At 37.0% G+C, this 126468-nt stretch overlaps 1 protein-coding gene across 2 annotated transcripts; it reads right to left on the bottom strand.

Annotated features, from left to right (window-relative positions):
- Window positions 1-34696: 34696 nt before the first annotated feature.
- Window positions 34697-96823, bottom strand: LOC100882954 (uncharacterized). 2 transcript variants are annotated; one of them, XM_003703512.3, is made up of 6 exons: window positions 96534-96822; window positions 85298-85713; window positions 42094-42237; window positions 39932-40260; window positions 39176-39450; window positions 34697-37383 (listed from the first exon to the last, which is right to left on the bottom strand). In XM_003703512.3, exons 2-6 carry the CDS (start codon window positions 85608-85610, stop codon window positions 36699-36701), a joined length of 1746 nt encoding a protein of 581 aa, XP_003703560.1. In that variant the 5' UTR covers window positions 85611-85713; window positions 96534-96822; the 3' UTR covers window positions 34697-36698. The 2 variants fall into 2 exon arrangements, with proteins under 2 accessions (XP_003703560.1, XP_076396504.1); XM_076540389.1 differs by lacking the exon at window positions 42094-42237 and having other exon boundaries at window positions 96534-96823.
- Window positions 96824-126468: the final 29645 nt, after the last annotated feature.

Consider the following 126468-nt stretch of genomic DNA (forward strand, 5'->3'; position numbering starts at 1 on the left):
AGGTATCCAAATTATGTAGTTACTCAAATATCTAACCAGAGTAGTAAACTAGACTGCAACCAGAGATCTACCCAAGTTTTATGACACCAATTAAAATATCTAACTACCTAATTACCAAAGTACCCTCGTGATTACAAAGAAAATTAAGTCCCGCATCCAAATGGAGAATATAGATGCAAATTTTGTGAAGCACCCTATACTTCACCCGAGTCCTCGCATTTTTAACAAAATTATTACCAACCGTCGCTATCATATCTGATCAAACATAGCTCACACATTCCCCACCGGACACGCTTGTCAACCGAAAATCTCGAAACTATGCGTGTCGCAATAAATATAATTACAATAATCTAGTATTATATGAGTCCACGGGAATTCACTTGATACTCGTCGAAACAACTCAATAAATTCGTATTGGTCCATATAAAGAGAGCCAAGCGTAGCTACGGCGTTCATGGTCCGCTGAGCTCACGCTGGCCACTGATACGTCATTGATATGGTTATTGTTGGTAGATTTCTCATTTTGTCCGAACCATGACTTACAATATCTGCTGTTTTATATGGACAGCTTCCTGCAATGAAATCCATTGTACATTGACTAATTCTTGAACATAAATTACTTCGATTCATATTCTTCAAGTTTCATTTTAATTTTATTTAGATCATAAGTGGATTGTTGAAGTATGATGTGAATGATGATCTGTTAGACTTTAGGAGGTGCATTTAATGGGTCTGTTAGGGGTCGATGTTAGGGTCTTCAACATCCACATTCATGAACATGACGAGGTTAAAGATTTGTGACGTCCAGATTTAGAGATAATACAAGTCCAAACAACTGTGATGATCAAATTTGTGGACATCACTAAGTCATACAGTTGCGACGTCTAGGTTCATGACCATCACAAGTTCAAGCACTTGTAACGTCCACATTCATGAGCATGACAAGGTTAAACATTTGTGACGTCCAGATTTAGGGATAACTGATGTCCAAACACCTGTGATGATTAAATTTGTGGACATCACTAGGTCAAACAGTTGCGACGTCTAGGTTCATGACCATCACAAGTTCAAGCACTTGTAACGTCCACATTCATGAACATGACAAGTTTAAAGATTTGTGAGGTCCAGATTGATGACCATCACAAGTCCAAACCCTAGTGACGTCCACATTCTTAAACATCAAAAGTCCAAACCCTCCGTCTAGAAGAACATCACAATCTTATCCAATGTAATCAGTTTCCTCTTGAACTAACCTTCAAAATAAAAATGCTCATTTGACCACAACAAACCCTCATGATCAGGTGATCAGCCTCCACCTCAAGGTATTCGAGATCGAACAATGCAGCTCCATCAAGAAATGATTGGTTCAGCGTTCATCAAGCCATCGGATGAGTTGCAACACCGTCAGGCTTAACGATTCTGTAAGGCTACCGCTATTTGTCGAATTAAATCACGTTAATCCATTCGTGATTCTACGATCGAATTGCAGCACGGTAGTCTCGATCCGCGACCAGATCCTTAGATCCCCTCGAACACTCGTTAAGAACATTCCGCGACCAACCTGGACTCCTCTGTCCCTTCAGCGAACCGGTAAGCCAGGATACGATCTGGGCCTGAACTGTGTATAGTAGTTAGACGGTTGGTTGTTCGAGTGCGATCTCGCACAATGCAACCGTGATTTGTCGACTTTGGACGAGATCGATGCTGGTACGTGCAATCAACCCGAGCTACGTTCTCGTGTATGCCGAGGGAAAAATTCTACGGCTGCTAATTAAAGGCGGAGAGAGTTGTGCAACCGGGATGTGGTGAAGTATCTGCAGCAGGGATATGGACTGTTCGTTACTTCAGTATACCTTGCTAATTTAATTTTATTGTTGTGGGGTTTTAAGGGGTTATACAGATTTACACAGAAATCCCCAAATTTCTAATTTCCTATATCTTTAAATTCCTAAACCCTCACATCCCCACATTTCTAATTTTCCATATCTCCAAATCCCTAAATCCCCAACTCCTCAAATTCCCCAATTTCTAATTTTCCATATCTCCAAATCCCCAAATCCCGAACTCTTCAAATTCCTCAATTTCTAATTTTCCATATCCCCAAATCCCCAAATCCCCAAATCCCCAAATCCCCAAATCCACAAACTTCTAATTTTCCATATCTCCAAATCCCTAAATCCCCACATACCCAAATCCCCAAATCCTCAAATTCCCCAATTTCTAATTTTCCATATCTCCAAATCCCCAAATCCTCAAACTTCTAATTTTCCATATCTCCAAATCCCTAAATCCCCAAATCCCCAAATCCTCAAATTCCCCAATTTCTAATTTTCCATATCTCCAAATCCCCAAATCCCCAAATCCCCAAATCCCCAAATCCCCAAATCCTCAAGTCCTCAAACTTCTAATTTTCCATATCTCCAAATCCCTAAATCCCCAAATCCCCAAATACCCAAATCCCTAAATCCCCAACTCCTAAAATTCCCCAATTTCTAATTTTCCATATCTCCAAATCCCCAAATCCCCAACTCCTCAAATTCCTCAATTTCTAATTTTCCATATCCCCAAATCCCCAAATCCTCAAATCCCCAAACCCCCAAATCTTCAAATCCTCAAACTTCTAATTTTCCATATCTCCAAATCCCTAAATCCCCACATACCCAAATCCCCAAATCCTCAAATTCCCCAATTTCTAATTTTCCATATCTCCAAATCCCTAAATCCCCAAATCCCCAAATCCTCAAATTCCCCAATTTCTAATTTTCCATATCTCCAAATCCCCAAATCCCCAAATCCTCAAGTCCTCAAACTTCTAATTTTCCATATCTCCAAATCCCTAAATCCCCAAATCCCCAAGTCCCCAAATACCCAAATCTCCAAATCCTCAAATTCCCCAATTTCTAATTTTCCATACCTCCAAATTCCTAAACCCTCAAATCCCCAAATTTATAATTTTCCACATCCTCAAATCGTTCACCATAAGACGTCGTTCACAACAGAATTCCGTCCCCCTAAATCGCTATCGTAAACAATAAAATGGCGTGCAACAAGAAGTCAGCTGTTGGTGACAAGAGTAGATCGCGCCTTTTTGTGATTTTCTGCCAGACAGTTTTAGGTGTGCCAACACGATAGTAAGTCGACAAATCGCACAGCTATTGTGATATTCTTGTCAAACTACCGTTCGTGGGTTTTTGTCCGATCGCGTGGAATGGGACACTTGGGCGTTCGGTTATAACTTTGGCAGATAAGATCTGGCTGCCTGTTCGTGGACGAATTTTTCTTCGGGCGCTGCTATTTTAGTAGCTCTACACTGTAGACTTTAGCGAATTGTTGCGGTTCGGATTTCGAAGTGGGTGTTAATGGAACTTGTATTCTTTGTTTGCTCAAGTACTTATCGGTGCTCGATCTGAGTCTGCTGAGAAGGTTTTTGTTGAGGAGGAAATTTGAAATTAAGGAATTTTGAGGTTTGGGGGTTTTTGGGAGAGAAATTGTGGATTTGAGGATTTGGAGATTTGGGAGAATTGGGGATTTGTGGATTTGTGGATTTGGAAATTGAGGTGTTTGGAAATTTGAAGATTTGGGAGTCTGAGGGTTTAGGGATTTGGAGATGTGGGAAATTAGAAAGGTAGTTTGAGGATTTGGGGATTTGGAGATATGGAAAATTAGAGATTTGGGGATTTAAGGATTTAGGGATTTGGAGATGTGGAAAATTAGAAATTTGGAGATTGGAGGATTTGGGGATTTGGGGATTTGTGGGTTTGGGGATTTGGGGATTTGGGAATTTGAGAATTTGAAATCTTGAGAATTTGGGAACTTAAGAATTTGCAAATTTGAAGATTTGAGAATTTAGGAATTTGAGAATTTGGGAATTTGAGAATTTGGGAATTTGAGAATTTGGAAACTTGAGAATTTGGGAATTTGAGAATTTGAAAACTTGAGAATTTTGAGTAGTTTGAAAATTTGAGAATTTTTGAAAAACTCCAAAATTCCAAATTTTTGATAACACTTTGTTATAATATCTAAAAATATTAAATCTCCAAATTTAAAAAATTGTAACCTTCAAATTCCATCAAAATTTTCTAATACTGCCATATATCTAGTGGCAATATATTCTATCCCATCAAAAATCCCTTCAAACACAATATTACACAAAATTCGCTCCAAACGTATTTCAAGCTAAAATACAGTAGCCTCCCGTTATATTGCCGCCTTGACACCCTTTAGCTCTCTCTGTGAATAAGAATACAGATAAACGAATTGTCCGCTAAAAAACAGCTGCATTGGAAGTTAACTAGAATATGTAAATTAGAGTGGCGTTCATTAAGCTTCTCCTAACAAGATGAACAAGTAACAGTGAACCGTGTTCCATGTTCGCAGCCTGAAACGGCGGTAGAGCCAGCTTATTTTACTGCTTATAATTACCAGCACGCCGAAGATTACTGTAATCGAGTCTGCGGTGAATTTATTTCGAGACGAAGCGTTTTCAGTGAACCGAAGGTGGTTTTTCTTCGTGGATGAAGCATTTAACCGAGGGCGGGACTGGGATAATTTGTCTTTTATGATGAATTGCGGCGAAACGAGGTTTGTACGTTTATGAGAAGCTACCGGTAGAGACTGTTTGCAAATGCTGGTAAAATTAGTGTCATTTGTTCGGAGAAATTAATGTCGTTCATTCAGACGGTTCTCGTTTAACTGCCACTTTATCTTTGGATTAATAGGGACGCTCGTAAATGGTTGAAGATTTTTGAAAACGAGAGGTATTCGGATACTCGTAAATGTGCTTAATTCTGACGCCATATTTGTTAGCACGAATAATTTCTTGGGGAATGTTCCGATATTAATTTAAGAGGTGTTCAAAAGACTTTTTTAGATTTATGAGCTTTGCAAGTTTGTCTTGTGGTTAGTAGGTCCTCAGAAATTGGCGGGAAAATAGCTTCTCGTTTTATAGAGGTTAGGTTCTCACAAATTGGCGGGAAAATAGCTCCTCGTTTCACAGAGTGATTCGCTCTATGATTGACAAGTATTATCAGACGTAAAACTTATGTTAAAGAATATTTTCACAGTGTCAAAGTATAAGAATATTGTCACAATGTCAAATTATAAGAATATTGTCACAATGTCAAGTTATAAGAATATTGTCACAATGTCAAGTTCTAAAAATATTGTCTCATAGTCAAATTAAAAAATATCGTCACAACATAAAATAGAGAAAGAAGGGGATGAGGTACCTAACCTATATGCAGCATAGAAGACGAGAAAGCGTAGTAGTATTCAGTTGTTAGATGCCAAGGGCATAAATTCAGTTTGGCAGACCGAGGTGTCCAGGACTATCTCTTCACAAAACCCTTTTTCTCCCTATAAGCTCGAAGGAACGTTCAGGACGATAGTGGCATACCCAGCCAGATACCAGCCGGTAGACTACAACGGTGGAACTATCAATAAGTTTGTATCTGACAAGAGAAGGAATCGGAAAGGGCCTTACATCAGCAAAGGCCATAAAGCCACCCACGGCGAACAATATTTTAGTACGGTAGCAATGCGCGAAACCGGCTCCAACTTCAGACCTGTGGTACGCAATCGGCCAACCATCCGGCTCTCGATCGAGCAATGGCCGACTGCCTCCAATTATCAGATTGACTGGCCGGCCGAGTTATACGCCAATAAATACGCATTCCCAAATATTTTATAAACTTCAGTTTTCTACTGGGCTGTTACATAGAAACATTGTGTGTACGGGAATAATAAATGGACGGGAACGCGTGGCTGGTATTTGATTATGCGATCTACCGGTGATTTTGATGAAGTTCCAGTTCTTGCTAAATCATAACTCTCGGGGTGTTGGAACACTGTTGCGGGTATTGGTTTTCATAAGAATCGATGTATTATACAGGCTGTTTCATTTTACTAATATTTCTTATTACAAATGAAGATGTAATAGGTTGGAGTTTTGCTAAGAAGTTGTGGACTCCTGAGGCGTTGTAACACTTAGGTATCGGTTCTCGCGTGAGAATCGATGTATTATACAGGTTCTTTCATTTAACTAATATTTCTTATTGTAATTGAAGATGAAGGTTGGAGTTTTGCTAAGAAGTTGTGGACTCCTGAGGTGTTGCAACACTTAGGTATCGGTTCTCATAAGTTTGAGAATCATATTATACAGGCTGTTTCATTTAACTAATATTTCTTATTATAATTGGAGATGAAGGTTGGAGTTTGGCTAACAAGTTGTGGACTCCTGAGGTGTTGCAACACTTAGGTATTGGTTCTCACTTGAGAATCGATGTATTATACAGGCTGTTTCATTTAACTAATATTTCTTATTACAAATGAAGATGTAATAGGTTGGAGTTTGGCTAAGAAGTTGTGGACTCCTGGTGTGTTGCAACGCTTGGGTATTGGTTTTCATAAGCTTGAGAATCATATTATACAGGCTGTTTCATTTAACTAATATTTCTTATTATAATTGAAGATGAAGGTTGGAGTTTGGCTAACAAGTTGTGGACTCCTGAGGTGTTGCAACACTTAGGTATTGGTTCTCGCTTGAGAATCGATGTATTATACAGGTTGTTTCATTTAACTAATATTTCTTATTACAAATGAAGATGTAATAGGTTGGAGTTTGGCTAACAAGTTGTGGACTCCTGAGGTGTTGCAACACTTGGGTATTGGTTCTCATAAGCTTGAGAATGATATTATACAGGCTGTTTCATTTAACGACTAGATTTCCTTATGATGAAAAAAGCTTGAAGATGTAATATATTAGTGATCTAGTGTCATACGAAATAAAGGTTTTGTTAAAAACTTGACATATGAAATAAGGGTGAATTATATCATGCTATATGACATGGAAACAAGTCACGAATATTTACGTTCATTCTTTCTATTCATATCACTCTAATTGAGGAATTAAGACCTTCATAGACGACTCAAAATGTGACCAATTCTTTAAACAGAACAACTTGAAACACAAACGATAAAATGTATAACTAAATTTAAATTATTTTTTTAAAAGCAGAATTAAAAATTAACCGGTACATTTAGTTCAGCAAATAAAACTTGCAATTCCTCTCATAATTTATCTCGCTAAAGTTTAGTATTTCTCGGTCACGTATCCTCACGAGCCTAGTAATCGAAAAGGCAAGAAAGTTGCAAGGAGCAGGTCCGGTCATCTATCGGTTCATAACGAGTCCCCGAAGGAAATTCAGCTCGTTCCACATCGTACGCGAGCGAGGTTAGGTCAGGGAGTCGATTAATCCGGCAATCGAAAAAATCGATTTCCTAGAAGCTCGTCCACGATCCCCCGGCTCGAGCATCTCGGTAAACGAATAAAACGGGCGTGTAAGCGTATAAATTATTTAAGAAACTCTATCGCGGCATCGCGTAATGACCGATCATAAATAACGCGGGGCGAAAATACGGGCGTAGCCGTAAAAATCATGCGAGCGATGCGAGGACCATATTCCTTTTGCCTAATCGCACGGCGCTCGTTTATCATCGACAGACGGATAAAACAGATATTTGCTTGTCACGTTTCTGTGCTTCGTACTTTCGCTTGTCATGTGACATTGTCATATGTTCAATGTGGGACAAGTTTGAATAGGTAGAGGAAACTTGTCGGTTCATAGGCGATGCTAAAAAGATTTCTGGTTATATCTTCTGATTTACAATTACTCTCTTAAATTTAGCCCAAAGTTATATCACCTAACCTCAAAATTTCAGACCTTGCAGAATGCTAAAATTCTCAACTCCCAATTCAAATTCTGGCAACTCGAAAATTTCGAAACCAAGAAATTGCTACTCTCTCTCAAACTTAGTCCATCATCACATCACTTAACCTCAAAATTTCAAACCTTTCAGAATGCTAAAATTCTCAACTCCCAATTCAAATTCTGGCAACTCGAAAATTTCGAAACCAAGAAATTGCTACTCTCTCTGAAACTTAGTCCATCATTACATCACCTAACCTCAAAATTTCAAACCTTCTAAAATGCCAAAATCCCAACTCCAGAAACTCGAAAATTTTGAAACTGCTACCCTCTTCGTCCAAAGTTACCTAACCTCCAAATTTCAAAGACATCACTCCACGAAGGCAGTCTCCTTAAAGCGCATTTCCACGAACGCGATGAATCGATTCTGAAGCACATGGGCCCGCAAACAACTCAATGAAGCTTAATTACCGCGGTAATCGTTTCAAGCATGCCGCGATGCGACTCATCTCTTTATGTACTGTAGCTAGTACGCTAATTATTCCCTGACACGCCGAATAACGATAATTTCAGCGAGAGACAGGCCGACAAAGATTGCCAGAGGAATTCTATCGGGGATGCTTTTATGATCACCGTGCACGGTTTACAAGTACGCTTTGCCACCATAATAATAGGCCCGAGAGAAAGAGAAGTAACAAGGAGTCTGGTAACCGTGGTACGCGGCACTTGCTGCAACATTTCAACGTTTTAACGACTGACGATCGTAAAACGCGACATTTTATGAAAACGATATTAACAACCGGCCAGTCGGATGATATCTAACGAGACTGCGTTATGGTGGCTCGTGTTTGGACGTCACGCTTTGTTAATTAATGTTCACTGATTTTAAATAATAATTGGGGGACTTCTTCTTTATTCTGTCTTTGTGAGTAATTATGAATAATTGTTGTGTAAAAGTTATTGGAGATTATACTTTATAGCTGATAGTATTAAATGGTCAAAATTGAAAAGACAAAATAATGTTAAGTTTTTATTGTTTATTTATTAATTATTTTCAATTATTTTGACCAATTGTTTACAGTTACTTATTATCAATTATTTGCAAGTATTTCACCTAATTATTTTTCCTAATTACTTAAAATTTTTTATTATTGATTTTCAATAATTTTATGCGAATGTCACAAAAAGTTTTTTACTAAAGATTTCAAATAACCGAACAGAATGCGCTTTGTTTAACGCTAGACTTCATGCAACAGCAATTGGAAGAAAAAGAGATATTTCCGAGTAGCGATGAGAAACGGGGTTAATGAAGGACGACGACTACGAAACGCAAAATTACGCGATCGATCAGGTAAGGATCATTGATCGGCACGATAAATCGTTAGAAAGTGGAACGGTGAGCCACAGGCTGGTTAGATTGCCACTTTGGTGGAAACTTGTTCGTTTAAAAAAGGAGAGGTCGGCATCTGTGTTTCAGAAATTCCAGTCGTTGCAAGAATTCAAACGGCTGTGGAAATTCGAGACGATTTAACCTTCTGAAATAACGAAAATCGCCACGTATTATATTGCACATTTTGGTAACTTCGGAAATATGAAAAGCACATATACAAATACTTTTGTTATAATTTATTCTAATTATAAAGCTTGTTACAATCATATACTAGTTGCAGTATAAAGCTTGCTATAGTATGTTACCATACATACCGTTGCATTATACTGTCTCTCGCTATATCGCCATACGTTCAGAACACCGTTCCGAAAGAAGCACGATTTCCCGCCTAGTGGCTGAAACAGCGTATTAGTTACTGTCGTAGAAATTAACGACGAATATATACGTCGTATATCAAAGAGCATCTTCTAGAAGGAAGGTGGCAAATCCACGGCCAGCTTTAATTATGATTAACTCGGCATCGCATTAACAAGTAGCGATCCGTTTGACTCTTAACGCCCGTGAAACGTACACCATGAAACCGCGGATGAAGTCGGTGACCTACGGTTACACGGGGGTTCATAGGTCACGCCAGTTAGACAGTTATCTAGCCACGTTCAATTATACTTCATTACGTTCGATCGGAGCTACGGTCTTCATCAAGCAGCCCCTTTATCGGGTCGTTAGCGACGTTGCGCTCGATGTCCCTTCAATTTAACACGCCTCACCCATTTAACGGTGCCCGTACAGTTTTTGCGGCGGGATTATCCTCTCCATCGATGGCTTTCGTATTGATCATTTGGATAGGATCATCGGGGTGATCGCTTTATTACGAGGATGTTACTAGGGGTACGGGTTCATTTTTGATTTCTGGGTTTTAGACTCAAGGGTACTCATAGTCTAAACATAGTGGACAATTTTTGGGGGAGGGTATTTGGTGATGGTACTTTGCATAAAGCATTTCTCTCAAATTTAAATTGTCTTAAAAAATTAAGGATTAGCCGGTACACCTGGTGAAATATGTAAAAATGAGTCTTTGGTCAGCAACATAGGAAAAAGCAACATAGACCGCGATTTTTGAATTGTTAACAGGTTTACCTAGTATGTAACTGGGAACAAATATACATATATGTATTTCAAGATTCTTGAATCTTTTGGAATAAATAATTTCTTACACATGTATTGCTAAATCATAAGTATTCCACGATACAATTAAATTTATGAAGCCTCACATTCCCGAGATCGCTCTTCACGATAAAAATTCAAGCCCGCTGTCTGAGATTAATTAGAAATTATATTAGAGACCAGTTAATTCTTCGTTTGACAACTCTTCAGGCTACAACGGAATTCCGTTATGTTCCACAAGGAAAAACGTTCGTCGCTGTCTATCAAGTACGAAGCATGCAACAAGGTTGCAGGTGTTGGCATAACATGCTACAGGTAGACTGTAGTTACGGATCTCTATTAAAAGTCTAGGAAGTTGTTACGTCATCGAGCCGTAGGTCATCCCTATTATATCGGAATTTTACCGACATGATTGGAGTCTAACCGATCCCCGTCCACAATGTTTATTAACCGCGGCTATATTGTCACGGTGACGAGGATTCTTATCAGCCTTTTGTGAGGAAGATGGTACTAATAGAGACGACGGCGCGACAATAAGACTGCGTTAATGGAGGTTCTGGATTCTATGAGACCTGAGAATAACATGGTTGAATTAAAAGTCTGCATTGTAGACCTGTATTTCATGCAGGAGAATAGGGAACTGTTCAATAGAGACAATCTTGGTTTTTCTGCTTCGAGATTGTGATACAAAATGTATGAATGGACAAGCGGTAATTACATGGCTATATCTGTTATTAAAATTAAATTTATACATAGTACTATCATTCATTCATATTTTTAATCAAAATGTGACATCACTGTATTTCTTGTATGCCATAGTCACTTTAAAATAAGAACGTATGGATTTTTATCAAGTTTTCAATTTTTATGTACTGGCTCTCAGATTTCTATTTGTTCTCACGTTTAAATTAAATTATTTAATTTCGTAAGGTCTGAGATTTGGAAAAAAATTTATAAATTCCACGTTTAAATACCATGTGATATTTTTGTGGTTACATTAGAGATTTTGAAGATTTGGAAATGTAGTCTATTAAAATCTGTGCGTTGGTACTTTTATTGTGAAGCTGAGAGAAGGCAGGTTGAGAGCACTCGCGTACTATCCCTGTAACCGCGTGTTCCTCTTTGGTCAGCATCGGTAAACCGACTTCGAGGTCGTCAATGGACCTTAGTCCTTCGGCAGACGATTTATCAGAGTTGAAAGATCAGCCAGGTGAGCAACGTACGGTGCGATCATAGACACGAACACGTATCGCGTGGATAATGCTGTACTCGGCCACGATGGCTTAACAACGCAATTTATCAAGGACTGCTTTCATCCAAGCGATTCTACGTAGCAATTAACATGTCCACCGCGGGAACATCGTATTTTAAAGGTTTACGCCGCCGACACGCCCATACAAAATTCACCAGACTTCACATCCTGCGCAGATGCCTTCTTTTCTGCGTGATTTATGGCGCGATACGGATGACAACAATCGGGACACTCGGATAAATCCCAGTGAAATCTCGTGGAATATAAATCAGTCATAGAATATAGGTCTAATGAGTTAATTCAAGAATCACGATCTTTTTTGCTTTTTCCTATATATTACTGATTAAAAGATTCATTTTTGCATATTTCACCAGATGTACCGGTTTAATAATATATATTTGTACACAGTTACTTTGGATCAATTATACCAGTTAATAAGATTTGCGAATATACTGCTTAAGTTTTGGGTATTAGGCTAAGTTAGATTAGGATGTAGCAATGTAATATTTAAGTTTCAAGTACTGTCTAAAATATGCAAGTGTTGAAGACACCAGATGTAACAGATAACTTTTTTTGAAGAAAATTTAAATTTAGGAAAAAGCTTTATGCAAATTACCAGCTATCTTATCATCTGTCTAAATGCCCTCCCCAAAAAATTGTTCACATTTCGAGAGAAACCAGTCATCCATTTTTCGACATCGTCTGAAAGGTATAGTCATAGCAAGGAAATAACACGAGTTTGCATTAAACCTTGATAGTACAAGGCTACTCTGGTGCAACCCAGCGAAATGAAGAATTTTTAAAAGGTACTGGAATATCTAAGGTATAATAGAAATTACGGATTACGCCCGGTAAGCTTGCGCAGATGAAGAATACGATTATGTACGAAGACTTCGTTATGACTATTAAATTTAGAATAACGCTATAAGGTAACAAGAAATGACTGAAAGAATACTTGAAAGAAGAGATGGACTTTCACGAGTAGATGCGCCGTGTCTCCTATTGGCATCAGATCAAAGCGGCACTTAGGGTTAATCGAGAAACGCTTTTTCGTGGCAACGGTGCAGGACGATGTTCCCCGATAACTCCGATGCCATTGAATCGAGCCTCTCGAATAAACCGATACACTCTGTATCATGCCGGACGAGGCAATCCTCTCTTCCAGTTTAGGAACGTCGGCCATTAAGCGGTACGCGCGAGAGGAAACATACTTTAAACATTAACATTGCGCTCGTTCGGGCCCGACTATTCTCTAATGGCATATTCTACGGTTAAAGGACAATGAGTAGAGGCCATGCTCGATACCATGGAACTTTATCAATGGTGTGCTTTTCACTGGGAAACTCATTGGCCAGTCTCTTAACCCGTCCGCGGCTCACCAATTACAGAGTTTATTCTGTGGACGAAACGACTCCATGAAATCCAGGTTTCACGAGCCTACAAAGGCTATTTTAATGGTCAACGCTCTTTGTTCTTAAGGACTTCTCTCATTTGTAGGGAATGGCAACTGCAAACTTGCGAACATTTCCTTTGTTCGAACTTTCAAAGAGTAACTGGAGTGCTTGCTTCTTCGCTTGTACTCTCTGATTTATTCCACGCGGAACGCAAGACGTTCTGAGCATGGTTTTGCTGCTGCGGTAGTTTTTGGACCATTTGTCGAACTATGGTTGAACTTCAGAACTTGGGCATTTAAGCAGGTCGATGTGTTGTGACGTTGGTTTTGGGATTTTAGGATTTTTAATATTTTTTGTATTGCTGTGTCTACTGGTAGTGTTATACTATTGCATTATTACACAATATTACACCATTATAACAAATAAAATTATTCCAAATACTTATAGATAAATGATTCGTTTTCCACACATGTAATACGCTGTTACATAATTTTCCATAAGAAATTTGTTTACGGACAGTTACTTCTTTGCACTAAATTGATAATCCAAGAACGTAGCACTCAGTAATACCAAAGCCTTCTTGAAGAGAATAAATTACGGTTGGTACCGGTAAGAATATAAAGGACAACATAAACTCCCAAATCCCCAAGATTCACCGGATCCACATTGCATTTTCTGTCATCCTGTCAAAGAGTGCAGAATTTATCTCATTATTTTAAAAGTCGAAAATGAACTAATTTACTTTGCGTTTAGTGTATCCAAGATGATCGACCATATTACTTACAGGATCATCACGAAACTTTTTAATCCCAACAATTCTTCCTTTATGAACGTTTAAATTACAGCTTTATGGCCAGTCATTTCGAAATCCAGATAGTTAAACTGAAATAATAACGTTTATTTCCCATAAATCGTGTACCATAAATATGAGTAATAAAAACGTTGGAAAATAACACTTTGAATTAAAAATGAATAAATAAAGGAGGGAAAAATGAAAAGAATGACGTTCATAATCGAAAAGGGATGAAGAGAAGTCTTTCTTTCATTCAGCCAGTTCTCAGCAGTAAAATCATTTTACCACCGGTTTACATTAAGCCGTGTCCTTGCAGCAGTGAAAAGACGTTTACTCTTTTTGTTCGATAAAGTACAGATATTGGACGCGCTCGAAATATAAGATATTCGCGATTTCGAGTTGAATTAATATCGACGAGATCGACGTGCACGCATCAACGGGTTATAAATATGTGTATCAAGTGACCTATCATCGTTTCCAACAGGATGATCTCGTTAAAAAACGATCGAGATATCGGAGAGTGGTACAGTTTACTTATTTCGCGATGTGATTTCGCAGATTAACGTTCGTGTCTGGATATTCATGGGAACTTAAGCGGGTTTCAGATTTTAATTGTTTATAAGTTCCGTGGGAGAGGAAGATTCGTTGAACGGATATTGTAGTTGAAGCATTTTATATGTGGATGTTAAGAGTATTTGAAAGTATATTTGCGATAAATGAAATTAAAGTTATAAGACTTTTGAGATTTCAAATGACTGAAGTTTGAATTAGTTAAATTTTGTACTGAATTTTGGTGGTTTCGAATTTTTGCGTTTCCAAATTTCTAAATTCACAAGTTATCAAATTATCAAATTATCAAGTTGTTAAGTTATCAAGTTCTCAAGTTCTCAAGTTCTCAAGTTACCAAGTTACCAAGTTACCAAGTCATCGAGTTACCAAGTTACCAAGTTACCAAGTTATCAAGTTCTCAAGTTCTCAAGTTCTCAAGTTCTCAAGTTCTCAAGTTCTCAAGTTCTCAAGTTCTCAAGTTCTCAAGTTCTCAAGTTCTCAAGTTCTTAAGTTACCAAGTTACCAAGTTACCAAGTTATCGAGTTACCAAGTTATCAAGTTATCAAGTTATCAAGTTATCAAGTTATCAAGTTACTAGGTTATCAAGTTACCAAGTTATCAAGTTACCAAATTATGAAGTTACCAAGTTATCAAGTTTTCAAGTTCTCAAGTTCTCAAGTTCTCAAGTTCTCAAGTTCTCAAGTTCTCAAGTTCTCAAGTTTTCAAGTTCTCAAGTTCTCAAGTTCTCAAGTTCTCAAGTTCTCAAGTTCTCAAGTTCTCAAGTTCTCAAGTTCTCAAGTTCTCAAGTTCTCAAGTTCTCAAGTTCTCAAGTTCTCAAGTTCTCAAGTTCTCAAGTTCTCAAGTTCTCAAGTTCTCAAGTTACCAAGTTACCAAGTTACCAAGTTACCAAGTTACCAAGTTATCGAGTTATCGAGTTATCGAGTTATCAAGTTACCAAGTTATCAAGTTACCAGGTTATCAAGTTACCAAGTTATCAAATTACCAAGTTACCAAGTTATCAAATTACCAAATTACCAAATTACTATATTATCAAATTACCAAATTTCCAGCCTAAGTTGTCAAATTATTAAATTGTCAAAAGTAACATTCAAGCATCCCATAAAAATATTTCTATTCCCAGTAAGAAATTTCCATCAGTGCTGGTCGATACAGAGTAAATTATCAAATTTTCTGACTTTCTAGATTTATAGACCGTTCGGTTAAATTTTGTAAATGACCACAAACTTCAAGTTTTCAAAACATCAAATTTGCAGCTTAGTTAACCTAACCTGTCCTCAGTTAGCAGAAACTCAGAATTACAGATTTATACCAGAAAACATGAATTCCGAATTAAAACATTTCACCCGAACACAGCGTCGAAATTGTCTCCGTCCTCATCTTTTCCCGCAAGAGAAACAAGTCGAAGCTTCTCGGTTTCTCCACCAGGTGCTCCTAATTCGTTATACTAGACCCTTAAAGTAGCCGGTGTGTCGAGGTCGTTGGCCCGTGCACATACGCAAAGGATCAAGAAACAAAGTGCGGGATAAGCAAGAGGACAACATGGCCAGTGGCATACAACTCGGACAAGCGAGTGCAGCATCATTAGCCAGGACGTCCAACTCGCGATTTCCGTCTGCTCGTTTGTGGGACGAGACGCTCACGGGTTCCGACGTGACGAAGGTGGGGGCTGATCGCCCTTATCGGGTGAGGGGCCCCCAGACAACGTCGTTCCTAAGGTGAATGGTACCCGGTACTTTGTTCTCGGTTCCTGGTACTCCTGTTGCAGCCTGCACCAAAGATTCGAACTCGTGGGTTCGATGACCCTCATCGACTGTAGGACGCAGCCGGTCCGTGTGGTGCGGATTCGAACGTGGTGGCCAGGGCAGAGCCCGTTCGAGTCTCGAAACGACCGACACCGCCGTTATCCATCTGCCTTCAGGATTCCGCGATTCGTTAACATTCTTGCCGAATCGGTCAGCTCAACCGGGTTCTCGTTGGGTAACCTTCTGTTAACTTACGAGTCAGAGGTCTGCAATACTGAATTTTAACTCATTGTCTTTTGAAGAGTTGCTAATTGGGTTTGCGGGGTTAAGGTTAATTATGAAGATGAAGATTTAGGTATTAACTATTATTGTTAAAGAATATTGTGCTAATTGTGGTGGTATCCTCTCAAAAATTCCAAATTGTAAGTCCAAAAGTTACCAGCCTATCAAATTCAAAAAATTCCGAGCTAGCTTAAAAAATTTTCAAAATATTAAATCCTAAAATTTCCAAATCCTCATCTTCCTAAACTCCCACTCCCTTAAATCTTCAAATCCATTTCCACAACATTTGAATATCCCAACATCCTGATTCGCAACCATACAAAACCTCCAATCGCCTGCTTCCCATCCCCTACCCTCCAAATTCCCACATTCTCCAATTCACAAATCACCAAATAATCTCCCATGTTTCCAAATCCCCTCAAAGTCCTAAATTCTCAACACCCAACCAATCATGACAAGATTCCTGAACCAACCTCTCGAATTCCCTCCGTTACTGCACGCCGCGCAGTTACGAAGGCAGTAGAGTAAAGAGCCTCCGTCGATCCGAACCGAATAGCATTCATGGTAGCACCGGTAGTAGACTCTATTCTTTATTCGTAACCGATTCGCTTTTCTCCCACGTGTATCGCTCGCGTGTCGCGGACACCCGTTACCTCTTCCGACGTGTAGCTTTTTGCCCGTTGCTCTGCGCGGCTAATTTATGTACTTATGGAACAGTCCAGGTTCGAGGCTAGCCGCTCGTTCGTATAATGACGGCCGTTCGTCGCATAATTTACGCGTTTTTGCCGGAGCGGAACGCGGCTTTGCCACGCTGATCGGCAGAATTTGTGGCTGTTTAGCGGAGTCCGCCTGCTCCTGACATAGTTCCATGCCGGGATGAAACGAGCGGCGGATGAGAGGATCGGTGTCCGCGGGGAACTCGAATTCCCACGCAGCCTTTTGAATCCGATCGGTCGTGCCAGCTGCGGAAAATAAAGTTATTATTTATGGGGGACTCGGCTGTTTAACAAGCCACGCGAATGTGTCCGAGTAATATCTGACAGGGTATACGTAATTAGCATAACCAGACGCGAGGAACTGTTTGGACACGGTGTTCACGCGGTGCTCCGAGTACTGCGTGGCGAAAAAGACCCATTCGGATCGCCTGCTGGATCGCGGGATCTGGATCATTATGCCAGGTACGGTGATAGCCACCGCTCGTTCGGAGAGGTACTTAACGGTGGTCGGGTTCACGAGGAAATCCTTGGACCAGATGCTGCGGATCATAGTGAATGTGGATTCTGTAGAGATAGGAGGTGTTAGGATAGGAGGAGGATGGAAGTTTCGGGGTGGGTGATTGTTATGTGGGGATTTTGTAAATTTTGGAGGTATATGGAGTTTCGGGGATTTGGGGATTTGGGGATTTGTGGATTTGTGGATTTGGGAATTTGGGAAGTTGTAGATTTGGGAATTTGGGGATTTGGGGATTTGGGGATTGGAGAATTTGTAGATTTGGAGACTTGAGAATCTGGAATTTGGGGACTTGTGGATTTGGGAATTTGGGGATTTGGGGATTTGGGGATTTGGGGATTTGGTTATTGGAGAATTTGTAAATTTGGAGATTTGACAATCTGGAATTTGGTGATTTGGTGATTTGGGGATTCGTGGATTTGTGGATTTGGGAATTTGGGGATTTGGGGATTTGGGGATTTGGGGATTTGGGGATTGGAGAATTTGTAGATTTGGTGATTTGTGGATTTGAAGATTTGAGAATATGGAATTTATAGAGTTAGAGATTTGGGGATTTAAAAGTCTGGAATTTGAAAATTTGGTGATTTGAGAATCTGGAATTTGGAGATTTGGGGTTTGTGGATTTGGAGATTTGAAATTCTGGAATTTGGTGATTTGTAGATTTAGAGATTTGAGAATCTAGAATTTGGAGATTCGAAAGTTTGCAATTTAAAGGTTTTGAGATTTTAGAATCTGGGATTTGAAGATTTGAAAATATTAGACATGGAGATTTGTAAGTCTGGAATTTGCAAGTTTTGAAATTTGAAAGTCAGGAATATGGAGATCTGGAGATTTTCAAATCTAGGATTTGTAGATTTAGGGATTTGTATCAATAATCTTATTTTCTATTTAAAAATAAACTATAACAATAAATAAACAGTAAAAAACTTCTTCCTCATCTCCACTGAACACCAAAAAAATTTCAAAGAACCTTTAATTCCTCCCAAACCCTCAACATCTGCAATTGCACATAAAAATAAAAAATCCCTTTTCACTATAAAATAAAACCCCCGTTAAAATGGTCATTCCGCTTCGGTAGTTTCATCGTCAACAATATTGAATATCCGTTCACCTCTAACCCCCCTAGTGGTCAGCCAGTTGATACAAGCGTCTGACACATCGATTCAATTTTCCCTCTTTCCAGCAGAATTTCATCAATCACGAATACGACGTACACCGTTCGCGGTTCGTGTCCCGTTCCAGCGATGCTTCAAAAATCCTTTCACAATGGTTTGATCGATTGCAATTTTTCGGCTGACATGTTATCATGTACCATCTACTCAATCGGCTCTAGTGAATCGTTTTATGCAACAAGAATAGGCACTCGAGGAGGTCTATTATGTTGTGACACGTTATGTATCATTTGAACTGCTGGATTCGTGTCCGTTCAATTTTTATGCCGATAAAAATGATGGGGAAATATGTTTAACCAATTCTCTCGTACGATAATGCTAGATATCGCTATCTCTGTTACGGTGACATATTTCCATTTTTAGCACTCCATCAAACTTTCTCGAGATCTTAACATATATTCAACTATGTGTATCATGAGTGCGTCACGAGTGCGTCCTAACTGTACCAAGAATCAATCACGAGTGCGTCATGAGTGCGTCACGAGTCAGACTCCTCAAAATAGTGCAAGGTGTCATGGACCTGACACAGGCTTGCATGTCCTTCCACGTGAAAGCGAAAATTACTGGAACTAGCTCTTTCAACTGGGAGATGATAAATTCAATAATGAATTTGATCTGCTTGCGACGAAGCGTGGAATTAGGATTCCCAAGTGAATATAAGTGGATATCCAAAAAATGAATTTGACTTTAGAGTTTATTTTGCTATGTTGACTGTTCGAGTCTCTCCGAAGATTTTTTCGTGGGTACAATTTTTGTGACATTGGTGAAAACAGTTTCTGATTTTCTATTGGTTTAGCTGGAAGGTGGAGATGGAAATGCAAGTGAGTGGTTTACCCAAAGTGACCGTAGCAAGTAATAAAATCCAGCTATCGTGAATAGAAAAGTGCAAACAAAAGACTACTGTTGAAGGTTCAGATGTGACTGACGATAAAAAATACTCGAGAGACTTGGGTCTTATTGCTGATGGGGGTGAAGAATTGATTTGAAATGAAGGAAAAATCGTTAAACTAGCGTCTTGTGGTGAGGTCTGATCCTCTCGGTGTAACGTTCCTAACAAAATGTATCAGGTGGTCGTTTAATATTTGAATGCGTTTATTACCTCTCTGCAATGTGCATACCTAAGCATACCTGCATGCTTACGTCCTGAGTACTTGCAATATTATTAGAAGTAATCTGTGTGTAAATATAAATCTCACCCCCTAAAAGGTTAGTGCACGTAAAAATAATCCTCCCAGTTTGAGATTAAACATATAAATTTTGTGAAAATTAATGGGACACCCAGTATATTCGTACAAAAGAGCATTTTGTATAAAATCGAGCAAACGGATCTATGCAAGATCTATCTCGTACCGCTTTTAAATTGAGGGGCTTAATTATAAACTGCGCAACTTTCCAATTAAAAGGCTTAATTATAGCTCGGTATAATGATGAAAAAGTGTAATGAAGTTGCCACATCGTACACGTCGCAATAATGTTTACAACATTTGTAGGTCACATGTGTAAGGATGTACGTACATAATGTAAAGATAATTTCATCGCGACTAATCGAAAAGAAACAAAAGGAGGATTAAACAGCATGGGAACATCCTGTCCAAGATCGTTCCAAGTTGGTCATGCTGGCAGCCATAGTATTTATGATGTATGACCCATCATGTTACAGTTATCTAGTAATAAGAGACGTATTATCAATCGATAACAGTCAATAATATGGACACATGTCAATTAACTATGAAACGAAGCTGAGTTCTTCATAACCTAACCTATTATTTGAAATTTAAATTTTATTTCAGATTAAGGATAGGATCAAAAAGTTCGTGTGATGTTTCATAAGTGGAACTGCTTACAAAGTTGTGAGGACAGCTTACAATATTTCACTTCATAAATTATGTTCAAACACAGAAGGCTTCTTATGACATTCAAAATTATAAATGTTCAGAAAAACAAAAAGTTAATTATGTATATTACTTACTTTATATATTATTCAATATATTCTTCAAATATTTAACTTCATATATAATGTTCTAGAAGTCAAAATGTTATTTACAATGTTTAAGTCAGATTAAAAAAGACTAAAACTTGCTTATGATATTTAATATTGCAAACATATTTTACATTCAACAATTTTCAATTATACAAAATGTAACTGTTCTTCAACTCCAAACTCCAACTCCAGACTTCAACAATTTATTTTTGTTGGAATTAAAATATGACGTGCATCACAAGTGTAACTCAATGTCACAAGAGTCTAAAGTGTCCATCAAACAATAATAAATATTACAAAAACAAGAATACGAGAATAATACAAGAATACATACAACAAGGCTATAATATACTCGTTATAAGAAAAGAGTTACTATCCCGATGACAATAGCAGTTGTTAGCGGTGTTAGGTTGATTAGCCGCAGCGGAGAGTTTAAAGGCACGTGTCCTTTGGAGGCGACCGTTATGTGGATGTGACCTAACGTCGTCGACTATAGTGGAGACCTAGGATCAATGAGCGATCGTTTCTTGGAAGTTAGGATTATGCCTCTGGCTATGCACAATGTTTCTCATCTAACGGTTTGCTCGTGCACCAGTGACCCGTACACAACGAGCTAACTTCGCCCTATTGCATTGTTCTTTGTACGGGGACAATGAGGATCGGTTACCTTATTCGTTCTTTAATTGCTACATTCGGGTAATTAGGATTTTTGCGGAAGTCATTATCGTGGCTTTATTGACGATGCTGAACATTCAGAATCGAAGATCGGTACTTGGATAACTGTTGAGTTCGGAGATTTGGGAGATTTAGGAGATTTGGGAGATTTGGGAGATTTGGGGATTTGGGAGATTCGGGAGATTTAGGAGATTTGGGAATTTGGGGATTTAGGGACTTGGAAGCTTGAGAATTTGAAGATTTGGCGATTTGGTGATTTGGGGACTTGGAAGCTTGAGGATTTGAAGATTTGGGGATTTGGCAATTTGGGGACTTGGAAGCTTGAGGATTTAAAGAATTGGGGACTTGAGGATTTGGGAATCCAGTGACTTGGGACTTGGGGAGATTGGAATTTGGGAAGTTTGAAACTGAAGAAGATTGGGACTTGGGAAGATTGGGACTTGGGAAGATTGGGACTTGGGAAGATTGGGACTTGGGAAGATTGGGACTTGGGAAGATTGGGACTTGGAAAGATTGGGACTTGGGAAGATTGGGACTTGGGAAGATTGGGACTTGGGAAGATTGGGACTTGGGAAGTTTGGGACTTTGAAAGATTGGGATTTGGGAAGATTGGGACTTGGGAAGATTGGGACTTGGAAAGATTGGGATTTGGGAAGATTGGGACTTGGGAAGATTGGGACTTGGAAAGATTGGGACTTGAGAAGATTGGGACTTGGAAAGATTGGGACTCGGGAAGATTGAGACTTGGGAAGTTTGGGACTTGGGAAGATTGGGATTTAGGAAGATTGGGACTTGGGAAGATTGGGATTTGAGAATACTTGGATTTAGAAATATTGGGAATTGAGAATACGTGGATTTAAGAATGCCAGAATTGGAAATATAGGGATTTAGGAATCCACCCCTACAAAACACCCCTATTACCCAACAAAAATCCCAAATTTCATGAATTATTACAACAATAAAATTTCATTATCTCAAAATGATACCCAGCTCAAAAAATCAACCATTAAGATTAAACGCAGTTATTTTTAGACGAAAATAATTCCATTATCATCGTCGCTAACAAGAAGACGAATCGCAAATTCCAAAGAATGCACAAAAAGAAGAAAAAGCATCATATCTCCATCGCCCACATGTGAAATCCAAGACACCTGTGACAAGTCGCTTTAATTCCATCGTGACAACGAGATTAGAGAAGTCCTTAGACAACTTGATCTACACGATCCTGATAGCGTGCAGCGTACTTTCATGGTTCGTTTTTCGTTCCACGCTCGAAGTGACGCGGACGCAGATGCACGACGGTCTTTCGATACTCGAATTCCTGCTTGTCACGTGTCCGGCTAATTTGATCCACTCGGTGATCGAACTCCGGTGTCGGCTTTTTTTCTCGGTATAAAAAATTCGCGACTTAGATTCGATGATTAAGATGCAGAAAGTCTGGCTGAAATCTCGGGAGACGTCCTGGGGTGAGCAACCGTTTTTAGTGATGTGGACTGGGGGACTTAAGAGAGAAGTGTGACGTTTGATTGAGTTTTTTAATTTTTCAATTTTTGGAGAAAATTTGGGGTTTTTGAGATTTTGGGAATTTTGAAATTTTGGAAAGTAATTGTGGAAAAAATTGGAATTCGAGTAATTTGGTATTTGGGGAATTTGGGTAATTTGAAATATGAGAAATTTGGATCGTGAGGAATTTGCGATTCCCAAGTTCCTAAACTACCAAATCCCTAGATTTCCAAATACCAAGATCCCCAAACACCTAACTCACAACAATTCACTTAACACTAGACATTCTGAAATATTTGTGCTCCAAATTCTGAGCCCATCTCGAAAGCTTGCAAAATCCCCTAAAATAAGTGAACATCTCCAAGCGGTATTTCCCTAGGAAGCCAGATTTGCTGTTGACTGTACGTACGCCGTGTACGTGGCCGGCTTTGGACAAAACTACGTAGGCGTCTAAAGGGACAACGTCCTGGCTTTCAGGGTGCGTTCACCCGCGGCCACTCGCGAACCTTTGATCCGAAATCCTTGAACGGGGGTCCGACGGGGGAGCCGGTGACAAGGGTACTACAAGGATCTCTGTAGATCGCCGGGATCATTGTGAGAAGAGGGCATCGCGCCCACGTTCGACAAACCGGACCTGTCGGCCGCTCTTCTTTTCCTTCGAGATGTCTGCAGATGCTCGCGTTTCTCATCCGTTGCCTGGCTACCTGCTCGTTTTCACCGGCCAGTTAACTTGACTAATAGCGAAACGATTGCCAGGTAGCGTTTGCCCACTTTTCATTCGGATAAATGATCGCCATTTTGTTGCCTCTATGGAACGGCGACCGCTGAGGACGTTTTGATAACAACCCGACGCTTTGTTATTCCAAACATTTCGTGTGCAATCTTTTTATTTCTTACACTCTTTTTGTTAAAATTAGTATTAGTTAGGACTTTATCTTGGATTCTTGGGTATTTTGGGTTCATTGTGATTAACGAGTCAAATTGATAAGTGCTTATTTGAAGTTTTGTTTAAAGTTTTGGGTAGTGGTCAAGATTTGGGTATTTTTCAGGATTTGAATATTTAAGATTTGGGTATTGTTTAAGACCTGCAAATGTACTCTTTAGGTTTTAGTATTAAGACTAAGTTTTGGATATTAAGTTAGGTTAGGTCAGGTTAAGATTAATCATTAACTTGATGAACTCTTGTTTAACATTTTGAACGCTGTTCAGGATTTGGGTATCGTTTAAGATTTGCAAATATACTCCTTAAGTTATGGGTATTAGGTTAGTTAGGTTTGGATTTACAGAAGTGAACTTCCTTCACTTTAGACAGTGAACCCTTACGACTGGTACAACCCAGAAATTAAAAATTATTAACCAATACACCTAGCAAGCATTCTCCCCGTGTCTCAGTCCCTTTTTCTGAAACCTGGTAGAAGAAGTGTGTCAGTGTTGCGTAGTTCGTTGTCGCGGTGGAACGTCGCGAATCTCATGCATTAAGCATCGTTCCTACAGGTTAACCCTGAACGATCTCGAGCTTTCGAGGCATAAACCGAAGAGGAATTCTTCTTCGTCAGCGTGTTCGAGCTGTCCTCGTAGCGAAGCGGCTGCTCGTATATGGACATAGAGGGCAAGGCGAGCGATGCGGCACGCGTCGCTGTTTTCCGGTCTGCACCTCCGCCATGCCAGTTCCGTTACTTGCGTAATGCGATTGTGCTAATGGGTCAGATTGCGCCTGTCTCCTAACGAGCACGTGGGTGGCGTAGACGTCTTTTGAATGAAAACGATCATCGTACATGTGAATCTTGGACACCGGTTCTCCGCCGGCTGTACGCTCTCTTGAGCCTTGTAATTCGGTTAACGACCTAACTGCACCTTATAAGGTCTACCTTCACTGCGGTTTAGGATCGGTTATCACCTCAGCATCCAAATTCCTAATTGCTACATAAAGAATTAAACTTGCAGGTTCTTTGACAAGTCTCATGCACTCACAGCTCAAATGTGACCTTAACCAAATTTTTAATACTTCAAGTTCAGTTTATTAGTTTATTAGTTTAAGTCCATTTGTCTAGCCTCATCACTCAGTATAAAATACATTTTAATTTTCTTTGTGTAGTTTTGACTGATCTTAGTTAAAATTGGTGATTTAATATTTCTGAATTAGGAATAAAATTACAGTTCAAAGTGCTTATAAGGAGAACCAAGTTCATAGAGTTTTAGAATCTCAGTTACGTATCAGGTTGACAAATAACGGTAAAAGAATGGCTTTCGTTAGAGACCGAATTCTTTATGGCGAACGCGTGATGAAACAGAACCTGGCCAAGGTCGTCTCTGAAAGAAGCCATCCCCATTGCAGAGGTACACGAGTTTTTTCGCCGATACTAGAATGGATGTTGATTCTATCGTTCCACCAATTCCAAGTCGAGAAGAGCGGGTTTCGTGCATCAAGATCGGATCGATTCTCAAGAATGAGAAAGTAATGGCCCATGAAAATTCACGAGGCACGCTGCAACGGGACGATAGGCTGCGTGGTAAGTGGCTAATCGTGATCATGAATAAACATTATCGTGGAAATTGTGACATCTTTCGCGACGATTCTTGCGGTTACCTCATCGAGCAGCCTCTCCTCTCATTCTCTTTTACGATCCTCTTAAAATGCATCGGCCGAGCTAATTATCTCGGCCTGTATCGATAATTAACCCGGGAGATCGAACACAATCGATTTGGTTAGAATCGGGTTATGACAAGGTTACTATTAAAATATTACCGTGACGTTGCGTTTATTGAAAAGTGAAAATGTGCTATTCTTTTGGCAATTTTTCATAGATTTATTATGAATGAACGTTTATAAAAAGCAAGACGACAAAACGAAGTATATTAAATTTCGTCAAAGATGAAAAATGGCGACGAAAAATAAAAGAATGGTAGATAAGGTTTATCCACAACGAAATTCGACGAGTGAGGAGAATAAATGGAGAACGATAGATAAGGTGGTATATCCACGGCGAAATTCGACGAGTGAAAAAGAGAAGTAACGCAGATGTGGAAGGTGTAGTCACAGTGAAACGACCGGTAGGTAGGCTGTAAAAGGTAAACCCGTCGTACCAGCACCGTTCGTGGTCCGCGGGCATTCCATGCGACGCCAACGTGCCCTCCTCCTCCGCCTCCTCCACCTTCTCTTTCTTCTTCTTCTTCTTCTTCTTTTCCTTTAGCCACCTTCTGCCCCCTCCATACCACCCTTACGAGCCTCTCCCATCGCAGCCTCGCAATAATGCAACCGCATGCAGTTGCGTTATCGACCAACTATAGGTGGACTACCGTATCGGAGGAGAGAGTGATGCTGTCTTACCGTTACGTAAAAATCGATAGATATTTCGATTTTTGTGCACTCCCGTCGTTTCGCGAACTTTTCTCCGATTTCTGTGAGAATGTGAGGGATGTGAAGTTAGGGACGTTTTGATCATTTTTATGGTAAAAGGAGGAATTTCTTGAAGTTTGAAGACACAAAAGATTATTCTATAATTCAGCTATTATTCTACAAAATGTTTTATCAAAATTGTAATTATTTTAATTTTCTCAAGTGTGTACATTCTGCATCATATGTACATACATGTATCACCGTATGTAGCTACATGTGTCATTACACATCTGTTTAAAAGTTCATTCTATCCTACTTAAAATATTAATACTCTATTAAACAGATAAACTGTTAATCGTATAGAGTGACATGTAACTTTGAACGACCATGTTCCTACATTGTCGTCTTTCGAATGTCCCACAAAATGATGTGATCAGTAATGAAAAGGTTAACACGAAAACAGAAGGAAGATCGCGTGTCGCGACACACGGAGTTAAGTAGAACTCAACATTAATTGAGTCGTTCCGATCATCCTTCATTTTTCCCCCTTTTTCTGAAAAAAGGATAGAGCCTTTCACGCTATTGATGACTGTTCGTTTAATCTCGCTCCATTCTGCGTCCCCGCATAAAGGCCGCTCGTCCATCATACCGAGATTATGATAGAAGGCTGCTTCAATGAAGACATTACGCGTACGATGGCTCGGGGATTCATCTTGGCTTATATACGAGCCGCGATTGTGCTCTTCAGAGTCGCCTTGAGACGCAATCTGTGAATCTGCCGGCAATTTTTCCTATGAACGATGAATCGAACTCGCAGCCCGCGGCCTTTCGAATCGTGTCTGAAAGAAGATGAAGCGTTTTCAGGGGTGGAATCGCGCCTGGTTTTAACGGTCTCGTGTGTAGAGAACACCTGGTGGTGAAAATAAGAAGCTCTAGTCTCCATCTCTTAGGAGAGATGTAGTATTTAGTGTTTAGTATTCAGTATATTTAGCTAATTTAAGCTTTTGTAAGTTGAAGCTTAAGAAAAATTAAAGATCTGCAAATTACGTTTGAGATTTAGAAGTTTGAGCGGCAGCAAACTTAAAAATTAACAAAATTTATCGTTTATGTGTTCAGAAGATCCTCAGCCAATATATAGTAAGCCAAATCTACCTAATTATACCAACATAAATTACAACTTCCTACAATCTTATACCAACCGAAGGTCCACATAATCATTTCCAACCTTCGAATCACGAAGTCCAATCTGAACAATTCCTAATTATTTCGAACAACACAAATCAGAAGGCTCGCAGAGGGTGCTCGTCACGTGCCCGGTCACGGGTCGTCCACGACCCCTAACACGGTGAACGTTAAAGGTTTAGTCTATCAAATTACGAGCACCTGGTGGCGAAACCGAGAAGCTCCGGCGATCCTTGTCTCTCCCGCGAGAAAAGACAAGGACAGCAACAATTTCGTCGACGCGACACGTTCAAGCGAACAAACAATATTTTCTCGTACTTTCTTTTCCAAAGTATTCTTCGCTTCATTACGCGGCTCCGTACCGAGCCCGATTTTGCAATTTGCCCCTTGAAATGTTATAAAAATATATTTTCGTTTTTAATCAAATTTTGAGGGTCGAATTGCAAAGGCTCTATATCGACCTGCACTGTACGGAGAATATTTTGAGAAGGAAGAACGAGAAAATATTGCTCGTTGCTTGAAAATGCGTCGGCGAAATTGTTGCTGTCTTCGTCTCTCGTTGCTCTGGACGGTTTCAACAAATGTCCGCAGTGGAGAGACAAGGATCGGTTTCTCATATATCGCCGGAGGATCAAAGTTGATTCAGAGTTGGTCTCTTCATTAAATTCTTAATGTGAGCTTTATACAATGAAGTTCGGATACAATGGCTGTGTATAATGAAGTTTGCGTATGATGGTCAAGTATTATACAATGAAGCGTTTGGTTACCTTTTGAATGGAACTTGATTTATTGTCCTATGAAGTTGATGGAAATTTTTTACGTAATTTGATGATTTTGTAATTTGGTAATTTGGTAATTTAGTAATTTTATACTTGACAACTTAGCTTGGTAATTTGATAATGTGGTAATTTGATACTTGACAACTTAGCTTGGTAATTTGATAATTTGGTAATTTGATACTTGACAACTTAGCTTGGTAATTTGATAATTTGGTAATTTGATACTTGACAACTTAGCTTGGTAATTTGATAATTTTGTAATTTGGTAATTTGGTAATTTGATAACTTGATATTTTGTTAATTTCGAACATTAGTAAGTCAGAAATTTATAGACTTAGAAATTCATTAACATAAAAGTTCAGAACCACAAAAATTTAAAGCAGCAAAAATTCAGTCAAGAATTTAAACAATTTGAAATTGAGTCCTCAAAAATCTATAAATTCTTACAACTCCAATTTCCTTTATCCAATGTACACCTTCAAATACCGTTAATATTATTAACAGTCAATCCCATAAATTGCTAAATTGTAACAACTCGAATAATAAATTCTCCCAAAAAAATGTCTCCGTTCCAAACCATAAAATTCAACACAAAAATATAATTACACACAGAACAAGTTTCATACAGTAATAAGATGTATATATGTATAAATATTAATAACCAAAGTTTATCAATGTTCAGACACATCCGGTAACTAGAAAAACCAGATTCAATTTAAATCACAGATTATCTTGATGTTATTCAGTTAAACGGGAAAGGCTCCTAAGGAAACATGTGTCAGCATGTCCCTTTTATTTTAATCGTGTTTGTATCTGAAAAACACACAAGATGAATATCAACGATGGGTCGAACGTGCACAGATTCTAGTTGCCTAGCATCAAACAGTATTTCTCATACTGAAAGTGACACGTTTCACCCTTTCGTGTAGAAAATTTTGTTTTCGTTGAAACAGTAAGTGTCGTATTATCTTAAAACTATCAATCTTCCACGAGTCATCTGTATTCATTGAATATACATATGGACATACGTTCGTTTTCAAATGTACATGCATTAAAATGTTGTTCAAACGGTTGCTGTATGAATTAGAATTTCAATTTTGTACATTTACAATTCGATATCGGTGTTCGAACATAATCACGTTTTCACGAGTGCGTGATATGATCGAATTGTTAAATGATCGAATGGTCAAATGAAATGGTCAAATGAAATGATCAAATTATCAAATTACCAAGTTTCTAAACACATCTCTTTAAATTATCAAATTTAAAAAAAATTTTTTTTTTGCGACGAATTTCTAACCTAACCAAAATATTAAATTTAAAAATTAAAAACTGAAATCTCATAAATAACAGTAGCGATTCTGTACATAAGTTTCTAACCGATTAGAAGTGAAAAACTGTACAGTCCATCAATACAAATCTCTCTAAATTATACAATCCATATTTCATTACACGTCGAAAGTTGTTATTACCCGTTTACAAATCAGATAAATCAAATCGCGTTTTTCCCTTTCCAATTTATAGCTCCACTTTTTGCGGATGATCGAAATCCTATTATCGCGCAAAGAGCACAACGGTAGCGACGAACAAGCATCAATTTAGCAATTGAAGAAGTTGGTCGCGCGAGACCCATAAAATTCAGTCCACCGGATCACCTTCTCAAGTCATCCGTAAAACGCTAACGGGGTAGTAAAGTTTCCTAGACATTACTTTCAACGTTCATCGACAGTCATCGTCGATCCAAAAACGCCTCATTACGCTTCCGAGCAATGAAAGACAAGTATTATTATTGCTTTCTCCGTTCTATCGTATTCAGGTTATGTTTACCATGCGACTTGTACAACTGACCCGCATTGCGAAGTAGAACACTTTCTTCCGATCATATGAATAACTTAAATAAAACTTTACAGATTTATAAGTCTTTCAAACTTTTGAGGAAGAATTAAAGAAATGGCTTCTCGAGGTACTCGCAGGGGGCCGCCATTTTGTTTTACCGACGAGGTTTTTTCCAAGTTATCAGTAGACTAAGTTTCACCTCTTAAACGTAGATAGTTAAAAAGAAATCAGATAGTAGAAAAAGAAATTCACTGTAAGTAAAAATTAAGTACTTAAATATTGGTAATGAGAATAATAACTCAAGGTCCCTAACTGAATTCCGTAACTAAATTGAGACAGATCCTTAACTGAATTCCCTAACTAACTAAACACACGAAGCTATTAAACTAGTCGATAAAATAGAGCAAAAGTCCAAGAAAGGATTAGCAAAATTCGAAAGAAGTAGATCAGCAAAAACGTCCCAAAACTGATTCCAGGGATGATTAGGCCGGCTTATAGTTGGGAACAGCTAGGGTAAAATTTCTGCGAAGGTGGTGGGGGAAGGGGTAGGCGGATTATTTGCATTTTAATTTGCATATTAAAACACGGCTCGTCTATCAGTCGAGCAGGTCTGCGAAATATGATAGGCTACGCTCTGCGGCCGTCGCATTAACGTTGTAAAGGCGAGTTACACGACCGCAAGGCAACCCGACGGCCATGAGATCGTTCACGCATGCCGATCTTGAAATATGTACCCGTGGACCAAGATTACCGGACTCCGATAGCGCCGTTGTCTCGATCGATACGAACGTATCTCGTCCTTGTGATTCACTGTTTGCATAAGATCCACCGTTGCACATGGTGTGATACCAATAATTGGCGAGGTGAGGAGTGCTTTTTAATTTTTTGTTTTGGTAATCGGGATGATAACAATTACGGGTTATTAAAATTGTCGGTTGAATAAGATATGTGGATATGTAAGTGTGAAGAAATAGTTTTTAGTTGGAGGCAACTAGCGGACGTCTTAACTGAAATATGACGATTCCAATTTTTATACTGCTTGGCTATTGTAATATTAATGCAATAACGTAATACGTAATGTAATTTAGTTGTAACGTGTAAGGTAATATGTAGTAACAAACAATGTAATATGTAATGCAATGCAATTCAATTTAAGATGAAATACCGATGTATAGCCTCATCCCGGCCACATTGTTCGGACCAAACATGCCTATATCCGTACAGGCCAAACTATGAGAGATACGACTTTTTGTGTGGGAAGCAAACTTTCTCAGAATGGGCTAAAACCCCTAGAAAAATTGTGAGAAAGTGGCTTGTGAGGGAGAGTGACCATGAGCGAGTGTAGGTGAGTCAAAGTACTATGACACCCCATTCGGACTACTCATGCCTACATACATATAAGCCAAATCGTGCGAGATACGACTTTTTCTCACAGAACAAAACTTTTTTAGAACGGGCCAAAACCCCTAGAAAAATGGTCAAAAGTGGCTAATGAGGTCTGAGTGACCCTTAGCGAACGCGAGTCAAAATACTATGAGATACCACCTTGACTACTCATGCCTATGTACGTATAGGCCAAACCATAAGAGATACGACGTTTTATCAGGGGATCAAATTTTCTCAAAATATGCCAAAACCCCCAGCAAAATTATCAAAAGTGCTGAAAGGGGTGTCTAGGGTCTCCTGCCCCCCAGCGACCGCTAGCGATTATTGCTACTCGTATGATATCCCGCAACGTGTAACATCGCACAATGTACGAGATTAATTTATATAATGAACATAATCGTACCTAATATCCAATTGCGGAATGTATCGAATGAAAGGGAAGAAACAGAATCGACCCATCTGCAATCTTCATTTCAAGCACCAGCCACGGATCACCCCATAACAATGCACCTTTTATTCTACGGAGTATCAGGGACCACCAGTCCAGTCGGCATGGTCAAGGAAAACACCTCAGCATCCCTATAGTTCTGCGTTATTATCGTTGTTTCGAGCCGTTAATATTAATAGACATAAGCGGGTATCGCTGCGCCGGCCGACAGAGAAAAAGAGAGTCTCGTGGCTCTCCCTGTTAGTTGTAATTGAATAGACGCAGCTGTGCTCGCTACGTGCTCGTAAAACATTAATGACCTATAGCCGCTGACGATCGTTTCGCGTTATTATTCCTCAAAGTCAGAGCCCAGCCGGTGTGTTTATCGTCTCGGCGTTTTCAATTTTCTTGGTCGTGGGTGAACCGGCTGCTACATGAACCAGATGAAAGCGTAATGACCACGTGGGCTTGGGTGTTCAGGAAACGGGACTGCTATTACATATTGGCTAGTCATTTTCATGAATATATTCAAATTCGACTAAATTAGTAAATAAATCAAATCACTTTTAATTTTACTTATTTCATCCTCTTTTATTTTAAATAATTTCTCTTCAATTTTATGAATTCTTGTCATAGTGTTGAAGGAGGAAAGTAGTTCCTTGTTGTGGTAATTTGTCCTACAGTACTGTGACGTATTCGTGACGCATTCATGTTTTCATGACGTTTTCATGACGCATTCATGACGGATTCATGACACATTTGTGACGCATCCGTGACGAATTCAAGACGCACCCGTCACGCATTTATGACGCATTTGTAACGCACCCGTGATGAATTTACGGCGCACCCGTGACGCATTTATGCCGTACCGGTGACGCACTCGTGACGCATTCACGACGCAAACGCGACGCACTCGTGACGCACCCATGGCGCCCTTCTGACGCCTTCATGACGCACCGGTGACGTATTTGTGACGAATTCAAGACGCACCCGTGACGCATTCACGACGCACTCGTGACGTATTCCTGACGTATTCGTGATGCATTCATGACGCTTTCATGACGCACTCCTAGCACACCCGTGATGCAATTATCACGCATTCATGACGCTCCCATGACGCTATTATGACGCACTCGGTGCTCTTGATAGTTCATACTTAATAAACCAATCGTTGGGTAAAGACGAAATTTAGACTGAAGTATGCGAAACCCTACAAATGCCAAAGCGCCCTTACAAACGGGGGTCAGGGGTCGAAGCCTCCATTAAACACAGCCACTTAAAAATTATAATTGTAACTATACTCTCCAAAAATTGAGTAAACAGTATAATAAGATTTTAACTTTACTCCCTTAATTAAATTCTGATCCAAGTATCCTTAGTGAAAGAGTTGAAAAATCCTTCAGACCTCATTTCATAAAACAGAATGTACATCGCCTGAACGCGCTAGGCAATCCGCAAAAGCGTTCACTCTTCATTTTCATCATGCAACGCTTTCACTCGAATCCGCAAACAACACGCGCAGTTCCCATAGACGAGTCGTCGAAGGAGAAAAGGAGGACTCGAAAAACGTCGAGGAGATTATGCCTCTCAGGGATTTTTGAGCGTGACAGGATCCTGTTCTGCCTGGTCCCTCCATAACCCCTTTGCCCATTTCGCGATTTTTCTCTTTTTTCTTGCCGTTCGTAATCCCGGTTGCATCTCCGGCTTTCCAGCTTCCCCGAAGCGTCTCGATGCATGTAATCACACGTTTAAAGAACGATCGCTGCGATCGTCACGCGAACTTGGAACATCGCAGGAAAGGAAAGGAAATCGACACCCTCGCGTAACGAGTTAATAGATTAATGGCTGGTCGATTTTAGACGATTTATGGGGTTAGGGTCATAACTTAGAAGTTTTGTGATAATTTGAAGTCTTTTGGGCGTATGTGGAAAGGATTTGAAATAACACAGTGAAATCTTTATTGTTTTTATAGCATATTTTTCGTAGCTTTTTATTTTCTATTCCAATTTGATTACTCTAAAAGGCAATATTAGTGACATACAAAAAATTGACAAAATTATTAGATGTTGAAATTAAATTCGTTTGATTTAAATTTCCTGCTCGTCCGTGGAAGCCATTTAAAGGGACAGTCTGCCGAACATCAAAGGTACCTCCTGATGTACCTACTCTTAGGTTGAAGCATGCTTTGTCCATTGAATTGGGCAATTTCGACGACCTAGACCTTCCAAGGACACCAGCAATTTCCTGTTCCCAGAACTCTTCGAGATCGTTTAAATTCCGCCGGCAGATTCCTTGGGCAGATTACGTGACTCGAAAGATCCTTTTATGCTGCTTTGCCCTCGGAATTCCCCATAGAATGATCCTCAAGGGGGTATTTTTGTTTGGTTACCATTTTTTCACTTAACTTCGTGATTTACTTTATTCGAGACCGGCTGGGGGCAGATTAGTTGCCCGGCGGATAAAATGCGGGCAGGCACCGGGTGTGCAGGATCAGATGCGGGACAACGAATGGGACAGTAAATCAAAATCAAATCAATGGGATAAAAATATAGATATTTATAATTATAAAATTCAATATAAGAATTTATGAAAATAATTCAATAACATAAAAAATAGAAATTTTAGTAATCTAGAAAGAAATTTAAAAAAACACAAATATAGTAAAATGATCTGAAAATTTAAAAATTGACTAATATAGAAATTTGAAAATTCTGAACCTTAAAAATTTGTAAAATTGAAAATATAAAAATTTTGCAAGTCATTAATTAAAATATTTCGAATTTTTTAAATTCAAATCTGTAAAAACCGTAGTTGGATAAGGAATAATTGACAAACATGAAAAGAAGTCAGGAATGGGTATGAAATTATTTGGACACAATTAAACTGTTCCATAAATTAATTGCAAATGAGTGTATTTCAAAATAATAACTATACAGTAAGAAAATTACAAACCTCTCCTCGTGGCCGTTCACAACCAGTACGTGGAGTATTAACAAATGTACAAAATGCTGTAAGTCTTCTTCAGCCATTGCACTATAGATTACCAACAAATTTACAAAAGCCATACAATATCTCATTATCCACCCTCAATCTATGCAAAAGATTCACAAGGCAATTTGTTAATAATATATTGAAAATAATTATTTTCTCATTAATTAAGATATGTCTTTAGTTTCTTTATTTACAGCTAAGTCCCTAAATAAATTCTAAAAGTACAACAATCATAACAATTTTTTAATAGGGTTAGAAAGGAAAAGTCATTTTTTTAAAAACTATTTTCACAAAGATTATTCAAGACTTAATTTTTAATACGTCCGATAATAAAACCATTTACGTACTTGAAAGAAAGACGCAAAATTTGAGAAAATTATTAGAAAACTTGTTATTTTTCAAGTATCGAATACGGGTTATCAGACAACGCTAATCATATCGATTCGCAGCACAGATTCCTCGGTACCGGAAGTCGCGCAGCGTCCCGTAGAGACCCGCTACATCCGCCGTACACGCGCGGGACCGTAATTACGCGATCATTTTCCCCGGTCAACAGCCTTGTAAATCTTTCGCCCGGTTCCCTGTGGTGAACACCGTGCGGGAAAAGGGGAGAAAAAGACTTAGGGAGGATAATTTCTTCGGCAAATGGCGTTGTAAATTCCGTAGGCGCCGCGCAGCGCTGTTTCTGCGCGAACGGTTCTTCCAGGTCTAGCCAGGAAGTCGCGCGTTATCTCTATCAATGAACTTCGCTATAGCGTTTTCAGTGTCAAAGGGTTTAGTAAAACGAACTCTAAATCGACTTTGATCCTCCGGCGACATACGAGAAACCGATCCTTGTCTCTCCACTGCGGACATTCGTTGAAACAGTGCAGAGCAACGAAACGAAGACAGCAACAATTTTGCCGACGCATTTTCAAGCAATGAGCAATATTTTCTCGTACTTCCTTTTCAAAATATTCTCCGTACAGCGCAGGTCGATACAGAGCTCTTGCAATTCGACCCTCAAAATTTGATTAAAAACGAAAATATATTTTTATAACATTTCAAAGGGCAAATTGCAAAATCAGGCTCGGTACGGAGCCGCGTAATGAAGCGAAGAATACTTTGGAAAAGAAAGTACGAGAAAATATTGTTTGTTCGCTTGAACGTGTCGCGTCGACGAAATTGTTGCTGTCCTTGTCTTTTCTCGTGGGAGAGACAAGGATCGCCGGAGCTTCTCGGTTTTGCCACCAGGTGCTTCTAATTTGATAGACTAAACCTTTAACGTTCACCGTGTTAGGGGTCGTTGACGACCCGTGTCCGGGCACGTGACGACCACCCTCTGCGAGCCTTCTGATTCGTGTTGTTCGAAATAATTAGGAATTGTTCAGATTGGTCTTCGTGATTCGGAGGCTGGAAATGATTATGTGCACCTTCGGTTGGAATGAGATTGAAAGATGTTGTAATTTATGGTGGTTTAATTTGGTAGATTTGGTCTGCTATATAATAGTTTAGGATCCTTCGAAAATACAAACGAAATTTTTTAATTTTTAAGTTTGCTAAAGGTCAAATGTCCAAATCGCAAGTCTTGTGAACAACTCATATCTAGACCCAGTTCGTTACTCTTCAATACCTACCGTCCATATCCACAGTTCAACCAATAAAGCCACCATTTCAATAATCTTCCAGTACATAGCAAATACCGTGCGTGCCTCCCAAGAAGCTCCTAACACACCTACGCAGTTCACAGCCCTGTCTAATCGACCTCCTGCTCCACTAGAAATTGTGGGCGTGTCCGACCAATCATCGCCGCGCGACTTCTCGTGAGACACACAGTACTTCGAACAACTCGAGTCTCCAACTCGCAAAGATCTCCAGAAAGCACTTCGTTGCAGAATGTTCCGCAGAACGCGCGGAACATTCACGATCAACAAACCGTATTATAAATTCCCTCTTCATCATCGAAAGTGTTCGCGTCAGAAATCTCGGACTGCGACAACGCCAATTTCACGTAACCCTTATTTTTGTCCGCGCTCCCAGGCGGAGGTTTTTCCTCTGGCGGGCTAACGTTCGTCGGTTCACAAATTTCGGCGTAGATCTCCTCTGTCCTGGAAGGCGGAGTGGGCGGCAACGGAGTTAGGCTATCTCTGACCTTGGAGTACGGAGGATCCAGATCCTGCTGAGTTTGTACCTCCAGCACGCTGGTGGAGACCGATCGTTGAACCTGCTGCCTCGAGGACTGCGAACCTTGAAGCAGATTCGTCTCTGATTCCAAACTGGCGTATCTTTCTGTCCGCATGCCGATTTCCGGACGAACAGCGAACGTGAACGAGGCGGACTTCTTCGCCGGATTTCTGCTTCTGCCACCCTGAGCTATCCTCGATATCCGGTCGAGGAAGCTGTGGTTGTTGCTACTAGCCCGACTGTTGCTGCGATCCCTGATCGTTGTTCTCTTAATGTGCTCCAAACCCTCTTTCAGACTTTGGAGGATCGGTTTCGCTTCTGGTTTCGATTTGATCTCCTTCAGGTGCAGTTCTTTTAGCTGGCCGCTGGTGCTGCTGGGCTTGGGAGGCGCTACTCGGGGCTCTGTTGCTCGCTGGTCTAGGGCTCTTCTGTAATTCAAGGAGAATTCCAACATTTCTATGAGAATTCGAACAGTGTTTAGTTGTATCTAAGTTTTATAGCAATCTGTTGAAGAATACTGATATGTGAGTGTATGCTTAGCACTATTCCTACCGACACTTCACGTATACCTATTCCTACCGCGACCGGTCAAATGACCGGTCTTTAGCACAACTTATATTTTTTAATATAGGATGAAAATAATAGCCAATTTAATAATATAAAAATATAGTTTCTTTTATTTAGAAGTATATACTATGTACTTTATTCGTTTTCACCACATTTTTTGCAAATAGGCCTCTCGATTGTACATTTTCCACATACATACTTTTTACATTTCAGACAAATTTTGTTGGTTTTATTATTTTTGCAATATCTAATTTGACATGTTTTACGTTTTTCTGCACTGTCATTTTCAATATCAAAAATTTCCTGATCATTTTCGGTACATTCTTCATCAATATCATTTATTTTTTCTAATAATGAATTTACACTCTTCAAACTTGACATTTGGGACATGAATATTCAACTGAAAATAAATTTTATTCAAAATAAAAACTAAAATGTATAAATGTAAATCCAAATACATGAAGAAATGAATAAAAGATAAAATGTGAAACTTACGGCGAAGTACTGATGATTTTGTCTAGTTTTTTAGAAATGACACTTATAACACATAAAACAACACTTATAACAACATAAAATACAGGTAGAATAATAATAGAATAGAAATACAAAATAATAAAAAACTACTGAATATACTTCTTGTGACTTTGACGTACTGATGTTCTATGTTCGCGTCGCAAGAGTTTATTGATTTCAAATTCATCAAAAAACGTTTGGGCGTCCCCTTCGGCTAAAATTTTATTTATTTTATAATCATAGTAAATGAGACAGTGTTAGAAAATCCTAAGTTCTTGACTGCGTCGAATACCAATCAGGCAAATAAATACCGCGAGACCGATAGGCGAGCGAAAGCTATATACACTTGGAAGAGCCGTAAAGCAGTACTTGGAAGGCACTTTTTGGATAATATCATGCTAAAACTGCATTATCTTTCGTTTATAACGTATTTATAAGTTCGGAATTGAGCCTCTGAGAGAATACTATTACAAAAAGGTATAAATCGTTCTACCGGTCAAATGACCGGTCGTGGTAGGTAAGACAGACTACTAATTTTTCTCAAAAAATAAACAATAAAGAACGAAATAAATATTGAAAAAAGTATTATATGCATGTTTCAGGAAAAGTCACGAAGTTTAAAGGCGTTTCAATTACGCTTTATACAGGAAATTCTAATCGAAATTTTGAAAACGGTCATTTGACCGGTCGCGGTAGGAATAGTGTTAGTTATGTTTTGAATTTACCAACATATGGTCACATATGTGGACCATCCTGTTAAGTATAGTTATAGTTAACATATGTATAGTGAATATCTAATTCAACATATAATATAGTAATAATTAATAAGTAAGTTGACATCTAATTCATAATAATTAATGTATAAGTACATGTTTCATTATAGTAATAATCCATGAACACCTAATTTATTATAAGTTACATATTAAATATTAATGTATGTTATAGTCAAATTATACATTAATATATACTTTATATACATTATTATAATGCATATATTAATATATACCTCATAATATTACTTATTTCACTGTTACGCGAACAATTATTTTATCATTGCATAAATAATAATTTTACCCTTGTCGTTACTTAAACATTCTCAAAGTACTAAATCATTTAAAATAGTAAAAATTCAGTTTTCACCTGCAAGCTGAAAGTAGCCGCTGCATTTTGGGCGACGCCAGCAATCTCGCTTCAGAAGGGCAACCTAACCGTGCCCTTTTAACTCGAGGAGCTGTTGGTCCCGTGGCAACTAGTTCCAAAAGTTCAGGGACGGTAGAATTTGGTAAAGGTCTCTCGGGTAGCAAAGGAACAGCACATCCTAAAACTATGGGGCCCCTTGTTGCGCCCTCCAGCTGCATCAGTCCGCTATAATCTCGTGGCAAAGGTATTGGCAGAGGACCCGCTACTAATCGCACCTGTTAACCAAAATTTATCAAGCTTTTTATTACATTTGGTTCATTTGTAATTTGGAAACAGTGCTGTTGTTAACAAGTCTATAAGCATTGATTTTAATGCAAAATTTTTAATAATGAATTAATTGCTAACATTGAAGTATCATCCAAATGTATTGTGTCATATGTACATATATGTCAGGTATTCACAATATTTAGTCAATTTTTTTTTTAATAAATTAAGGGTTATATGTGAAATTATTTTGCTAAAACTTTTTTTATTTTATTTTAAATGAAATCTGTTTGAGCTCCATTTTCTTATATGCAGTATTGTGTGCACACAACATTTGTATAGCATCCTATAATAATGTAACTTAACTTTACCTAACATACCAATTTCTTAATTTAAAAAATTTTTTAATAATTTATTACCAAAGTAGTCACTCAATTTAATCGTACCACGATCAATATAAATTTACTACCAAAATTACATAAAATTTGTTACCCTAAGTGGAAGATCTCTTCTCGCCAACTGATGGACCCTGTATAACACAGCGTCGCTTCCGGTATCGAGACTCCCGCTCTGACAGGTGGCATAGAACTCTCCTCTCGCCGATAGAGGGGCGAAAAGTTCGTGCCCATGAGAATCTAGGCACTGAGCATACTGATCTCGTTCCGACGACCTTGAACTCTTGCCTTCCGGAACGCCGCTAACGACACCGGAAATGCCGTTGACCGGCGCTCTCCTGGTGTCTTGAAAAACCGCGGCGAGTCGCAGCACTTCTCCGGCACGCACTGTGGTTTTCGTGTAGTGGGCTCTCAAGTTTCCATTTTCTGTAACAGAAAATGTTCATCTGACTTTATCTTTTTATTCATTATATTGACACTGAGTTTAAGGACGTTTGGTCACTTATATTTAAATTTGAATTAAAGCAGGGATGAACTGCCTAAGATTCCTTGACTTAAAGTTGATATTTCTACAAAAATTTCTTCTACAAGTTTTGTCATTCAAAATATCATTTGAGGGATTCAATCTAGTGTTCATATATAAAGTATACTACAACTTAAATTTGAAATATTACTAATAAGTTTACTTGTCGAAATAGAATAGTTGGGGTGTTTCACGTCGACGTGCCAACTCATGAGCTACACACCGTACAAATCTCATTCGAATTCAAATTATTTAAATTCTGCTAATATCCGTTCGACTTTTTTTCAAATACAGTGCACTAATGGGGCATGAGTGCACACAGAGCCACATGCACTCACGCACGATCCACGCTTCGGAATATTCCCTTGGGTGCAGCCACTGGCCGTGACACGAATGTCAATGTGTTTGTTAATGCGAGTGTATGTCGGGCTTGTTCGTGCGTTTGAACGTAGGCGAGGAGCACGTAACGTTACAGGCATGCGGCCCGGTGAAAGCCGCCGGGGTTCTTACGATACACACGGTGTTATGCCATTATGCACAGTAACGATTATGGTCGCGCGAAACAGGGGTTCTATGGACACCATACTCGTCCTTCGACGTCACCGGAACTTCCTAGCGAATCGTCCTCCAACTTTTACTCCTTTGGAAGATCTTTGCAGATGTGTCTCTTTGAAAATGTAAAGGATATGTGACATAGGTCAAATGTGGCACATTTGATATGTGGCACTTTTGTAACATCCCTGGGGAAACCTATATTCCTGGCTTAAAATAGATCTGAGGATTTTGATTTGGGGGTTATAGAAAATGTGGGACTTGGAATTTTTAAACAATCATAGTTTGGCATTTTGGAAAGTCAGACCTTGTAGTCTGAAATGTGGAACATTGAGAATATGGAGTTTGGAGATCTTCAGATGTTGGGACATGTGGACTTGGAGGTGTGGAACATTCAGTTTGGGACCTTGGGAATGTACTTTGAAATGTGACACTCTTAGACCTGAGTATGTGAGGATCTTTAGATTTTGAAAATGTGGAGCTTGGTTGTTTTGAACATTTTATAGTCTGGTACCTTGGAAATGTAGTCTGAAATGTGGAACTTTGAGAATATGGACATGTGGATCTTTAGAAATGATCTTAGAGTATTTAGACAGTGGTATCTTGTAGATCAACTTTGAGACTAAGGCTTCAAGATGCTTCAGATAATATTTAATATTTAAAACTTAGCTAATGAGCTAAACTAACGACAGACCTATCTAAATGCTAGCTAAAATGCTAACAGCCTAAAATGCCAGCAATGTTCATCGAATAATAAAATTTTATCTTTCTCCGAAACAGGTTGAGATAAAAAATGATACAAAAGAAGCTTGAAAACAAGTATTCGGGTCACGTAAACAAAAAGAAGCGTGGAGAATACAATTAACGAATCGCTGTATCATTGGAAGCGACATGACGAGTACAAACACTATTTTCAGTGCAATCTTAGAAAATTGCAGGGACGTGATGATCGCATTGAAAACGTCCACAATATCGTAAATGAACAACTATACGTTATAGCTGTTCATTATATTATATTATCGCATATTCATGTCATAACCGTTTCTTGCTTCACGATTTCTTGTAACTAAGTGACTAACTTCTTAATGAGCGAAAGGAATAACCGTTCCCCTTATGAAACGTGCAATTACGTGTCATTTGTGAAGCAACCGTGTACCCGGACGATCAAAAGTTATTAAACTTACCCATCTTCGAGTGTGTTAGCGTGTAGGCACGTAGAGGTTTCGCGAGCAGGAACGCCGGAACACCGGCTCGAACCAACGCACCCACTCTTCTGTACACCCTGGCGCTTCCGGTACCACTGTTGTTCGAGACAACGGAGAACCAACCTGCAATAAACGCGTTCGCATATTATTCACCTTATGTTAGGAATGCATGTTCATAATATTTGAACGCATTCAAATATTAAACGTCCACCTGATACATTTTGTTAGGAATGTTACACCGAGAGGATCAGACCTCACCACAAGACGCTAGTTTAACGATTTTTCCTTCATTTCAAATCAATTCTTCACCCCCAACAGCAATAAGACCCAAGTCTACCGAGTATTTTTATCGTCAGTCACATCTGAACCCTCAGCAGTAGTCTTTTGTTTGCACTTTTCTATTCACGATAGCTGGATTTTATTACTTGCTACGGTCACTTTAGGTAAACCACTCACTTGCATTTCCATCTCCACCTTCCAGCTAAACCAATAGAAAATCAGAAACTGTTTTCACCAATGTCACAAAAATTGTACCCACGAAAAAATCTTCGGAGAGACTCGAACAGTCAACATAGCAAAATAAACTCTAAAGTCAAATTCATTTTTTGGATATCCACTTATATTCACTTGGGAATCCTAATTCCACGCTTCGACGCATGCAGATCAAATTCATTATTGAATTTATCATCTTCCAGTTGAAAGAGCCAGTTCCAGTAATTTTCGCTTTCACGTGGAAGGACATGCAAGCCTGTGTCAGGTCCATGACACCTTGCACTATTTTGACGAATCTGACTCGTGACGCAGTCATGACGCATTCGTGATGCACTCTTGGTGCAGTTGGGACGCACTCGTGACGCACTCTTGGCGCACTTAGGACACACTCTTGGTGCACTCATGACGCACTTACGACACACTCAGGACGCATTTGTGACGCACTGATGTCGCACTCATGATGCACTGTTGGCGCACTTAGGACGCACTCGTGACGCACACTTAGTGCACTCTTGACGCACTCATGACGCACTGTTGGCGTACTTAGGACACACTCACGACGCATTCGTGACGCACTCATGACGCAGTCGTGCGGCATTCGTCACACAGTCATGACGCACTCTCGACGCACTTACGACGTATGACTCATTCGTGACGCACTCATGACACTTGTACCGCATTCGTGACACAGTCATGGTGCACTCTTGACGCACTTACGACTTATGACGTATTCGTGACGCACTCATAACGTACTTGTACCGCATTCGTGACGTAGTCATGATGTACTCGTGACGCAGTCATGACGCACTCGTGTCCCATTCAAGACGCAAACATGACGCACTCGTACTTCAGTCGTGATCTATCTTACTCGAATTAATACGCCTCAATTTCAATCGTCGCGCGCAGATCAAATTCATTATCGAATTTATCATCTCCCAGTTGAAAGAGTCAGTTCCAGTAATTTTCGCTTTCTCGTGGAAGGACACGCAAGCCATGGCATTTGTGTCAGGCCCGGTGCAACGTCATTCCACGGCTCGTTTGGTCGAACGGTGGTTCGTTAACGTGCTACGTTCATTCTGATACGAACGTGACAAATGTTACCGTTGTAACGTGGAAACAGCGTTCCAGTTCCCGATGAAAAACCGGCCTTTCATAAACTCGCGTCCCCGCCGTTAAAGCCCCCACGTCGGCTAATAACTTTTTGCGAAATCACAATGTCAATTTGACCCAGTTCGCTGATTCGGACAGACCAAACGAACATCTAGGTTTATGGGTTCCCTTAACGAGGTTTGGAGGCTTGCATTCATTAAGGCCGGTTTGAGATAACGATACTTCTGCCTCTTTTTATTTGGACGTTTATTAAAGGCAGTATTGAGTGAGACAGTTTTATGATGATCTTGCGTGAAACTTTTCAATTTTCTGGGGTTTTTATTCTTTACATAATGTAGCTTGGTGGAATTTATGGGAATATAGGATTTGATTATTTGGTGGAATTCAGTGGTTTTTGTAACTTTTTGTACGAGTGTTTTTATGTGGATTTTGTACGAATTGTGTAATACTGACGTTTATTGTAGTTTGTGGGGAAATAATAGGATCTTTCGTGATGTTTATTGATCTATATAATTTTCTGTGTAATTTTTATAGTCTTGTGTGCGTTACATAATAATAATTTGTAAGGAAGTATATGGAGACTTGATCTGTAATGAAATTCAATAATTTTTATAAATTTTCTGTGTAAGTATTTTTATGTATGTGTTATATAATATTATTTATTGTAATTTATAGGAATATTATAAGATTTTATCGTTTAGTGAAATTCAGTAATTTTTATAATTTTCTGTGCAAGTATTTTTATATGGTTTATGCATGTGTTATATTATATTGCTATTTATTATAATTTATAAGAAAATTATAGGATTTTATTGTTTAGTGAAATTCAGTCATTTTTATAATTATCTACATTAGCACCTCCATCTACACTTTATTACATACCTTACAATTTATTATAATTTGTAACAAAACTTGATCACTCAACTCTAAAAGAACATAACCTCGAAATCTCTCATTTTATCCACAAAAAATCTATTTACATGAAATCCCTTCTGATATAAAAATATTTGATGACGGATGTTAACATATTTTTTTATATAAACATTTCTTAATTTAACTCTTTCAAAAATTCAAGAAATCCCACTTCCAATGGAACGACATAACCTATACAAATACACATTGAACTTCTATAGATATGATAGATTATAGTCTTGTCATTCACCAGACTGGAATGTTCAGTTTGCAAAGCATGGATTAAACGGTTCACTTAACTCGAGTAAAGATTTGCTGTGATCGTTTAATGGAATTAGTTTTTCATGGATAACCTTACTGCTAGATTCTTTGCATGTCATTTTAATTTAAATTATACTGATTATCTCAAAAGGTATATATCATATTAAATTACTGGACAGTACCTGTAATAGGCTTGTGACATGCATTCTTTTTTTAGTAGAAATCTAATACTTCAGGTGACACTTTTGGTTTGTGTGCTGAGGTTAGGTTAGGTTATAATATTAGGTTAGAATATGTTGAGAAAACCTGTGGCACAGGTTGGTAATTTTTCGACTTATAGATTTGAGAAAAATTTGTAAATGAAGTTGAATTTATAAATTTCCAATCACCTACATTTAAATTTGTAAATTTGCAAACTTGAAAATTTGATTTTTTCGACACCTAAATTTTCACATTACTCAATTTGAAAATACAAAAATTTCTAAATCCACATTTCTGAATTCACAAATTCCCAACCACCCACATCTCCACATTTTTAAATCAAACTTAAAAATTTGATTTCTCCAACTTCCACATCTTCACATTATTCAATTTCAAACTACAAAAATTTGCAAATCCACATTTCTGAATTTCTAAACTCCCACCCACCCACATCTTCAAATTTCTAAATCATTAAACTTGAAAATGTTATCTCTCCAACCTCCAAATCTCCACATTCAACTTCAAACTCTAAAAATCCATAAATCTCAATTTCTAAACCGCCTCCACAAAAACTGCCTCCTAGAAGCTCAAAAACCAATCCGTCATACAAAAACAGGTACAATGCCAACTAAAATCTCTAAAAAACACGCATCACAGTTAAGTTAATAATTTATTAACGATTTGCAGAACGCATACGATTCATCTGATAATTTATAGCCGAATGTTAAACACACGCCAGTTGTCCCTTGCTCACTGGACACAATGGGCTGGCGTATAAATCGTTGAATCGATTTGCAAGTGGTTTACATCGTATTTCAGCCATCTTGAATTGATTTACAGCTAGTACTAATGCGCGAGTACCAATGATTGTCCTTTCCGCGAAACGTCCTTTCCACGAATGTATTAACGTGGGTGTTTTATCGTCTATACAACGTGTCCGGTTTTATGAGGAACACTGTTCAGACCTGGATAGATTAAATTACAATCTCGTTCCCCAAAGACAAACAGGCTGTTCGACACTTAACGGTACGAAATAAATTTCGTGCAAGAACTTTCATTGTACAAAGAACATTTCGTCGACGAATTTCGATGTTCATTGGTATGTTAGCTGCTGCAATAAATGTGCTACAAGGGTCGAATGGGATGAAAAATAAATTTTGGAACTCTGTGTTTTCTTGGATGTGGTTTTGTAAGAAATGAACAAATTTTATATTGAATTTATTGAATGATTTATTTTAATTGTTTTGTTTATGATCAATTTTAACAATTTATTTTATGATTCATTTTAATAGTTTGTTTTTATGATTTATTTTAACAATTTATTTTATGATTAATTTTAACAGTTTGTTTTTATGATTTACTTTAACGGTTTGTTTTTATGATTTATTTTAACGGTTTGTTTTTATGATTTATTTTAACAATTTATTTTATGATTAATTTTAACAGTTTGTTTTTATGATTTATTTTAACAGTGTATTTTATGATTAATTTTAACAGTTTATTTTATAATTTATTTTAACAGTTTATTTTATGTTTAATTTTAACAATATACTTTATATTTAATTTTAACAATTTATTTTACTTTTATAATATTAAACAGTATTAGACAAATTTTTGGTACAGTTCCAAAATGCAGAAGCTTATAATGGCGCTGATATTATAATCTCACTCTTCTCTGGTTAGGGAAAATAGTCCCTAACAGAATTTTCGACCATAAAGCTTCCTTAGTCTCATAGCCACCCTCAAACATTTATACAGTTTTGAATAAATCTCTAAATATTAATTTTAGAGAAAAAAGTTTAAAACAAAAAATGAAGCACACAAAAAGTTCTACAAAAAAGGTTATATACATTTTTGTCGTAGGTTATACATAAAACTACTTTTCAGTGCAAGTTTCCTAAAATATTAAAATTATCAAATATCTCTAAATATTAATTTTGGAGAAAAAAGTTTGAAACAAAAAATGGAGAACATAAAAGGCTCTACAAGAAAGGTTATATACATTTTTGTCGTAGGTTACACATAAAACTACTTTCGAATGCAAATTTCCCAAAATATCAAAATTATCAAATATCACTAAATATTAATTTTAGAGAAAAAAGTTTGAAACAAAAAATGAAGCACATAAAAGGCTCTACAAAAAAGGTTATATATATTTTTGTCGTAGGTCATACACAAAACTACTTTCGAGTGCAAGTTTCCTAAAATTTCAAAATTATCAAATGATCCCCTTTGAAGTACGTCATCTCCTCCGAAATCTCCACAGAAGATTTCGATACACCTGAGTTTTGATAAACAAATCAGTTTCCCCGCAAAACAGCATCGATTACACGCCGATGCACAGACGAGAGTGCGTGTAAAACGAAAGGGAAGCCATGGTTACGCAACGTGAAAGTCTTTGACTGGAATTTATTCTTACTTCCAGCTTGCCCTGACCTCCGAGATAATGAGAGTGATCTAAATAATTCGGATCATGGTATGTGTTTGGCAACGTACGAACCTAATGAGTATCGGTATACCCTGATTTCTTTTCGTTTCGATTAGCATACGACTACGTTCCTCCTTGCATAATTCTGAGTAACGTAATTGGTTGCTTTGCGAACACGTGCGTGAATAAAAGGTTTGGGACATGGGCGTTTTGGTGAAATATATGAGCGGGAGGTTAAAATGGCGGGACCAGAGAAAATGGCGACGAGGGAAAATTTTGGGTAATGCTCGAACTTTGATAGTTTTTGCAGATTTTTGTAATTCGAGTGCATTGGAAAATTGATTTGAGGGACACTATTCTTGCATTTATAAACTTAGGAACGTTTGAACAATTTTCAAGCTAGATATTTTTTAATTGGGTAGTTTTTTAATTATCAAGTCTTTACATTGATAAGTTTTGAAATTATCTAACTTGCTGATTTTCAAGTTAACAAATTTTTGTATCAAATCCTTTTTGTTTTTCAAATCAGCGAATTTTTAAATTGACAAGTTTTCAAATTTTTAAATCAACAAGTCCTTGAATTTTCAAATTGGAAAATTGGAGATTTGTATATTTAAGAACTGTTAAATCTAAGATACGTGTACCTCTACATATACACAAATACGAAAATTTCGATGAATTTCAAATATCCCAACCCCCTTCGCAACCTCGGTATACATTTCCATACAAAATCATGTATCCGTGATCTAAAAGTATGCCCCTATACTAAAAGAAGTAAATAAATGAAAGAAAGGCCGTTCTACGGACGTTCATGAGCCGAAACTCCGAAGAGGAGACACGATTCTCGACTGCATTGTTCACGATGTTCACGGGATGCGGGTTAATCGAATATTAATGATGAAACAGTACCAGGCAGCCGTAATAGAATGAGCTTCGTTGCATTAATGTATATCATCGTATCAGAGCCTTTCCTTATTTGGTCATCGAGTTTGAGTAACGGATCTCGGTATGATGTGTGTCGAATTCGGTATTGTGGTTAGGGTATTAACCCTTCCGTGACGGAATTAATCTTTTTTTTTTCAGTAATTCATACTTGGTGTATGGAGGAATTTCTTTATGAATAATGACTCATATAGTGAGGCAAAATTACTATTTTTTAATAAGAGTTATGCGTGAGGAAAAATATTATTGGTGAGCCGTATTTGTGACGCACTTGTAGTGTACTCATGACGCACTTATGATGCACTCACAATGCATTTGTGATGCACTTGTGGTCACTTAGGACGCACTCATGACGCATTTGTGGTCACTTAGGACGCACTCATGACGCACTTGTGGTCACTTAGGACGCACTCATGACGCACTTATGGTGCACTCACAATGCATTTGTGATGCACTTGTGGTCACTTAGGACGCACTCATGACGCACTTGTGGTGCACTGATGACGCACTCATGGTGTACTCATAACACTTGGGTGTACTCGTGATGCCTTGATGACGCACTTGTGGTGCACTCATGACGCACTCATACTTCAGCCGTGATCAATTTCACTCGAATTTTTAATACGCCTCAATTTGAACTTCAAGTCCTATTATAATTTGCATAGTCAACGATTGCATAATACCAAACTGACATAACATTTCAACTTTCTTTATCTGTTTTAATATTGCAGCTGCGATTGGTTAGTTCTGGCTGATGCACCTGACAAATAAATTATAGTGCAAGGGGTTAAATATACAGGCTGATTCACGTGACTGAGTGAACTCTGTTACCAGTACTGATATAGGAAGACGTTAAAGGAGAAAGATGGTCCAAAAAGTATTATAGTACTATGCAGAGCGTTTCACAAACTCTGTCCGCTTAAATACTTCGCTTATTTCAAACAACACCGGTACAGTTGTAGTTCAAGACTACATAATATGAACGGTCTTGGAGGCGTAGATGTCACCTTTGTTTCCAAATGTCCAATTTTTACGATCGATTTCGATGGATTTACGTATTCGTATGAAAGTGCCGAGGTGCGTTTCTGAAACTTAACGTTGCCGAGATATTCGAGTTTTTTCGTGAAGCGTGTTCGAAATGTCGGCAGCTGTGCGTCGCAGTCTCGAATACGTTCCTTAAACTGAAAATAGTAAAATACCTCAGCGATAGTCTTGAACTGACATTTTTCCAAATACACCCCTGTCCAAATAATTTTTATAAATCCAGTCAGCAACCACAACAGGAGTGCGTTTCATCTCGCAGGACGAGAAAACAGTTTCTTCGTCATGGTTCGTGGACCAGAAACGAAAGAAGTCAGTCGGTTAGCTCGAACAGCACGATACTTTTCCAGCTGAACAGCTGTCATCGAGCGGAGAGTATCGCGAAACGCCTACGCAGCGATCGCTGACCGCACAATGGTGTAAAATAATGGAAATAATACGATACGCTCGGTGCGTTGGAGACCGGACTTTACGTCGGAGAATAATTCAGACTTTCACAGCTTCGCGAATGTACATGCATCGCGTTGACGATTAAACGCGGGTCACACTCGATACTGAGAATTTTGAACTTTTGGTAAATTTATAAAATTTATTTATCTACAAACTTACAACATTGAGAATTATAATAATTGTAAAGTTTATAAAAATATTATTAAAAATTTGACTATTTAACTGTTTGATGGTTTGGTAACATTCCAAAGACTCAAACTAAAATTTTCTGCGAAACTATAAAATTGCACATGAAAATTGTTATGCATGAAAAATAATAAATCACGTTTCTGTATGTAAAATACTCTTATATAACAACACATATTCTTACATAACATTACAAAATATGTCTCGATCAAAGATTTGCATTAAAGCACCATACAAATGCAGCAAAAGCGCATTTTAAGTCGTAAATTAAAACTGCGAGCAATTTATAACGCGCCATCATCGTATCGCCTAAAATCACAGCAATCTGCATCGAAAGTATAATCGAACAGTTTCTGCGTAACATTTGCTCGTTGAAATGCAAATTTCGTGCATTTCTCTTTAGTGACAGTTCGTGTCGCTTTCGACGACCGAAATAAAAACAATTCTTAGGAAATAAAATCGCAAATGATCGTTCAAATGTAGCAAACATTCTAAACCCGTTGTGTCCCACTTTCGAAAGTAGAAACTCCTGTTACTTCCTATTATGCATTAATCTTTCGTTGGAAAAAAGACTTTACTGCAACGATATCGTAGGATATCGATAACTAAATAAATAAACGTTGGAATAAAAATAAAATTATATTAATTCGCTTTCCTTTAGTTATTATGATTGTTGACATTTACGTAGGTTATACAGTACGCTTTCTAACACGAGTTTCCCGCAATGAGCCCGTGCTTGTTTTAGAAAATTATTACGTGGTATAGTTATGTAAACAATACCAGAACGCATTCGTTAGGAAATTAAAAGCTGATGCGAAACGTTATGCCAGTTACACGCGAAACGATCGAAATCTTGCTTATTGATTAAGGAGCGGAACAATTGGCACGTGAAATTTCTTAATTTATTGCTACTGCGAATTGCAGAAGTGCGAGCACTGCTTGGAACGAAATTTTAATTAATTGTTGTATGAATTTTATTATTATATATTTATGAGATGTTCAATTATACGTTGCAAAAATGAAGTATTAGGATGAAATTCTTGGTTCATCCTCTAAAAATTTAGTATATCATATAAAAAGTTTGAGTTTAAATATTTAAAGTTCAGTTTGAGGGAATTTTTGTATACATGTATTAACTTCTTAGGGGGTTAAAATAGAAAAATAACAGAGCTTATGAGCAGACTTAATATGTACCTAAAGAAATATACAATCACAATTTAAAACTGTAAATTCAAACTAGCGAAACATATTGTCTTTATATAGTTCTCTTTTTAATTATTTAATCATAATTGCAAGGTGTATCTATATGAATATAAATATAGAATTATAATTTGAAACTTTGAACTAGTGAAACTTATTTCTGTTCTTACAGAATCAAATGTTTTTTCTAATTATTTAATTCCTATTTTGCAAGGTCTGCGAAGAGAAATATACAATTGCAATTTGAAGCAGCGAAACCTACTATGTCCTTGTACAATTAATTTTCTGATTATTTAATTACTATTTTGCAAGGTACGCAAAGAGAAATATACAACTACAGTTTAAAGTAGCAAAAACTACTTGTGTCCTTGTATAAGTAATGCTTTTTCTAATTAGTTAATTACTATTTTGCAAGGTGTGCGAAGAGAAATATACAATTGCAATTTGAAGTAGCGAAACCTACTTGTGTCCTTGTACAATTAGTGCTTTTTCTAATTATTTGATTGCTATTTTGCAAGGTACGCAAAGAGAAATATATAACTACAATTTGAAGTAGCAAAACCTACTTGTGTCATTGGACAATTAATGCCTTTCCTACTTATTTAAATATTATTGGTACATCTGAATAAATATACAATTATAATTTAAACTAGCGTAACCTACTTATGTGTTTATATGATTAAATGCTTTTTTTAACTATTTGATTCTCATTTCACAATGTATATCTACATAAAGACTAATATACAATTACAATTTAAAAGCTTAGATTTGGATATGCGACACCTACTTGTGTCCTTAAATAATTACATCTCTTTTAACCAGTACTTCCCATTGTGCTATATGAAAACAAATATAGAATTTCAATTTAAACTAGTGACATCTAGTCGTGTCCTTAAATAATTACATCTCTTTTCAATATGACCAGTCCTTTTTATTGTACATCCATATAAAAACAAATATACAATTACAATTTAAATTAGTGAAACCTACTTGTATCCTTAAATAATTAAATCCTTCTTCAACTTTTTGACCATTATCTTCCAAAGCACATTAAACCAGCAAAACCTATGTTTAAATAATTAATTCTGCTTCCAACAGTTTGACAACTATTTTGCAGTATACAAAATAAAGGTTGTAATTAAGAATTAAGGTAATATACAGTCCTGTTATTACTGTGTACTTGTCTAAGTATATTCAACTCGTGTCACCCATCACTGTCGAGTATTAATAACGTTAATAATTGATAGTATTTTCTTCCTTCGACCACACGTATTCATCCACTTCCTAGTCTCACAGCTGCGATGTGAAAAACCACCTTTCACGTAGCGATGTTACCTTGTTACGACACCAGTTTTATTCGTACACATATAGCGGCGGGTTTGGGAACGAACAGAACGTCTTTACAATACCGTTTGAATTCTTCTGTTCGCTGGAAAGTGGCAGTCACGGAAGCTTCCTAGTGTAATACGTTTATCAGATGTTATTGTCGATTATTCATGGGGCTTGGGAACCATAGCCGACAAGAAAAATATTCCTTACGAAAAGATGCCGTTCGCGAAAGTTCTGGTTACGTGTGAAGCTCCTGCTGTGATTCGCAGCTCGTTATTTCGTTCGAATTTGGATGACTGTTGTAACTACTCGTTATGTTCTGTTAAATTGTTGGAATAAACAACGAGTGTGCAGTTCTGGGAAGAAAGGATGTGAAGAAAGTAGGAAGAGAAGAGGCTAGGTTTCAAAAATAAATAGTAAAAAGTATGAAGAGATTGAAAGAAATAATCGAGCAGAAAATATAAGGTAAAAAAAAGAATAAAAGTAAAAAGTAGGAAAATTTGTAAGATGTCAAAGAGGTTAGGTGAGGTGTGACAAGTTGAAGAAGTTAGATGTAATGAAAAGCAGAAAGTGTGAAAGGATTGAAAGAAATAAGATTTGAAAAGGTGTAGGAAATATGAAGGAAAAAGGGAAGCTATTAAAAGCATATAAATACAGGTAAGTATAATGAGCAAAATATGTGAGGGAGAATAAATAAGGACAGCAGGTACAAGGATGTGAAAATATGTAATAAATGGGAAGTAACAGGAAGATATAAATGTACATATAAATTGAATATAAAAAATATAAGGTCAAGAATAAAAATAGACAGGAAGAAATAAGGATACAGAAGAAATTAGACATAAAAAGAAATATGAATATGTAAGAAATAAGAACCAACAAGATTTGTGAAAAAGTAAGAAATAATAAGGTATATGAAGAAGTAAGAAATAAGAAGAAGTAAAAACATGTAAGAAATCGGAAATAAGAAGAATTAAAAACATATAAGAAGTCAGAAATAATAAGAAGTAAAAACATATAAGAAGTCAGAAATAGTAAATACAAAAAAGTATGCATAAGAAATATGAAGAAGTAAGAATACATGAGAAGTAAGAAATAAAAAGAGATACAAAAAAGTAAGTATGCATAAGTAATAAGAGATACGGAGAAGTAAGAAATAAGAAGGAATACAATGAAGCAAGAAATAAGAAGGAATACCAAGAAGTCAGAACATATAAGAAAACATAAACAGTAAGAAAGATGAAGTACGAAGAAGCAAGGACACACAAGAACTAAAACCTAAGCAATGAAAAGTGAAAAGTATGAAGTAAATGATGGGAAGGAGGCAAAAAATAGAAAGTGACGTTTGAAAGTGAAGAGATATAAAAAACAAATAGGAACTGAACAAAGTAACAAGTGATAGATAAGAAATGGAAAGTCATCAAGAAAAACTTCTTCCAAAAAACAACAAAGAAATGTCTACAAGTCAGAAGAGCATGAAATAATCTAGACCATGAAATAATTCTTTACAGAAGAATTCTTTATTAAACCATTCAGTACTTTGTTCCTTAAAGTATTTTAACTTAAAACAATAAATTTAAAAAAAAATATTTCAACTACCATAACCTATAATAACAAACGAAAATTTAATTTCTAATAAAAAATGGTTTCATTATTTTTAACAGTATAAAAATAAATATATAATAATAATAATAATATACGTTTCTAATAAAGTATATTGAGCGTACGAAATCTTCCATTCCACGTTTGGCACGGTTTCATCCGTGAAAAGCAACCTTGCCAGTTTTACGCAACATAACCGTAATCGTACGCGCAAGAAGCATGAAATCACGATCGACCGATTAACTAAGCAGCTTTATTACGAGTAATTAATTCGTTTCGAGGCAACGGCGTACGTCCACGACTTCGGTTACTCGAAGGGAACATCGTAAAAAAGTATGAGCAAGAAAAAATTAAGAACGAGGCGAATCGAGACTTGCTCATTTTCAACTGGAGTTAATTATTATTTGAATATAAATTTCGTAAGAGAAGATATTGTGAAGTATAACAATAATTATTCGTACAAATTTTTATTAAAAAATTGTTGAATTTTTATAGGTTAATAGTTCTGAAAGTAAAGATGGTAAAAATTATCTCATTTTCAAAATAAACTCGCCTCCCTCGACGCCATTTTCCTCCAGGATATTCGAAGATTACCCACAATTCCTACACAAACGTACGTTCTTTCCTTGATCACTTCAGCGCAAACAGAATTATCCAAACGTTCGTTAATTGCTTACAACACCGTGTGCAATATTCGAAGGTTCAGCAAGCCGAGGTCCGTTAGGACGTTCTATTTGCAATTAAAAGTGAATTAATCAATCCAGCACAACGTTTACGTTCGCGGTCTGGTTGCGTTCAACGATTTTGCTCGCCGGTACATATATCTCTGCCACGGTTTCCGTCATTTTAAACTCCCGCCTGAATAGTTCCACGTAATAATCATCGGCTGAAATAGTTGGCTCGTTTCTCAAGCGTAACACACCGGCTCGCGACAGTTATGCACACGGAAGACACCGTTCAAGGTGGAACGAGTTCCTATTAGCGATGGGAACGACACCCTCGCGATAGTTTCATGGAAAGCATTCGCTTTTTCAACGGCGATATTCGAGTTGAACAGCAGCTGTGAATGCATCCGATCGGACACCGGACTTAACGTATTGAAACTCTAGGCAGTTAAACTTGCGAACGTCGTCGATCTGCCGGCTAGTTGGCTTCCTACGCCGCCATTTTTCTGTTACTTTCGGTCATAAAGTTGCGCTTCTTCTGCGCATGCGCGTGCTTGCGACTGGCGCGCAATTTAAAGCATTTTGTTGCGTTAAATTTTTACTTCTTTTATTGTTTGAGAATGTTTATGTATAATACATTTAAATTGAAAATTTATAATTTTATAATGTATAATTTAATTTTAAATATTAGATGTGCAATTTTATAATATATTATTTAATTTTAAATCTTAGATGTTCAATTCTATAATGTTTAATTTAATTATAAATATTAGATGTACAAGTCTATAATGTATAATTTAATTTTAAATATTAGCTGTGCAATTCTATAATTTATAATTTAATTTGAATTTTTAGCTGCACAATTCTATAATGTATAATTCAATTTTAAATATTAGCTGTACAATTCTATAATGTATAATTTAATTTTAAATATTAGCTGTGCAATTCTATAATGTATAATTTAATTTTAATTCTTAAATGTACAATTTGATTCCAAATCTAAAATTTATAACTTCATAATTCATAACTTGGTTCTAAATCTAAAATTCATTATTGTAAAATATAATATGATTATCGAACGAACGAAGTTCATGAAATAGAGTCAATAAGTGAACTATCACAAAATCGATTCTATCACTAGTCTTAACCGGTGCGACATCTTGAACAAAATAGGTGACACACGATCGCCACGTGTATCCTTGCTAATCCGACACAGGATCTATACCAGGGTCGTTCACACCTGGTTATTCAATGCTACAATTCACCACGCTGATGTGATTTACAATTGAATCGACACGATCATTTTTCATTTTCTTTTTTCTCGTCGAACTAATTCCAACGGCGTCTTCCTGTTGATTGTAAATGAACAGCAGTGACATAGCTATTCTTAAAACCTGTTACAGTTATAATGAATAATATCTCATTCTTCGACTTTTTTGGATATTCTTATTGGATTCTCGGGTTCCTTGAGTGATTTACAAAGGTTAAAACATGTGTACGGTGGGTTGGGTTCCATCATTATTGATGGAGAAAAAATGCAAAATGAGATAGCTTGCTTGAGTGGAACTTTAGTTCTTTTAGCAATTTGACGCTGAACTTTTTTATAGTTATAACTGAACCAAAATTTCTTTAGCCTAAAATTACCTAACCAAAGATCCCGTTGATCTGTAATTATCAAACTAAAATTTCCATTGATTTACAATTAATAATTTATAAAATTATAGGCTTCTGAAATAGAGTATCTCGTTCAAAGTTCATCCAAATTATTTCAGGTATACTTTCAGCTTTTATCATCCCTAATTATACATTCCACAACCTAACCTATAATGTCCGTGTCAAACCACGTAAGCTAACATAACAAACTAACATAACAGTATAAAATTACACATTGCACAGTTTACACAAATCGACCGTATAAACTCCAGCTTATCCTCATTCCACATAGCGATATCGTAACTCTGAAAACACAAATTAAGAAGACTGTGTTTCGCAATTGTTACAGTAACAGTGACAGGGTCTGATCATTAATCAACCTCACGATCCGCTTGTTCTAATAAATATCGAATTATATGTAACGAACGTAGGCAGTATCTTGACTTTCTATCTGCGAGATCGTTGCACAGGGTCCAAGCGTAATATTCATGATCGCCGTAAATCCGCTCGTAAACCGTAAAGAAGTAGGCTGTTTCGAAAAATTCAATCGATCCTCGCCCATAGCCTCCGGTTAGGATCGTTATGTAACTGATGTACAGTCAACAGCAAGTCCTACCAAAAAAATTTGGCAACGATTTGATTTTTTGGGACACTTGGTATTGACTAGAGCGAATTTGGAGACCTATTGCTCCACTTTTAAAATAAATTATGTATTTATGTAAAGTAGTTGCAGCCGTACTTTCAAGTCGGCCGAGAGAAGCACATGGATTCAGTTAAATGCTTTCTCTCCTTTCCAACCTGGGGGATTACGACCTTGTCCCAGCTCTCTTGTCGAGCCACTCTCGATTTCTTCCGGGCTGGCCAGCCAACGGTGTCTAGTGACTAATCTTACGTGTTTTTATACTGTCGTCTGGTTCCCCGTTTCGAAAGCGAAACGAATTTCTGCTTGTACTCGCTAATTTACGACCATTTTAATGTAGGATAATTCGTTGTGCAATACTTATATCCGCTGGATTTCAGATTGTTCTTTTTCGTATCACTGACAATGAGGTATAGGCATGAGGCACTGTTGTGCTTCAGTACACTCATGATACGCTAGGAAAATGGCAGGAGTTCACGGTTCATTGAGAAATTTTCGAGTTTGACAAGATTTATACTTGCTATCGTTAATGGTTGATAAGATATATTTTGTATTGTTAAAGTTTGACAAGATTTATATTTAGTATAGTTCAAGTTAAATGTTAGCTTCTTTTAAGAAGAATAACGTCAAAGCAAATTGCTCCGTCGAGCGGGAAATTCAAATCGGACAAATTGAATTTCACGTCAAATCCTAATAATTAAAAATTTGTTAGTCGTAAATTGTTTGTATATCACTAATATTGCTTTACAAAGTATTTACATCAATTTACAAAATATATTTTAAGAATATATAAAACTATAATAAGAAATATTTTCATATAAATGATATTATTTCTCTAAAGAGTTTCTTCGTCGCCGCCGGAGGATTGAAAATTCCATCGAAACGAGCAGTGAGCGCGTTTTCTATGGAATTTCAGGTCGTGCTTATTTCCCTCGACTTGTACTATTCCCCAGCCTTGAAATCGTAACCCCGGCAATTGCCAGCTCTGTTGGCCGGTGATCGCAAGGTTATGCCAGTAATCAGGAGAATACAGCACGATCCTTTCGAGCAAACCGATCACGAGGACCCGCGAGGTGCATCGTGTTGCAACGTAAGAAGGGTTAGGGTGCACTTGGTTGCGCATTCCTTCGAAAGGGAACAAAGTGCACCGGTTAGGCGCTAACAATACCCTCGAACATGCCAGACGTTCTATTAGCTGAGGCTGGCTATCGATAACGACCTAGCAATAGGCTTGCCAGTTTTACCGAATGCAACCGTTGACCTTTTTGTTGCGTGCGCGGCGAGATGGGATTTCCTAAGAAAAATTAAGAAGGCCTATAATTCCTTGAATTGTCTTGGCCAATTTTCCTCGTATTAACGAATTTGAGTCCATAGATGTTTGGGTTATGAAAATTTGGATATTTAGGTGTATATGAGTTTTACAGATTTAGAAAACTATAATATTAAATAAAAAAATTATAAAAGCAGAAATTGTGTTTACGAAATCTCAGAAATTAATGCTTGACAACTAGAAAATAAATCCAGAAACTAGCAACGGAAATTATTAAGTTCGATCATGATAGAGTCATCGGGTTCACATCGATGCCGAAGGAAGCCAGGCTGTGCAACAGGTAGTCAATAATCCCAGCTGCGTCTTCGTTTCTGTTTCTAATAAAAAAGTCGATCAACCTGTGCGGCAGAAATCGCCGGGGAATCAAAAAGCTCCAGTAACGAAGATCGCAGCCTGTAATTAACGCGCACGGGGCACCGAAGCCTTGGCAGACCTTCCATTATCGTTCAACCACCAGCTAGACCGCTATTACTTCCTTTATATACCATCGGCTCTGTTTCCTTTACCGCAGGTCAAGGTCTTTCAGCTCACGCTGCTATCGATGCAACGAGTTTAAAGACCCGTGGAAACCCAGGAAGCTGCTCGATGACGCGATACCGCGAGTCACGGTCGCGTGAAAAACTCCAATGCCATACGTGCTTTGTACGGTTACCGTTCGTTGACTTCCAGATTGCTCGGACAACTTGTAGTGGGTCAGAAAACTTGTGCGCACTTTACAAATCTAATCATGTGACAAGTCTCAGTAATGGTAGTAGGCGAAGTCTATAGTGAAAAATGGTAGCTTATATTTGATGAAGATAAACATAATTGAAGTGAAACAAAATATAGGAGTTTACAGTACGTTCTAAACTTACTCTTTTGTTAAAATTTTGTGACACAGGACAGAAATTAATCATCATTATGCTAATAATGCTAAATGTATGCTAAACTATGAAGGTAGCTTTTATGTCTTTACACATTTTCGTGTGGTGGGGTGTGCTCCAACTACTTTCGACACTTTTAATGATTGTTCTTGGGGTTTTGGACCATTCTAAGAAAGTTTGAGCCCTTGATAAAACGTCGTATCTCTCATGGTTTAGACGATACGTATATAGGCAGGGTGGGTCATATAGTATTTTGACTAGCTTTCGCTGGGGGCCACTCAGACCCCATTAGCTGTTTTTGACAATTTTTCTGAGGGTTTTAACGCATTCTAAGAAAGTTTGATCCCATGATGAAAAGTTGTATCTCTCACAGTTTGGCCTGTACGTACATAGGCATGACTGATCAAGGTGGCATCTCATAGCATTTCGACTTGCGTTCGCTGAGGGTCACTCAGACCTCATTAGCGACTTATGACAATTTTTCTGGGGGTTTTGGCCCATTCTAAGAAAGTTTGGTTCTATGACAAAAAGTCGCATCTCGCACGGTTTGGCTTGTACCGTTATAGGCATGAGTGTTCGGAATGGGGTGTTACAGTATTTTAACGCTGTCCTTAAGTTCATCTCCAAGAATCTCTGAAGATCAACGAAAAGATCTCTCCTATTTTCTTTATGACCATCGCGTGCCTACAAATACGTAGCAAGCACCTGTAAAAACTGGTGAACCATCAGAGTCCTCGCAATCTTGAGAGCATCTGCGTTAATCCTCGCTAAATACCAAGAGCAGCCCAGCAGCGACTTCCTATGGTGCACCTCAGCGAATCTACGAATAGAATCTCATTATCGGCGAAAATTATATTATTAATTTTCCTAGTGGATGCCGTGCTATCGTCGATCCCCATAGAATCCTCTAGTCATGCACCACCGAGCGTTCACGTGCTAGAGCGATTCGTTTCATCAGGTCTCACCGCGGGTGCCGCGATTTTTCCCGCAAGACACCTGCCAAAAACAACGCTGCAGTTCGCTGAGCACCCTGGATAACCACGTGCATCCCTCAGAACTGCTCGACCCCCCATGATCCGGGGTTAAACGGCTCGTTTAACCTTCGCATCGTGGCTGTTCGCGATGGACACAGCCGTATCATCAGCGTCTCGAACATGGCCTGGCATTAGCTCGCGTGGCCATAATACTGGAAGCGAGTCCACGAAACCGGAAGCGATTAGTCAGATTACGTGATCGGAGGCACCGTTCGTCCGAGAACCAAGTGTGCAGAGCAGCCTTCTTTCTGTGTACGTGTGCTACCGGTAGTCACGTAGATACGGGTCCTGGATCGCGTCCTGGAAGTCTTCGGGACTCGTTTCATTGGATTAAGTCGACTCGCTAAACCGGTAGCCGCCAGTTTGCTCACATGGAATGTTAGATCAAGCGTGCTCGTTTTCTTTTCCGATCACGGGGAAACAAGGTTGGATGACCTATCCACGAAATTGAAGGGTTGTAGCAGGAGATGGGTACTCGTGTTAGGACACAGTAGTTTTGTTATTGGTGGTTTAATATCTCCTCTCTCTGCATGAATTAGGTAGTTTGTATGGTTGAGGAGGATATGCTGGTTTGACTGTAGGACTCATAGGTCTATGGAGACACGAAACTTCTAATTCTAATGATTCTTTTATTCTTGATACTTGATAAGGATCTGAATGAACTAAATGACCAAATGTCTAAATGTTTAAATGTCTAAATGTCTAAATGACCAAATGTCTAAATGTCTAAATGTCTAAATGTCTAAATGTCTAAATGTCTAAATATCTATATGTCTAAATGTCTAAATGTCTAAATGTCTAAATGTCTAAATGTCTAAATGTCTAAATGTCTAAATGTCTCAATGTCTCAATGTCTAAATGTCTAAATGTCTAAATGTCTAAACGTCTATATGTCTAAATGTTTAAATGTCTAAATGTCTAAATGTCCAAACATCCAAATGCCCAAATGTCCATATGTTCACATGTCTATAATGTTTAAATGTCCACAAGCCCACATGTCCATATGACCAAATGTCCAAATGTCCACATGTTCATATGACCAAACATCCAAATATCCAAATGTCCACATGTCCATATGACCAAACATCTAAACATCCATATGTCCACATGTCCATATAACCAAACATCCAAATGTCCAAATGTTCCACAAATTTTTCTTCCATAAATGTCCTTCTTATCATATTTCAATTGCACTAATATTAATCAGTATTTCGTTAAGTATATTCTTGCGGAAATTAATCAAGAAGTTAATTAAGTTACAGATACATCAAAATTTGTCTATCTGAAATAGTACACCATCTAATTCGTCTTATGGTTGATAAATCTGAACTCAGCAGGTGCTCGAAAACAAATAGAAGAATGTAACAGTAATAGATAAATGAACCCAAGAGCAATGGATAGTAATGAAGAAACCCAGCTGGCGGCTCTAAATGATTTAATTAGCCAGTTACAGTTGCAGTACAGTAATTAGAACAGCTGGTGCAAGATAGTGCATTCTACTATTTGATAACGCATCCTGCTATTTTTGTAATGCTGCTGTAGAGATAATTTTACAGTTAAACATTATTCAGAATAATGTTTGATTCTTGAAAATGTAATTCAGAACGTTATTTGTTAATATAATTTAGATCTTTTTTGTAAATAAAAATTCATGTACTTTATTAAGGAAAATGAAAAATTATATTATTGGATTTATAAATAATACGAATATTTTATAGAATGTTATATTTTGAAATTATTGTTATTGTACCTAAACATAAATATTAATTTGGAAGTTATATAAAATTAATTTAAAATGTATTAAAAAATTAATGGAAAAAATGTATTGAAAATGATAAAAAATGTGTATATGTCTACAATATATGTGTCTACATTCTTGAATTAATTTCTAATAAAATACCACCAATTAAAAAAGTATTAATAAAGATATAAAAAATGTTTTCAGCTTCAGTTTACCTGTACAGAAAGAGTTATAAAAGAACATGATTAAGTTGCAACTGCACACCTAAATTATAAATAATTAACAAATATCAGTTTCTTAATCATGTGTAATAAATACTAATTAACATAATTAAAGTACATTAAATTATAAACATTAAAGATGCAATACTATTTCTAACAGAAATAGAAATAGAAATATCTATTTCTAATTACAAGTCCATAATTAGTACATAACTCAAAATAATAGAACCAGAAAATTAATTCCCAGATAAATTCAATTAGAATTATAGATCGAAGATAAAATATGAAATCAATTATAAAGGAGGAAATGTTCTTTCGTATTTGTCCATATACATTTCGTTAATCTATAGATTTATCACAAAATAATAAAAATCAATTGGTAGGAATGTTTGAAGATATGTTTCTTGTAATAGCGATTATCTGAATTGCACGAAATGTACGTTTCCGTTATAAAAGGCAAAGATGCGTGCCTGGAATAGTCCACTTATTGGTGCAAATGGATTATGATAAGAAACTTTAATTAACTGATAGCGAATATTTCTTCAAATTAAATCGGCTGTAAAGTGGCTAATGTATGACGATCATTTCGTATCAGAGATTCCAGTTTTCTTGGCATTTAACGTTATCGTAGCGCCATATTGGGACACGTGTATGTCGGCGGAGATGCGAAGCTTTTTTAGGGAAAATGGCGACGTGCACAAAGGAGACTGCGTCACTTCTCTAATTTAAATCAGTACAATAAAAATAAGCAAAATTTTGAATTAGTGTAAATTAAAATTAGCGAAACTTTAAATTAGCAAAAATTTGAATTAGTATAAATAAAAATTGGGAAAACTTTAAATTAGCAAAAATTTAAATTAGTATAAATTAAAATTAGCAAAGTTTTGAATTAGTATAAATTAAATTTCACAAAACTTTAAATTAGCAGAATTTTAGATGAGTCAAAATTAAATCAGCAAAATTTTAAGTTAGTAAACTTTAATAGTAAAATTTTAAGTTAGTCAAAGTTTACTCAACAAAGTTATAAAATAATCAAATTTAAATTAGCAAAACTTTAAATTAGTCAAATTTCAATTAGCAATAATTTTAAATTAGTTAAATATAAATTACCAAAATTTTAAATTACGGCATACCACCCTAAAGATGCTATTTCTGAATTTAACGCAAAATTCAAGGTGGTGAGAACAGTAACATTGCATCGGAGTGTACATCTCCCAGTATCTTTCTCAATGTTGAACGGAAGAATGAAACGCTTTCGAGAGGGCCCTAAGGGCACTCGCGAAGGACTTCAAACCTCCTGATCGTAAATAACCACCCTCGTGGCTAGGCTTCTATTATAATGGCTGCAGTACACGCCGTACAATCGTAATAATTTACGAACGAATATTTATAAATAATTCATACCTCAAGATTTCCGCGTGCTTTCCGCCAGGAATGAAACAACTCGGATCTGCCGGTGGAGATGCTATTATTACTCGGCACTTTTCGATGAAATTCAAATCAGCTTGTTTCATGTGTTTCTTGAAAATATTACGAATTATGTTCATACCCGGGCAAATTGATCAGGTAACTGTACAGAGTAATTAGAGCAAAACTTCGGTTCTTGACTATTACTGTTTATGTAGCCAATTAAAATTGTTGTTAGGCTGGAAGATAGATAAATGGGAAGCAAGCTCTTAGAAGCATAGAATCACTTGGTCAATTTTTCAATTCTTCAATTCTTCAATTCTTCAATTCTTCAATTCTTCAATTCTTCAATTCTTCAATTCTTCAATTCTTCAATTCTTCAATTCTTCAATTCTTCAATGTTTCAATTCTTCAATTCTCCAATGTATCAATTCCTCAATTCTTCAATTCTTCAATTTATCAATCTTTTTAAATTCATATACATTTGAATTTCTATATAACCAAATACTTCTCAAATCGATACTCCAAAAGCAAAACACGATGTGTCAAGAAACTTGCATCCTTTTCCTCTTCCATCCATCAATTACACTTTCAACACGTCAAAATGACGGATCTTAGATTTCTCATTTCCAATCACGAAAATTATTAATAAGCTTTCGTCAAAATTTTAACCTTCGACACAAAAATCATTGTATAAACCGATTGAAGTATTATTCGTTACCTAGTTACTTTTATAGTTTACTTTCAATTTAAATATAGCTAGTCAAACGTTCGTAAATGCAGGGTTAACACGCGCACGCGTCATTACGTCCCTTACGCAATCGTCGTACACCGAATTTCTCGATCCCGAATTAAAAAACGATTTCCGCGCGAATCCGCGTAAATTCTTCGATACATGCTCGTAAAATGCGTTTACATACCGTTGCACGCGTTTTCACCAAAGTCGTACAGCGCGAAAATCCTTGGTTTCACCAAGCAACATTCCAGCGGCGAACAATTTTCAGGCAATGTCACTTGTTAAAAGCGGCCATTTTATGAATCTCGAAGCAACGACCTCTTGCTGGCAAGACAGCTAAAAAGCTCGTTTCGGTTCGTTTCTACACGCACGTTCGGAATAATTTCGAGAGAACGAACAGTCAGCCTTGGACGTTTATGTTTCCTCACGATAGGGGAAGAAAGCCGAGCGAGACTCGCTTTTCCCGGTGAAATCGAACGCCTCGTACGCTTCCTCGGGGTTCGACCGATAACACCTACGTGACAGGGGACAAAGAAAAATAGAGAGAGAAGGCAGCCGTTTCTCACGGCGTCACTGTTCGACGATATCTTTAGGGCCGTCGCAAAACCGACCAGGCCAGCGCCTTTTGTTTTATAGCATTGCATCAGGAATCTTGAAAATTATGACTGTTGAAACGAGCCGTCTCGGAGTTCCTTACGGCCACTCAACGTCCTCCACGTTGACGAGCACCCTGGGTTCAACAAACCCTATGTCACCGTACACTCGGATGCAGCGAGCCTTCTTTCAGATCGCGCCAAATACCGATGACACGGTTGGCGTGTGAAAAAGCTGAGTAACCCAGAAGAGCTAGTTCGATTGGTCAGAATAGAAAAATGGACGCCTTATGTATTCCCGGAAAATTTATTGCAATATAAAAATTAAATTAAAAAATACAATTGGGACTGAGAAATAAAAATTTAGGATGAAATTCACAATAAAATATTAAAATAAATATTATATTAGAAATGATAATTAAGATTAAAATTAACAATCAAAAGTTACAACAAAATATATAATTAAAAATAAAAATGGGAATCAGACATTACAGTAAATACTGAATCAGTAAAAAGTAAAACTAAGATTAAAATGAAAAACATTAAAATAAATATTATATTAGAAATGACAATTAAGATTAAAATTAACAATCAAAAGTTACAATAAATATATAATTCAAAATAAAAATGAAAATCAGACATTACAGTAAATACTGAATCAGTAACAATTAAGACTAAGATTAAAATGAAAAATTACAACAAATTACAACAACAAAAAAATGACAATAAATTAAGAACAAAAGCTAACGATAGAAATTAATTTCAAGAACAGTACCTCAATAAATTGTGTAACTTACAAAAACTCAGCATTGATGGTTTGTGTTAAGGTCTCCCACATAGAGAAACGTCCACAAGGAGAATAATAGAAACGACATTGACTGAATAGGTAGATACATAAATCATGGAAATGATGTCCCTTTGTGAGTAAAACTCAGTATTCGCAGAGTAGCATCGCCAGCACGTGCTACTTCACGTCAGCGCCGATCGCGAAGGAGGAAACCGATTAATCGAGGAATTGACTTATGCGATATTCATTGTACCTCGATCACGCCCTCTCCGTCCCAGAAAAGGGAGTGGTTCTTGCCTAGCTACAATCGATGTTTGTACTTTGCGATACTTATTTGTACCCTGTACACGTGTTCCGAACACGTGTTTCACATGGAATCGTTTCTTTGTCGAGACCAGTTGAAAGAAACTATGTATTGCCAACGAATTCATCGCTTCGCGAATGCAAGGTTGCTATTTAATTTCTTTTGCGACAATGTTCCTATTTAATTTCTTCTGCGACAAGCTTGCTATTTAATTTCTTCTGCATCGGGGAAATAAAAAATTTACGCATTATGAGGTTGTTGAACTTCAAGGACAGTTAATATAGCAGAACCTCCTTATAGTGCCGTCAAGTTAACAATTTGTCTCTTGAGGAATGTGATGTTGCTATTTCTTATGCGACAAGGTTGCTTTTAATTTCTTCTGCAACGAAATTGTAAAAAATGGGTGTTAAACTTCAAGGACAATTGATACAGCAGAACCTCGTTATATTGCCGTCAATGTTTGTAACATGAATTAGTCACTTGACGAATGTGACGTTGCTACTTCTTATGCAACAAGGTTGCTTTTAATTTTTTCTGCAACGAAATTGTAAAAAATGAGGGTGGAACTTCAGGGACAATTGATACAGTAGAACCTCGTTATATTGCCGTCAAGATTTGTAACAGGAATTTGTCACTTGACGAATGTGACGTTGCTATTTCTTATGCGACAAGGTTGCTTCTAATTTCTTCTGCAACGAAATTGTAAAAAATGGGTGTTGAACTTCAAGGACAGTTAATACAGCAGAACCTCGTTATATTGCCGTCAAGGTTTGTGTCAGGAATTTGTCACTTGACGAATGTGACGTTGCTATTTCTTATGCGACAAGGTTGCTTTTAATTTCTTCTGCAACAAAATTATGAAAAATGGGTGTTGAACTTCAGGGACAATTGATACAGTAGAACCTCGTTATATTGCCGTCAAGGTTTGTGTCAGGAATTAGTCACTTGACGGATGTGACGTTGCTATTTCTTATGCGACAAGGTTGCTTTTAATTTCTTCTGCAACGAAATAGTAAAAAATGAGGGTGTTGAACTTCAGGGACAGTTAATACAGTAAAATCTTGTTATAGTGCCGTCAAGGTTTGTTAACAATTTGTCTCTTGCCGAATGGGACGTTGCAATTTCTTATGCGACAAGGTTGCTTCTAATTTCTTCTGCAACGAAATAGTAAAAAATGAGGGTGGAACTTCAGGGGCAGTTAATACAGTAGAACCTCGTTATATTGCCGTCAAGGTTTGTGTCATGAATTAGTCACTCGATGAATGTGACTATTTAGGAGAATTTTAATTTCTCTTGCAAGGTTATTTCTTCTGTAACAAGAAAATAAATGTATGCATTTGAAGTTATTGAACTTCAAGGATTTATACTTCGCATACGTGACTTCCATTAGATAAAATATAGAAAGTATTTTACATCGTCAAAATATGAGGCGTTTTTTTACTCTGAATTATAGCTTTTCTAGACACGTCAGTCCTCAGTCCAACTCATGAGTTGCCATCGGTACATCTACATTGATATCGGCGCGTCTAATTTGACGAGTAGATTCGGCACCACAAGAGGATCGCCCCGTGATTTATGTAACAGACGTATCGCGATGTGCCAACTTCTGAATACCATTCGTTATTCAAGTATGCCAGCTGCGAATTTCGAAACCACCAAGGTGGTCCATAGAAATATTCCAGACACGAACATGCTCCGGAGGAACACCTCTTGTTTAATTTACAAACGAGACAATGCTTTAGGGAGTTGTCAGGAAGCTGCTATAGTTGTCGCTGAATTGATGACACGTGAGAGAACAAGATCCTTTACCTGCATTGTTTTCATAGGCATTTCAAAGGAGATTTCGAAACTACTTTTAATGATGTTTAATCACTGCAATAGGAGACTTTTGTGCAGATTTAATGGTGACTTTTAAAATTAATAGATTGGTGTAAGTTTAAGAAAGATACATTATTTAAAAAAGATGTGTGATTATTAAAGTTATATAGAATTTTTTAGTGTTTCATAAAATTTTACAAAATTGTCTTTATCGTTATTTGATCGTGAAATATATTGCAATCGAAAAATCGGCTGTGGTGACAGAAAATTGTTTGTTATTCTTAAATAAAACCGACGTTGAAATTCTGTAGACCAGAAGTATCATGCTGATTTACTAATTCATAACTGCTAATTAACGAACCTAATCAACAACAATAATAAATGGTATCTTCTCGAACCTCAGCGATTAAAATTATCGGAAAGCTCGGTGATTAGCTCTCTAATTAATAGCTGATAATTAAACGGACCTACTCAAGAATAATAATAAATGGCATCTTCAAGAGCCACTCAACGATGAAAATTATCGGAAAGCTCACTGATTAGTTTGCTAATTAATGGCTGATAATTAATAAACTTATCCTGTAATAGTAATAAATGGTATCTTCAACAACCTCTGAACGATTAAAACTATAGGAATGATTTTGTGATTAGTCAACTAATTAATAAGGAGTAATTGATATACATAATCTATAATAATAATGACGATCTTCTGGAAGGTTAATATATTTACATAGATTACTTGTTAGTTGTTTAATTAGGTTCATTGACAAAACATAACTTATTCAAATTCTGTTAGAAATTCATTCCTTTAGGAAAACATCCCGTAAGATTATAATACACGCCTTAAAAAATCTTAAAAACTTCAAAGTATCAAATTCCCAAATTTTCAAAATCTTTCAAAATTCAAAGCTACAAAATTTGAATATTGAAATCTTTAGATCTCCAACGGTCAATCACAAACCTAACCTAACAGAATTCTAAGCAGCTAAGAATTCAAAATGTATTCAAAAAGTGTAGGTTATAAAAAGTGATTCGATACACGTGGAAAAGCACAAAAAATAGCAAGATAGTATAAAATAAACAATAACTGGAAGATAGGTAGAATTACGACGCAACATCTCTCAGCTATATTCATCCCGGTATTTTTGCGAAGATTACGTGGAAGAAGCAATCGAAAAAAGGAACACTAATGCTCATAATAATAGTAATAGCGACAATAATGAGCATAATACCAGTGTTCCCCCGTCGGATCGTTCATCCTCCACTTTTAAATTTCACGAGACCCTCGCGTTGCCGAGGCTCAAAGTTGTTGCAATTTGTTATTACTACGTAACTGCGTTATTTATAAAACGACACGTTCCGTGGTACATCGCGAAGATACAATTTTCCGCATTTTCTACACGTTCCTTTAGCCAGGACAACATAAAACGTTCCGCCGGAAGCGAAGCGTCGTAATAGTACGTTGCGAGCCGTGTGTTTGGTGCATTGATCACTTCGAGCACTATCGATAAACTTAATGTTCCTGAAGAAGCTTGCTTTTAAACAGTTTTCCTCGGAAAGATAACTCTGTTGTAACGCGCAAGATTCCTCTGCTCGAGAAACCTTCATACCAGGTGTGCCGGGTTAATACATCATTTTTTTAAAGAAACAATTTGAGAAAGAAATGCTTCATTCAAAGCACCATCCAGTTATCTTACCATCCGTTCAAATGCCCTCCCTAAAAAATTGTTTGTCGTCCATTTTGGACTATAACCTTGTCGTCCATTTTGAACTACAACTTGTCCATTTTAAACCATAACCGTATCGTCCATCTTATGCTACAATGACATCATCCATTTTCCACAACAATTGTGTCGTCCATTTTGGACAACAATCGAATCGTCCATTTTGACCACAACACCTCCCATTTTGAACCTACTCAACCCCCCATTTCAGCTCATTTAAGACGACTCCATTAACTTCAAGAATAACCTTGCATATTACTTCCCTCGACATACCGTACATCAGAAGCCAGAATTTAGTAGCTGTCCGAAGGCAGATGATGTACATCCTCCCAGTATAATCTCGCATTCCCAATATTCGCAGAGAGTAGCAAATATTGCAAATATTCCTTTGGAACTATACCAGTAACTTACAACCTCCCCAAGATGGTAATCCCAATAACGAAGCTTTAGCGTTCCAAATAGTCGAAACAAAAGCTCCCCTAGTAATCCCCAGTTAATTCTCAACGTCCCACATTACGGCTCGCAGTATTCGCCACAGATGTAAATACCCGTGGGCCCGAAGGTGCCCCGTGGCTCTTAAATATACGCTCAGTGGTACCCGACAAATTGCTCGCATGAACCAGAATAATTAGCATTGCCAGCCTCCGGGTGGTGGTGGTGTTCTCCGTCTCGGTTAAGTTCAGTTCGCTCGAAACCGTACGGAATGATTGGCTGGAGGATAGTATGTTTCTCCTTTCACTCTCTGTTTCACCCTTTCTTCCCTCTCGATCACTATGCTGGATCCATCCTACGGTTGCGTTTAATCAGACCCGTTGACTTGATGCAGCCCTCTGGTGCACGCCGGCTGCTTGCTGCTGCTTAAGAATGTAATTTAATATGCAACGTTACCGCGGGCCCCGGCGTGTCATATTTATAGGTATTTATGCATCAGCTTGGTGGGCACGTTTACGCCGAGCCGGTGCAGCCGGGATCATTGAAATTACCCCTGGATAGTCAGCAGCGGAGGATACGTGGGAGGAATTTATCGTTGTTTATCACTCGTTAGTTTCACCTACGGCCTAGCCAGACCCGGCTGATGATGTTCTCCGGATTTAAACGTACCCCGATTTTGCCCTCGCCGTTATCGTAAGTCGTACTGAAGCTGTTCAGAGTCCTTTCATCTGCTGAGGACATGTCCCACGCAACTGGACGTACACACGTGGGCGACCTTTACATTCAACTATTGGATTATTCTCAAAGTAGAAAATCTTGAGGAAGGCGGGCACTTCACAAGTTTCTCGGTATGTCGGAAAAGTAACGGAACTTTTTAAATTTAATTTAAAAATTAATTCTACTTGTTGTAGTTCCACGCGCTGTAATTCCGCGCATCGTAATTCTATGCGTCGTAGTTTCACGCGTCGTAAATTCCACGCTTTGTAGTCTCACGCATCGTAATTCCATGCGTTACAATTCCACGCGTCGTAATTCCACAGGTTGCAATTCCATACTTCGTAGTCTCACGCGTCGTAATTCCACGCGTTGTAATTCCACGCGCCGTAATTCCATGCGTCGTAATTTCACGCGTCGTAGTTCCACGTGCCATACTTCCACGCATCGTAGTTCTATGCGTTATTAATTCCACGCGTTGCAATTCCATGCGTTGCAGTTCCACGCGTCGTAATTCCATGCGTTGTAATTTCACGCGTCGTAGTTCCACGTGCCGTACTTCCACGCGTCGTAGTTTCATGCGTTATTAATTCCACGCGTTGCAATTCCATGCGTTGCAGTTCCACGCGTCGTAATTCCATGCGTTGTAATTTCACGCGTCGTAGTTCCACGCGTTATTAATTCCACGCGTTGCAATTCCATGCGTTGCAATTCCATGCGTTGCAGTTCCACGCGTCGTAGTTTCACGTGTCATAATTCCACGCGTTGCAATTTCACGCGTCATAGTTTCACGCGTCTTAATTCCACGCGTCGCAATTCCATGCATATTATTAATTCCACGCGTCGTAATTCCACCCCTCGGAATTTCATGCGTCGTAATTCCATGCGTCGTACTTCCACGCGTAGTAATTCCACGCATCGTAATTCCCCGCGATGTAATACCACGCGCCGTAATCTCTTCATAGGAAGAGAAGTCCAAGCAGCTGTGACAAGAGTGTTTTTGGCGATTCCGCAAAACGTCATAAAACAATCTATGTTAACGTTGTATGAGCGTGCCCAACATTGTATTGATGCGTAAGGGATGTATTTTGAATAAGAAAAATGACTAATTCTTTTCTTTTTATTTAAAATGTTCCGTTATATTTCCTTTTATATGTTACACAATTTGTTAACTGTTCTTGAAATCTGTATTGTTCAAGGTAAAGAATCGCGCAATTTTATGATTTTATGATGGTTTGTATAGAAGTTTGAGTGTCTACATGTGGACACATCAAAGGCACCGGTACTCCGCGATTACGTGGCATAGGTTTTCGAGAAGAATACCCATTTAAATGCCAGCCCCTAAAGATTAAAATTCATACTTATGCAAATCGAATTCCACGATAGCTGTCTACATATATGCAATGCATCGATCACGAGTTAATTACAGGATGCCGTCAAAGACATTCGAGATTCCATAAAACCAGTCCGTTTTATTGGTACCACATAAACCAGTGGTTTGCGATCTTGCATTAAATTTTTCATTTCTTTTTCAATTTGATCCCTATCATTTCAAGCGTTGTCTGCCGTTAACCTTATAATTATTCATCGTTTAAATCTTCGGATTTATTAATCGTATGGGTCATTTCCAATGATAATTCTCAATTAGGAATCGATTATTGGAATTGATAAGTAATTTATTCATTACCTGTTTTTTGTGTGGATATTACCGTTGGAGTTGAAGGGATCGAGAAGAGTTTTGTTAGTTTCAATTTTAGGTAAATTACATTTTAGGTAAATTCTCATATGTTTTAAATTTTCAAAAGCCAGATACACAAATTTTTAATTTCTCAAAAATTGAAACTTGAAAATGGACTCAATCTTCTTAATTTTTCACTGATCAACTGACACTAGACTACAACCCTTCTGGAGGTACTACATCCCCTATAAATTATTCTTCTCAATTTTATTTTAGGTAAATTCTCAAGGTTTTTAGTAAATTCTCAAATGCACAAATTTTTAATTTTTCCAAAATTGAAACTTGAAAATGGACTCAATCTTCTTAATTTTTCACTGATCAACTGACACTAGACTACACCCTTTCTGGAGGTACTACATCCCCTATAAATTATTCTTCTCAATTTTATTTTAGGTAAATTCTCAAGGTTTTTGGTAAATTCTCAAATGCACAAATTTTTAATTTCTCAAAAATTGAAACCTGCAAAACTCAACCTTCTTATTACACTGAAGGACCACATGAAGGTAACGTCCTCCAGAAAGGGTGTAGAAGACTAAAACGCTACAGATAAAAAAAGTAGCGAGTGTAATAAACTTTTTCGTGGCCGCTGGCTGAAACAACGGGCGGCGGTTGAATAAATTTGCAAATATTTACCGATTCTTTCGTCTGTCACCTTCGAAATTTATTCTTTCCAAAGCGACGATTGAAATTCACGCGTATGCAAAGTGGATCCTTTCTGTACGGCGAGCATTCAGCACGAGTACTAATTACGGCACATCCTCGGGGAACTTGAAGTACCATCAACAGCTCTCTGTTCTTTTATCTCTTCAACCTTGAACGTCACAAAAGCCTCTTTCAAACTGGAAACTCGCCTTTTTTCCAAGGAATTCTTGCGACTATTGTTGCAGAGGAGCGTGAACGTTGTATGGATTTTTGCAGATTGTTCGGCGGACGGTTGAGGGAAACGGTTAAAATTATGTTGTTCGCATAATTTTTGTTAATTTTGCGTTTCTTCTTTCTGTGCGTGGCAGATTTCATTGCGTCGAAAGACTTTGTCGAGCGATATTTTTTTTTAAGTAAATGAAAGTTAAAGGCTATTTTAAAAATTCACTGTTTGAAGTAATTTTGTTTGCAGTTTTGTTCAAAAATAAATTATTAATGGTTTATTAATTTTTATATATTATAATTATATAGTTATTTAACTAGTTTATTATTATTTACTATTTTTTTAATCAGTTTATGGTTACTTATTATTTATTCCATCAACTTATTGTTTTTCATCGTTTATTTAATGAGTTTATTATTGTTTATTATTTATTTAATTAGTCTATTATTATGCATTTAACTTTATTATTATTTACAATTTATTTAACTAGTTTATTAACATTTTCTATTTATTTAACTAATTTATTAACATTTACTACTTATTTAGCTTGTTTATAACTTTTTGATATTTTTATTTTTATTATTTCATTATTTATTTTATTAGTTTATTATCATTTGTTATTTATTGAATACAAACAAGTTAAACATTAATATTTTAATTTATTATTATTTAATATATTTCTTGAATAAGGTTATTATTTATTTTTTTTTTTATTAAGCTTTGAAGTATAATAGCGAAAATGTAAGGACAGTTGGGAAAATTGTTTGAAAGTGTCTCAAACCGGAAATACGCAATTCCTCCCCAAGAAAGTATTTCTCAATGAAAGTGGTTCCAGTTTTCTGAAAATGGGACTTTCAAGTTCTCTTCGCACGACATTCCGCGATCTTTATTGTGACAATAAATTTCTCTTTCTAAGAAAGCCACTTTCAAGGGAAACAGCTGGTGATTTCATGGAAAATGTCCTCAATCTGACATCTTCAATCAGAAAAAATTATTAAAGCTATTTATGATGATAAAACAGCATCATAATTTTTTAAACATTCAAATATATTTTCTTTCAATAATATTACGATTTAATTTTTCAAACAAAGAAATAACAGCATTTTTTATAGTAAATTTAATTCTATGTATATTTAAAAGGGTAAACATCGTGTCAAGAGGGTAAAAAATATCCAAATTCGTAAAATTCATAAAATCTCTTATTTCAGAGAATTTACAAAACGAAAATTAAAGTTCAAAAATATTATTAAAACTTTAAATATCATTTTTTTAAAAACATTATTAATGTGATTATTGAATACTACTGATCGCTATTATAATTAAGTAACAGTGACATCATTTATCATATTTAGACTTCATATTATGTAAAGTATAATACACTCTTCTATTCTTTTATCACCATTTTTTACCACGTAACATAAGAATAGATGCAAATTTCAAGCCATAAATTTTTAACGATCGCCGTAAAATTACAGCTACCCAAAATTTTATATCACCAAGAACCGTGTTGACGCAAGATTTCTTATTTAAACTCGGTTCAAGGATTAATTAACACGTCTCTCAACAAAAATATAGCAATAAACTTACCAGAATTCTTTCTCGTTTAATAATAGCAAGCTTTTTGTTATTCAAATCGTCAGGTTCTTCGAATTACAGGACTTTGATTTAAATAACTTGTGTAATTGGATTTAAATAATAATTAAGTTAAAAAGAATATAGTCTGGACAGAATTTTCAACCTTTCTTAATTTTTCAATCTTTCAATTCTTCAATTCTTTAATTCTTCAGTTGAGTCCGTCAGCCTTGGACTCGTCTCTGAAATTTACCCTATGATCCACTCAAAAAGTGTCCACATCTCGCAAACACCTCATTGACCAAAGTGTTGAAACATTGTGAAAGAAGCGGAAGACGAGGTTGCAATTTTTGCCAGGTTTCCGTAACCGGAACACGCTGTGCAAGATACTGGCAGACGTTATACCCGCCATTACAGTCCACGTGCACGTTTCGAGTTTTCTAAATCAGACGTTTCTCGGCACAAACTGGCGGGAGAATAGCAATCTCGAAGTTAACAGAAGCTCGGCCGGGATTCCTGGTTCCGCTCGGCAAAGAAGATCGTTCTAATTTCAGGCCGGGATACGTGATATTAAATCGCGGATGAACAGCTAGACCTTGCCGGCACGTAGCGCTTAATCGCTGGAGGAAAGCTCGTGAATTCATTCCGGCAAGGAACTGGCAGATTTATTAACGGGACGGGATGTCTGTTATCACCATTCTGTTATCGTCGTTTCACGGAACGTTATTCTTAAACGAGCTTGGCTTCACGCTTCTTTAACGTTTCTGGAAAGTAACGTCCCTGTGTGAGTGTGAATCATGGCGAAGTTCGATGTGTGCGTTGTTCGTGAAGGTACGAGGTCGGGAAATGACGCTTTAAAATTGGGATAAGGATCCTTAGAGGGGGTTCTAAGTATGATGTGCTGTATTTTTACATTTGTGGATTTTGGATGGGTGAATATTGTTGAATTTAGAAGTTGAGAAATGTTGAGGCTTGAAGGAGTGAAATTTAGGGGGATTAGAAATTAGATGACTTGGGGATTTGAGGATATGTACATTTGGGGGTATGTAGATCTGAGGATGTGTAGATTTGAGGGTATGTGGATTTGAGGATGTGTGGATTTGAGGATGTGTGGGTTTGAGGATGTGTGGGTTTGAGGTTGTGTGGGTTTGAGGATATGTGGATTTGAGGATATGTGGATTTGAGGATGCGTGGATTTGAGGATGCGTGGATTTGAGGATGCGTGGATTTGTAGTTAAGTGGATTTGGGGATATGTGGATTTGAGGATGTGTGGATTTGGGGATATGTGGATTTGGGGACAAGTGGATTTGGGGATATGTGGATTTGGAGATTTGTGGATTTAGGGATATGTGGATTTGAGGATGTGTGGATTTGGGGATATGTGGATTTGAGGATGTGTGGATTTGAGGATGTGTAGATTTGGGGATAAGTGGATTTGGGGATATGTGGATTTAGGGATACGTGGATTGGAGGATGTGTAGATTTGAGGATGTGTGAATTTAACACTATGTGACACAGAAATTTAAAATTAACTCGAAAGATATTTACATCAAAATGTGTAGACTTCAAGCCTTAAAAAATTTTTAAAAAATTTCAAAACTAAAACTTGATAACTCAAAGATTTAATAAATTAGCAACTGTCCACCACATAACAAAAATAAAACCATTAAACTCCATTCAGCAGTTTCAAACATTCCAACACTGTCCAGCTATAAATCCTCTTCAACAAAAAATCCAAATCTCCCAGTATCTACAATCTTGACTGAAACTTTATCACCAGCAAAATTTATTACAATATCATTGCAATATATCGTGAAAGGAATAAAAACTGCCGGAGTACAGTGTCGTGTACAGAAGCAAGAAACCAGAAGCATTAACAAAATCGCGTATAACTATAAAACAATGTCCTAATGCATGCAAAGTCGAAGATACGGAGGTTCAAGATAGAACTTAAAAGCTCTGTAATGTCTTTTCCACCCTCTTCCTCGCGACCTCCAGCACGAGGAACATGCCTATCGAAAGGCAACTAATGCAAAACGTGAGTAAATGGTAATTAATGTTCTTTCGAATCGGAATAATGCAGCTATATTTAACGATTCTAAAGCTTAACCTTTGATCGCTTCAACGTTGTTAGGGTTCGAAATTTTCTGGCTTCTACCAACTTATTAGATTTATACTTTTTCAAATTTGTCTAACTTCAAGATTCTTTATTATGCACTATAAAAATATTAATAGGAACATTATTACAATCTTTATTTGTAGTACTAGTGTGATACAGTATATTGTTTTATACAGGGTGTCTCACAACTGGTGTAAGTCATATGTTACTCATGTGTATAGTGTGTCTCACAAACTTTGCCCATTTAAATATTTTCGTACAATACCATAAAATGTTACTTACACGAATTTGTACCATTCAAGAGACTAAATAATATGATACAAAGGGTTTTGCAGTTGAAGGTGTAGTGATGTACTCGAGACGCATTCGTGACACACTCATGACGCACTCATGCTGTATTCCTGACGCAATTGTGGTGCACTCACGACGTATTCATGACGCACTATTGACGCACTCATAATGCACTACTCATTCGCGACGCACTCATGACAAATGCACCTTACCTTCATACTCAGAATACGTAAGCTTATCGAAATTAAGCGTACAAAGTTGAACGTTCCAGGAAACAGCTGTATCTACGCCTCCACTTCTGTAACACTTTCCCGTATTTTTGGAAATGATAATAATTTTTGCAAATGATATATAAACGGACAGAGTTTGTGAGACACGCTGTATAAGATACGTGGACCAGATATAATCACTCATTCCATAAAAGAGCAGACAGAAACAGAGAATGGTCCTTTTCTTTGAGTGATAGAAGGGTTAATATGGTTCTCTCGTTACTGAAGAGCCACCAGTTCGGGGCTAAGGAACCCAAAGGAATCCAGCACTCCAGAACATCCCCTGGAGGGCAGGATTCGATTCCGTGGAGTCAAGCAGGTGCAGAGCAGGCGGCGCGGGAATAAACATATTTCCAAGCGATCCTCGGTCGAGCATCGAGGGCCATAAATAAAACAAGAGATTCCTCGACTTGGTCCGCCATAAATCGCGAGTCCGTGGCGTTCGATGGCTCGAAGGAACCGGGAACTTCTTCCAACAGCCTCGATCGTAAACGCTGCTCGTCCGGGAATACCCTTAATACCTTTTGCCGAGCGATGCTGAACTTTCGATTTCGAGATGGAGTCGCGAGGACTTACGCAAATCCATGGACGAGCCGGGATTACGAGGATTCGCTTGGAAATCCAGACACTCCGATTGTAAATCAACGAGTTATGCCAAGGGAAGCTCGAGAACTTCCGCTTGAGTAGTCGTTCTACGTTTTTGCGAGACGTTCGCTTAACGCTCGATTTCGCAGCTAAATTTTGTGTTAATCTTTTGACGTGGATAGAACATGTAAATTCCTCTGTTAGGATGGGACATGGGAACTTTGAGAGAAATTTAATCTATAAGTTTTACGGCAGTTGCGTCTGGCAGAGGGACTCAATTATGGCAGTGTTATGTTATCTAGCATAATATTATAGTAGAGAATAAAAAACATTATCTAACATCGCAAAATATAAAAAAGTTTGTAACTACTGAAGAAAACATTTTTAATAGTATTTTTAAAAATTGCTGTCCTCTTTTCTCGATGATCGAAGCTTCTCCGTTTCGCCACCAGGTGCGCAAGACTCCGTATAAAACTCTAAAGGCGTCGGCGGAATTTCACTTGAAAAGCGATTCCCTCGATCGGTGAGGCACTCCCACGGTTTCGTGAAGTCACGAGCGCGCTTTCACGCGATATCTGCACAACCGCCCCTATAAAGATAGGCCTTCTTTCTGCCTGTACCAAGAAACACTGCTGGATTCTAAGCGCATAAACCCGGACTCAGCCGCACCTGATAGACCGATCTCACTTGAATGTTGATAACGTCCTGCGTGGAACAAAGAACCCCGTGGTGTTCGTTTCTTCATTTCGAGGAAAGAGCGTGAGTACTGGCAATGAGCACAAAATGGAAGTCGTCGAATGGACGTCGAGAATAGATTACTTGAGCAACTAACTTCAGTTTATGACGCGCGTGCACGCTATTCGGGAGAACTTGCTGCTTTGTGGGCGGCGAAGTTCGAAGAGGACTCGTGATAATTGCTTTATAAATTTTATTTCTTTCGTAAAAATTTAAAGTTTAAATATTGAGGTTTGAGTATAAGTATCGTTACAAAAAAATATTCAATATTTTCATTACAACTTTCATTTTATAAAATATTTTTTGTAATGAAAATATTAAATATTTTATAAAACTATTTGATAGAAAATAGTTAATATTTAATAGAATTAAAATAGTTATAAACTAGTTAGATTTGGCAAAAATTGATTAGAGTATCAGGCGCATAGAGGGCGGTGAACGAGTAACAGACGGCTATTTATCGAGCAGTCACTGTCTATTCTTTGAAAATCTGGACAGTCGACACTTCGTTAGCGACCCATTGTGAACACATGCGATCATTGCATGTCTGGTTTGCATAAGTTCTCGCGGCGTGGGTGGAACTACCGGACCAGGAACTGAATGAAGAAAAGAAGAGATAATGGAATTCAAGACTGGGTGTAAGCGGGGTTGTAATTTGATACGTGATTTGTTTAAGAGATGGATTACAGTTAAATCTGTGGGGAGTAGCGTAATTGGCACGTTATGTGTTTATGGAACTTTCTGTATGTTCAACGTTAAATTTCTCATAATGCACGTTTAATTAAAAATTAAAAATAAAGCAGATAATTAACAAATGATACTATATAAATATACATATTAATTATCTGGATGAAAATCAACTTGGATCTGGATTAAAATTGTTAAGAAAAGCATGTTAATAAATTTTGCAATTTATAATAAAAAATTGGTACTGGACCTTAAGTCACTTTCTAAGATCTTGAGGTTTCAAGCATTCTTTAAAATTCATCTTGAAGTTTCAATTATCCTCCAAAATTTATTTTACAATTTTAATCTTAATTTTAATAAAAAACATGATTGATTAATTAAATTTAATCAGAAGTTTTTCTACTAAAAATTAACATTTGTTCAATTGCATTAAATCGCAAATAATCAATAAAATTTCATCGATTTAAAAATTCTGTTCACTTCAACAAAATCCAGTAAAGAAAAGAATCGATTGATCCTGCTGATAAGCTATACCAACTCAGCGAGTATATGTTTGACATAAATTGCTGAGCAGAGTTACTTCACCGTTATTTGTGTGAATACTAACGGACATACGAGCTATTATAAGTCTGAACAATATTAAATTATAATTCACGACACGCTGTGTCGCGTTATCTCATACTTCCTTTATATTTATAGTCCGACACTCGGTCATTCCTATTCGGTCAGTGATGGCTATAAACCGCATTCAAGTACGAACAAAATTGTTCTATTCTTGTCAAGCTTTAATATGTCATACTGTTCAATTTTTTGCACTTAATGGATCTAGTTTTAGTGGAAGATTGTTAGATCAGAAAGAGGTGTTGTTTAAACAAGTTTATACTACAGTTGCAAAATACTGTAAAATATTGTTTATGTCAGATGTAGAAATGTATTATAGCTGTACTGTGAGTTTGTATTATAATTATAAGACACTGTAATAGACGTTGTTATATTATTCATAAATAATTGCTTTGTTATACATTAAGATGTTGGTACGTCATTTTTAAATAGAATTTTTGTAACTTAACTTAGTTCAAAAGTATACAAATTTTGCTTAATTTAAATCAACGTATTCAAAGTCTTTTTAAGTTCTTTCTTAAGTGTGTCCTTAATTTGTAGATTTTTCTTAGTTTGCACATTTTTCTTAATTTGCAGTTATTAAAATATATAAAATACCAAATATTATTCTGTGATATTAGTAATAATTAATTTAGACGAAATAGGAAATACTTGATCAAACCTAGTGACGGTTTAAATCTATCCTTCCTTCGCGTGCAACGCTCGGTTTCATTGTTAAACTGCCACTGCCACCTACAACCATCTGTTACTTTCTTTCCGTGGACCACGGTTAAATCACCGACGTGCCTACTACAACCTGATTACATATGTACACACTTGGCTGCGGATAAATAAGCAAACAAATGCGGTTTATGTATCGCGTTGCTTCGTGTCGAGGAAATCTTGAGAATGCTGTAAACGATGCCTCGAACCGGCATAACCGGGCCTTTTTTAATCCATCAACCGCACCTTCGTGCAATAACTTGTTGTTCGACTTTGTATTTCAATTATTCGTCGTTTTTTGAATACTGACATTTTTGAGTTTTAAGGTTTTGACATTTGCGATGTTTTAGACTGGGATTTGGATACTGATTGAATATTGACAAGATTCAAAGAATTTTCAAGATTTTCAAGATTTCTAAAATTTGCAAGATTTTATGGTTTGCAAAATTAGTAAGTTTTTCAAGGTTTCTAAAATTTGCAAGATTTGCAAAATTTGCAAAATTTGTTAGATTTTCAAGGTTTCTAAAATTTGCAAGATTTTCAAGATTTATAAAATTTGCAAAATTTTTAAGGTTTCTAAAATTTACAAGATTTCAAGATTTTGAAAATTTGCAGGATTAACAAAATTTGTAAGATTGACAAAATTTGCAAAGAATCCCTAGATCCAGGAGTCCCTAGGTCTCAAGATTGCAAAGTCCCTAGAAACATCCCCAAATCTCTCTATAACCTCAAATATGTTCTCAAACTCATAAATCCCCAAATAGTATTATTAATCTCCTATATTCCCTCTACTACATAGAATCTCAGTAACTCTTATATTTCTAGATCTCTACATTCACATATCCCTAGATACCCATATTCCCATATCGCTAATTATATCAACAAAAAGAGCCATAACGTACGCATTCGAAGAACATAAATTATATATTATCGATTAAAATTTATCCTACAATCATTAATTACAGTTGGTCGATATAATTGGTCGATGTAACTAATCCACGTAATTGATCACTATAATCGACCGATATAATCCATCAGTATAATCGATCAGTACAATTGAATTAGAATATGAAGGATAGTTTAAAATTTGAAGTTTCAAATTTGCAAAATTTAAAAATTTTTAAGTCCACAAATTTATAAGTTTGGTCACTTGGATCTTTGAAAACAAGTACAAAATTCTGCATTTTTTAAATACTTCGTTCTCCAGAAAACACCCTCCAGAGCAACCCTTAAACGTTCGATTCCCCTCTTCGCATAAATCTCATGCCTCCCATTACATCTCCGTTGACAGAATAATCTTTCTGGCAGTGTTAATGACGAAGAAAAAGATCCTACAAGGATACACCGAGCAAGTTGAAAGGTCACCGGTTGATGTCTGAGGAGCAATGGCTCCCATATTTTTCTCGCTTCCATCTCGATCAAAACCTCTGACTAACCGAGTCCAAGTTTTTTGGTGGGCTTGATGAGCAGCTTCGATTATAAATGGTGTTTATTAATGAGCTCCGCGATCACGGGGTTTCGGGGTTCCAGACGAGGATACGATTCGATGTGCTCGAGTGTTGATGTGTCCGTGATTACCGAACGAGTACTTCGCATTTTGAGAGATGTATGGTGTATTCTCATTGGGATGTTGAATATTTTTGCCCCACAAAAAATTTGATAGTTTTTTAGTTTCAAAATTTTCAAGTTTGATGTTTTTAAATTGTTAAGAATTTTGATTTTTAATTGAGTAATTGATAATTTTTCAATTCTTCAAGTTTTCAAGTTTTCAATTCTCCAGTTCTTCAATTTTCCAATTTTCCAATTCAATTCTTCAAGATTTCAAGTTTTCAATTCTTCAATTTTTCAATTTTTCAATTTTTCAATTTTTCAATTTCTCAATTTTTCAATTTTTCAATTCTGCAATTCTTTAATTCTTCAGTTTTTCAATTTTTATAAAACTAATGATCCAAAATATAACTGATAGCTTGTCCCCAATTTGTTTCACGTTACCTCCCATCCTGCCGAGTGCAAACACATAATTTAAAACATCGACCTAATTTATTCAAAATCAATAACGTTCCACTTGGGAACACTGATCAACCAACCTTGTCTAATTCCAACAAATAAAACAAACGCTGTCAACCCACAGAAACAAGTTCTACAACTTTGATTGTTCCGCGAAAGCTTGCATAAAAATAAATACCTAAAAAATAAAACGTGATGGAATTGTAAACGTTTCCATCGATCAAAGCGGTCGTTTATTAATCGACCACTTTCCTGAGTACAATCTTGCGCAAGCAGTCGTACTGCCTATTAATCCGAGATCGAATTCCCGATAGAATTCGCGCGCTCGATCGATCATCGCCTTCGACGTGATCGATATACAGGGTGTTCCATAATTAGTGCATACGAAACTTAGGTAATGAGTGATGGACACCAAGGATAAAATTAGGGTCAAGTTGAATTCAATAGGTGGTCTAAAATTTAATAGAAATGGAATTAATAGTGCAATTTACTGAATTAATATTGAAATGTTGACGGAATAAATATTGAAACGTTTAGAGACTAGTATTAAAATTTTTATGGAATTAATATAACATTTTTACAGAATTAAAATATTTGCAAAATCAATATTAAAATTTTCAAAATTAATACTGAAATGTTTATAGATCTAATATGACATATTTCCGTATTGCAAATTTTTTCTTTGAATTATTTTACCACAAAATGGCAGAAATAACATTACATAACTTAGAAATAATATTAAATTATACATATGTTTAGGAACATAATCATAGAGGAACATTTTTCATTATTTTTGTGATCTCTACCCATGATCCATTGTCCAAACGAATCGCACATGTTATGGAACACCCTGTACGGTACTCGATCGATTCTTTACAGTTACCGATATCTCGCGGCCCATTAAGCGCCATCGGCACGCTACGTTTTAATGAATTTCTGGTTGCGGGGATATTGGCTTTCGATTTTTATTCCACTCACGTTTCGATGGTTCTCCTTGACTTGATTTATCGGCCAAGGAAAAGTTCCGATCCTACAAAACGCTGTGAAACGGCATCGTGATTCGAAAATGGAGCGATCTAATTTGATCACCTTTTTACGAATCCGCTATTATTTATCTCCCACATTAACTTTTTAGTTATGACAGCTGTTACAATTTCCTTTTTTCCATCGAATTACTATTTATCTCTTGGGAACGGGCCGATCAAATTATCCCGTCAAACCGCTGCAAAATGATAGCTGTACAGAGTGACCTAATTTCATTTAAGATAGTTCAATTGATTAAATGTTTGCCTTTTTAATAATTGGGACGTTTATTAAGTTTTATGTATTGTTATCTGCGTCCTCATTTTTTCAAAAATTTGTACTCGTGACGCACTCATAACGCACTCATGACGCACTCATAACGCACTCATGATGCACTCAGGATGAATTCATGACGCACTAGTGACGCACTCGTGATGCATTCGCGTCTCATTCGTGACGCACTCATAACGCACTCATGATGCACTCAGGATGAATTCATGACGCACTCGTGACGCACTCGTGATGCATTCACGTCTCATTCGTGACGCACTCATAACGCACTCATACTTCAGCAGTGATCAATTTTACTCTAATTTTTAATACGCCTCAATTTGGAGTTCAAGTACCATTCTAATTTGCATAGTCAACGATTGCATAATACCAAATTGACATAACATTTCAACTTTCTTTATCTGTTTTAATATTGCAGCTGTGATTGGTTAGTTCTGGCTGACGCACCTGACAAATAAATTATAGTGCAAGGGGTTAAATATACAGGCTGATTCACGTGACTGAGTAAACTCTGTTACCAGTACTGATATAGGAAGACGTTAAAGGAGAAAGATGGTCCAGAAAGTATTATAGTACTATGCAGAGCGTCTCATAAACTTTGTCCGCTTAAATACTTCGCTTATTTTAAACAACACCGGTACAGTTGTAGTTCAAGACTACATAATATGAACGGTCTTGGAGACGTAGATGTCACCTTTGTTTTCAAATGTCCAATTTTTACGATCACACTTGTACTTTCGAAACAAACGACTCAATAGTTGTCCCTGGCTTCATTTCCCCATAATTTAATCTTTCCATGGTTTAATTTTTTCACGGTTCCGCAGTTACTAACTAGATCCACATGATAAAGATTGCACTCACCAGGATATCCTTCAGGGATCACGATTTCGGGTCCAACTTTGACGTCGTGCCGATAACGGTGCATCAACAGTGTAGCCGTAACTCTCAACGATCTTTGCTGTTGCTTATACAACAATATCGGTCTTCCACCAGCACCTTCCACCCTAACAACCCTCGGTAACGAAAATCTGTCCAGAAACTCGCGCAAAGGCATGAATCCACCCCCAGAATTCCCAGCCTCCGCAGTTGCTTCCCGCGAACTGGGCAACGAATCATCCCCAGTCCCGGTAGCCTCACCACTGGACAACGTCGAAAATTCACCACTCGACGACATCGTCACGCACCAAATTGTTTTCACGGTTTCATAGGCACTGAATTCACGAGCTCCGGCGAAAAATCGCGAGGTAACTGTTCACGTTTCCTGTCAGTGCTCGTCCCTGGAAACAGAGAAATATGGTGTCAGTTGTTGTTCGATAAATACCTGATTTTGGGGCTTTGGAGGCAGTCTCTTAGTGGAGTGGATAATATTTATCTGACGTAAAAATTTCTTTTAATTACGAGGTTTACTTCGAAGTATGTGAAGGATGAGGATCTTGATGAGGAAAATTCTTGTTAGTTCCAGAAATTTTGCCATATTGAGATCTTGGATTGTAGGGAAATATTGGAACCTTGCGTTGAGTTGGAACAAAAGGAGTTCGAAGTAGACAAGATTAAGGACGTAGCAATTTGAAAATGTAACAATTTAGGAAGAAACAAATTTGAGAATACAGTGATTTGGAAATACAAAGATTTGAGAATAAACTTGACGCTGAATCTTGCGAACTCTTGCAATTCGATTCTCCAGCAATATATCCTAGATCTAAATTAACCTTACATCATCCTACCATCTCCGATCATAAATTCGAGACATAATTCACAGAAGCTCATTAACACTCTACACCCTCCCTAAACACTGCCTAACGCCCCTAATGCATCAAAATTACCCCCAGAAACCGCGATGACACAGCACCGTCTATTATTATCATTAAGATTATGATCAAAGAAGCGAGAAAAAGGTAAAACGAAGTTTATTCTTCGGGAGGAATTCGTTATTCTGCGAAGCGTGGCAACCGTGACAGTGATTCGCCGACGGCTCAGCTAACGAGTGATTATGCTTCGGGCCCGCTTCGCGATGATGGTGATGATGATGAATTTATGATGATGATTATCTGTCGTGGCGTACCGCTGTGTCGCCACCGGTGTTTGTCTTTCATACGAGGAGACAGTACGGAAAAAAAGAAAAAGAGCGAACAAGAAATGATAGAATGAATCTAGTTCGCGGCTGATTAAGGATTGTTCTTGCGAGCAACGTTAACGTACCGGCAGAGTGCCGACTAATTAGGCTTAATTGATTTGGACGGAGGAGGATTAATCGTGGGAGTCTCGAATACTTTCGTAGAGTCACACTGGGTAAGCGAGATAATTTTCTGGGAATTTTTCGTTTACGTGGGTGGCTGATTAATTCGAACGGTTTCGGAACTGCTCTGATATCTTTGGGGAGATTGCTAATTTGGTTAGGTGATAGTTTACATATTTTTGGAACTTGTATTTAGAATTAGGTTTGTGGTATACAAATTTATAGGCCACGACTTATAGTTCAGACAAGCTTATAGTCCAACATGGACGATACTTTGAATAAACCATTTCTTTCTCAAATTGTTTCCTTAAAGAAAATGAAGGATTACGCCTGGTAAATATAAAATAACTTGACCTTGACAGTGACTCTGAATAAATTACTTTAAAACGATGACTATTATTCGAACAAATTACATTGAAGCATGAATGTACAAGGTTTATAAGATAACGATCGAATCATGATTATTAATTGCCGAGTTGTCTATTTAAACAAGAACTAAAATTACTGTCGTCGGTTTCCACTGGCATATGGCGCTTTGTGCAGTCGCAAAACTAGAATGATACCAAAATGACGATGGCTGCTTTTACTATACAAAGAATGATTGATTGCCTTGAACCTCGCGATTCAAGCTGATCAAATTACGTTCCCAGAGAGTGGAATGATAATTGCGATGGAAACTTCGATTGTAATTCAATTTTTCCTTCCTCCGATAATTTATTCAGGATCGTGTTGTTTATGAATGCAAAACGTATTTCCATTTTAAAATAACGATCGGCTAAAACGATTATTATCGCAGAGCGTGCAGAACGTATGTAAATTACACGGTAATACAAATTAATTGTGAAAAAATTCGCTTCGATCCGACGTGCAAAATATACACAATATGCATATTTTAACTTGTATTGATATAGAATAGTTTATAAAAACAACTCTTTATACAAATGTTGTTAAACGTGTTTTATAAATATACTCATTTGCATGATAATATTATTTTCATCTATTTAACATTTAATATTAATACATGCTATAAATTTATTTATGTCTTAACATTACCTGGTTGTGGTCATAAAAAATTGTTTAAATATTTTAGATATTATATTTGAAGTTCCTATGAAAACAATAATAGTTCAATTTTTAAATTTACGTGTTTACTTATAAGGTTGGTTATTCAAATTTTGTGATATATTGTTAAAATAAATACTTCAAAAATTCATACACCTTTGACATAAAAATTTTCTAAGAACTGAAATCAGAAAAAAACTTTTACTTCTGTTCTTTGAATTTACTTCAATAATGTTGAACTGTAACAAAGTTAGGTTAGGTTCTTTAACCTAAAACCCTCTGAGGTTCTCATTTTAAATCCCATTACATTTAACTACTTTAACTCATACATTAAAACCACTTTATTATAAAATCATTATTAAACACATAATTAAAATGCGTTAAATGTTCTACCTACCTAACATTTTGCCTCCTAATATGTTAATGAACGACTAGGTAAATATATCGACACAAAGTTTCAGATTGACGCTGTATATCAATCTGTCAGCATAATTGCAAAACGTAACGAAATAAAACGGTAACAGTGCTTTTTTTAAACAATAAAAGGAAACAAATAAATTGCTCCGTCTAGTTAGCGCTTGAATATGACAAATGGGATTTTTGCGATCGACGACTTGATAATTTTCCGTGTCAGTTTAAATCGTGCTGTTATAAATCAGCCCTCGAGTTTCTTGTTACTTGTAATTTGATGCTCGTCATCGCGTAATATTTTATACTGACTCGACGTGAGCGAAAATTAGAAAAGATGCGTTTTTAATCGAGACGCAAATCAACGGCCAAAGAATTGTTTTCATAAATTGCTTCGAGGTTTAATACTAATTATGGACTTATACAAATAGCTCTAACAACTTTAAATCTCAATGATCTATCACTATTTACAAATATATAATTAATTATTAATTTACTTGAGAAGAAAAAATTAGTAATTTCGTCAAATAATTAGAGATGAAATTTACATTAAATAATAATTAATATATGAGTTACCTTCAGCAACTCTCCTATCAGCAGCAAATTCTGATTATGTTACACAAATTGTTTCTATATAATTAATTCTTAATTGATCTAAATTAAATATCAAACAATCATTCGAAGCCAATCTAAATTCCAACATCGACGGCGACAGAAAAACGCAGTTTCCAAGCTGACTTGCACCTGTACCATCGTTCTACGGTGTTCACGGCAGCATTGAACTCGCATCGCATACGAATGACAAGAATTAATATTCCAGCTGTGTAAGATATGATGTGCGGAGACTCCGAGCATTATCCACGGTTCCGGTCATGAATACGCATGAGCAAGCGTTTTTTCTCTTCTCCTCGGCTTCTTTCTCTTCCTTTTTTCGTGAAACCGCGGAGAGAAGGCCGACAGCGGCCCTCTCGATTATTTGCCTCGGAACCTCTGTAATTGCCAAGTAATGGACGTTTAATTGCCTGCGACCGGCTACGAATGTGTATCGTAAATTGTGGGGAACGGAACGCTGTTTCGTTAAAATTTTGCAAACATGGAGTTTGAAAGGTTGGACTGTTTATTTGACGCGTGCGTCATGCGAGGCAAATTGTGATGTGCTGTTATGATTCATAGAGGGAATTAATATTCTGTGTTCTTTAAGTTTAGGTGTAGTTTAATATTAATTTTTAAGTTTAATATTGATGACTTCAAGTATGATTTTAAGTTATTAAGTTTAGTGTTAACACTCTCAAGTACAGCTTCAAGTCGTAAGACTTAGTTTTAACACTTTCAAGTGTAGTTCCAAGTCTTCAAGTTCAATATTAACACTCTCAAGTTTTATTATAAGCTTTCAAGTTTCATGTCAACATTCTCAAATTTAATTCTAGGTCTTCAGGCTTAACGTTGATACTCTCAAGTTTAGTTTTAAGTCTGTAAGTTTAATGTTAATACACTCAAGTTTAATTCTAAGTCATCAAGTTTAATATTAACGCTCTCGTGTTTCATTGTAAGCTTTCAAGTTTAATGTTAACACTTTCAAGTTTAATATTAGGTCCTCAAGTTAAGTATTAACACTCTTAAGTTTGGTTCCAAGTCATCAAACTTAATGTTAATACTCAAGTTTAATTCTAAGTCATCAAGCTTAGTATTAACATTGTCAAGTTTAATTCTAAGTCTTCAAGTTTAATGTTAGCATTCTCAAGTTTAATTCTAAGTATTCAAGTTTAATGTTAACACTCTCAAGTTTGATTCTAAGTATTCAAGTTTAATGTTGATACTCTCAAGTTTAGTTTTAAGTCTGTCAGTTTAATGTTAATACACTCAAGTTTGATTTTAAGTCGTCAAGTTTAACATTAACACTTTAAAGTTTCATTATAAGCTTTCAAGTTTAATGTTAACACTCTCAAGTTTAATTTTAAGTCTTCAAGTTTAACGTTGATACTCTCAAGTTTAGTTTTAAGTCTGTAAGTTTAATGTTAATACACTCAAGTTTGATTTTACGTCATCAAGTTTAATATTAACGCTCTCATGTTTCATTGTAAGCTTTCAAGTTTAATGTTAACACTCTCAAGTTTAATTCTAGGTCTTCAAGTTTGGTATTAACACTCTTAAGTTTAGTTCTAAGTATTCAAGTTTAATGTTAACACTCCCAATTTTAATTCTAAGTCATCAAGTTTAGTATTAACACTCTCAAGTTCAATTATAAGTCATCAAGTTTAGTATTAACATTGTCAAGTTTAATTCTAAGTCCTCAAGTTTCGTATTAACACACTCAAGTTTAAGTCTAAGTATTCAAGTTTAATGTTAACACTCTGAAGTTTAATTCTAAGTCTTCATGTTTGGTATTAACACGTTCATGTTTAATTCTAGGTCATCAAGATTAGTATTAACACTTTCAAGTTTAATGTTAACTGTCTCAAATTCAGTTCTAAGTCTTCAAGTTTAATTATCCTCTCTACCTATAATCCTCTAGTGTGTTTGCTACCCATTTCCATATCTCTCTATTGCTACATTCTTATATCCCCTACCTATTTTCTTGTGGTACTATATGCCTGTATCCCTTTATCCCCTGCCTATATGCTTGTGATGCTATACCCTTGTTTCTCCACATCCCCTATCTAATGTCCTTGCGTTGCTGTATCCCTGTATCCCTGCATCAGCTACCTATGTCCTTGCGTTGCTATAACCTTGCATCCTTACAACACCTATCTATATCCTAGCATTGATGTGTCTTTATATTCGAGTATCCCTAGATTCCAGTATACCTATATCCCAGTATTCCTACATTCCTATATCTCAATATCTTTCTATTGCTATATCCCTATGTTCCAATATTCCAATATCCCAATATTCTAATATTCCAATATCTCCATATTCCTGAATCCCTATATCCCTATATGCCTACATCCCAATATCCCAATATCTCGTTTCATCTTATCCATCTCTGTACTCCATAAACAAACTCCGATGACATAATACCAGATAAAGGTCAAAGTACTATTCCTGATCGGTATCGGAGAAAGAAGGGACGGCCGGTCGTCCTCGAGCACAACTTTCGAAACGCTTTCGATCTCACGAAATTGCCCGAGCCATTTCACTTTCCAACGCGTGCCTTTTTTGGTGTTGTCGGGGCCCGGTGTAATCGGCCGGTCTCCTGTCATCTGTAACACCGGTAATTGTCGGCGCCCGCGAAATTGCAGTCCACCACAAACGGAATTAATTGCGCGAGGACGTTCATTACCCTGGCAATTAAAGGCTTCCGTGATCGACGTGACACACCGTGCCGCGTCCTTCGCTTCGGTTTTGGTAGACACTGTGGTGGGTCCTTTTATAAAATGAATTTAAATGCGTGTGTCTTACAAAGTGGATATTAAATGTTTACCAGTAATTCATTTTGTACCTCGATTGTTAATACACGCCGCTATTTATGGATACCTGTTTGATTAAACGCTTGTACGATTTATTTGTCGTCAGCGTTAAGTGTACACTGCTGTAATATTAAAATGAATAAAGAAAGTTGAAATGTTATGTCAGCTTTATATTCAGATTATGCAAATTGTGGCTGGACTTGAACTCCAAATTCGAATTAAATACTCGAAGGAGATTTGTCACAGCTAGAGTGGTACTTGTCAGACTCGTCAAAGTGTGTCGAAAGGTTAAAGTGATTTTGTTCAATCAGCTTCTAATTTGAATACTTATAAATATTTTTATTATTGCAACGAAAATTTTTGCTGCATAATTTTAATGTACTAGCTTCATAATTTTATTACATTTATCTATTATAATATATTATATTAGACTAACTGCTTCATAATTTTATTTACTAATTTAGTGAACATATCAACTTCATTATTTTATTATATTAACCTATAACATTATATTAATCGAACAATTTCATAATTCTATTAAATTAACTCAATGAACAAACCAACTTCATAATTTTATTATATTACCTCATTTATTTATGAAACGTTTCAACATCAGGTTTTATGTATCCCTTAATATTTGCGTTAATACGTGAACTTTCTACTGCAGAATTACACTGTACGAATTAGTATTTGAGGAATACAGACCATAATTTCCTGTCAGAAGCTAGGATCACTGAGAACATGGTTGCAGTGTTTATGCAATGCACTGTATTTCGCCATATATTGCTATACAGAGCGTCTCACAAATATCGTTCGCTTAAATACTTCGCACTAGTGATGCACTCATGACGCACTCATACTTCAACCGTGATCAATTTCACTCGAATTTTTAATACGCTTCAATTTGGAGTTCAAGTCCCATTATAATTTGCATAGTCAACGATTGCATAATACCAAACTGACATAACATTTCAACTTTCTTTGTCTGTTTTAATATCGCTGCTGTGATTGGTTAATTCTGGCTGACGCACCTGACAAATAAATTATAGTGCAAGGGGTTAAATATACAGGCTGATTCACGTGACTGAGTAAACTCTGTTACCAGTACTGATATAGGAAGACGTTAAAGGAGAAAGATGGTCCAAAAAGTATTATAGTACTATGCAGAGCGTTTCACAAACTCTGTCCGCTTAAATACTTCGCTTATTTCAAACAACACCGGTACAGTTGTAGTTCAAGACTACATAATATGAACAGTCTTGAAGACGTAGATGTTACCTTTTTTTCCAAATGTCCAATTTTTACGATCGATTTCGATGGATTTACGTATTCGTATGAAAGTGCCGAGGTGCGTTTGTCTTCAAACTTACCGGTGCCGAGATATTTGAGTTTTTTCATGAAGCGTGTCCGAAATGTCGGCAGCTATGCGTCGCAGGCTCGTATACGTTTCTTGATGAAAGTAATAGACTGAAAATAGTAAAATATCTCAGCGATGGTAACCTTCAGGACAAATGCACCTACCTTCATACCCGTATTTTTGGAAACGATCATAATTTCTGCAAATTATATCAAAGCGAACAGAGTTTGTGAGACACACAGTACATCATTGTAAAAGGGATAAGCGTGCATTTTAGCGTTAAAGGGAAGCTTTTTCTCGACGAGGGCATATAATAGATCGAGCGAAGTGAAAGTTTCGGATTTAGCAATTTGCCCATTAGCCGACCTGGATACGGTCGATGCTTTCCGCGTGACGGTATTTCGCCGCGTCCCTGACGTAATTTGACGCGGAACGCGTCCGTGCAAAACCACGCGGAACGCTCGCTCGAGCGGATTTAATTAAGAGCAAGAAGGTCCGTTTGCTTTCTTGCTAGCCGCGTGTATTAACGAGGGATCACTACCAGATAGAAATTATTTTTTATTGAATTGTCGAAGCGGGACCATCTGAAATTATGATGCGCTCGATATTGTGCAACCAGTTCCGTGAGAAGCGGCGGCATTGCTGCATTTTCAACGCGTTTTAGTGTAGACAAGTTCATATTATTTTTCTCTTGAGTGAATACTTCGGAAGCAGATTTTAAAGAGAAATGGAGGATTTTTTTCGTTATTTCTACAAATAGTCTTTCGCGTCTATAAAAGCGGAAAGTTGAAGGAGTTGTTGTACGGATCACAGGAGTCTATCCAGCATAGGCTGGACCAATTCATCTGTCAATATTAAGGATGGACCTTAAGGAGGTTAAGGAGGACCTATTCAATATTAAGGAACTATTTAATATTAAAGACCTATTCATTTTTGGCGAAAAAACAAGTCTGCTCCAACATCCTCCTGACTTTTCTCCATGTGATTACTTCCTTTTTCCAAAACTGAAATTAGCTATAAAAGAAACGGGCTTCAGTGTAAAATTTTTCATAGATTTTTAGTGCCTCAATGTGAGCAATGAATAGAGTCATTGAAATAATCGTTACTTCTAGATAGCCTCACGCTGCGCCTGAGAGACTTACGCTATTACGTTGCGTTTACACTGAAATAAACGGACATGTTGCTCGTTTCTTTTTTGTCCTCGTAAAAATTCAAGTGTAAGAGAGATGGAACGAATATTAAATTTTAGAGTGGGGGAGAAATGAGCGTTTGTTCGTTCCGTTATATTTCATGCTATAAAATATACATTTCTTTAACTGCACTTTTTATGTCCGCTATATGTTACTGACATTGTAGGAAATCTTGAAATTCATTGCAACTGTAAATTTATTAGCGTAGCTCGAAAGAGAGGGTAGTAAAATTTATCAGATCTAACGGATGTATCGATATGACTTTTGTCTGTTTGGTTTTAGTTAATAAATTTGATTATAATAGGTTTTTCTGAAATTTTTTATTGGAATATACTATGAGTAGAATTATGTTTAAAATTATCGGTTTTACGATAAAAGAAGGTATTACAAAATTTGTAGTTCAGATAATTCTCTATAAAAAAGGTTCTATACATTTTCTTTATAGAACTAATATTTTCTGAGATATCAGATAAACTTGCAAATGAGGTGTAAGCTGTGCCAAAGATCGTATAGGAAGGTCAACATAAATATACAACAGTTTTTGGTTAATATCTTGTGAACTATCAATTTTACGACAAAAAGAGGTATTACAAAATTTGTAGTTCAGGTAATTCTCTATAGAAAAGGTTCTATAAATTTTCTTCGCAGAACTAATAGTTTCTGCGATAATATCAGGTAAACATGCAAATGAGGATAATTGTGAACTTAATCCTGGAACCTAAGAATGATTAATGAGAAATGATATTAGACCCGATTATAACCTTGTTAAAATCTGCTCTATCAACGGATATTTTGCTTATTAACATTTCTTTGTACTTAGTTCATAAGTTAGACTGTAGGATAATTTGCATTTTGCAACCACATGTGATTATTAATATAGTCTTGCCTCAATACATCAATTCAACTCAAGAACACGTTATGAATAGTTACGAAGACTTTCACAAAGACTATGTAGATTATGAAGACTACGCAGATTCTACTAAATTTATAATTAATTCAAAGGAACGTAGTCAGTACTCTAGCTCAAAGAGTGTCCAAAACAAAGATGTGGAGATTACATGCTTGTATTAGCATCATAAATGAAGAATGATTACTTCTATGAAAAAAGACTATAGAACCTTTTTTATGAAAAATTTTCTAAGCTACAAATTTGGTGATAAGCATTTTTGCTGTAGGATTGATAGATAATGAGATATTCTTGAATGAATAGATTCTTAATATCCAGCAGAGGATCTCTGATGGCTTAAAAGTTAAATGAACTGTACAGTGCAGTACTTAAATCAGTGCTTTCAAAACAGTACTTGAACTAATACTTTCAGTGGAGTACTCAAAACAGTACTTTTAATGTAGTGTTCAAATTAGTATCTTGAGTACAGTTTTTAAATCAGTACTTCAAGTGCAGTACTCAAATAAATACCTTGAGAGCAGTATACAAATCAACACTTCCAATACAGTTCTCAAATAAATACTTTCAGGGCAGTACATAAATCAGTATTACTAGTAAAGTATTTAAGTTAGTACTTTCAAACCAGTACCTAAATCAGTACTAGTAGTGAAGTATTTAAATCAGTACTTTCAAACAAGTGCCTGAATTAGTACTTTTAGACCAATACCTAAATCAGTACTAGTAGTGAAGTATTTAAGTTAGCACTTTCAAATCAGTACTAGTAGTGAAGTATTTAAATCAGTACTTTCAAACAAGTGCCTGAATTAGTACTTTCGTTGCCACTATTTAAATAAATACCATTAGCACAGTACATAAATCAGTACTTCTAGACCAATATCTAAATGAGTACTAGTAGTGAATTATGTTAGTAGTGAAGTATTTAAACAGGTACTTTCAAACCAGTTAAATCAATACTTCCATTGCCAATATTCAAATAAATACCATCAGTATACTACATAAATCAGCACCTTCAGTACATTCAGTACAGTCCCCAAAATGGAAACCACCTGATTCATCATCAAAAACGCGAAAGCCAAAATTATTAACTTCTACCTAACCAAAAAATGTTCACCTAACCAAAATTGTATATAACCGAATAGTAAAACTGAAGTGTATATAACGATTAGTAGAACGAAACGTTTTAATAAGGAATGGCCAGAGTATCCCAGGCACTTACGAGATCCCGGATAGTGCATATTCTCAATCGAACTCCTGCGCCCAACAAATTCCACACAATCAAGTAACCCGCGCCTTTCCACGTCCCAAGAACACGAGCCTACATCTCGAATAAACGTTAGCCGGTACAAAAGAACACGGTGGTCGATCGATTCCTTAGCTTACCCAAGGCGGATACCGGCCATAAGTACACCATCGTGCACAGCGGCTGGTTCCCATCCCAATCGTTACGATCTGTTCGCGCACCATTCCACTCGTGCACCACCACGAATCAGAGAGAAATAAAAATAAAAAAAAGACACATTGCACACCCACCTTAGATCACTGGTACCAGCAGGGACCAGCTGTGGCCTCAGATGCACGAATGTCACTCACGCGGTTCACCTGCACCGAACTCGCGACAACCATGACCCCGGACGATCGAAACTTTCACTATCGATCCTCCCGACCGGTTTCCATCAGGGATCGACGACGGCCTGACCGGTCGACTTCTCGAAGGATCGAACTACAGGAATACAGCGGATCCATCGATCGATCCGGGATTAAAGGGCCACGACGTGGAGCGTCCCGACGCTCCGGACGAGATCGTGCGACTAAAAGCTCGCGAGGACGCGACGCGCCGCGTCCCCACCGGTTCCCCACCACGGACGCCAGAAAATAAACTGTATCGCGCAGACTCGGAGCACGCGAGGATCAACGCTGCCTGCTTTTCCTTCCACTCCCTTTCTATGTGACCGACGAGGACCCTCTGCTTTTCAGCTGGCGGAACCGGAAGCGCGGTCCATATTTCCCGATGGGAACTGCGAGACTCAGAAGTCTATGTATGATCAAATTTGCGAATTTTTTAGGTTTTGATCTTCAGAGCCGGGTGATGCATAAAATGTATATTGGTCAAATATGTATTGGTAGTTAGACAAATATGTATTAGTAGTTAGGCAAATGTGTATTGATAGTTAGATGTATGTTAATAGTTAGGTAGGTATATATTGGAAGACTGTGAGACATACATTGGTAGTTAATCAAGTATGCATTGGTAATTAGATCAAGATTCTATAAATTGTGGAATATAGAATTTATCACGTTCAAAGATATTTCTTAAGAATTGAATTTCATAATACTTGAGCCCTTTAATTATTAAGTTGCAGAATTCCTAAGTTTGTAGATATACAAATACCCAAGGTCTGAAATTCTCAGATTTCCTGATCTCCAAATTCTTATATCTTCAAATACCTAAATCTCTAAATTCCCAATTCTCCAAATACCTAAATCTATAAATTCCCAATTCTCCAAATGCCTAAATGTATAAATTCCCAATTCTCCAAATGCCTAAATCACCAAATCCCCAATTCTCCAAATCCCTAAATCCCTAAATCCCTAAATCCCCAATCCCTAAATCCCCGATCTCTAAATCCCCGATCCCTGAATCCCCAATCGCTACATCCCCAATCCCTAAATCCCAATCCTTATGTCCCCAATCCCTAAATCTCCAATCCCTAAATCCCCAATCCCTAAATCCCCAATCCCTAAATCCCCAATCCCTAAATCCCCAGTCCCTAAATCCCCAATCCCTAAATCCCCAATCCCTAAATCTCCAAATCCCCGAATCTCCAAAATCTCCAAATTCCCAAACACTTCCCAATAACCTTATTTTCAGCACTAATATCCTTATCCACGTGATCCGTTTTTGGAACCCCTTATTTTTCCCGCGCGGAACCGGAAATGTCTATGGTTTCGCGAAAGGATTTCCCGCTGCGACGACGATTTTCCTCTCGATGCGAAACGCTGATGGCCGACGATGTGAAATCGTGATCGGACAGCAGTCTACTGATGGATGCACTTGCTTGCGTGAGAAATTGATTACGACTGCGTTGTGTGTGCTTGATAATTGTACAGGAAGCGGTTTCTTTTGGTGGTTTACGGGATTTGTTTGATCGATCTGATAGTTTTGTGCACACATTTTCTTATACAGACAAAATTCACAGATATTAAAATTTTCAAAATTCACTGATTTTAGAAATGTGAAGTTTCAAAATTGAACAATTCTCAAATTCACAAATTTTATAATTGTCAAAGTTAGCAAAGTGAAATTTTGTCCCACCATATAATTCCCTTAAGTAATACCTTTCTGTTGATCAGTGTTAAACACTAATTATTAAAATGATCACGTGTCATGTAATTAATTCGATATTTCGATCACTTAAACCTCTTTAACTGAAAGTCTTCTCCAATTTACACGTCTCCATAACAAACCAAACTCAAGTCCTCCAAGTGCCCCATCCACTTCATTTTTAACCCATAATTACACTCCGTCTTGAATTCCCATCTGGTCAATTTGTTCATGTATTAAACAAGACTGCAATAACTCGTACGTTAACGTCGATATAAATACAGCATGTAAAGGAAGAGGAATCGATTACAACATCGATTACCGATCACATCCAGCGAATGAAGAAAATGCCTGTTATGCTTTACAGCTCCTATGTGGACACCCTTAACATCCGATATCAGCTGGTCGGGACTCGTTTCTGCTCGAATGACCCGATAAGTGTTGGAGATTACTTTAGTTTATCATCGAATCGGTGGTAGATTCTACGGTTTAATTGCATCGCCGGTCTAATTAACCACTTTGTATTATATAATGGTATAGATTAGCTGCGTCGTAATTTAGTAGCTCGACGATGGAAAGATGGTCGCGTATGTTGCGTTATTGAAGCTGCCATAATCTAAATATGTTTTATTACGTGGATCGCGCGATTACATCGGTGTTCCGATGTTTCATTAATGCTGTCGTGTTACGTTACATTTTGTAGGCTGAAAAAGTATCTTGTTGCAAAGCGTTCCTTGTCAGCGGACGGGAATTTTTATTGAGTTAATTAACACCGGAATGGTGAGGATTGGACGTACATATAAATTGGAGGGAAGAGGGGGGAACAGGTAAAGGGTGGAATATTTACTAGGGCGATATAGTGAGTGTTGACAATGTGAGAGAGTGGTTTATTTGGGAAAGACTATTGATATAAGTTAATATATTATTTTATTGAATTTGATAGGGTTAGATTTAATGTTATTTGGTGTAATTTGATATTTGATTTGATCTGGTTTGATCTGAATTAATCTGGATTCATCTGGTTTGATCTGATTTGATATCTGATGTGACTTGATATAATATCTGATTTGATATCTGATTTCAGCTAAATTTTATTTGATACCTGATCTGAACTGGTTTGATATGATATGATATCTGATTTAATATCTAATATGAGGTGATGTGATTCATACCTGATTTGATCTGGTTTGATACTTGATCTGATCTGGTTCGATATTAGATTTAATATCTAATTTGAACTGGTTTGATACTGGATTTGGTGTGGTTTGATATGAGATTTGATATCTGATTTCAGCTGATTTGATTTGATGTGGTTTGATATCTGGTTTGATTTGATTTAATATCTGATTTCAGCTAATTTGAATTGATATCTGATTTGAACTGATTGGATGCTTGATTTGATATGGTTTGATCTGACTTAATATCTGATTTGAGAAGAAAGTAGAATAGCAGAAAATTGCACAAAGCATAGTTTTACTGGTGAAACGAAATTTGTTGCCACTACAAAGAATAACGCTAAATAAAATTTTGTAGGATTAAAATTATGAATTTTATTGTCACAATAAACGTATTACAGCGCAGCTAGAAATTTCTCAATATTAAATACATTTTGATAGCGAAATAAACGTTGGATTTGCTCGTTACAGCAACTCGTACTTCGCCATTCAAACGATCGAGTCACGTACTTCATCTTCTGTATTATTTCTCTGTACGCGTTTTAGATAGTTTCTCATGGATCGCAGTCACATTTCGTTACGAAAAATTCGCGAAGAACGAGGAAGTAATAATTCCTTCGATGCTGATTATATAACCGCTTAAAGAGAGATACACGCAAGAAACGTTTTTCCATATAAAAACGAATATTCCACGCGTAAGACCTTGCACGCGTATCTTATTTTTGTGTTCTTGTTAACGGTAAATGTACTCGTAGCGAGTAACGATCAGGCTTTTTACATAATGCATTCGCTGGGTCAAAAGGACTCGTTCAACACCTCTTCGTGATTATTCGCTTGTTTTTTTAAATATCTTACTTTATGAAACTTTCACTGACTTTTAATGTATGTGTTCGTTATTTCAAAAGAATGTCTTACATATATGCATATACGTACACATATTCATATTCATATATATACACATACACATCCATGATTTTGTCATATTCAATTTGAAATTATTATATTTAAGTTCAAAAAGAATTTACAGTATACAAAAACTTATAGTAGTGTCCACATATGAATATGATAGTCGTACATGCAATTCAACTCACATATCACACATGTAATTCAATTCACATATCACACATGCAAAGTCAATCCACACACATATCATATATGCAAGTGAATCCACAAGACACATATGCAAGTCAATCCACATATCATACATGCAAAGTCAATCCACACACATGTCATATATGCAAGTGAATCCACAAGACACATATGCAAGTCAATCCACATATCACACATGTAGTTCTGTCCAGACTCACACATGCAACTTAATCCACATATCACACATGCTATTCAATCGACATATCACACATGTAATTCAATCCACATATGCAAGTCAGTCCACACATCACATATGTAAGTCAATCCACATATCACACATGCAGTTCTGTCCAGACTCATACATGCAATTGAATCAACATTTGCAAATCAGTCCACACATTACATGTGCAAGTCTACAGAATATTTGCAAGTCTACAAATATTTAACGTCAATCTACATGTCACATATATAAGTCAATCACACTCGTAAGTACGATAACTATAATTAACGTTTTAAACTCGAATATTAAAAATCCACTAACTCTGACATACAGAGCTCTGTATAACAGCATATACTAACTTGACAGAAATGTCGAAACGTTTCGCGAACGCTGTCCACCACATGCCGTTCCAACATATGGTGTCCCACTTTTCTGCAGAACCCATGGACCGCTATGCATCACGTTTCCTCCACAGGCGACATCGACCTCCCGTTCGAGATTCTATCGTTCGTTTACCCCCTAGACGACCTTCGCTGTGTCTATATGAACAATTAGTGTGAGTTTGCCGATGATCACGGTGCACCTTGACCTCCAACACGCCATACGATGTCGTCATCCTTTCAGTAAATTACAGTACTCGACGCTGTGTATAACACCTGACGATTATAGGGTCGCTACGTGCGAACATTTCTGACGTGTGATTTTCGAGAGTGGTTGAAATTCGTGATGGGTTGATGAGGGTAGTTGAATGATTGTGATTAAGTTATTGGGGACTGGTTATTGGATTAGTTATAGGATTAGTTTCCGTAATAATTGTTAGGTTATTAGTGATGGGAAGGTGAGAGGATTTGGATAGGATTTGAGGGTGTAGAAATTTGGAAATGTGAGGAGTTGGGGGTTTGAGTATAGGGAAATTTAGGGATTTGGAAGTGTAGAGATTTGGGGTGTAGGGATTGGGGATTTAGGGATTGGGGATTTAGGGATTGGGGATTTAGGGATTGGGGATTTAGGGATTGGGGATTTAGGGATTGGGGATTTAGGGATTGGGGATTTAGGGATTGGGGATTTAGGGATTGGGGATTTAGGGATTGGGGATTTAGGGATTGGGGATTTAGGGATTGGGGATTTAGGGATTGGGGATTTAGGGATTGGGGATTTAGGGATTGGGGATTTAGGGATTGGGGATTTAGGGATTGGGGATTTAGGGATTGGGGATTTAGGGATTGGGGTTTTAGGGATTGGGGATTTAGGGATTGAAGATCGTAGGAATTTAGGGACATAGGTAGTTTGAGATTTGAGTATTCGATGACCTAGGGATTTGGAAGTTTCAGAATTTGAGGACATAAGAATTTGGAGATGTAAGCATTTAGGAACCTTACAATTTAAGGGTTTAGCAATTTGGTGGTTTGAAAATTGAGTTCATAGTAATTTAATAATACAGGTATTTTGAGACCTTGATATGAAAATACAGATTTGCAAATTTATGGTTTCAACGGTTCAAAGATTTCAAGACATAAGAAATATCATTTTTATCATGTATACCCTAAGTATTAACCACCTAAACATTACATTTTATCACCGTTATGCGTCTGTCACTTCCCACTAATTCACGCATTTAATACACATCGAATCGTTAATGTCACATTGTCCAAAGCCTCTAAATCCTTCATCCTCGCACTCCGAGCATCATAAACAAACGCCGCGGAATTCGCAATTATACAATTTAGCATGCAATCTGACAGGCAGTCGACGGCCATACTTCATCGTCTCGCAGCCGCCATTAGCGAAGAAAAATGACGCTAAACAGAAGTTAGAATTCAGCTAGGTGGTTGCTCTATGTCAGTTAGTTAGCGGCTAACAATGATCGTTAGAGTGGGATTTCGCGTATCGTTGCACAACGATCAATTGCATTGCGATATCGCCTGCATGCCGATACGCAGTTGCTCGTTTTTCCGAGAAACGGACACCTCCGATGAATAAAGTACAAGGAAATCTTGTATCGCAATGCTGGAACGTGTGCTGACATCATGAATATTAATAATCCTCTAACGGTACCTGCCTTCGCCATCCTAGGTGGGCTATGCCGCTATTGTACCTTATTGATCGGCTAAATTTCAATAGAATCGATATCCGGACAAATTTCAGCGAATCTATGAATATTTAAGGATAAAACAGATTAAGTTACGGTCTTATTGTCTTGCCATTTTTTGACGGAGATCAGTTTCTGGATATTTAGGTTGGGTTACAGTATTTAGGCTTCATGTTTCTGTAACTTTAGCTCGGTGTATTTTAAATGGTTTGTAGATTTGCAGAATTGTAGAGTTTTGTCTGATGAGATCTTCGAATACTCATATTTTAAAACTTCTGTACTCTCAAATTTTTGTGACAATATCCAGAGTAGTCCACAAACCTCCATATCCCCATATTATATCTCCAAATTCCTACGTTCTTAAATTTTCACATACTGAAATTTATGTATGTCCAAATTCTCATGTCACCACATGTCTTTGAACCCAAGTATTTACATCTTTAAATTTCTACATCCCCAAATCTCTACAACCCTTAAATCCCAACTTAAAAACTTGCACACAAAAGATTATATTTTAAAGCGTGGTAATATAATTAAAAATAAAATGACTTACACTAAAAATGTTATAATAGTTACGCCAATGTCCATGACCTCGGAAAGCAGCAACCAAACGTATTAATAGGACGACGAGTCTCGCAGCACAATGAAACAGCGTCGCTACTCGTCGCTGTAATCAGCGTCGAACGAGTCAATAATCATTCTGCGACCGGCAATTACAGAGACAATGACTGCCAGCTAACAATTTCTCGTCTAAACACCGCCATCAATATTCCCTGCATTCCGAGGTAATTAGCAGGTGACGGAACGTGAAAACGTTTTCGACTTCGTGCGTGCAGACGCGTGCGATTTTTCCTTTCAATTGTGCATGGTGTTTCGAAACTCTGGCGAGAATTAAATTGATAATGAATAGTAAATTGTGAAAGAAAATAGGGGAAAGTTCGGAGTATGATGACAACTGTGATTTAGGATCATCTTTTTTTTTTTTAATGAAATTTGATCAGAAATTTTGTTAACGTGTTTTTGAAGAAAAGAGATGAGTTCGTTGAGAATAGATTAAATTTTAAGGACAGAGCAAAGTTTCAAAAGCAACCTTTTTATTTAATCTACACCTTTGCTAGGTTGTTTTCTTAATTTTCCCTCAGTTTTAACACTACATTTTGCAATCTCACAAAATTATAATCAAATTCTTCGACTAGCTTTTTCACAATCTCTAATTGCTATCGAAATGATACAATAACAAACCACATTTTTCCAAATGAAATGCAACAAACCTCAATCACGGTCGATTCAGAACAGTTTACACAAGCATTTTTCAGAATTCCTCGGACGCAGCAGGATACGAATCTATTCAATCGTTCGCGAAACAGTGTGGATGAAATAACATCAACCTTCATCCCATATTGACCCAGTTGATCGATCAAACGTATTGGAACAACAATAAACGAAAAGAATCTGAAAGATAACGCTAGCAATCCTTATTTCTCACCAAGTACATATTCGATGGAGAGAAAAACACGCAGCAGGGTGTGACTCTGATTCAAAGGCAAACAATCACGTCCACGTATCTCTTAGCACAATGCTAGTCGCGATTTGAGGGGAGGTACAATGAAGCATAATTCAAAACGGAGAATCATGGGATTAGAGACGATTCGGTGTGGCCATTGGCGTAAGTGAACAAGAGGCACCTGGCCATCACATAGACAGAGCCATCCCTAAAAGCGAAGATACGTTTGGAAGAAAGCGATTGGTCAAATAGTAACATAACTGGCTGGTACTTTAAACAAAGCATTCTACTCAAATTTAAATGTTCTTAAAAAAAAGTTAACGATTAATAGATGCATTTAAACGAGACCACCCAATGTAAATTATTCAATATATTCGAAACTTTCCAATCGTTTCCAATTTCAAGCTAACGTAAGCATCACGATTCCATTACCAACGACTTCCTGTCGCACGCTGAACTCATCAAGGATCACTATTTCACGGTACATCATTTCGTCGGGTTTATTATAGCGAAAGTTTCCGCGAACCAGCAATGTTCCACGGGTACAAGTTGTCAAGGAGTTGTGTTAATCATCGACGATTCACGTCCGGTTGAACGTGCTAATGCGAACGTTATCAAAGCGAGTTAAGCTGCGTGACATCCTGAACGACGGAGCAACCTGTCGGTTTTTCCGCGCCGCTCAAAGGAACGAGTGTCATCAAACATGCCGTTGTGTATTCCTCGAGTTTATATACCGCTCACGAGTCGAGTACGCGAGTACACGCGTGTACTATCGCCGCGTATACGCGTGGACAAGCATTAATACAGTGATTCTCAACTTCTTTGCTAGATTCATTTCAATATATATTATTAATATTGCAGGTACAATAATAATATTGATAGTGATATCAATTTCAATTGCAATAGCTATAGAGACAATTATAAATATAAGGGGTGATGTCAACAATGATAATGATGGTAACAATAATAAGAAAGAGGAATGACAGAAATTAGAAAGGGACGTAATAAGAGTAACATTAAGAATAATAGTTGCAGTTAGCAATGGCAATAATAATAGCAATAACAATTGCAGTATTGAAAGAAATTGTATAAGACATAAAAGTAGCAATTGTTATATATCACCATATAGTACTACATATGACATACTACATATGTATAACACACTATACACTATACACTACATACTGTATACTACATACTACATATGTATGTATAACATACTAAATACTACATACTACATATGTATAACATATTACATACTACATACTATATACGTATAATATATTACATACTACATACTACATACGTATAACATATTACATACTACATACTACATACGTATAACATATTACATATTGCATATACTACATATACTGCATATGCTACATATACTACATATCCTACATATACTACATATACTACATATGCTACATATACACTACATGTACTACATATGCTACATATACTACATATCCTACATATACTACACATACTACATATTTATCAACTAATATACAATACAGTGTCTACTTTGAATTCATCACACATATATCAACATAATGATAAATCTAAAGATATATCTCACACCAAAAATTTAAATTTGACGTAGCACCCTATATAATGACTTGCACTATGTTGATAAAGTAGCTAATCTTCACGAATTAATAATAGAAAAACTTATACACTTTCCCCAGAATTCATTTCGAAATAATTTGGCAAATAAATCGCGTCCATCAACTAACCGACCGTCAAACGGTAAGAAATAATGATTTTATTCACCCACGGTACCTACACGCTCCGAGGAGCGTATGTTGCTGCCATAGCTGGCACACGGAAGCATATCGCCCGTCTCTTCAAGACGTATGACCTTCCGAAGGTCAGCGCCTTTGCTCTTCAACATAGCTAGACACACCGTACAGTTAACCGTAAAAGTACTCAGTCAATAATCCTGTACGTGTAACAAATTGAATGCGTTTAATTAGGTTTCGTACGGAACGGCAGTTTCTATATAAGATAATAATGTAAGGTATGAAACACGGTGAGGCAAATAATTAACAACTGTTAAGGTTTGCAGACTTTTATTAACGGTCTTCAAACTCCGGCAGTAAATTGACATTCTAATTTACTGGGGAGACGAAAAATATTGGCACACCCTATTGGTAATAACTGTGTGGAGGTGTGACAGGAAATTATCTGGTACGCTGTTATCGAGATCAGAAGCAAAGTTTAGCTGTTAGATTGAAATGTCTTCAAATTCACGTCACTAAAATTCAATGATTCAGAAATATTTTAACTTATCGATTTATGCAGTTTAAATTATTAATTTTTGTTTATATTTATGGTACATTTATTTTTATTTTTATATTGTATATTATGTGTACTTGCACATTTGTATTTTTATTTTAGTTTATTTGTGTTACATGTATTTATATTTTTATTTATTTGTGTCACGTATATTTGTAATTTTATTTTTATTTACTCGTTTATATTGCATATTATGTATACTTGGACATTTGTATTTTTATTTTAATTTATTTGTGTCATATGTATTTTTATTTTTATTTATTTGTATCACGAATATTTATAATTTTATTTTTATTTATTTGTGTTACATGTACCTGTATTTTTTATATTAAATTAACATTTAGAATATTATAAATAAATTTTGTTTACAATTCACACATGTTCGAGTATAAAGTATAACGCACACGTCTGACTATACATGACTAATTCTACTGCGATCGTTCTTTGTTCGATGATCAGTTTCAAGGCCTGAAGTATGAACAATAACTCTTCAGAACGAGATATCGATACCGCGCTTAACAAGGTGTAGCCAGGATCCCACGATCTCGATGCTTACGCAAATAATTGCCGTTCTAGTTTACGTTTATTTGCGAGTATCATTTGCACGTTTAAGCTTGATTGCATCGTGGTTGACGCGACGTTGTGGTATGCAAAAGCAATCCTCTACAGAAGTAGCACGACTGACCTTGTTTTGCAACAAAGTTATGGATGCACTACACGTTGAACGAGGAATGCGAAATGCATGGAAGAAGGTGATTTAGAGTCTGTGGATCATGGTCGTCGTAATTGTTGGGAAATAAGAGCAATTTTCAATGTACGATCTGCTCGGAGAGATTAGAGGCTGCATTTACTCTTATTGGACATATTAGTGATTTCTTGCGGACATTTTTACCGATCGGTTGGCTTGTTAGCGGTTGTGTTACTTGCTTTTATGTGGCACTTTGAATAAGTGAGGACTTAAGGTTGCCGTAGAAGGATTTAGGGTTTTCGATGGTTGGAACTTGGTGACGCAAATTTGTATATTTAGATAGACTGAAATTGAGTAATTGGGTCAGTTGGACGTTAAGAATTTGCAAGTATAAGAAGGCAGGTAAATTTATAGATTTGCGAGGGACTTTAGAATTCCAAAATTGTAAACTCTGGAAATTCAGAAATTTTGATATTTAGGCAGTTATGTATCGTTAATTATTCAAGTTTTCAAGTTTTAAAGTTTTCAAGTTTTCAAGTTTTCAAGTTTACAAATTTACAAGTTTACAAGTTGACAAGTTTTCAAGTTTTCAAGTTTACAAATTTAAAAGTTTACAAGTTTTCAAGTTTTCAATTCTTCAATTCTTCAATTTTTCAATTCTTCAATTTTTTAATTCTTCAATTTTTCAATTCTTCAATTCTTCAATTTTTCAATTCTTCAATTTTTCAATTTGCTAATTTGTCAATTCGTCAATTTCTTAATTTCTCAATTTCTCAATCTTCCATTCTTCAACTCTACAATTCTTAAATGTTACAATTCTTCAAATTTTACAATTTTTCCATTTTTTCCTTCGTCCATTATCCAACTTTTCATGTCTACAATTCTCCAATTCTCAATTTCTTCTTTTCTTCATATCTACAATTCTTCAATTCCTCAATTCTTTATGTCTGCAATTCTACAAATCTTCTTTTCCTCTTATGTACAATTCTTTTATTCATATCTACAATTCTCCAATTTTCTGTATTTTTAATTCTTCAATTCTTCTACTCTCCTATTCTCCAATTTTACAATTCTACAATTCTTTCTTTCTCCATATCTGCAATTCTTTTATACATATCTACAATTCTCTAATTTTCTGTCTTCAATTCTTCAATTCTTCAATTCTTCAATTCTTCAATTCCTCAATTCTTGAATTCCTCAATTCTTGAATTCTTCAATTCTATTAAGTATTTAAAATATATTTAAAAAATATATAAAAATGTATGAAACTTAATCCAATAATTTTGAAACTTCGCAAACTCAAAAACTTGCGAATCAGCCATAGTTATCCCACAATTCTGTTCGCACTTGTGTACGCAGCAAAAGCCTCGACTCCCCCAGAAAAAGTGCAAAATATTCGAGAAACCGCAGACATCCTTTGGTGCTCCAGAATAATGCCTCCCGATTTTCAATCAATTACTTGCCCCGATGGGACAAAAAGCAGCGATCCAAACGCGTCGCGATAGTCATTAATCAAACCATAAATAATCATGAATCTCTCGAAACGGAGTGGATTTAATGAAAATGTCAGTGTCAGGGCAAAAACGGGTTACTTTGTATCGTCGATGCAGCGTTATTCAGAACTCGTACAAAGTTACGATCAGACCTGGCTCGGGTATGGCTTCTTCGACGCTCCTTTTTTCCCTTTGATTTGCGCTCAGGGCATTATTCGTCATTGCGGACACCTCGTTCGATCACGCTCCAACGAAAGAAACGTGCTTTCCTGCGTTTCACGAGCATGGACGCATCGCGTTCCCGACATTCTTGCATCGGATCGCGGTTTCGATGCTCATTTCCGCTACGTCCCCGAACCTCGTCCATGGCCACGATATTGCTCTCTCGTGTCGTTTTTTCCGCGGACCGTATAAATGAATTGGAAGCGTGGATCTCGTTGCAGTTGCAACTGTTGCCGCCATTACTTTTTCCAGCCCTGCGGTTCGCCTCATTCCCTCGCAATTCGATCTCCGACATTTTTTGTTTTGGCCTTGAAACTAAAGTATGACATGTGATGACTACTCTGAGGGAAGAGCAATATAACCTATTTAAATTGGGTTGGGATTTTTAATTAAATATGCTGATTTTTAGGATTTGAGGACTTAAAGGTATGAGAAATTTTTGTAAAAGTTGAAACAGAGAGTTAAAAATTTGGAAATTTGATAAAATCTGATTTTGTGAATTTGAAGACTTGAGAATTTTATATTATCTGTATACCTTCACAGTCCTTGAAACTTTCTTTTCATAATTTCTTTTCGTTTCCCAGGGATCATTTAAAACATAACCTATAAACTCGTATTCCGACCACGTTTTCATCCACATTCCAATTTTTCTTTTCGTCAAAGTACACACTATTCAAACGTATTCAAAGTACACATTCGGTATGCCCATCGTATTTGTAAAAATCCCGAAGGCCAACGTAAATCTATCTGGCGACGTTTATTCGCTGCAAAGCGTTAATTTCTGCAGGTTACCACGGGCTGTCGTGATGGTAGGCCCTTAAAAGGTGAACGCGTGATGGTTCCGTGCGCTGGCGATGGCCGCGGCTGTTTGCATTGTTAAATATTACTAATAATCGAGCCTGGAGCACGACACGGCCGGGGGTTGCGCAATTTACGAGCTAGGAATAAATACATCGCATCGCCTACAGCCTTGGACTAACGAAGTTGAAGCTGGGTACCTGGTGAACCAGTACAGAGACTATAAAAACAGAGACCACCGCAGGCTTTGGCTTCTTGCACAGGTTTCTCCAATTCGCGAGACCCAGCGCTTCTTTGACATCGACACGGGGAATTAATAAAGAGATGTTTATGAAATTTTTTGTAGTTGACATTATAGTAATGCACTCATAACATATTCGTGACGCACTTATGACGCAATCGTGTTGCATTTATCACGCATTACTGACGCACTGATGACGCACTCTTGTCGCACTGATGACGCACTCTTGTCGCAGTCATGACACATTCTTGACGCACTCGAAGACGCACTTATGGCGTACTCATGACGCACTCATGTACTCTTGATGCACTTATGGCGCACCTATGACACACTCCTGTACTTGTGACGCACTTATGATGCACTCATGTATTCTTGACGCACTTATGGCGCACCTATGACACACTCCTGTACTTGTGACGCACTTATGATGCACTCATGTATTCTTGACGCACTTATGGCACACCTATGACACACTCCTGTACTTGTGACGCACTTATGGCGCACTCATGTCCTCGTGACGCGCTTATGGTGTACTCATGACGCACTTATAAAGCACTCATGACGCATTTATGTACTCATGATACATTCACGATGTATTCGTGACGCACTCATGACGCTCTCGTACTTCAGCCATGATCAATTTTACTCGAATTTTTAATACGCTCCAATTTGGAGTTCAAGTCCCATTATAATTTGCATAGTCAACGATTGCATAATACCAAATGACATAACATTTCAACTTTCTTCGTCTGTTTTAATATTGCAGCCGTGATTGGTTAGTTCTGGCTGACACACCTGACAAATAAATTATAGTGCAAGGGGTTAAATATACAGGCTAATTCACGGGACTGAGTAAACTCTGTTACCAGTACTGATATAGGAAGACGTTAAAGGAGAAAGATGGTTCAAAAAGTATTATAGTACTATGCAGAGCGTCTCATAAACTCTGTCCGCTTAAATACTTCGCTTATTTCAAACAACACCGGTACAGTTGTAGTTCAAGACTACATAATATAAACGGTCTTGGAGGCGTAGACGTCACCTTTGTTTCCAAATGTCCAATTTTTACGATCTATTTCGATGGATTTATGTATTCGTATGAAAGTGCCGAGATGCGTTTGACCTCAAACTTAATGTTGCCGAGATATTTGAGTTTTTTTGTGAAGCGTGTTCGAAATATCGGCAGCTGTCGCAGTCTCGAATACATTCCTTGATTAAAGTAATAGACTTGTGCGTTTCAAAATTAATTTACAAATACATATATCTAAATATAGTTATCGTACCATAATCGTAACACAGTCCATAATACATCTCTACGTCAACGGCACGTTTTATTCTTTTACACATCCTTCGCCCTTCGGAATATTCATAATATTTGTTCGAGTTTTTCGAAACTGAAAGTTAACCGTCGAAGTTGAAATAAATCGAGGCAATGAATCAGCCCGTTCCTTGACTGACAATGCACTTTAATATGAAATATTTGAATATTATGTTCCTCTGAAAATAACCCCTCGTAAGAAAGTGTCCAGCAAGCACAGTGAGATATACCGCAATTTCTTTTCGATCCATCACTGTAAGAACGATGCAATTAATTCTTTTCATTTACGACCTACCCAGACGAACGAAGATCGATGCGCCGAGGAGAGACATTGCACAACACCCTTCACGCACCCATGTACAATGTGTCTTTTTTTTCGCGTTCCGCACGCAAATACCATTAACGAATGATACAACAAAATTGTTCTTTGTTAATTCCTCTATTGACAGTATAAAATGATGACAATGCGTCTTTCTGCGATCTCGGAAATATTTATCCCTTTATACAATAAATCACTAATCATCTCATACTGATTATTTCAATTATTTCTGAAGCGATATATGAGTATGAAGAAATGTTACGCATGCACATACATAAAATACAAAGTGCGTCTTCCATTAAATAATTAATTATTTCACAAATATTTCCACAAATAATTGATTCTGAATATCACGTTTCTTAGTTCGCGATTTGCCACGGCTTTTTCGCGGCAATATATAACAAAGTAAAGTGACGACACAATGCGAAAGCATGTGTTCTCCAGTCCCGGTTATGTGAAACAATTTAAAATGGCAAATGATCAAAGATCGAAGACCGCGTGTATGGACATGCATGGTCAGATACGCGCTTCGATGCATCATCCGCTCGTTGCACAATTCACTGTGGCTCTCGGAGCCCAAGATGGCGTGAACATGGCTATAAGAGAAATTGAGAGTTTAATATTTATGAATGGCTAAGAGGAGCAAGGAGACTTTACCTCCTTTGCGATTATACAGAGAAAGGTTACAAGAAAAAATAACAATTAAAGCCGGTAAAAAATAATCGATTTATTTTGAAAGTGGGACAGTTCCATTTTTGGAAAGAATGCAAAGTTAAAATTAAAATTAGACCAAAGAAAAAGACGTAGTGGAGACAATGACCTTGTATCTTTTCTGTAATACGAAAAAGTTTGCTTGTTTAAATTGCGAGTGCGTCATGAGAACGTTATGAGTGCGTCAGGAGTGCGTCACGTATACGGCATGAATGCGTCTTGAGTGCGTCACGGGTATATCGTGGGTGTGTCACTAGTATGTCATAAGTGCGTCATGAGTGTACTACGAGTGCGTCATGAGTGTACCATGAGTGCACCATGAGTGCGTCATGACTGTATCACGAGTGCGTCATGACTGTACCACAAGTGCGTCATGACTGTACCACAAGTGCGTCATAAGTGTGTCACGTATAGATTAAACAGCAAAGTACATTAAGTTAAACGCCAAAGAACACCAAGTTAAACACGAAAGTACAAGTAAAACAAAATAAAAAATAATAAAAAAGCACAATGTCGTAATAAAAGTGGTAGAATGACGGAGGTAAACACCGGCGTGTTAATTTCGAGCAATTCGTATCTCGCGCGATAAAAGTCGTCGCGCACGTGTGCGACCACCGTTGATCCCGGCTAATATTACTACGGCATTGTTCGATCATTTTTTTTCCCTCTCGAACAGAGATAATTCGAGGCATACCGGCTTTATGAGTGTATCGCGGGACAGCGAAGGAATGCCTCTAAATACCGGTTACAGGCCGGTCAATGGTTATATGCGGGAACTCTATTATTTCTCGTGCAGGATTTGCGCTCTCGACGGTTAGCCGTTCATTTATATCTGTTGCAACGCGGCTGTTATATACCGCGAGGTGGCAGAATACGGTAATTTTTTCTCGATCGAGTGTTTCCAACGTTTGCCGGATCGCACGCGAGCTGCGTATTACACACGTTCCTGCGAATCGTTCAATTTAGCACGAGTGGATCGCGTGGCTCGGCCCTTTAGCCGAGTAATTGCTTTGAAATCGTTATTTTTCTTTTAGTTACATTCGACATTTCTTTTTCTAAGCTTTCTGACAATGTTGGATGTACTGGTGTCGAGATGGCGCGTGGGGTGTTTAGAAGAGTTGTGATTGGGCAGAGTAGGAAAATGGACGCCACACGTGTATTTTCAGAGATAATATCTTTATATACTTAATAAAAGTGCATTTGTGTTTTCTGAGTATGTTGCAATTGTATGTTATAATTTTCGGAGAGTAAGAGGGTTATAGAAAAATATTGCTCCATATTTTGTCTGAAGAGTATTATATTAAATTTGAAGTCCTAACCTAACTTCTCATAATTTTCAACTGATTTAAGCTTCTGGAAATTATAGACAGTTTGTAGTGTGTACATAAATTGTATAAAATAAAATTGACAAGTTAGAAATAAGACTAAGCTGGATGACATAAAATATTTGCAAAATAAAAATCTAATATTTACAAAAAATATACTAAGTTATATAATAAAATTAATGAAACTATGTTCAATTTACTATAACAAAAATATTTAAAAACATCAGTTGACTAACAAGATAAAATTGTTTACTTTCTTCACAATAATTTATTATTAAAAGTAACCAAAAATAAAGTAAAAATTGTACATACTAAAGGAAATAAATCTCCTAATATATTTGCCAAAACCATAAAATAGAATGAAAGAATAAAAAATATTATTCTAATTTATTAAATTTTCCTATAAAAAATAAAATAATAAATTGACAATAAAGTATCCAAACAAAAATATCTTTCAAAATAAACTTCCTATATAAATAAATTACAGACAAATTATAAAACAAAAGTGTAGTAGAATAAAAAAATAGGAAGTTTGTCGAGGGTGTGTCATAAATATTGTTTTTTTTCAGTCTCTTAGTACCTGTGTCCATAAATTTCACTACTGTTAGAAGCGAAGACTAGACCAACTGGTTTGTAAATTGCCCACTCAACTTTCCTGTGAATACTCTCGACTAAGAGAAAGCCAATGAACTAATGAATCGTTAAATCGATTTTCTCCTTTACGTCCTGCGCATCCTTGATATTGTTATTCATAAGAGATCTGCTTCATTCTTGAATATGTGAGTCGCACGCTGGGAAGCTGTGGCACGTCCGCCATTTTGAATCGCTTGGAAGACAAAATGGTGGCGTGTGGAAACTTGTGTGCTTTCATTTTTCTACTATTTATAATATTTATTGATGTTAAGTAAATTTGTAATTTTTAGGTTGTAAAGTACTAAATTTATATGGTTTTTATATTATTAGATTATTTAAATTAAATTTTGTTATTTTTGAAATGTTAAACTTGTTAGTTTGCAAAAGTTTGGATTACTATGTTTGTAAATTTGGGGGTTTGAGGGTTTAGAGATTGGGAAATTTAGAACTATGGAGTTTTTGCATTATTGAGTTTGTTAATTAGTAAGTTAATAACTTATCAAGTTTTCAAATTCCCAAATTTTCAAAATTCCAATATCTCAAAATTCCAAATTCTCAAAATTCCAATTCCTCAAGATTCCAATTTCCCAAAATTCCAATTTCTCCAAATTCCAAATTCTCAAAATTCCAAATTCTCAAAATTCCAAATTCTAAAAATTCCAACTTCTCAAAATCCCAATTTCTCAAAGTTCCATACTCCCAAAATTCCAATTTCTCAAAGTTCCAAATTCTCAAAATTCCAATTTCTCAAAGTTCCAAATTCTCAAAATTCCAAATTCTCAAAGTTCCAATTTCTCAAAGTTCTAATTTCTAAAAATTCCAAATTCTCAAAATTCCAATTTTTCAAAATTCCAAATCCTCAAAACACCAATTTCTCAAAATTCCAATTTCTCAAAATTCCAAATTCTCAAAGTTCCAATTTCTCAAAATTCCAATTTCTCAAAATATCAATTTTTCAAAATTCCAAATTCTCAAAATTTCAAATTCCCAAAATCCAAATTCTCAAAATTTCCACAATTTACCAAAAACATTTTTCCATATTTAAAACGAACTTCTAAAATATTATACAACTATAGGCTAAGACTTCAGAGCGACCCTGTATGCACACCATCCACCGCCATTTTCTGTCTCCTTATGATTATTCCTTAAAGCCAATCAAACGACGCGTCATTTCTTTGCAATGTACAATAAAAATTATTCGATTTCCCTTTTCGACTACCGTGCATACTAATGATTCCCATTTTCGAGTCTCGTTCATTGTCGAATAAAAGCAAAAGCAAACTGCATCCACTCGCTACCGGTCCGTGTTGCGAAGCGTCAATAAGGATTCAATTTCTCCGATGACTTTCAAAACGGCAATTCAACGCGCGAATGTACACTCACTGGCAATGATGGCTTTCTTTCGATAAGGATTTATATTGAAACTTGATAGCGATCGAATTAACACGTTTATGCATTTTTAAGTACTCAAGCTTTTTCAAACTTATTTATACTTTTTCGTGTTTTTGAATTATTTAATTTTTCATTGGTGGATTCACAAATACATATATTTTTGTATTTTTGTATTTTCAAATTTATTTTTATATTCTCACATTTATACATTTTTAAACTTTCAGGTCTACATATTTTTAAATAATCTAACTTTCAATTTTCCAAGTTATCAAATTTTCAAATCTTTAGTTTCCAAAATTCTCAAATTTTCAATTTTCCAAGTTATCAAATTTTCAAATCTTCAATTTCCCAAATTCCCAAATTTACATGTCACAAAATTTTTAATTTGTGATCATTTCAAATCAATTTCTTCAATTTCTAATTTGTCAGTACATTAAATTTAAAATCCTTCTAAATCTTCAAATTTCTAATTTCCAAAAAATTTCAAGTTCTGTTTACCATTGAATACTGAAAATTCGGATTTCCGAATTCCATTGAGTTTCCAAAATTTGGAAAATAGTTAAGGAAACCAGATTTGTTATTGACTGTACGTCTTACTAGTGAAGCAACGTGACGCGCGAGGAAAACGTTCCACCGGGAGACCATAATTGCCGGCCGATGCTTCCCCGTCGTTTATTACGCTTCTTGCTAACAGAATAAAGAGGCTTCATTACGACCATTACGCAAGCTATCTATCATAAGCAGCGAAGATACGGCCGATAAGAGGTGTTAACGCCTGTCTAAAAGGATGCCTGCGAATCTAAACGCGCGTGTCCGCTTGAAATATCTTCCACCCGGAAGCCAACGTCGCAGTCATTGCCATTTCCATCCTTTCTATTTGCCGATCACTCTTCACGAATTTAGAGACATTTCATTTTTATCGACTACTTTTGGAAAATAAAGAATGAGAAGAATTACTGCAAATACATTCGCAATTTCAGAAATATTGAAAATACTTCAAAGAGGTTTTATGTAGCTACAAAATGCATCGACAAGATTTAAAATTTTAGTAAGCTGCAGTAAGGTTTTGACGAAGATTGAGTAAATTTCATCTGGGTTGCAAAAAAAATTCAAAAAGTTTCAACAAGGTTTCAAGTTCAGACGACTTCAGCAATATTGAAATGATATTTCGAAAAATTCAACAAGGTTGCAAATAGACTGTCAAAAATTTCTACAAGGTTGAAATAAAGTTTCAAACTATTCAACAAGGTTGCAAATAGATTGTTAAAAAATTTGGACGAGGTTGAAATAAAGCTTCGAAAAATTTTTACAAGGTTGAAATAAAGTTTTAGTTAATTTTAACAACGTTACAAAAAGATTTTTAAAAACCTTCTACAAAGTTGAAATAAAATTTCAAAGAATTTAATAAGGTTGCAAAAGGATTTTTAAAAATTTTTACAAGATTGAAAAAGAGTTTCAAACCATTCAACAAGGTTGCAAATAGATTGTTAAAAAATTTTGACAAGTTTGAAATAAAGTTTCAGCAAATTTCAACAGGGTTGCAAAAAGATTTTTAAAAAATTTCTACAAGGTTGAAACAAAGATTCCAAAAATTTCATTAAAGTTCCAAAAAAATTTCAGAACGTTTCAATAAGGCTGCAAAAAGTTCCATGAGGTTTCAACAAAGTTGAAAAAATGTTGCAACATAATAAGACGAAATTTTACGAAGTTTCCAGACTTCAGAAAATTACAAGCTTTTAAAAAAAATGTCAAGTTTCATTAAGACTTCAGAAAAATTTCAAGAGTTGTAAAAGAGTTTAGAAATTTGCAACAAGTTTTCAAAAAAATAATTCAGAAGGTATTAAGATTTCAACAGTTTGAAGATTTTTTTAAAATTTCTGAAACTTACAAGCTTAAAAAAAAATAATTTAGAAGACACTAAGAATTCACAAAAGTGTCAAAATTTGTTAAAAATGATTTTTGTAAAATTTGCAACAAGGTTAGTCTTGATGGAATAAGAATAAGAGCTAGTTAGAAAGCAAAATCCGGCAGAGTTTAGCGAGCAAGATGCACGCACGCGTATTTGTCGCAGCCAGTGGTCGCATGGGCATCGACACTTTCGCAATGTGTTCCGCGTGCCCGGCGTGTCTTGTGGCCAGAATACCGTGCAATCGCTGTTGATCGCCGGAATATGCAATGTCGGCTCTATCCTACGAGATCCCGGTTCTATGCGTTGCCCCTTCGCGAAAAGTCACGGGTGCGCGTATGCGTACGAGCGTGCGATTACGCGTATCCGTGTCAAACGCGTCATTTCGGATTACGGACCAAACAGAATTACTGTAAATATGGGAAAAACGAATGTGACTAGGAAGAACCGTTGTACAATCGACATACCAAAATTGACATACCGGCGATGTTGGAAGGGGTGTGGGTTTATGGCTTTGAAGGAGGTCTGAAATTATTGAGATTTGTGAATCTGGTAGGTTGAGAATTTGGAAATTTGAGAAGTGGAGTTTGGGGATTGGGGGATTTGAGAATTTTGGAATTGGAGAATTTGGGAATTTAAGAATTTGGGAATTTGAGACATTTTAGAATTTGAGAATTTTGGAATTTGGGAAATTTGGAATTGGAGAATGTGGAAATTTGAGAATTTTGGAATTGGAGAATGTGGGAATTTGAGAATTTTGGAATGTGAGAAATTTGGAATTGGAGAATGTGGGAATTTGAGAATTTTGGAATGTGAGAAATTTGGAATTGGAGAATGTGGGAACTTGAGAATTTTGGAATTTGAGAAATTTGGAATTGGAAAATGTGGGAACTTGAGAATTTTGGAATTTGAGACTGTGGGAATTTGAGAATTTTGGAATTGGAGAATGTGGGAATTTGAGAATTTTGGAATTGAAAAATGTGGGAATTTGAGAATTTTGGAATTTGAGAAATTTGGAATTGGAGAATTTTGGAATTTGAGAAATTTGGAATTGGAGAATGTGGGAACTTGAGAATTTTGCAATTTGAGACTGTGGGAATTTGAGAATTTTGGAATTTGAGACTGGGAATTTGAGAATTTTGTAATTGGAGAATGTGGGAATTTGAGAATGTTGGAATTGGAGAATGTGGGAATTTGAGAAATTTGGAATTGGAGAATGTGGGAATTTGAGAATTTTGAGATTTGAGAATGTGGAAATTTGAGAATGTGGAAATTTGAGAATTTTGGAATTTGAGAATTTTGGAATTTGAGAATTTTGAGATTTGAGAATGTGGGAATTTGAGAATTTTGGAATTTGAGAAATTTGTAAATTGAGAATTTTAGAATTCCCAAATTCAAACTTTCCAACTTCAACCCCTCATCCAATTTCCAAATTAAAAGCAACCCCATCCACGTTTAAAATAAAATTATTTCCAAGTACAAACACGTGAAAAATATCTAGGAATATAAAAGTTTAAAAGGTACTATGACCACTTATACAAGTCGAGGCTCTAACAGTTTCACATGTTAAGTCCTGATGAGTCCACTAAGTCCACTACCCATCCCCGTACATTTCCTCCTCTCTCTCTTTCACTCTCAACAACCTCCACAGTCTCAACGCTGTTGAGAGCATTTGTCGCAGTTATTCGAACCACTGATTCAATAACGGGGCACACGATAGTAAATCCTGATTACTATTACTGATACGGCCGCAAAAAGCTGACCGCCGGTAATGCATACACGCTGGGTACGGCGTTACACCCACACACCTTCGCCACGACAGTATGTACGTGTTCTACTGTGGCAAGATAGGGAAGCCTTTTAACGAATGTTGGAAAGTTCAGTGAACCCATTTATCGCATGCATTTATGGAGGTAAGGATCCGAACAATCACAGCTGACAGTCGGTTAGAACGAGAGTGGTGGGACATTTCGAGAGAATCTCTGAGAGGAAATACTTGAGGATTTAGTAAAGCGAACTCAATTGAGCCTTGTGGCGATATACGAGAAACGGATCTTGTCTCTCTGATGTGCAGACATTTGCTGATATAGTATAGAGTAAGAAGAGAGGGGGACAGCAACTATTTTATCGACGCGTTTTCAAGAAATGAAGCAATATTTTCTCGTACTTTTTTTATTGATGTAACAAACTTGATACTAATGGACCAACCTTGCTATTGATAGACAAATTTGATACTGATGAACCAACCTAGACGTTGGTGGATAACCTTGCTGCTGATGGATTAAACTTGCTATTGATAGATAAACGTGATACTGATGGACCAAACTAGATATTGATCCACAAACTTGACGCTGGTGGATCAACCTAGATGCTGATGGATAACCTTGATACTAATGGATCAACCTTACCATTGATAGACAAACTTGATAGTGATGGAACAAACTTAATACTGATGGGTAAATCTGATACTGATGAACCAAACTAGATATTGATCGACAAACTTGACACTGGTGGACCAACCTAGATGCTGATGGATAGCCTTGATACTAATGGATCAACCTTGTTATTGATCGACGAACTTGATACTGATGGAACAAACTTAATACTGATGGGTAAACCTGATACTGATGGACCAAACTAGATATTGATCCACAAACTTGACGCTGGTGGATCAACCTAGATGCTGATGGATAACCTTGATACTAATGGATCAACCTTGCCATTGATAGATAAACTTGATACTGATGGAACAAACTTAATACTGATGGGTAAATCTGATACTGATGGACCAAACTAGATATTGATCGACAAACTTGACACTGGTGGACCAACCTAGATGCTGATGGATAACCTTGATACTAATGGATCAACCTTGCCATTGATAGACAAACTTGATACTCATGGAACAAACTTAATACTGATGGGTAAATCTGATACTGATGGACCAAACTAGATATTAATCGACAAACTTGACACTGGTGGACCAACCTAGATGCTGATGGATAACCTTGATACTAATGGATCAACCTTGCTATTGATCGACAACCTTGATACTGACGGATCAATCTGATGGATTAATCTCAAAATGTCTAAAATTTTCATACCGTTAGATTCTTAAAATGTTTGAAATCTTCAACCTTCTGTAAGAACGTCTTACACCCTCAACCCTCTAAATTCCAAAACTTTTGGACTTCCAAATATGAATTTCCAAGTGCACGTGTACCCAACCTCGCGAATCAACCTTCCCAACCTCAACCAAAGGAAACCCGAGTTGCACTCGTCTGTGCATTCGTTCGAAACGGTGTCAGCGCAGTTGCACATAACAAACGAGCCCCTAGTCGAACGCGGAGTCTTAAAATCGGCGCTTAACAAGCGCTCGCGTTCGCGTAAACGGCGCTGGCATAATCAGAATTTTCCCGCGGGACAATAGGTCGTCAAGAACCCGCGAATGTCGCGTCAAGCTCATAGATATGTCGCGAAGGTTGTTCTATTATGGCCGAGGCTGGCGCGTTAAAGAAATCCGGGCCCCCATAAAGCAATAACGCGGCCCCGCACACACGGACGTCCGGCTGTTTGCGCGCACGAACGAAACGTTTTCACGGTAACAATCGTGTTCTCACTTTCAATAAACCGCTCGGCCATAAATAACGAGCGCAACAAGCCGTGCGCGTGTGTCGACGAGGAAAAAGTGCGATCTTTCGCCGTGCATTTTCAACCGCGACGCGTACGCTGCGCCCGCGAGCGAGCGAGTGCGCAGCTGCGAGCGCGAGCTCGTTCCTTTGTTTGTTAAACGATCTCGGTTTCCGTGCTGCGAAGCGCGATTCGGTTTTTTAACCGACTTCGAAAAAGGAGGAGGTTACTCAATTCGATCAGTATATTTTTTTTTTTTTTTTTTTTTTTTTTTTTTTATTATTATTATTTTTATTTTCTATGTGTGCCCGCCTATTACGCCTAGCTGGATGCACCGATCGGAACGAAACCTTTTGCATCTGGTAGGTTCTGACTCCCCATTGGTACCATTATCAAAAAATTTTTCATTTTTCAATTGCAAAGTGTTGTTATTGCAAAAAAACCGGCAACTTTTGAAATAAACTTTTCTCGATTTTAGTGCGCTTTTAATATCTTATCACGGACATGATTCTGAACAATTTTGTTCATATAAAAATTTCGCGGAAAGCTTTAGTTTTCGAGATATTAGCGAAAAATTGTTGAAAAGTTTTGAAATCAACTTTGGACGATTTTAATGTCCTTTTAATATGTTATCAGGGGCACGATTCTGAACAACTTTTTCCTTATCCGCAATTAAGGGGAAGCTTTAGTTTTCGAGTTATTAGCGAAAAACTATTGTTACTAATACAGTATTCACTCCGTAAATGTTACTTTTGCCGGTCTCGATTGTACATTTACGGTAGAGGTCCTACATTCTTTGTAGTGTGCCGAACGTAGAAAGAGACAGCCATGCAAAAGACAAAGAGGGATAGAGTTTCGAGCGTTCGGCAAACATGAAAGACTCGTGCGTGTTCTGTCTTTTAAATTTAAAAATTAAAATTCTTTATTTTTGGTTTTTCGTCAATGAAACTTTTACCATCGTATTTGTCTCGTTTTTCTGATTAAAATGACACCAAACACGATATGATTACGATTGTAATTACTTATGTAACAAGCCATAAAAGTTTGGGATGTAACATTTACGGTAGAGGTGCGAATTCCTTCTAAAGGCTTGCTATACAAGTAATTATGATTTTAATTATACCGTGTTTGGTACCATTTTAATCAGAAAAACGAGACGAATACGATAATCAAAGCTTCATTGATGAAACTCCAAAAATAAAGAATTTTGATTTTTGAATTTAAAAGGCAGAAGACGCACGAGTGTTTCATATTTGCCGAACGCGTCAATCTTCTGCTTTTCTTTCTTTTCCATTCGCCGTCCTCTTTTACGTTAAAAACTTTAATCACTCGTTACACACACAATTGTTAACGTAATTATATCATGTTTGGTGTCATTTTAATCAGGAAATCTAGACAAATACAACGGTAATAGTTTCATGAAAATAGTAAGAAATAAGAAAGTTACAATCTTTTCCTTTGCTTGCATTAGTATGTGTCTCACCGATATTCGATCCTCGTCGTTTCGGCGACCGATCGTGTTTCATTCTTGACTGATTTCGAGGGGGATCCCCCCAGTAGTGGGGATACAATTTTAACATTTACGGAGTGAATACTGTATATTGAATTCTATGTATGCCTCCGTGCCTCTGGTGGTGTATGAGTCAACATGCAATCGCCGATTTTATTTACCAATTTTACAACAATTAATAAAAAAAAAAATTGAAAAACGAATATCCATGTTGTCTTTTACTTAATTATGTTCATGGCATTTACGCGGACAAAAAAAAAGCCCGGAAGAACTGTCTCACAGTATCCTATAAAATTCTCCCCATTCCACTAAAAAGCGTGAAATAAAATACTTTTAAGAAAAAAAATACACCGACTTCGAAATGCACTAAAAAGTATAAAATAATTTCTATTTCATTCAATCATACAATTACGTCACAGATATGAATGAAACCTATTTACTCGTTAGGTAGTGTATTAAATACATTTCAACCTTTTCGGAGGCGGCGCAAAATTAAAAATACCTCAGTAAACGTTGCTGCCAATAACCAGTTGATTGTGGTATGGCGTATTGGAAATTAATAAATCCTGAGAAAGAATACGAACCATTATAGATATATCTGGTAATATACGTAAATGTAACGACTGCATCTTCATTTCGCAACGTTTCTGATATAAATGAAATTGAATCGACTTTGTTCGCATGTGGAAGCCATGGATCTAAGAACCTATAAACGGAGCCCACGACGCGGAGATTACCAAATTTGCGGCAGATGGGCTCTATCTTTATAGTACATGCGGCGATCGAGTCTTTCCGTCGCATACTCTATGAATCTAGATAGACCATAGTTACATTCTATACGCACTAACATCTACTTCGCGGCGTGCTGTCGAGTTATATGTATAGAAAAAAAAATAGCTATACAAGCTTTGCCTATGTTCGACTGTCCAAAGGTTGACATGATCAAGAAAATCTTTTAATTTTGCGCCGCCTCCGAAAAGGTTGAAATGTATTTAATACACTACCTAACGAGTAAATAGGTTTCATTCATATCTGTGACGTAATTGTATGATTGAATGAAATAGAAATTATTTTATACTTTTTAGTGCATTTCGAAGTCGGTGTATTTTTTTTCTTAAAAGTATTTTATATCGCGATCGAACCTGCAATTTTGGTTGTGCAATTTTACGGCCGAATTTTTGTGGACGATTGGACAGCCTTTGGATACTGTTTGATATCCGAGGAATTTTTGTGCTTTGCAGCTGCTGTGGTAATTGAACTGTCAATCTTCTTTGATTGATAGATGTAGTTTGTGTAATGTACATACGATATTGGCAGTATAATACTAGCATAGTACTGTTTTTTGTTAATTGCACTGTTATGGCTTTCCTCAAGTATTTTATTTTATATGGTATATTGTATAGTGCTGTTAGTACACTGTACAGTGTCACAATATTATAAATATAACTTGTAAATTTTTACAAATATAATCTATAAATTATTGTCAATATTTTGTGGACATAATACTGTCAACAGAACTTTATCAACAGAATTTACTTATATTCTTAAACACATAAAAAATGGCAGTATTCACATATCTTCATATCCAAGATATATTTCATTATCTGAGATATTTTATAGCCCTCTCTACATATTATAAAACACAGCACTGTGTTAAAAATGCAAAAATTCAGTCTTGAATCAGACTTTAATATTGAAATTATCAAAAATAAAATTGCATACCAAAGCTGAGCTAAATCCCCAATTTAAAGTAAAAATCCCAACAGCAATTGAACCAAGCCCTGATTAGTTGTGCACATTGTTTACGTTATTGGCGACCATTTACATATCTTATTTAAACTGCATCTCGAGGGAGAAATCTCGGAAGATCCCATTGCTCGAGATGCTCGAGAAAACAGTGGTCCCAAGGATAGCCGTGTCATCGACAGTCGGCTCGGAATTTGCATTTATGAGATACTTCTACATCGTGGATGGAACAACGTCTCCATTATCGACGATGAAAAATATTTCTCGCTTAATGCTTCCAAGAAAGGATTCGATAATTTCGTAAAAACCTCGAGCTTTTACGTTCGCCGTTCACGTACAGGGTGTTCTTTTAATTCATCGATACACGATTTGGATATCAATAGACTCAACACACGCGATTTAAGTACCTCTCCCATATTGAGAGGTATCGGAAGGTTAAAAATTATAATAAGGATTTATAGAATGAAGTTAACGTACAGGTGTACCAATTAAAATTGAGCAAACTACTCTTTCAAGGATTTTAACGAGCCGCAATATTATACGATCCCTATCTTAACCCATTTAAATTCACTCGAACCATAAACGAACACTGTCGATGCCTTGTGAAAATTATTGTTCCTGCCATCGCTCATTACACGCGTTTCTCTCCGGGGATAATAATTGCGTCCACAGGATACGTGTTGATCCTGGTCGAACTCCGACTAACCAGTTCCCCTTGTCAGTAAAGGTTTCCACTGACGGGGACAATTTACGATCAACATTATAACACCTGCCCTTGTTTATGATTTACTCCTGATTCACTTCGAACGAACATCTGTGAAATTGCGCCGACACGCCGATCATCTAGCAGTCGAACGAAATTGTTTCGCCATTTTGTTACTTTCTTTCCCACATCAGAACCTAGCTTATTAATTTTGAGAGGTTAGGTCTTTTGGTTTGCAAGTTACATTGGAACGTTCATCAGATGGCATTCAAAGGCACAGCACATCTTTCTGAAATTTATGCTAATAATTATAGTTATAAATTGTGGGTAATGACAGATTTTATGGTACAGAACAAGTGAGGTCTCGAGAACACTCAAATATGAGGATCAGCATACATTGAATACCTAGGTCAGAAGATTACGCTACATTGTCCCAAACGTGAATCCAGGCGTAACCGGAGAAATAGAACACAGCGAATGAACAGCCTGGAGTTGTTCATCGGTCCAGAGAGTCGGCAAGAGCAATTACAAACGCAACATCCCGAAAAAAGGGAAGATGGAGCGATAGTGGCCGGGTCCGGACACGAGGAAATCAATTGTTCAGATGAACGGCGCGAGATAACGGCGACCAAAGCCGCCATTAGGTCTTAATTAAGAAGACCGTGTGTTCTCGTTTCACCGTGGAGAATAATGCCGACGGCGGCGTCACGTTCGAGGCCCAAGGACGCGTACGTCTCAATTACTATCAACGCGATGCGATTCGAGAAGCCGTCCATGGAACGAGCTCGCCTCCAGCGACGACGCAACAAGAGACCGGCCGGTTTTTCGAACTTAGCTGGACATCCGAACTGGATCTCGAAGACTATCGGCTCTAATCTGAACCGGAGATCCCTTGAAAGACGATCGAACGTCATCCTGGCTAGCTTCCAGGAGACAGGACCTGAAAGGGACGCTGAAGGACGTGGCAATGCAAATCGAGTCGCGGTTGGCTGTGCTTGATGGATGATCGCGGTTCCCTTTGATGTTGCACTGCGAATTCGATGCGTCTCTTTCAATTAAAGCTGTTCAATTCGCCTGTCGATAATTGGGGTACCTGCCAGATACACGCTTTTATTTTGTAGAACGAT

This window comes from Megachile rotundata, chromosome 15, assembly GCF_050947335.1.
Source record: "Megachile rotundata isolate GNS110a chromosome 15, iyMegRotu1, whole genome shotgun sequence".
Lineage (NCBI taxonomy): Eukaryota > Metazoa > Arthropoda > Insecta > Hymenoptera > Megachilidae > Megachile > Megachile rotundata.

Bases quoted from the DNA above. Each gene is read 5' to 3' on its own strand.
- LOC100882954 (XM_003703512.3), bottom strand. From the start codon at position 85,610: ATGTCGTCGAGTGGTGAATTTTCGACGTTGTCCAGTGGTGAGGCTACC. The intron at 42,238-85,297 runs GTGAGTGCAATC...CGTTTATTGCAG, and splicing joins GATCCCTGAAGGATATCCTG to GTTGGTTCTCCGTTGTCTCG. The intron at 39,451-39,931 runs GTAACAAATTTT...TTTGGTTAACAG, and splicing joins GAAGAGATCTTCCACTTAGG to GTGCGATTAGTAGCGGGTCC.